At 41.5% G+C, this 144,179-nt stretch overlaps 6 protein-coding genes, 1 long non-coding RNA gene and 1 pseudogene across 9 annotated transcripts; 5 read left to right on the plus strand and 3 right to left on the minus strand.

The window, feature by feature from the left end:
* The first annotated feature begins 22,960 nt into the window (after positions 1 to 22,960).
* On the plus strand, positions 22,961 to 28,608 carry LOC117486705 (b(0,+)-type amino acid transporter 1-like). Its single transcript, XM_034135230.1, has 6 exons — positions 22,961 to 23,659; positions 24,625 to 24,758; positions 25,479 to 25,608; positions 25,704 to 25,828; positions 26,365 to 26,452; positions 27,710 to 28,608. The coding sequence occupies exons 1-6, from the start codon at positions 22,961 to 22,963 to the stop codon at positions 28,112 to 28,114; spliced, it is 1,581 nt and encodes a 526-aa protein (XP_033991121.1). The 3' UTR covers positions 28,115 to 28,608.
* A 4,105-nt stretch (positions 28,609 to 32,713) lies between these two features.
* On the plus strand, positions 32,714 to 37,982 carry LOC117486703 (b(0,+)-type amino acid transporter 1-like). The gene is made up of 6 exons (XM_034135227.1): positions 32,714 to 33,932; positions 34,562 to 34,695; positions 35,415 to 35,544; positions 35,640 to 35,764; positions 36,302 to 36,389; positions 37,739 to 37,982. Exons 1-6 carry the CDS (start codon positions 33,210 to 33,212, stop codon positions 37,967 to 37,969), a joined length of 1,431 nt encoding a protein of 476 aa, XP_033991118.1. The 5' UTR covers positions 32,714 to 33,209; the 3' UTR covers positions 37,970 to 37,982.
* Positions 37,983 to 55,773: 17,791 nt separating this feature from the next.
* On the plus strand, positions 55,774 to 60,649 carry LOC117486654 (b(0,+)-type amino acid transporter 1-like). The gene is made up of 7 exons (XM_034135160.1): positions 55,774 to 56,527; positions 57,144 to 57,277; positions 57,996 to 58,125; positions 58,221 to 58,345; positions 58,882 to 58,969; positions 60,179 to 60,406; positions 60,614 to 60,649. Exons 1-7 carry the CDS (start codon positions 55,805 to 55,807, stop codon positions 60,647 to 60,649), a joined length of 1,464 nt encoding a protein of 487 aa, XP_033991051.1. The 5' UTR covers positions 55,774 to 55,804.
* A 721-nt stretch (positions 60,650 to 61,370) lies between these two features.
* adprs (ADP-ribosylserine hydrolase) lies at positions 61,371 to 70,131 on the minus strand. The gene is made up of 7 exons (XM_034135228.1): positions 69,766 to 70,131; positions 66,481 to 66,577; positions 66,150 to 66,357; positions 64,525 to 64,712; positions 64,319 to 64,419; positions 62,491 to 62,899; positions 61,371 to 62,414 (listed from the first exon to the last, which is right to left on the minus strand). The coding sequence occupies exons 1-6, from the start codon at positions 69,950 to 69,952 to the stop codon at positions 62,520 to 62,522; spliced, it is 1,161 nt and encodes a 386-aa protein (XP_033991119.1). The 5' UTR covers positions 69,953 to 70,131; the 3' UTR covers positions 61,371 to 62,414; positions 62,491 to 62,519.
* Positions 70,132 to 80,040: 9,909 nt separating this feature from the next.
* Positions 80,041 to 118,288, plus strand: si:ch211-266o15.1 (zinc finger MYM-type protein 4). Of its 3 annotated transcripts, none has more exons than XM_034135195.1 (29): positions 80,041 to 80,370; positions 84,122 to 84,695; positions 85,459 to 85,511; positions 85,590 to 85,730; positions 86,018 to 86,078; positions 89,872 to 90,068; positions 90,710 to 90,834; positions 92,189 to 92,411; positions 92,518 to 92,733; positions 93,710 to 93,860; positions 94,481 to 94,596; positions 94,685 to 94,999; positions 96,839 to 96,989; positions 102,168 to 102,331; positions 102,438 to 102,612; positions 102,943 to 103,056; positions 103,701 to 103,744; positions 103,955 to 104,093; positions 109,437 to 109,588; positions 109,671 to 109,782; positions 111,074 to 111,331; positions 111,418 to 111,494; positions 112,154 to 112,283; positions 112,380 to 112,531; positions 113,708 to 113,825; positions 114,560 to 114,808; positions 115,151 to 115,259; positions 115,843 to 115,911; positions 118,002 to 118,288. In XM_034135195.1, the coding sequence occupies exons 1-29, from the start codon at positions 80,326 to 80,328 to the stop codon at positions 118,135 to 118,137; spliced, it is 4,566 nt and encodes a 1,521-aa protein (XP_033991086.1). In that variant the 5' UTR covers positions 80,041 to 80,325; the 3' UTR covers positions 118,138 to 118,288. The 3 variants fall into 3 exon arrangements, with proteins under 3 accessions (XP_033991086.1, XP_033991087.1, XP_033991088.1); XM_034135196.1 differs by having other exon boundaries at positions 92,521 to 92,733; XM_034135197.1 differs by lacking the exon at positions 80,041 to 80,370 and adding an exon at positions 82,122 to 82,203.
* On the plus strand, positions 86,525 to 89,263 carry LOC117486687 (piggyBac transposable element-derived protein 4-like). The gene is made up of 3 exons (XM_034135198.1): positions 86,525 to 87,165; positions 87,275 to 87,340; positions 87,421 to 89,263. Exons 1-3 carry the CDS (start codon positions 86,895 to 86,897, stop codon positions 88,884 to 88,886), a joined length of 1,803 nt encoding a protein of 600 aa, XP_033991089.1. The 5' UTR covers positions 86,525 to 86,894; the 3' UTR covers positions 88,887 to 89,263.
* Positions 118,289 to 127,806: 9,518 nt separating the features above from the next.
* On the minus strand, positions 127,807 to 140,792 carry LOC117486723 (annotated as a pseudogene).
* Positions 133,294 to 133,841, minus strand: LOC117486725. Its single transcript, XR_004556309.1, has 2 exons — positions 133,521 to 133,841; positions 133,294 to 133,428 (listed from the first exon to the last, which is right to left on the minus strand). It is a non-coding gene; the product is annotated as an uncharacterized LOC117486725 (long non-coding RNA).
* Positions 140,793 to 144,179: the final 3,387 nt, after the last annotated feature.

Below are 144,179 nucleotides of genomic sequence, written 5' to 3' on the forward strand. Positions count from 1 at the left end.
GCGGCCCCCCCCCGAGAGCGGGCCGCGGTGCGTTCATGGACAGAAGAAGCTCCGATTAATGCCTCTTTCTCTCTAAGAGGAAACAGCATTATGGCGGAGCTCGCGCTCTCACGGGAGCGTGCCGTGGTGCGTTCAGGGACCTCAGTGAAAAATCTGCCGTTTTTTTCTCTGAGTGGAAACTGCATTATAGAGTGGCGAAGTCCCTCCCCTTCCGGTGGACCTCCATGGGACCTTATTTCGGAAAAATTATGTATTGAAGTCAATGGAGAGAGAAAGATTATCTTTCGATCCCGTTTGAATTGTGCCACGAATTACACATATGATGTTTGTCAATTTAAAAGATAATTTTGCAAGTAAAAAAAAAAAAAATGTGTCGTAAAACTGTGAAGTAACACATTTGTTTGTGTGAAACGCTCAATGAACTACATCTCTGGTCTCACAGAACAACACACGTCACCAAGATGGCCGTCACTACTGTCTTGTCAACAAAACGATTGACTACCCTCACTATCACCACAATGAAACACGTTGTTGGAGTAGAACACTTCTGCTACGCGCCGTTTGTTGGATGAGGCTGGATCTCTATTAAATTAAGAAAGGAATTGAAAACACCGGAATCAAAGTTATAACAAATTATCTGAGTTTACTTCTAGTAGGAAACCAAACACATATACAAGTTATACAGAGTACTCGAGCACTCCGGGCTTTCAGGCTTGTGATGCGATGCGGATAAAAGCATCGGGACCAGACAAACTCATCAAACGAGAAGAAATTGGACTTCAAGTTTGTGATGCGATGCGGACACAGATATCAGGACCAACAAACTCACCAAACCCAAAAGCATTTTACACTCAAAAACATCAGTATTTCTATCTATTTTTGGGGCGGAGATGGGTCATCTCTTCCTTCCCATTTTTCTCCCAAGCGAATTAGAGAACCCCTGGGGAGGAGCTGTGTAAGCTGACCACCTCCCCCAAGTGTCCTGACTGGCTGGATTCGCTTCTGGCCGAGGTCAATAGTTCTCACCAGGACTTGAAATTCCAAAGTCCCCTAAGGTCAAAAGTCAACCTCTATCTTCGATTCGAATCTTAACTCTATTCCTTTCCATGGGGTTTTTTCCCATAAACTATCCTCCTTCAGACATTTAAACTTTTCCTCACCTATTTAACGATGTCTTTAACGACTTAACCTGTTTCACGCCTTCCCCCCGGTACCGGGCGGATAAACGCGTCATTTGCAGGAAACAACGTCTAAGGAATCTTAATATTGAATAAAACTATGAATGTGTTATATCCATGTAACGGGAAGAAACTCAGCTAACTGATCTTTTTAATTTTTTTTTTCAAAAAAAACCCACATTGCTAGCACTCAGCCTCTGAATTAGCCTCAAGCGAAAAAAACGTAACATACTAAGGCAACTAAACTCACTCTAACTCAGACCCGGCGGCAGACATACATCTGTGGGCGGGCATTTGATTTACCAGGGCGGGCCGACCCCCAGGCCCCACCCCATTTTAACGTAACATATGTGCATATATAGTTGCAGACAGATTTAGGCGTTATTTTTGTGCACGCAATGAAACATTTTGAGCATAGGAAATGTTTCCGCTGCTGCTGCACACTAGTGTTCATTTCGTTGACTAAAACTATGACGAAATATGTTCGTCAACGACCTTTTTTTCCATGACGAAAACGAGACGATGACGAGACGGCACCGACGGCAGTAAACAATAACTGTAACGATATCATCATGCAATATCGTTATCAAAGATAACGTTACATCTCTGATAGTCAGTTTTTCTCCCAGCAGTTCCATTTCCGGTGCTGCGGCTGGGCAGCAGCTGTGTGTCTGTGCCGCGCGCGGCGGCACATTTGAATTACACCGGGCAGAGGCAGAATATGAACTGTCAGGAAGACTCGGGTCTAACTCATGGTCTAACTAACCTTATTTAACAGAAAATAAAATGGCAACAATAGGGCTTGGGAGCAGTGGTCGCACTCGCGTTAACCGAATACCCCCCCGTCAGCGCGAGTGAGTGATAAATTGTGCACTCGACGGGAAATAATGGATTATGACGGAAATGTTACGATCCTGTCCGTCAAAATGACTGACAACGAAAAAGTCTAAAGCCACCACTGCTTGGGAGAAAGAAACAATGTGATATTTGGGCCCATTTTCGCTACATTGAGGCGGAGAAAAAAACCGAATGCATTGTTTTATCAGAAGGGAAGCAATGTGGCCATAACACAGCTGGTAAAAACACCACAAACCTGACCAGATACTCTCTGACTGCAAAGCTGCTTTCTTAATCATTCAGCCTGTGTTTTTCATCAAATAAGGACAAGATATAATCTTATTGTGAAATAAGTTTGACTAAAATGACAAATTATTGGTTTTGGCTTGACTAGTTTGACTGAAATGTTCTATATAATCTGATGACTAAAAAAAGACTCAACAGTTTTCTTTGACTAAAATAAGACTAAAATGCTCAGATTTTTAGTCGACTAAATCTTGACTAAATAAAAACAGGATGAAGGTGACTAAATATGACTAAAACTAACAAGGAAATTTAACACAGGACTAAGACTAAAACTAAATAAAAAAATAGCTGACGAAATTAACACTACTGCACACGCTCTCTCTCCCACAAATGTGCCACATAACCAACCATTTGTAACGCTGTGCCAATTTGAGCGAGCACGGGGTGGAGAGGTTGAGCGAGGGAGAGAGGGACTGGAGCAGGAGTTTGAGGGCTTGAGAGTCAATTTCTCTTCAAAATATAATTGATATGCTTGCAAAATATATTTTTCTGTGCTCAAAAATGTTAAATTGCGCGCTCAATAACATTTCCAATGCTCAAAATGTTTCATTGCGTGCTCAGGATAGAGGCACAACAATAGCGCTACTTCAGCACCATGGATGGACAGCGACGCTACACATCAAACAAGCAGAACCAGCATGCAGCTGACTCATATACTCATATATACACCTATGAGTAATACAAAAACCTTTAATTACATTACAGAAAAAAGCTGTGAGAATGTTGCATAATGTACTACCTAAGAACAAACAATTTATTGAGTCAAGGCTGTTAACATTTAAAGATTTAATAGAATATCAGACGGCTTTAGTTATGCAGCAAAAAACAGAATACTGACAGAAAATATACAAATATAATATGCAAATGTATTTTAATTTCAGAGGATGAGCATCAGGAGGAAATTACATGTTAAGCATCAGTTTGCACGTACTACTTTAAAGCAGAGGTGTGTCTCTTGGCGTAAAGAAGTGGAATTAAACAAATAACAAATATATTGGCAAACATACAGTGAAAAGAACACACTGAAAAATACCCAATATTTTGTTCACATTAAAGCTTGAAAACAACAGCTTAGCCTACATCGTGATGTGATTGTTTGCTACTTACACAATGTACTCGGGGTGGGCCTAATAAAGCTGTAGCCGACGTTTCCCAGATGAATGGAACCTCCTCAGCAACATGTCTTTCCACTCATTCTTGCATTTTTTTGTCAGGTCCTTCTCGAAACCAAGTTGGATTAAATTTGCTTTCCGAGTGTGAGACATGCTTCTTCGGTGCTCACTGAAAACGTTTTTCAGTGTGGAAAAAGAGTTCTCACATAAAGCTGTCGAAGCTCCAAAGGTAAGTGAAACCTTAAATGCGGTGAGAACACTTGGCATTGCCTCAAGCGTCGTGTGGAGATGACCAAGTACGTTTTTCAATGTCCATTTCCCATCCTCTGGTGGTGTGAAGCTGTCCACGTGTTTCAGAATCAGCTTTTTGGCCACAATGAACTCAGCATCAACGAGCGTGGTTCCAGTCAGTTTAAGCAAAGGTTCCACTTTTTCGGGCTCCAGGAAGAAGCTGCTTTCCGGGTTGAGTGAAGCAATAGCCTCCATGAATGCGCTGTTTCGCTCTCCAAAGCGGCGCGCAATTTCTCCCGTAACTGCATCAATGCAGCTGTAAAACAGCCGCCGTTGCTCTGTCATCTGGTGGTTTTCTTGTGTTCCCACTCCCACTGTCTCTTCAACAACATAATCCTCCAAAGTTGTGTTAAGAGTTCGCCTTCTCTTGGTGGGACCGGGATGGATAGTATCATCCTCTCTCTCCTGTGCGCACTCACTCCACATCTCCGTGAACACCTTTTCGGTGCGCAGGGCCTCAACACACTCTTTGGCAGTGTTGACAAGCTGTACTGCCGTTTGAAGGTCCATTTCCTCCGACTGCATCATCCTGTTAGCTGGCTCAAGCAGGGACAATATCTTGCATACTATCTGGGTGTGGAATTTAAAGCTTGGCTTTAAAATTCTGCTCAGCAAGCCTGCTGCCTCCATCCTCAAGTCAGCTGGAAATGATGCAGAGTGTTCAACATGTCGGAGTAGTTCAACTATATCCTGAAAAGATTTCAGAATAATCTGAACAGTGGCCAGGTGCCCTGTCCAGCGCTGTTCCAGTAAACGCTTCAGCGTGTTTCCCTGGTAATGTGCAGCAACGGTGGGCTTTCGTGTGAACTTGTAGAGGACATTACAGATGTTGAATAAATCCTCGATGGCTCTCTCACCGGACATGGCGTGAACAACGACCAAGTGCAGCTGGTGGTTGAAGCAGTGCACATATGGGATTTCTCTGCCCAGTTCATCTTGAAGGAGTCTTTGAACCCCACCGTGTCTCCCCGACATAAGACTTGCCCCATCGTATACCTGGCTGAGAATTTTGTCTGTGCTCAGGCCAACTTTGCGTATTTCATCAATGAGTGTCTGTGTGAGGGTTTTTGCATCACCTGCAACTGCTGTGGCGATTGTCAAGAGCCTTTCTTTTATGACATAGTTCTCATCAACAAAACGCAGTACAATTGAAATGTTTTCACAGCCTGTTGGGTCTCGGGTTCCATCCATTTTGACAGTGTAAAAGGAGTCGCCTATTTCCTCAACAATATGCTCCGTTACGACTTTGCTCATCAGGTCAATTATGCCGTTTTGTATATCATGGCTTATGTAGGTAGCATTTTTGGGAATGGTGGGGGCAATTTTCGCGAGTTCTGGGTCCTTTTCGATGGTATACTCAAACAATGACAAAAATAACCCACTGCCAGACTTGGACATACACTCTAAAGAGTCGTGGTCACCTCGGAAAGGAAGATTGCTGGTAGAGAGAAAAGTCACAATGTCAATAATGGAGCCCACGTAATATCTGTTACGAGCCAGCTGATCTTTGTTGACAAGAGTTGTGATTTCCTGACCAGTCTCGATGCGCATTTGTTTTTCTCTCCACAATTTCTCACACACTAAATGTTCCTTGGAAGAGCTGTGTTTGCTAAGACCCGTGCCCTTTTGTAAGGCATGCTTCCAGTCTTTGAAGCCTTTTACGGTGAACGATGCGTCATGATGATGAGCCTTAAACTTTCTGCATGGGAAACAGTACGCAGCATCGCCTTTCACGGAGTATTCAAGCCAGGGTCGGTTTTGGTACCATGAGCTGGCAAAACTACGTTTTTTCCCGGAGAACAGCCGAGATGGAAAACTATCCAGGACTACCTGTTTTGGTGTATCCACGCCAAGGTCCTCTGGAACTAGAAAACGAAAATCTCCAAGATCACGAGCGTTTAGAATGGGAGCTGGGCCTGGGCTGCTTAAGGATGAACTGCTGCTGCCCTGCTCCGAAGAGGCTGCGTCTGACAACGTTGACTCGGGTCCTGGTGGAGGAGAAGGTAGAATAGATGGCGGGGGACACGTCAAGTTGCCAGAATCTGGTGCTGAGTTGCCACAATCATTTTTTGAGCTCTTATTGTTCGTGAACCACTTCCTAATATCCATTGTCGCCGATACATATAAAAAAGGATAATAGCCAAACTAACCGCCAGAGTAAACTGACAGGCTGCTGTGACGCGTCTCACACACACACACACGACTCAACCCCGCGAAAAACCAGTCTCGCGCATTCATTCAGAATTTCATAGCAAAATAAAAAAATTATATTATACTAATGTTTCAACATAGTTTAATACAAAAATAAATGTTATGACAAAGCCCTACAAATAACAACAATAAACATAATAATACAAAAATGTAAAAAAAAAATGTATATAATAATTTTTTTTTTAATCAACCCTGATTTCTCATGGGCGGGCCCAAATCCTGGATGGGCGGGCCCGGCCCCATGGGGCCCGCCCATGACGCCGGGCCTGCTCTAACTCCCTTATTACTTATCCTAGATGCACAACCAACCACTCGTTTTTGGTGTCCTGGAGACACTGAATCTAACGGTGCCCACCTCAACACTCAGTGATAAACATTCGCGACGCTATCAACGAAAGCGTACATCATCACATGTGGAGCCAAGAAGCTAAACATGTAAATATGGCTCACCTTGGTCAAAAGTGGTCTTCAATGGCATTAAAACGATAAAAAAACGATGCTGCAGTTAATCCATAGGTTCATCCTATGTGTCTGTGCCTTCTTTGAAATTATTTCTGATAATCCATAAGCAATACAACTGCGTTTTAGTTTCCAAACTCCAGAAGGAGACATTCCTCCAGTTTAGTTTCGCTTTCCACACGCGAAGCGGCAACATTTTTTCTTTATAATGTATGTGTATGTGAGTCTCCTCCTTCGATTCTATTGGCTCTAACGGTCACAAGGGTATGTCAACCAACCAGATCGAGCAAGGGGGGCCAGAGATAGGTCAAATCCACCCAAATGACCCCAGATGGCCCAGTTTTTGGCTAAATCTCTCTAAAAAGGTCAAATTTCACTTGTTTTGCATCAATCTTGATACAGGGTACTTATTATATGTTGTACTTTGGATTCCTAAAGCTTTTAGTCTACTAACCCATCATCCAAGGGTAGTTTTCACTATCTGTAAAAAATAATTTTTGGACGGACACTATAATTTACAGTTTTTTACTATGTAAAATCTGAATTTTCTTTAAAATAAAAAACATTTATATTGATTCTGACACTTCTACATCCAACTCACAGGTTTATCATTACTTTGAGAAAAGATTATTAATTTAACCCTTTTAGAAGGGAAGATATGGTCATTTGTTCTGGGAATGTCATTTTCGAGCCTGAGACCTGAAAAACAGGCTCAGAGTGGAACAGGTTAAGGACAACATCTGGCTTTTAGGGATGATAAGAAGCGATGTTGGTGTGTTGGAACACAGAATCTCTGGATCAGTGAGTTTGAAAGTAAGAATAACATTCCTATTCTAAGTGACTTATCAAAACCCGTTTGTGATTACCTAAAACAGTTCAAACAATACATGTTCACTAAAATACAGTGTAGAATCATATCTTTTTACTTCAACGTCCTGAAGAAAGTCATGCAAAGCTGCCTGTCTGCCTTCCTTTGATTCTCTCTGAACTGCCTGGTCTTTTTAATGTTTAATGTCAACCATTTGTGCAGATAGCATGAAGTAGAGAAGATCGCTAGCGTTAGCGTTAGCATTTCTCCCCTGGGCTTAAATTGTGTATTATAGAATGATCACACCGGTGTGACAGTACTCTTCAAAGGGTTCACGAAATATGACTACTACTCTTACTGTTTAACATTTTGGGTTTGATTCCGGTGTTTTCAATTCTTTTCTGATTTAATAGAGGCCAGCCTCATTCAACGAACGGCGCGGAGAGGGGGGGCTATTCAGCCACCAGAAAAGTGTTCCACTCCAACAAGTGGTGACTCCCGACGTTTGTGAGCTGATCTCTAGAAAGGGACACCGACAGCCAGGGGACAGAATCCAGTCTGATGAAAGGACTAGGAGTGTCTGGATCAAGCTAGCTAGTAGCTAGCACATTAGTTAGCATTACAGCCTTGTCATTTGTATTAGCCTTAACATGAAGTACTTCATGTAAATCTGTCTTCCCAGGAGGAGATGGGTTTCCTCTCAGCAGAGATTCAGGCTCTGGTGCAGAAACAGGCTGTGTCTGTTGTGCATCCTCAGCACAGAGAGAAGGGTCTTTATTCCATGTATTTCCTGATTCTCAAGAAAACAGGGGAATTCAGACCTATTCTAGATTTCCGGGGCCTGAATCGTCATATTTCCAGCAGGAAATTCCGCATGTTAACTGTGAAACAGTTACTAGGGCTTGTGCAGCCAGGCGATTGGTTCACCACCATCGACCTGAAAGACGCGTACTTTCATGTGGAAATTGTTCCAGAGCACAGAAAGTATCTGCGTTTTGCCTTCCAGGGAATAGCCTACGAATACAACAGGCTGCCGTTCGGTTATTCCCTATCCCCACGCACATTCAGCAAATGTGTGGCCACAGCGCCTCAACCGCTGCGCGCACACGGCATGAGAGTTTTCTTTTACATAAACGACCTCATAGTCATGGCTGGGTCCTGGGAACAGGCATTGTTTTGCACAGCACAGTTGATCACACACCTAACCAAATTAGGTTTTGCGATCGATTGGGAAAAAGGAGCACCCCCATACCTCGCCAACAGGCGTTGTATTTGGGTGTGGTGCTCGATGCAGACGCGCTGCGTGCCACCCTGTCAGAGAGCAGACGTGCGCCCCTTCTCATGGCGGTGCACAGGCTGCGACAGGGGGCAACAGTGACAGCTTTAACTGTCATGCAGACTCTGGGTCTCATGGCGGCTGCTCACATGGTGGTCCCGCCGGTTACTACATATGCGCCGCCTGCAGAGGTGGTTCCCCAGCCTGCGTTTGGAGGCACAAACGACGGCTGGTGACCATCCCTCCCCCCCTCAGTGGGGGCAACCTCCGGTTTTGGGGGTCTCCACTGGGACGGGTGACCTCCTACATCACAGTGTTCACGGACGCGTCCGGAACAGGATGGGGAGGGACCTGCCTGAAGAGAGCTATAGGTGGGCGCTGGGCTCTGACAGAGTTTCGACACAGCAACCTCCTAGAGCTACGGGCAGTAGTGTTGGTCCTCCAGCATTTCATGCCCCTAATTCAAGGGAGACATGTAATGGTCAGGAGCGACAACAGCACCACAGTGGCTTATATCAACAGGCAGGGCGGAGTCCGCTCCGCCTCCTTGTTGACCACAGCGGAGGAGCTGTGGTTATGGGCCTCAGAGGTGGTGTTATCTCTGAGAGCCCTCCATGTCCCGGGACTGGAGAACAGAGGGGCCGACCTCAGATCGAGGGGCGGCCCCCTGCCAGGCGAGTGCTTCACCCGGAGGTGGTGAAGCAGGTCTGGGCCCAGTTCGGGAGAGCAGAAGTGGACCTGTTCGCCAGCCGGCGCAACAGCCACTGTGCCCTGTGGTTCTCCATGGCCCTGAGCGACGACCCGCCCTTGGGGGTGGACGCGTTTGCCAGAGGTGGGGACTCGAGTCACATGACTTGACTCGAGTCAGACTCGAGTCGCATATTTTTTGACTTGAGACTTGCTTGACTAACATTGATAAAAGACTTGACTTGACTTTGACTTGGTATTCATGACTTGAGACTTGACTTAAGCTTGAGACAGATGACTTGAAAGGACTTGTCTGTTTAAAATTAAATATTTGCGTTTGTTTTTGTAGTGAGATATTACGTTTAGTTTTTTCGAAAAACGTGATTGGGTGATTATAGCGCCATGCGCGCAAACCTGGCAACCCACTAGACGGCAGGAGTGTCAGTTAACATGGCAGCGGCTAGCGTTACTCCAAAAATAGTGAAGTTTGGATTCAAGGATTATGTTGTCGATGACGCTAATAAGAAGAGAACAGGGGTATGCAGGGTCTGCAGCATAAATATCAGTGACACGACCACCACAACATCCAACTTCATTCGTCACTACAAAAAAACCCACAGAGAAAGGTGCGTGAATGTGTTGTGTTAGCTAGAAAGCTAACGTTAAGTTTAAGCTACATTAGACTTGGTTTCAAATCGATTAAGCATTGCAAAGAGAAGACAAAACGGTAAATGAACACTAGAACCGCCAAGGGATTCATTTGTACTAACCCCGATACTGACGGGCTGTCAGGAGAGAGAGAGAGAGAGAGAGAGAGGAAAAGAGATGCCTTGTTTATTTCCCCTGTGTTATTATCAGAAGTTACTGTAAACCTTTGAATAATGTAGTTCATCTACTTTTAGTAGTTTGTTTAAATGTTTTAATTATGTTGTTTTTGTTTGTAGAAGTGCATCATTCCTTGATTTATTGTAAAATGAATCTGAACTTTTTGATCTGTTATGATGATAAACTGAAGCAATTTCTAAATTAACCCAATTAACTGAGTTTTAAATCGTCCTACTTAGTTTATAAGGAAATTATGAAGAGGAACAAATTAAATGATTTGAAAATGATATCTATGTAGGTGCTGACGCTGTTGGCGGTTCTAGTGTCAACAGACATTTAAATTAAATATGTGTAATGGCAAATGCCATATATGATTTTCTTACCTGGAATTCTGCCTTTTTGAACAGACTTTTTGATTGAGTCCTAGCTATATTGTCTGCAGTTCTAGGGTTAATATGAATCTAATATGATTGTCATCGGTCTAAATTAGATTTCAAATGATTAACTGTGTATGTAATGAAGATCATAGTGTGGGTTAAATCCATTTTCATAACCACTGTCTTTTAACTGATTTAAATGCGGAAACTGGGCTTATTCATCAGAATTTCGTATGACTTGACTTGACTTGACTTGACCTGAGCAATGACTTGACTTGACTTGCTTGACTCTCACCACAGTGACTTGGGACTTGCTTGATACTTGTACGTCAAGACTTGAGACTTGCTCATGACTTGCACATGTAGGACTTACTCCCACCTCTGGCGTTTGCACACGAGCCATGGCCAAGGAAGCTGCTATACGCCTTTCCACCGCTGCGTCTCATTCTCCCTTTCCTGGGGAGAGTGAGGCGAGAACGTCTGGCAGTCATTCTGGTAGCACCGAATCGCGTCGGGGCTCCGTGGTACTCAGAAATGACACAGATGAAGGTGGGCCAGCCCTGGGCGATCCCCCAGTTCTGGGGGGCGATGTCTCAAGGGGCAGGTGCAATCGGGGCGTTACCCACTCTGGGCCGTCCTCTTCAGGCTTGGCTCCTGAGAGGGACAGGCTGAGACAGGGTGGATTGTCTGACAGCGTTATTCAGTCTATCCAGGCAGCTAGAGCAGAATCCACCACAGCCTGTTACAGGCCAAAGTGGCTGAGATTCCAGCATTGGTGTGAGGAGTGGGGAATAGAGCCCCTATCTTGTGAGTTGGGCTCTATTTTATCCTTCTTACACTTACTGGTGGACAGAGGGCTGGCGCATTCCACGGTGAAAGTGTATGCAGCAGCCATCTCGTCCTGTCATGAGGGTTTTTGGTGGCAGGTCAGCCTTTAATCAACCACTGATGTCGCGGTTTTTACAGGGGGTTAGGAGACTGCGCCCTGTAGTGCACGTCTCCACCCCGCAGTGGGACCTGCCCCTGGTCACAGAACCATTTGAGCCTCTGGAGCTCTCCCCTCTGAAAGCATTGTCGTGGAAAACAGCTTTGCTTCTTGCCTTAACGTCAGCCAAAAGAGTGTCCGAGTTAACTGCTCTGTCGGTGCACCCGAGTTGTTTACTGATTCGGGGTGGCCGGAGCGGCGCGACACTTAGACCGAACCCCTCCTTTGTGCCTAAAGACCTAAGGAGTGTGTTCAGGTCGAGGGCTATTCAGTTAGGGGGTTTTAGTCTCCCCCCCATGGGGGGCCAGGGAGGGTAAACTGCACCTCCTCTGCCCGGTGCATGCGCAAGCATGTTATGTGGAGCGCACGGCTGCCTTAGACGCACCGAACAGCTGTTCGTGTGCTTCGGGGGCGGGGTGATCGGCAAAGCTCTGTCCAAGAAACGCCTGGCAGGCTGGCTCTGCGAGTGCATTGCACATGCCTACGGACAGGCAGGGAGAGCCTGCCCCACGGGGATTCGTGCGCACTCCACACGGGCTGTAGCTGTGTCAACAGCCTTATTCAACAGTGTGGAGGATTTATGCACAGCAGCGTCTTGGTCGACGCCAGGCCCCTTTATAAGGTTTTATCTCTTGGACATGTCTGGCTCTTTCTCCTCGTCTGTGCTTGCTGGGGCAACACAGGATTTGTAGGGGGGGGGGGGTTGTGGGTCAGTTTGCATCTGACCCCCTCCCCGGACGTGATGCGCCTTCACCTTTCCTGGGCCCTCTGAGGGTCCCGGGATAGGCAAGGGGCGCGCTGGCTGCACAAATCACACCTCATAGATTTGTGCCAATGAACGAACTCACTGAGCAGACAATCGTGTCGATCGTCGCCTACCATGCCGTGAACTATGCCGTGAGAGAAGTAACGTGACACTCTCGTCGCCACCCCTCTCGTCTGAGAAGCTACGTGACGTCTGCGTCTGAAGTTACTTTACTTTGGTAGTTATCACCAAATAACCCAGTAATGTTACAGCTACTTAGTTGCTGTTCAAGCTAGACTCTATTTCAATATAGTTTTGGTATTAAAATAATGTTACACCTCTTGTATGCCCTGAATGCAAAAAACAACCACAGACAAGAATATATATTTTTAATTATCAAAATGATAACAAAGGCTGAAAAAACAGGAGAAGCCTGTCTTCCCTTGGTCTCCAGGGGAAAACGCCACTGTATATCACCAAGTTTTCATATAGTTTTGTGTGTGAAATAGATCGCTGCAGTGAACACGACTTTATGTATTTGTTTATGGTTTATTTGATTTGGAGGGATGCAGTATACATAGAAGTTCAGAGAAGAGGCAACCCCTATTGTTTATTTTATTTCATTTCATTTTGGCACCATGGCAGAGGCAAATATAGAGTTAATGTGCGGAGATTATAATGTCCCGTTTACTAAAATATGTATTGTTTTATGATGTTTAGTTGACAAAATAGTCACTGTGCTACATTTTGCTGCACTCAAGCATACATCTGAAGACAAGAGTTGTGTCCCCCTTTGGCCACAAGGGGGAGTATATATATATTTTTTTATAGATGTTGCAACTATACAGAGCTTTGGCAATACTATATGTAACTGAGGTCATGCTAATAAAGCTATAGAATTGAATTGAGTATACCTTTAAGTGAGCCGTCAGGAGGAAACAAAGGTTGGCCAACACATTGCCCTTTAATGCTGAGAAAGGCTGTACAAAGACGTGAAACGATGTGCTGCAATGTCTGTGTATTTTTGAAGAATGCCAAATAAAGGAAGAAAGTAATAACTCGCACTGAGTCTTTATACATTACTTTATTTCTATTATATAGAAACACTATCCAATGATTTATTATGTTTGTGTTACACACACACCATTACTGAATTCATTCTAAAACCAAGAATAACCTACATACAACAATAGGGAGCCCTGGCTCAAGGACGGACAAAACAAGGACACCACACATGATTATTTTCCAATTACAGTATATTTATTTAAAGAGAGTAACTCAATTGTGATATCAGTTCATCAGTAATGTGTGTAGTGTACGGGTGTGTGATGTGTCAGCAGGGCCGGACTGGGACCATAGCAGGCCGGGAATTATACACCCAGCCAGGCCACTACCAGTTTTGTTTGGGGGCGTTTTGCTGGATGTATCGTCAATATTTACAATGTTGCTGCCCTTAGTGATAGCCCTACAGTTTGAATCTACTACTTAAATAGAAACATATGGACATAGGATATTGTTAAAAAAAGGTGTGCATATGTATTTGGGAACCTTTCCATGTGAACATGTTTTATTTGGGGGTGGACCTCAAATGGATTAAACTCTGATCAATAACTATAGTAACTTATTGAGAGAACATGAACATAGCTTGCTTATACTGTTGTCATTACATTTCCTTTGTTCAGTGTTTTCATAGACATAGCCTATTGAAACAGTTTCCTCTGTACCTGCCAGTTCTGTCCACTGAGCTCTGCCTGCATCTCTCCCTCAGGGCCATCACCATCAGCATCATCTGATAGTGGAACTGAATAAGGAGAACATGTAATCATTACATTAACAACTATTTATGAAATAACATTATTCAAGAACATATATTATGCAACACTTATTTTATCACTTAGTTGACCCTGTATTTGCATGGCCTAATACCATAATGATTGTCTCCCCTTTAGACAACACAACCATCTCAAGTTATTCACTCACAGTATGAGGGGTTTGTAGCCCCACAGTTAGCTGCAGTCTAACGGTTATATTACATATATTTGCCTTGAGTACGGACATGTTTGGGTTTTGTGTAACCTTATAGTCTCCAGTCACACAGGGCCTGCCACTAACTTAGCATTGGACTGATCAACTGTTTTGTTGACAGTCGATGTGCACATCAGGCTACAATATAGAAAGAAATGTGGCTCATAATGTTCGCTCACTTACTTTCTGATTCGTCATTCTATACCATACGGGGGGTTCTGAATAAATCAGTGATTTTAGCACATTTCGCTGCCTTTTTTTGCAGGATGGGGGTCCATCCTTCCACAATAATTAACCTTGCCGTCAGTTTCAGTCGGTCCAGTCCACACTAATGTAAACAGCAGCGCGCTGGTCTCGTGAGAAACGGAGAGTGGAACAACCAATCACATCTTCATTATTCTTCTGAAATGTCAATGTACCCATTCGCTAGTCTGACACATAGACTGTATAAAGGTCTGGTCTGACAGGTGCGTGGTTCTCACTGCGCCTCATACCGGTGCAACTTTGAACACCTTCAATATATGCCGCATTAATTGATATGGCCTGCAGTCACCGCATCTGGGCTGAATTAAACACGTATTATTTTAGTCCTGTGTGTTTATTAGAGGCCATGTCAGCAGGCCACATCACATCATGCCAGCGTTGCGTTCACAAGACATACAAGCCACAAACTGGCAATCGAAACATGCTACAACCTGAGGGACAGTGAATGAGACGGCAGACACACCCACACACACCTTGAGGGAGGGAGGGACAGCTGATCGCCGTGCAGCAATCAGCTGTTCCCGATCAGAGAGAGAGAGAGAGAGAGAGAGAGAGAGAGAGAGAGAGAGAGAGAGAGAGAGAGATGATAGAGAGAGAGTAGCCAGATGGAGAGAGTATAGAGAGAGAGAGAAGAGAATATATTAGCTAGATCTAGAGATCGCTCCTCGCTTCTCGTCTCGATCTCTCTATCTCTCGCTCTCGTCTCTCTCTACTCTCTACTCTCTCTCTCTCCTCTCGTCTCTCTCTGCTCTCTCTACTCTCTCTCTCTCTCTCTCTCTCTCTCTCCTACTCTCTCTCTCTCTCTCTCTCTCTCGTCTCTCATCTCGAGCTGCTAGAACCGGATTTCGTGGTCTTAACCGGTCTTGACATAAAATCTCGAGTCCTATAGGTCTGATACAGAGACAATACGAAACCAAATGCAGTCGATTCCGAGACCAATACCGTTAAAAAGTGGTCAGGAGACCGGTCTCGAGTACAACACCAGCAAATATTCTCATACTAATGATTATTAATTATTATTCCCCTCTTCTGATACCAATGCCGATGAGAAAGTGTACCTGTAACACTCTCCAAACTACTGTAGGAGCGGAATCATTCGAAAAATATAATATAGGATAATGCTATACAATAGGCGCGTTCACACCAAGTACTTTCCTGTACTTAGTTCCGGCACTCAGAGCCCCGGCGCTTTTTACCCCAGGGCACTAATGGCGCAGTTCCACTGCAGCGCGGAGCTCGCTTTAAGCGTGCCGTGTCGTGCCGTCCCCTTTTTTGGTTGTGCTTCCACTAGGCCAATTACCGGCGCGGCACGGCGCGGGGCCACTTTTTCACCTCTTTTCTGGCCCTAGAAAATTGTGGTTCTATCGGGGCCAACAAACAGGGCTGAGTCGGGCTGAGTATGCTAAACTAGAGAGAGGAGCGCTGGCAAGAGGGCTAGAACTACAACAAGATGGACATATTTGACCGTGATTTAATTGTAATACACGTTTCAAAATGATGCCGAAGTAACAACATACTGATACCGGTTAGTAAAAACCATGAATTAATGCTTTGTCAAGTCTGCAGACAGACGGCAGGCGAAAAACCTTTTAAAATTCGTGTTTTTCTAGATGGAGATTGGCTAAGCTAACGCAGTATATGCCCCGACCGTCCACACTCACAACAACGGCCTATACAGACATAAATAAAGCAGCGACTGTATTCACCATGACACAGGCAGTCTGTGGTGTGTACTTGTTTAACTTTTGTCGAGTTTCTGAACATATATAAGGAGCTGTGAGCTCTGAGTGCTAACAGCTAACGGCTGTGTTGTGTTTCTGGATTTCTCATTGAAGATGACGTCACGGCTCCGCCTACACTGCGTTACTATAGTAACTACCCCAGTTCCTAAACTGTAATGGAAGCGCAGCATGAAGTGAGTCGGCCCTGTTAAGGCCCAACGCGGCCAAGCCGTACCGAGCCGTACCGAGTGTGGCCGAGGCCGACCGTGTAGTGGAAATGCGCCATTAGTACAGATCGCGTTCACACCGGAGTACTTTTCCCTGAGGGAAGATTACGCAAATGAGCCGCTGGCGTCACTTCTTCTTCTTCTGCTTTGGCTTTACTGGCAGGCCACAAACCACTTCACGGCGAGTACAGTAGGTGGCGGTATGCACCTTAAAGTTGTTTGCAATCCGCTACAAAACAAGAGAAGAAGAAGAAAAACTTCCCGCGTATACTGCGACGCCCACCCACTCGCTGTACATTAGGCGTCTGTTGTTTACCTTCCGACCTCAGACATGATGGAGATGGAGTCGACTGAAGTTGTGCTGTTTGTGCTCATGTTATACAGCTTTGTAACTGAGTTAATGCAGCCTGAGCAACTTGCGTACAATAACAAAACAAGCCGAGCACGAGTGGTGGTGGAGAACGCTTTTGGCAGACTGAAGGGCAGGTGGCGGTGCTTGATGAAAAGAAACGACTGCAAGATGGACAAGATCAAAATCCAGGTGGCAGCATGTTGCATATTACATAACCTTTGTGAAAGTAATGATGAGTACAGGGACGAATGGACTGCCTTACCGGCGACCCAGCTTGATGGGCCAGCCATTGCCGAGGCTGGGGGGCAAGACACGCGCACAGCCCTTATGAGGCATCTGAACAGCGTGTAAATTGTACATTGTAAACATTTTGACAATAAAGCTGATCTTTTGTACAGTGCTTTTGTTTCTCTCTTTTATTTTCCAGTCAAGACAGGCAACATTACAATAGTGTACAGTGTGGCAATATAATAACAATAAACTGTGCCAGGTGTGTTGTATGCACAGTAAATAGGCTCAGCAGCAAACCCACCTTTATTATTTATTATATATCTTCCTGAGACCCACTGCATCCGTCTGCCATAAACACTATGGAAACCTACATGTTAGTTTTGGTCCATAGTGGACTCCATTTTGTGTTGTGTAAAATGAGGGGGGGGGAATTAAAAGTTTGCAAATCCCCATGTCCTCCTCAGAGGACAATCATAAAAACATTTAGTTTTAGGTCAAATAATATTTAAAATTATATAAATTATCATATTTGTGTATGTGCCTCTGCCATTCCTCCACAAGGTTGCAACATTGATGATAAATAAATGACAAATAAAGCTTTGCCAGTTTATAACCGATGAAACATGATGGTATCAGAATAATCACTTACATGTGATGTATAGGATGCTACACAGGTCACTAAAGATAAAGTGTCAGGAGAAATAAGCAAGATACAGGATCTGTTTAATCGCCATGTAGGTTTTCTTTATTGCACTCTCAAGACATAACAGTAAATAGAAGTTCACATTTTTAATGTAAATAAAATAGAAGTTGTACATGTAAATTAACATTATCAATATAAAATAAAGTGTCAGTTGTATCAAGACTATATAATAACAGTAATAACAATAATATAAAATGAACTGGTGAGCATCTTGTCCTCCGTTTCCTGGGCCTTGGTGAACAGCACCATCTGATCCCCGTGCATCGACTCTTTCACCACGGCACGCCGGTCCTCCAACGCCTGGACGGTGTCAAAGAAATTCGCATCCCGTGTCCGCTTTCCTAAGAGGGGAAAATAAGCAAGATACAAGATCTGTTTAGTCGCCATGTAGTTTTACAACATACTAGGAATGTGTTTACTAGTCAACATTGGACAGGGTGCAGGCCGGGACAAGACAGTGTACACAATGGAGGTGTATAGTACAAGATAATATAGGAGCAAATAGCATAAAATATATATATATACACACACACACACTGAGTGTGTGTGTGTGTGTGTGTGTGTGTGTGTGTGTGTGTGTGTGTGTGTGTGTGTGTGTGTGTGTGTGTGTGTGTGTGTGTGTGTGTGTGTGTGTGTGTGTGTGTGTGTGTGTGTGTGTGTGTGTGTGTGTGTGTGTGTGTGTGTGTGTGTGTGTGTGTAGCTGCCGCTCAAAGTGCCCTTCTTTATTGTTTTGTATTTTTGAAGAGTGCTTCATGTATGCTTGAACTTTGTTTAATGTTGTTGAGGCAAGTTTTCTTACCGGAAGTCATGTGACCTCTAGCCCGGATGTTTACAATGTTTGTGAGAGAGTAAAAAGGCGCGAACATTTGTAAATGCTGGTCTAGGCGAATACGTTTTCACGCTGTTTCATAATTGTACCAAGAAGGAAATAAACATGATTGTGAACATCAGTTCGATGCGTAACGTTCTTTCAAGACAAAGTTACAGTGTGTGTACCTTTGCGTTTGGTTGCTGGTAAGGGGGACGACCAAGCGCTGTGATCTAGAAGGCAAAGCTCACTTGTTTCCAATCCCGAGAGTTGTCCATCCTCGCCTGAAACACACGATTAGTGCCATGAGTTAGTGAAGCAAATTACAGAAACACTGGACAGTTATTCACAAGTCAAAACGTTTTCATAGCGGCCGAGAATATCTAGCTAGCTAGATGTTATTAGCTAGCTCGGGGCCGGTGTTAGCCAGTTCAGCCTAGCATGGCTAGCTTGATCTACTGAGCAAATAAAAGTACATCTGAGACCATTATTGTGCAGATTAAAACCCCAGTGCATGTAGTTGATTTTACCTTCGTCGTGGTCGTCATCGTTGGCCACTGAATCCGCCGTTTGAGCGGCCTCCCACACCATCGGTCGATGCTGTCCGGGATAAAAGGTCTGTGGCCTAGCAGAGCATCCAAGCGTTCGTACCATTTACTGGTCTTCCGGTCGTTACCACTCTTGTTATAATAGTCTTTAATTTGTTTGTAGTCCTGCCTGAGTTTCTTTATTTTTAGCCGGTATGCCGTGGCGCTGTGCACGATTCCCAGGTCGAGTGAAAGCTACTGAACTGGCTTCAGTAGCATTCCCTGGGTCGCGTCCTCGGCGTAGATCTCCAGAAGCGCCGACACCTCCTCATCACTCTACCGCTCCGATGATTTCTTGATGCTTGCCATAACTGCTTTCAAAAACAAACTACTCTCCGTCGGTGCGCTGGGTTTTTGTAGCGAGGAAAAACAATGGCGGCTCTACACAACATTTCACAGTTGTACGGGGCGTGGTTTGCAATTCGCCCAGCCAATCAGCACTGGGGCACTTTTTTCCCACAGGAAAGTACGATCTCTCAGCGGGCACTAAAAATGGGGGTAAAAGTTCCCGAGATTAAGTACTCTTTTTGGTGTGAACGCGACATAAGGGGTACTAACGGAACTAAACGCGAAAAGTACGGTGAAAAGTACTCCGGTGTGAACGCGGCTAATGCTAACGGAGGCGAGACGTACGTTATTCATGCGCTTATCCACACGTACGTTATTCACGCGCATATCCACACGTACGTTATCAACACGCATATCTAAAATAGTGCTTTCTAAGCTACGCCGCCGCTACGTAAGCGCGTACTTTGAGCGCACCTATGGTACGTCGCCTGTATTCTACGTCAACCCATTCAAAATTGATGGAGGCGTTGGCGCACGTTGACACGTCAGTTCTCCGTTCAGTTAGCTTAGTTATCTGTTCTTTGGCACAAATCACACCTCATATTTCTGTGTCCCCTCCCAGGGCCAGGCTGTACGCTATTGTCCTCTCCAGGCCGCCGTAGTTCTCTGGGAGGCATTCTCTGGGCTGCAGGCAGTGCAGGACGCAGAAGATGGCAGTGGGGACTGAGTGGAGCGCCGCGATGCCGTTACTTGGAAGTAAAGACAGGAAACGTTGAGTGATAAGAAGTAAGGATAATACCATAGACTGTATATATAAAGGATAATACACAGGAGATGGGCTGCTCTAAAAGCAAACATGTCAAATAAATGTGTTTGGGATCAGGAGGGATTTACCACTTAGTGAAACAATCCATTTGCTCTGTCCTGATAAATCCTTAAAAAAGTCAAAAATTGATATTCTACTATATGTGTTGTCATAACCAATCACAGTAGTGAAAACATTATTATTACATTAAAGGTGGGGTAGGTACGTTTGAGAAACCGGCTCGAGATCGCTAGAATTTGAAAATACACAACCGGAGAAAATCTGCCACTTCCTTATAGAGCCCCTCCTCCAACACACACGAACGCGCACATGACCAATGAGGGCACGAGATAAGTTTGTGCACAGATGGAAGGCTGACAGGCAGGTAGGCCATCCAATCATTTTAGCCGGGCCAGCTAAAATGATTGGTCGTACTTTTTACAGTATTACGGCTTCCACAGATGACATTTTTTTATGGATTTTTTGTCAAAGTACTTAAGATATTCATTGCTATCGGGATGTTAAGAGCATTCCATGGAATATAACAAAAAGTGTATCTCAAGCCGGTTTCTCAAACTTACCTACCCCACCTTTAAGTGATTTTAAGTGACTAAGAACTATTTGAAGAACGTCAGGAAACTATAACAGGTTTTTTCCAATATTTTCAGACAAGTGATTAATTGAGAATTTACCTGGGAGATTGTTTAATGATACAAAAGTGTAATTTGTTGGATAACAAAACAAAATGCTGTGCGTGTACAATAAAAAAAATTGGAAACAGTCAATAGGCGCTTTCACACCGGAGTACTTTTCCCCGTACTTTTCCCGTTTAGTTCCGATAGTTCCTGGGATTTTGCGTTCACACCAAAAAGAGAACTTAGTTCATGAGAACTCTTACCCCCTTTTTAGTGCCTGCTAGAGAGGTGGTACTTTCCTGGGGAGAAAAAAGTTCCAATTTCTGATTGGCTGGGCGAATTGCAAACCACGCCCCGTAAAACTCAGAAAAGTTTTTGTAGCCGCCATTGTACTTGCTGGCATTAGCATTATTAGCATTAGCATTAGCCCCGCGCACCAACGGAGAGAGAATAACTTATGGCAACACAAAAGAAAACATAGGAGCGGTGGAGTGATGAGGAGGTGTTAGGAAAATATCACTCGACACCAGGTTGAGAATCAATAATCAGGTACTAATTTATTCTTGCAAGAAGGAGCAGAGTTCAATCACATACAAAGGATATGGTTTAACTCACACACATGGGGTATGTTGCTCAACGGAGCAGGAAAAAACATCCGGCTTATATAGTCCAAAATACAGGAGATAACAACAAAGTCGTAAATCGAGGTGGCGCTAATATCAGCCGCGGGTGTCGGAAATGCGTCGGGTCATCTGCGATGGGTCATCTGTGACGTCTTCTGGACTTCCTTCACGCCTCATAGTAATGAGATATGTAGGAGACAACAAATATGTGTCTGTCTCCTCATTAGGGATGGGAATTTGAAAGCAAATGTATATTCGAATATTCGACCCCCCCAAAAACAGTTAACCGGTTAACCGAAATGTACATATCCTATAAAACAAAATTGGGTCAAAAAAAGATGTTTCAATAATTTTGGAAATAAATAAATACATGTTCAAATAAGTATAGAAACCAAGTCGAATTTGTCAAATGTATTGAACTGGTGATCACAGTTTGACAGCTATAGGCCTACAGCTTTCACGCGGAGGCGATTCACAATCAGGCCAGCTGTAGAGAAGACCCTCTCAGCTGGAACGGAGGTTGCGGGTATAGCAAGGTATAGTATGTATATATATAAGTTTAATTTGGCATAGTTTGCACTCTACACCGCACTCACTAACCTGGTCGAAATATTTCCACACATTACTCATTTTTGACGCCATGTCTGTTGTGTAGGACTTCTTAGAGTGTAAATAATTACCGGACTATGACTGGTAAAATATGTTGTATACCGGCAAAACTAAATCTCTCCTGTCAAAATGTCTATGTACTTTGCCGCCACACACGGTTGCCAAGCAGTGCTTGTTGTTGTTTAGGCTGGCCACTCATGTGTCGCGAGTGTTGACAGGGGGCGGGGGAGCACGCTCATGAACTGTTAGCGCCGGAACCTCCCAACGGCTGGGAGCGCATTTGCGCCGCATTTGGGCATAAGATGAGGTTTGAGTCTGCGTGATTTTCGTGTAGGCAGGGGCAGCAGGCATATCATTAGCTAGAACTAGCTAGATCTGATGGATTTGGACATAAACGCGAGTGAAGTACCGGACGCGCGAGAGAGAGATCAGCACCTGCAGCTCTGCCCGCTGTGAGGGACCGGTGAGCGGAGCAAAACACACCTTTAGACGTCACCTAACACATTTAGCTATGGCACTGTCGTATACATTGAATTATTAAATTTGATAATATGTAATCAACTTAGGCATCCCTCCCAAAAAAAGAAAAAAAAATATTCATAACTCATATTCGAATACCTGAATAATTATTCGAATACCTGAATAATTTCGAATATTCGATTAATCGTTCCCATCCCTACTCCTCATAAAGATCAACAACCTGAAATGCCCTGCCTCCTCCTATCATAAAGAGGCAGCTGCAAGGTCGTACATAGTTCAGAATCACACATGATATCAGTGCATTAAAACAAACCCAAAGAGGAGACAACAGTATTTTCTCCAACAGGGGGTGTCGGCGTTCTGGCGATTTACTCGGAAGGCTTCAGTAGAACAGTAGGGACACGGCTCTATAATTGTCCAACATTTCGCAGTTCATCTACAGCCAGTTTAGTGCATATCCAGTGTCCACTGTGAATGCGTTTGAGAAGACAGCAGCTCTCTAACGATGGAGGGTAACACACAGAAGCTCAATCTGAAGAGGGAAGTGGGGCTCATAGCAGGTGTATCATTTATTGCTGGAACCATGATAGGTTCTGGGATTTTCATCTCCCCCCAGTATGTGCTGGCTGATATCGGCAGCCCTGGGGCAAGCTTTGTAATCTGGACTTGCTGTGGGTTGATATCCATGTTGGGAGGGCTCTGCTACGCTGAACTGGGAACAGTCATACCAGAGTCTGGAGGAGAATTTATCTACATGCTGCGGACGACAGGGAAAGTAACGGCTTTTATGTTTTCCTTCAGCTTCATCGTGGTCATGAGGCCTGCCTGTGCCACAGGAATTGCTCTGAGCTTTGCTGAATATGTTGTTGCCCCCTTCTACAGTGGCAGCACCCCTCCACAGTTGGTGGTGAAATGCGTGGCTGCAGCAGCTATCTTGGGCCTGACCATAGTCAACTGTGTGAGCGTACGCATGGCCACCGGCATCCAGGTGGTTTCCATGGTATTCAAACTAGTCGCACTGGCCGTGATCATATTGGGAGGCGTTGTGATGCTTTTCCAGGGACACATTGAGAACTTTGAAGAGCCCTTTGAGAACACAAAGGCTGATGTCAGCTCCGTTGGCATTGCTTTCTATCAGGGCTTGTGGTCCTTTGATGGGTGGAACACTTTGAATTTGATAACTGAGGAACTGAAACATCCAGAAGTAAGACTTGATGAAATGCAAATGTTAATTTGACATTATATACATGTGCAATGAACTATGATACAATCTTCACATTGTAGATTTACTTTCAACTTTGTATCTTTTTTGTTTCCTCATTGTTTATTCATTTTGTTGGGCAATCAATACTTATCATACAAAACGATAAATTCACATTGGTCAAGAACACCTATCCCTTACCACATACATCATCTCATATTAATCATACTTGAGTTACATTTTGAATGCAGGACTTTGACTTGTAACAGTGTATTCCAGCACTGTGGTACTGCTGATACAACTTGAACTATGTCACTGAGGAGCTAAAAAGACCTGAGGTGAGACTGTAAAGAATTGGATTGTTGCATGAAGACACTGTGAGGACATGTGTTTGTTTGCTGCAATTGTAGTCTTATCTAACTGTGACAAAGGTGTGTGTCTGTTAGTGTTATTATCATGTGAGTGTGTGCAGTGATTGTAAAATGTGAAAATAGATTATCTAGGTTTTTTTTAAGATTGAATTTGGTAATTTTTATATCAAAACAATGATTGTAGAATATTATAATGCTTGACAAAAGTTGAAGCAATCATTTCTTAGAAGAGATTCAATTATTAACATCTTGCCTAAAAGAAAAAGCTTCAGCTTACAGTGAACCTTGTTGGAATTTGGGCATTAAAAAAGACGTGTCATTGGATGATCGAATCCTATCGTTTGCCTTTTATTGACAATTGTAATCGGGAGGAAACCTAACATTTGATGAGTGTACATAGTTTTACTGAAAAACTTCATAACCTTATCACTTTGTTAATGGGACAGGATTGGTGCCAACATTTTTAAACGTGCTTTGTCAAAGCAGAAAAATACTTCAGTTAAGGATTTTAGGTCAATCGATTATTCAAGTGTCAAATTTACAACTAAACATCATGCTATCTCAAACATAAAAATGATGTTGCCTTTTTTCTTCCAGGTGAATCTCCCCAGGGCGGTTGTGATAGCCATTTCTCTAGTGACTGGCTTATACCTGCTGGTGAATGTGAGCTACCTGACGGTTATGACTCCAAAAGAGCTCATGTCCTCAAGCGCTGTAGCAGTAACCTGGGGGTAAGACAGCATCTGATATTGTTTTAATAGATTCAGGTAGACAGATCCAGCCTGCTAACTTGACATGCTATTTTGACTGTTAAAATTGCTCATTTCAAAGGAGCGTGGAAAGAGTGCACTCCTGTGACATCACACAGTGATTTTTCAAAGAATACATATGATGCTAATTCGGAGTTTCATATTTGTATATTTGGTTTCTTCTATAACTTGGGTACATGTTTAATGTTCAAAAAACACATACTTTTTGTCATAGTGTCTGTCTGAATATACATCTATGTACCCTATGTCTGAAACTTTGGAGTATTTATATAGCATTTCAACGTTGCGCATACATTACCCAAAATGCAATATGAGCACAAAAAGTTGGTTCTGATGGTGTGGTGCAGAAGTGAGTCCTAAAAAACGGATTTCAGTTAGCATTTTACCACGTCCGATTACCTTGTCTCAAAGTCGACGGTTTTTATTTTTGTACGTGTTTGTGGCTAAAGCTAAAAATAAGGTCTGTGTTTAACACAAGTTTTGTTCTAAAACATAAAATACGTCGCAGAGATTACCTTGCCAAACAAAACGTTTTCAGTTAATCTTCAGTCCAAACATTTTCAGGACAAATCTGAATAAAATTCCCATGTTTACACTTTCTATGAACTGCAGCATGTGGCTTTAGAACATTGGAAAGGTTCCTGTTGCAACTTTTGTGAGAACTTGTGCCTTTTTCCACAGGAACAAAGTGTTAGGAAGCTGGGGCTGGACCATGTCTGTGGCCGCAGCGTTGTCTGCTTTCGGCTCACTGAACGGAACGTTCTTCAGTGGGGGCCGTGTGTGCTTTGTTGCTGCTAGGGAAGGTCACCTGGTTAGCATCTCCACTTTATGATTAAAATAATAGTTAGATTGTTCAGGAGCATAAGCGTGACGATCTTCATGCACTGACTTGTGTTTACTCTCTAGCCAGATATCCTAGCCATGGCTCATGTCCGCAGACTGACTCCATCTCCAGCGCTGATCTTTACCACTGTGGTCTCTCTTCTGGTGCTGATCCCCGGAGACTTCCAGAGCATTGTCAACTTCTTCAGGTGAAAGCTGGGTCTGATTTGCATGTGTTTTAGGTTTGTTTTGAGGTGATTGGTTTTCAGTTTAACAAATACATATTTAATAGTAGATTAAAAACCCTAATCCTCACAAAAAAAAAAAAAACTAAAGAGGGTTTCAAGTATCTTAAGTATTCGATATGAAACAATTAATAGATGTATCCAGTGTATCCTAAAAATAAAAACCATGACTGTATGGTCAGCACATGACATACGAGGACGTTTAAAGATTAGATTCCCATAGTCCAGGAATGGACGCTTCGTTTTTTCTAGTTTCATTCATGAATGATCCCTTAACCATCAAATTCATTTTGGAGGTTGTGGGTATTGCCAGTTATGGATAACTAGCCTGCATGATAATAACAGTACAAAGGCTGTGTGAAGGATTCCCCTATCCTGACAAAAGCCCCAAAAGGCCCAAAAACATGACATAGAGTTATAGAAAATAGATGTCTGGTATTTTATCATTTTCTGCCTTTGTATGTATTTAATGTTGACATTTCTTCCTTATTACATGTTAGTTTCACTGCCTGGTTTTTCTATGGCATCACCCTCTCTGGACTTGTCTATCTCAAGATTAAGAAGCCGGAGCTCCCCAGGCCATACAAGGTCCGTATCACACACATTCAATCTTAAAGAGGCCCTATTATGCTTTTGGGGGTTTGCCAGTATAGGTTTTAGTGCATGTAATGTCGCGTTTCCACTACACGGCCTCGCTCGGCCCCGCTCGGTATGGCTGGGCCTCGTTAGGACTGGCTCACTTTATGGCGCATTTCCATTACAGTTTAGGAACTGGGGCAGTATCTATAGTAACGCAGTGTAGGCGGAGCCGTGACGTGATCTTCAGAGGACCCCAGAAAAACAACACAGCCGTTAGCTGTTAGCACTCAGAGCTCACAGCTCCTCATATATGTTCAGAAACTAGACAAAAGTTAAACAAGTACAAACCACAGACTGCCTGTGTCATGGTGAATACAGTCGCTGCTTTATTTATGTCTGTATAGGCCGTTGTTGTGAGTGTGGACGGTCGGGGCATATACTGCGTTAGCTTAGCCAATCTCCATTTAGAAAACAAGCATTTTAAAAGGTTTTTCCCCTGCCGTCTGTCTGCAGACTTGTCAAAGCATTAATTCATGGTTTTTACTAACCGGTATCAGTATGTTGTTACTTCGGCATCATTTTGAAACGTGTATTACAATTAAATCACGGTCAAATATGTCCATCTTGTTGTAGTTGTTGCCCCCTTGCCAGCGACGCTCTCTCTAGTTTAGCATACTCAGCCCGACTCAGCCTCGTTGCCTCTGGCCCTGGCCCCACGATTTTATGAGGCCAGAAAAACTGTGAATTAGGACCCGCCGGCCGGTACTAGGCCAAGTGGAAACGCAACCAAAGACGGGCCGCTGACGTCACAGCCCTCTTAAACCGGGCTGCGGGCTGTAGTGGAAACGCGCCATAAATGGTCTGCAAAGGCTTAATCCCCCCCCCCCCCCCCCCTAGTGACATCACTATTTAACACTCCCGCTTCAATTGGCTAGCTCTCTAACACATTGTACATGATAAGTGTAAGGGGTGGGACGTTTCCGACACATCTCTGCGGTTGACCAATAACAACAGAGCTGGCCAGCTAACCAATCAGAGCAGACTGGGCTCTGGTTTCAGACAGAGGGTGAAAAGAGGTGCTGCAGCACAGGCAGTATCAGAAAAATAAAGAGCTTTCTGAACATTAAAGCATGTCAACATGTCAGAGTAGAGACACAAAATACAAATATATGAACCTGAACATTTGCATAATAGGGCCCCTTTAAACACCATCAACATTAACATTTGTCTTAACACGTATGAGAATCTGTCTCTCTTTTTCCACAGGTTCCCATTATACTCCCAGTCCTGGTCATCATTGTGGCAATATTCCTTGTTCTTGCACCCATCCTAGACAACCCTCAGATAGAATACCTCTATGTGTCTTTATTTATCCTCAGTGGAGCTATAGTGTACGTTCCCTTCATCCATTTCAAGCTCTGCCCAGGGTTGCTGACCAAGCTAACAGTGTTCCTGCAGCTCTTCTTAGAGGTGGCCCCCGACAGAGAAAAACCTGTGATATTGGTGGAAGAATCCAGAAGAAAAGGCTGTTGTTCCAGTTTTGTTGCTTGTGCTTTTCAACTACACCTGTTTTTTGCAATGACACTCATGAGATGTTGCGGTTTACATTTGGTAGCAACTTACTATTACCTCTTGTTTGTCATTGATGAGTTGTTTGTCTTTGACTTTTAACACTCTGATATGTGTTGTCTTTTTGCACAGGTGCATTTAGCTGATGCGAGCACAAAGAAAAACTAGTACATCTGTATTCAAAATGTCAATCTATTAGAAGAAGGGTAAAATATGACATGTTGCTGGACAGCCTGTGTACCTAAACACCTGAGAATTCCTGTGCTTTTTGTTGCAAGATTTCTTTAAAAACATTTTGATCTGGAAACTTTTGCAAATTAACATTTATAACAAGCTCAAATGAAAATAAACACAGGAATTCCCAGGTTATATATAGGCCATATATATATATATTTAGAAGAAAACGCAGCAAATCTACACTTAAGAAGCTGAAACTGTGAAAATTAGCAAATAAAGTTTTGTTTTCACTCATTGTTTTAGTTAAGTGTAGGTTAATCCACATCAACACATCATTTTTTTAAGTTTTTTAATGTGGTTATGTGTTGTGTATATGAAAATCTGAATCTATAAAGTGTCTGTCAAATAAAGCTTCTTAGTAAAAGTGCAATATTTCCCTTTGAATTGTAACGGAGTAGAAGTATAAAGAAGCATAGAAAGAAAATACTCAAGTTTAAGTACCTGAAATGTGTACTTAAGTAGTACTTGACTGTCCCGAGTGACTTTCCACCACTGTAATTATGTTAGCACAAACCAAAGAATAAGCTATATATTAACCTGCTGAACATTTAGCTTACTAAGAGTCTCCATCTCCATTGAGCTGACCTTCCTTAATCTAATTTGATGTTTTGAATCTTAAATACAAAATGAGCACTGATACAGATGTGAATTTACAAAAAAATGTTTATTAAATAATTGTTATCCATCAAACGGATAAAAACAAGACATGGCCAATCAATAGTGCAACTTTCACAAGACAGAAGATTGTTTAACACAAAACAGGAAAGAGCAGAGTGTGTGTGTGTATACGGGCATGCATACACACACCAAATGTATCTATGACAACACATATCATATAAAGTGAATCTAGTCTGTCTGGTTACGTATCTTGTTTGTTTTACTTTAACATTCTGTAGTGGCTGTGGCTCATGGCGTAGGGGGGTCGATCCCCCACTACTGAAGCCTACGAGTCAAGATGTTTCTTTATGTGTAAGTGTTAAGCTTGGCAGCTGTTTGAGATTGAGTTTAAAATTGAAGGAATATTTGAGCTCATCAATTATAAAAGCGCTTTTTAGTTTAGAATTTAAGTCATCGTAGTTAGCCTTCATAGTTTTAGTCGATATGAAGTTATAACATTTAGTCAACTTTTATTCTATTTCCATCAAATCTAGGCCAGCCGAAACCAATAATTCTGTCATTTGTGACAAACTTTGTTCACAGAAGATAGCATCTTATAATTATTTGATAATAAAAACGCAGCTCGACCCCCATTCATACTGACTGTGTTTATTGGTGATGCGCACCCACCCAGCCCGTAATGAGAGCCAATCTGCTACGCCTGACATGGAAAAAAAAAAATCATAATATAAAATAATAACCCGAACCCAATTCAACTTGTACATTGACTTTATGCCTTAGTAGCACTGACAACTGTCTGACGGAGAATAATTGAGCGGTAGGGCATGTGGTATGTGTGTTTTTCAGAGAGACAGAGATGGGAACAGAAGTAGAAGTTATAATAAAATGATTTTAGTGAAGTTTATATTTTTTAACTACATTTTTGTTTTCATGAATATTGCATGTTGATGTTGATGTCACAGTTGGTCTTCAATGGCATCAATGCCGCCTCATCATTGTCTCCCTTCAGTCATGGAAAAAAAACATATTTTGTCATAGTTTTGAAATCATCACGTGTGTGTGTGTGTGTGTGTGTGTGTGTGTGTGTGTGTGTGTGTGTGTGTGTGTGTGTGTGTGTGTGTGTGTGCGTGCGTGCGTGCGTGCGTGCGTGCGTGCGTGCGTGCGTGTGTGTGTGCGTGTGTGTGTGTGTGTGTGTGTCACTCAGTAATGGCGCGTTTCCACTACAGCGCGGAGCACGGTTTAAGAGGGCTGTGACGTCAGCGGCCCGTTTTTGGTTGCGTTTCCACTTGGCCTAGTACCGGCCGGCGGGTCCTAATTCACAGTTTTTCTGGCCTCATAAAATCGTGGGTCTAGGGCCAGAGACAACGAGGCTGAGTCGGGCTGAGTATGCTAAACTAGAGAGGGAATCGCTGGCAAGGGGGCTACAACTACAACAAGATGGACATATTTGACCGTGATTTAATTGTAATACACGTTTCAAAATGATGCCGAAGTAACAACATACTGATACCGGTTAGTAAAAACCATGAATTAATGCTTTGACAAGTCTGCAGACAGACGGCAGGCGAAAAACCTTTTAAAATGCGTGTTTTCTAAATGGAGATTGGCTAAGCTAACGCAGTATATGCTCCGACCGTCCACACTCACAACAACGGCCTATACAGACATAAATAAAGCAGCGACTGTATTCGCCATGACACAGGCAGTCTGTGGTTTGTACTTGTTTAACTTTTGTCTAGTTTCTGAACATATATGAGGAGCTGTGAGCTCTGAGTGCTAACAGCTAACGGCTGTGTTGTTTTTCTGGGGTTCTCATTGAAGATGACGTCACGGCTCCGCCTACACTGCGTTACTATAGATACTACCCCAGTTCCTAAACTGTAATGGAAATGCGCCATAAAGTGAGCCAGTCCTAACGAGGCCTAGCCATACCGAGCGAGGCCGTGTAGTGGAAATGCGCCATAAGAATCACTCCGCTCTGGCTTTCTTCTCTGTGCCGTTAGAAGCGTTTGATTGGCTTTCAGCTCCACAGCTCGGCTCCCCTGTCCCGCCCCCCTGTGATGTTTGCTGGTACAGCATGTGAAGCCGCTCTGCATTCATGTCTGCCCCCTCGCAGCACTTTATCCACGACTGAGGGATAGCCTCTATGCCGTAGTGGGCCCCAGCGATGGCCCCTGCCATGCAGGCTATGGTGTCTGTGTCTCCTCCCAGGGCCAGGCTGTACGCTATTGTCCTCTCCAGGCCTAGTTCTCTGGGAGGCATTCTCTGGGCTGCAGGCAGTGCAGGACGCAGAAGATGGCAGTGGGGACTGAGTGGAGCGCTGCGATGCCGTTACCTGGAAGAAATGACAGGAAACGTTGAGTGATAAGAAGTAAGGATAATACTATTAGAAGTATTCGATGTTCTCGCGCCCAGGAGAGGAGCTTAGAATGAAGAGACTAATGGAGTCTCCGAAAAGGTTCAAATTGGTTGAGTTTAATTAAATGGCACGATGATACAACAAGCAGAGGTTAAAGAAAAGACAAAGCCGGTGATGTCTCTCGAGAGGCTGCAGCGAAGACAAGTCTCGTCTTGTCCTCCCCGATCTCCTTTATCTCTTCTCGTTCTCTCCTGCTGTGCAGATAGGGGGACCGCCCTCCTCGGTCTTCAATCGACATCGCGTGAAACAGAGGATTTCGACATTTTGTATTCCTTGCTTACTTCCTTAAGTCTTTTCTCCTCTTTATCTCTTTCTTGACTTTTTATTTACGGTAATACTTTATAAACAGCTGTAATAGTTTAGAAATCCTAGAAACACTTTTACGGCACAGTTCTCATTTACGGTAATTCCCTCTGACGTCATAGCTACTCACGTATGTGAAAACACTTTACGATCAACTGTACCTTCATTTAATATTCAGCAGTAATAATATCTCGACGTCTATAGATGTAGTGTTAAAGTCCGTAGGTTTTGGTGTGCAACACTCCATGTCATTTTCACTTTACATTCAGAAAACATTGTTAGCGACATGCTACATACTGACCGGATATGAAGGATTTTCAGAATAAAAGCTTGGCATTGAGATTTTATGAGAACTTTATGACCGGATATGAGGTTTTTTTCACAATAAAATAGCTTTTAAACTGACGATATATTTTAGACTAAATTATGCTATTGTAGTGCCGAGAGAAGGGAGACGGAGGCGGTGTATCAGAGTTGCAAATCTCTCTTTATTGGAGAGCAGAAATCGACGTGCTGTCGGGTTGCAGGAAAGAGGAGAAGAGAAAGTGAAAGAGGAGGACACACAGTAGGTACCCCGGAGGTACCGTCAACATATGTGTCCGGGCGGAAACAATACCCCCAACCTGTAGTTCCATGATTGGATTATGTAACCCCAGTGTATGCATCAGTGATCACTACACTATTAAACATTGATTTTAATTTCTAACAATACACAGGAGATGGGCTGCTCTAAAAGCAAACATGTCAAATAAATGTGTTTGGGATCAGGAGGGATTCACCACTTAGTGAAACAATCCACCGGCTCGAGATCGCGAGAATTTGAAAATACACAACCGGAGAAAATCTGCCACTTCCTTACAGAATCACACATGATATCAGTGCATTAAAACAAACCCAAAGAGGAGACAACAGTATTTTCTCCAACAGGGGGTGCGGCGTTCTGGCGATTTACTCGGAAGGCTTCAGTAGAACAGTAGGGACACGGCTCTATAATTGCCCAACATTTCGCAGTTCATCTACAGCCAGTTTAGTGCATGTCTAGTGTGAATGCGTTTGAGAAGACAGCAGCTCTCTAACGATGGAGGGTAACACACAGAAGGTCAATCTGAAGAGGGAAGTGGGGCTCATAGCAGGTGTATCATTTATTGCTGGAACCATGATAGGTTCTGGGATTTTCATCTCCCCCCAGTACGTGCTGGCTGCTATCGGCAGCCCTGGGGCAAGCTTTGTAATCTGGACTTGCTGTGGGTTGATATCCATGTTGGGAGGGCTCTGCTACGCTGAACTGGGAACAGTCATACCAGAGTCTGGAGGACAGTTTATCTACATGCTGCGGACGACAGGGAAAATGGTGGCCTTTATGTTTTATTTCAGCTTCATCGTGGCCATGAGACCTACCATTGCAACATAAATTGCTCTGAGTTTTGCTGAATATGCTGTTGCCCCCTTCTACAGCGGCTACACCCCCTCCAATAGTGGTGGTAAAAGTAAAAGTTTTACAACTTCAGTCGAGTTAATAAAAAATCTAAGGAATACTTTGAGCCCTTTTTATTATCTTTGGATTACATTCTTCAGGTGTCTCTGTTACATCTGCAGTGTTTTCCCAATCATCGCTCCGATATGACCATGACGGACAAAGAACCTAAAGCCCTGAAAATGAGGCGGGAAATTGGGCTGATTGGTGGTGTAGCACTAGTATCAGGAACCATGATCGGATCCGGGATATTCATGTCCCCTCAGTTTATAATGGGCTACGTTGGAAGCCCTGGAGCAAGTCTGGTGATCTGGGCTCTCTCTGGAGTTGTAGCTATGTTTGCAGCACTGTCCTATGCAGAGCTTGGGACAATCATCCAGGAATCTGGTGGAGAATTCATCTACATACTGAGGATCTATGGTTCATGCCCTGCTTTTTTTGCAGCAATCACTTTTGTTGTGGTTGTGAAGCCGTTTGGCATTGCAGCAATGGCGATTAGCATTGCAGAATATGCTCTAGCACCCTTTTACAACAGCTGCCAACCTCCTGATCTGGTAGTGAAGTGTGTTGCAGCTGTGGCTATACTGGTCGTTGCCATAGTAAACATCTTGAATTCCCGGATTGCCGTCAGAATCCAAGTGGTGTTCTTGGTGGCCAAAGTGCTGGTGTTGACATTTATTGTTATCGGAGGAATAGTGAAGCTCATACAGAGCAGCAGTGTCATTGTGGAAAATTTGAAAGTTGAGAATGCATTTAAAGGCACTCAGTACTCTTTGAGCACTCTGGGAATGGGTGTTTATCAAGGACTCTGGTCTTACGCTGGGTGGTACAACTTGAACTATGTCACTGAGGAGCTAAAAAGACCTGAGGTGAGACTGTAAAGAATTGGATTGTTGCATGAAGACACTGTCAGGACATGTGTTTGTTTGCTGCAATTGTAGTCTTATCTAACTGTGACAAAGGTGTGTGTCTGTTAGTGTTATTATCATGTGAGTGTGTGCAGTGATTGTAAAATGTGAAAATAGATTATCTAGGTTTTTTTTAAGATTGAATTTGGTAATTTTTATATCAAAACAATGATTGTAGAATATTATAATGCTTGACAAAAGTTGAAGCAATCATTTCTTAGAAGAGATTCAATTATTAACATCTTGCCTAAAAGAAAAAGCTTCAGCTTACAGTGAACCTTGTTGGAATTTGGGCATTAAAAAAGACGTGTCATTGGATGATCGAATCCTATCATTTTCCTTTTATTGACAATTGTAATCGGGAGGAAACCTAACATTTGATGACTGTCATAGTTTTACTGAAAAACTTCATAACCTTATCACTTTGTTAATGGGACAGGATTGGTGCCAACATTTTTAAACGTGCTTTGTCAAAGCAGAAAAATACTTCAGTTAAGGATTTTAGGTCAATCGATTATTCAAGTGTCAAAATTACAACTAAACATCATGCTATCTTAAACATAAAAATTATGTTGCCTTTTTTCTTCCAGGTGAATCTCCCCAGGGCGGTTGTGATAGCCATTTCTCTGGTGACTGGCTTATACCTGCTGGTGAATGTGAGCTACCTGACGGTTATGACTCCAAAAGAGCTCATGTCCTCAAGCGCTGTAGCAGTAACCTGGGGGTAAGACAGCATCTGATATTGTTTTAATAGATTCAGGTAGACAGATCCAGCCTGTTAACTTGACATGCTATTTTGACTGTTTAAAATTGCTCATTTCAAAGGAGCATGGAAAGAGTGCACTCCTGTGACATCACACAGTGATTTTTCAAAGAATACATATGATGCTAATTCGGAGTTTCATATTTGTATATTTGGTTTCTTCTATAACTTGGGTACATGTTTAATGTTCAAAAAACACATACTTTTTGTCATAGTGTCTGTCTGAATACATCTATGTACCCTATGTCTGAAACTTTAGAGTATTTATATAGCATTTCAACGTTGCGCATACATTACCCAAAATGCAATATGAGCACAAAAAGTTGGTTCTGATGGTGTGGTGCAGAAGTGAGTCCTAAAACCCGGATTTCAGTTAGCATTTTACCACGTCCGATTTCCTTGTCTCAAAGTCGACGGTTTTTATTTTTGTACGTGTTTGTGGCTAAAGCTAAAAATAAGGTCTGTGTTTAACACAAGTTTTGTTCTAAAACATAAAATACGTCGTAGAGATTACCTTGCCAAACAAAACGTTTTCAGTTAATCTTCAATCCAAACATTTTCAGGACAAGTCTGAATAAAATTCCCATGTTTACACTTTCTATGTACTGCAGCATGTGGCTTTAGAACATTGGAAAGGTTCCTGTTGCAACTTTTGTGAGAACTTGTGACTTTTTCCACAGGAACAAAGTGTTAGGAAGCTGGGGCTGGACCATGTCTGTGGCCGCAGCGTTGTCTGCTTTCGGCTCACTGAACGGAACGTTCTTCAGTGGGGGCCGTGTGTGCTTTGTTGCTGCCAGGGAAGGTCACCTGGTTAGCATCTCCACTTTATGATTAAAATAATAGTTAGATTGTTCAGGAGCATAAGCGTGACGATCTTCATGCACTGACCTGTGTTTACTCTCTAGCCAGATATCCTAGCCATGGCTCACGTCCGCAGACTGACTCCATCTCCAGCGCTGATCTTTACCACCGTGGTCTCTCTTCTGGTGCTGATCCCCGGAGACTTCCAGAGCATTGTCAACTTCTTCAGGTGAAAGCTGGGTCTGATTTGCATGTGTTTTAGGTTTGTTTTGAGTTGATTGGATTTCAGTTTAACAAATACATATTTAATAGTAGATTAAAAACCCTAATCCTCACAAAAAAAACACAAACTAAAGAGGGTTTCAAGTATCTTAAGTATTCAATATGAAATAATTAATAGATGTATCCAGTGTATCCTAAAAATAAAAACCATGACTGTATGGTCAGCACATGACATACGAGGACGTTTAAAGATTAGATTCCCATAGTCCAGGAATGGACGCTTCGTTTTTTTCTAGTTTCATTCATGAATGATCCCTTAACCATCAAATACATTTTGGAGGTTGTGGGTATTGCCAGTTATGGATAACTAGCCTGCATGATAATAACAGTACAAAGGCTGTGTGAAGGATTCCCCTATCCTGACAAAAGCCCCAAAAGGCCCAAAAACATGACATAGAGTTATAGAAAATAGATGTCTGGTATTTTATCATTTTCTGCCTTTGCATGTATTTAATGTTGACATTTCTTCCTTATTACATGTTAGTTTCACTGCCTGGTTTTTCTATGGCATCACCCTCTCTGGACTTGTCTATCTCAAGATTAAGAAGCCGGAGCTCCCCAGGCCATACAAGGTCTGTATCACACACATTCAATCTTAAAGAGGCCCTATTATGCTTTTGGGGGTTTGCCAGTATAGGTTTTAGTTCATGTAAATGGTCTGCAAAGGCTTAGGCGCCGTTTACACGAGGAGAAAACTGCATTGTATCTGCATAGTTTCGCGTGCGTATAGCCCTATTATTTACACGAGGCCGATAGAAACTGACCCCACAAACGATAACGGGTCCCAAGGTGGATAGATTTGCAAACGAAACGCTCTGGGGGGTCAACCGAGTCCGTGTAATCACCTCTATACGAATATTTCCTGAAAAAATAACGATAGCCCCACCTTTCCCCACCTCTCCTGCTCACTGCTGTAGCATGGCTGTGTTAATTAAACGCACAAGGGGTTCTTGAATGAAATAATATTATAAAAGGCAAACCAGAATTGTTAACGCCCAATATACTCCTTAAACAAAATAAACAGAGTCAGATTTCATGCATTGATCCATTATATTGACAAAGGAGGATCTCACCCGGTGTTTGTAGAGAATATCTCTCTGAGCGAGTCCTCTCCACGGAGACATGCTCCTCCTCCTGTCAGTAGCTACTGCTAGTGCTACTGCTACTGACCATGCTACAGATATTAGTGCAAAAATATACAGCTCCTCTACCACAACCATCAGCAACAAGTGGACATGGAGAATTACATGAACTACATGTTGCTAAATCCACGGCGGGGCGTAAACAGAAGGGTAGCCATGGCAACATTGCTGCGGGGCTGCTGCGGAGTCTTCTTCACTGCTTTTGGTGTATTTTGTGGCGGAAGTTACAACGCCACTTACAGTCCCGGCATATGTACTACAGCGTTTCCAGCGGTCTCGTTTGAACAGACACGTTAAATGAAACAAATGCATGTGAACGGAACACTTTTTTGAATACGCATACTGTGCATAAACGCAAACGGTCCCGTGTGAGCGGGGCCTTAATCCCAAAGATCCCTCCAGAGGGAATTCTCCCCCCCCCCCCACCCCCCCATAGTGACATCACTATTTAAGGTGCTTGCCCCACTTGTAACACATTGTACATGATAAGTGTAAGGGGTGGGACGTTTCCGACACATCTCTAAGCGGTTGACCAATAACAACAGAGCTGGCCAGCTAACCAATCAAAGCAGACTGGGCTCTGGTTTCAGACAGAGGGTTAAAAGAGGTGCTGCAGCACAGGCAGTATCATAAAAATAAAGAGCTGTCAACATGTCAGAGTAGAGACACAAAATACAAATATATGAACCTGAACATTTGCATAATAGGGCCCCTTTAAACACCATCAACATTAACATTTGTCTTAACACGTATGAGAATCTGTCTCTCTTTTTCCACAGGTTCCCATTATACTCCCAGTCCTGGTCATCATTGTGGCAATATTCCTTGTTCTTGCACCCATCCTAGACAACCCTCAGATAGAATACCTCTATGTGTCTTTATTTATCCTCAGTGGAGCTATAGTGTACGTTCCCTTCATCCATTTCAAGCTCTGCCCAGGGTTGCTGACCAAGCTAACAGTGTTCCTGCAGCTCTTCTTAGAGGTGGCCCCGACAGAGAAAAACCTGTGATATTGGTGGAAGAATCCAGAAGAAAGGCTGTTTGTTCCAGTTTTGTTGCTTGTGCTTTTCAACTACACCTGTTTTTTGCAATGACACTCATGAGATGTTGCGGTTTACATTTGGTAGCAACTTACTATTACCTCTTGTTTGTCATTGATGAGTTGTTTGTCTTGACTTTTAACACTCTGATATGTGTTGTCTTTTTGCACAGGTGCATTTAGCTGATGCGAGCACAAAGAAAAACTAGTACATCTGTATTCAAAATGTCAATCTATTAGAAGAAGGGTAAAATATGACATGTTGCTGGACAGCCTGTGTACCTAAACACCTGAGAATTCCTGTGCTTTTTGTTGCAAGATTTCTTTAAAAACATTTTGATCTGGAAACTTTTGCAAATTAACATTTATAACAAGCTCAAATGAAAATAAACACAGGAATTCCCAGGTTATATATAGGCCATATATATATATATTTAGAAGTAAACGCAGCAAATCTACACTTAAGAAGCTGAAACTGTGAAAATTAGCAAATAAAGTTTTGTTTTCACTCATTGTTTTAGTTAAGTGTAGGTTAATCCACATCAACACATCATTTTTTAAAGTTTTTTAATGTGGTTATGTGTTGTGTATATGAAAATCTGAATCTATAAAGTGTCTGTCAAATAAAGCTTCTTAGTAAAAGTGCAATATTTCCCTTTGAATTGTAGCGGAGTAGAAGTATAAAGAAGCATAGAAAGAAAATACTCAAGTTTAAGTACCTGAAATGTGTACTTAAGTAGTACTTGACTGTCCCGAGTGACTTTCCACCACTGTAATTATGTTAGCACAAACCAAAGAATAAGCTATATATTAACCTGCTGAACATTTAGCTTACTAAGAGTCCATCTCCATTGAGCTGACCTTCCTTAATCTAATTTGATGTTTTGAATCTTAAATACAAAATGAGCACTGATACAGATGTGAATTTACAAAAAAAATGTTTATTAAATAATTGTTATCCATCAAACGGATAAAAACAAGACATGGCCAATCAATAGTGCAACTTTCACAAGACAGAAGATTGTTTAACACAAAACAGGAAAGAGCAGAGTGTGTGTGTATACGGGCATGCATACACACACCAAATGTATCTATGACAACACATATCATATAAAGTGAATCTAGTCTGTCTGGTTACGTATCTTGTTTGTTTTACTTTAACATTCTGTAGTGGCTGTGGCTCATGGCGTAGGGGGGTCGATCCCCCACTACTGAAGCCTACGAGTCAAGATGTTTCTTTATGTGTAAGTGTTAAGCTTGGCAGCTGTTTGAGATTGAGTTTAAAATTGAAGGAATATTTGAGCTCATCAATTATAAAAAGCGCTTTTTAGTTTAGAATTGAAGTCATCGTAGTTAGCCTTCATAGTTTTAGTCGATATGAAGTCATAACATTTAGTCCATTTTTATTCTATTTCCATCAAATCTAGGCCAGCCGAAACCAATAATTCTGTCATTTGTGACAAACTTTGTTCACAGAAGATAGCATCTTATAATTATTTGATAATAAAAACGCAGCTCGACCCCCATTCATACTGACGGTGTTTATTGGTGATGCGCACCCACCCAGCCCGTAATGAGAGCCAATCTGCTACGCCTGACATGGAAAAATATCAAATCATAATATATAAAATAATAACCCGAACCCAATTCAACTTGTACATTGACTTTATGCCTTAGTAGCACTGACAACTGTCTGACGGAGAAGAATTGAGCGGTAGGGCATGTGGTATGTGTGTTTTTCAGAGAGACAGAGATGGGAACAGAAGTAGAAGTTATAATAAAATGATTTTAGTGAAGTTTATATTTTTTAACTACATTTTTGTTTTCATGAATATTGCATGTTGATATTGTCACAGTTGGTCTTCAATGGCGTCAATGCCGTCTCATCATTGTCTCCCTTCAGTCATGGGAAAAAATCATATTTTGTCATAGTTTTGAAATCATCACGTGTGTGTGTGTGTGTGTGTGTGTGTGTGTGTGTGTGTGTGTGTGTGTGTGTGTGTGTGTGTGTGTGTGTGTGTGTGTGTGTGTGTGTGTGTGTGTGTGTGTGTGTGTGTGTGTGTGTGTGTGTGTGTGTGTGTGTGTGTGTGTGTGTGTGTGTCACTCAGTAATGGCGCGTTTCCACTACAGCGCGGAGCACGGTTTAAGAGGGCTGTGACGTCAGCGGCCCGTTTTTGGTTGCGTTTCCACTTGGCCTAGTACCGGCCGGCGGGTCCTAATTCACAGTTTTTCTGGCCTCATAAAATCGTGGGTCTAGGGCCAGAGACAACGAGGCTGAGTCGGGCTGAGTATGCTAAACTAGAGAGAGAATCGCTGGCAAGGGGGCTACAACTACAACAAGATGGACATATTTGACCGTGATTTAATTGTAATACACGTTTCAAAATGATGCCGAAGTAACAACATACTGATACCGGTTAGTAAAAACCATGAATTAATGCTTTGACAAGTCTGCAGACAGACGGCAGGCGAAAAACCTTTTAAAATGCGTGTTTTCTAAATGGAGATTGGCTAAGCTAACGCAGTATATGCTCCGACCGTCCACACTCACAACAACGGCCTATACAGACATAAATAAAGCAGCGACTGTATTCGCCATGACACAGGCAGTCTGTGGTTTGTACTTGTTTAACTTTTGTCTAGTTTCTGAACATATATGAGGAGCTGTGAGCTCTGAGTGCTAACAGCTAACGGCTGTGTTGTTTTTCTGGGGTTCTCATTGAAGATGACGTCACGGCTCCGCCTACACTGCGTTACTATAGATACTACCCCAGTTCCTAAACTGTAATGGAAATGCGCCATAAAGTGAGCCAGTCCTAACGAGGCCTAGCCATACCGAGCGACGCCGAGCGAGGCCGTGTAGTGGAAATGCGCCATAAGAATCACTCCGCTCTGGCTTTCTTCTCTGTGCCGTTAGAAGCTTTTGATTGGCTTTCAGCTCCACAGCTCGGCTCCCCTGTCCCGCCCCCCTGTGATGTTTGCTGGTACAGCATGTGAAGCCGCTCTGCATTCATGTCTGCATCCTCCGCCCCCTCGCAGCACTTTATCCACGACTGAGGGATAGCCTCGATGCCGTAGTGGGCCCCAGCGATGGCCCCTGCCATGCAGGCTATGGTGTCTGTGTCTCCTCCCAGGGCCAGGCTGTACGCTATTGTCCTCTCCAGGCCTAGTTCTCTGGGAGGCATTCTCTGGGCTGCAGGCAGTGCAGGACGCAGAAGATGGCAGTGGGGACTGAGTGGAGCGCTGCGATGCCGTTACCTGGAAGAAATGACAGGAAACGTTGAGTGATAAGAAGTAAGGATAATACTATTAGAAGTATTCGATGTTCTCGCGCCCAGGAGAGGAGCTTAGAATGAAGAGACTAATGGAGTCTCCGAAAAGGTTCAAATTGGTTGAGTTTAATTAAATGGCACGATGATACAACAAGCAGAGGTTAAAGAAAATACAAAGCCGGTGATGTCTCTCGAGAGGCTGCAGCAAAGACAAGTCTCGTCTTGTCCTCCCCGATCTCCTTTATCTCTTCTCGTTCTCTCCTGCTGTGCAGATAGGGGGACCGCCCTCCTCGGTCTTCAATCGACATCGCGTGAAACAGAGGATTTCGACATTTTGTATTCCTTGCTTACTTCCTTAAGTCTTTTCTCCTCTTTATCTCTTTCTTGACTTTTTATTTACGGTAATACTTTATAAACAGCTGTAATAGTTTAGAAATCCTAGAAACACTTTTACGGCACAGTTCTCATTTACGGTAATTCCCTCTGACGTCATAGCTACTCACGTATGTGAAAACACTTTACGATCAACTGTACCTTCATTTAATATTCAGCAGTAATAATATCTCGACGTCTGTAGATGTAGTGTTAAAGTCCGTAGGTTTTGGTGTGCAACACTCCATGTCATTTTCACTTTACATTCAGAAAACATTGTTAGCGACATGCTACATACTGACCGGATATGAAGGATTTTCAGAATAAAAGCTTGGCATTGAGATTTTATGAGAACTTTATGACCGGATATGAGGGTTTTTTCACAATAAAATAGCTTTTAAACTGATGATATATTTTAGACTAAATTATGCTATTAAACATTGATTTTAATTTCTAACAATACACAGGAGATGGGCTGCTCTAAAAGCAAACATGTCAAATAAATGTGTTTGGGATCAGGAGGGATTCACCACTTAGTGAAACAATCCATTTGCTCTGTCCTGATAAATCCTTAAAAAAGTCAAAAATGATATTCTACTATATGTGTTGTCATAACCAATCACAGTAGTGAAAACATTATTATTACATTAAAGGTGGGGTAGGTAAGTTTGAGAAACCGGCTCGAGATCGCTAGAATTTGAAAATACACAACCGGAGAAAATCTGCCACTTCCTTACAGAATCACACATGATATCAGTGCATTAAAACAAACCCAAAGAGGAGACAACAGTATTTTCTCCAACAGGGGGTGTCGGCGTTCTGGCGATTTACTCGGAAGGCTTCAGTAGAACAGTAGGGACACGGCTCTATAATTGCCCAACATTTCGCAGTTCATCTACAGCCAGTTTAGTGCATGTCCAGTGTCCACTGCGAATGCGTTTGAGAAGACAGCAGCTCTCTAACGATGGAAGGTAACATACAGAAGCTCAATCTGAAGAGGGAAGTGGGGCTCATAGCAGGTGTATCATTTATTGCTGGAACCATGATAGGTTCTGGGATTTTCATCTCCCCCCAGTATGTGCTGGCTGATATCGGCAGCCCTGGGGCAAGCTTTGTAATCTGGACTTGCTGTGGGTTGATATCCATGTTGGGAGGGCTCTGCTACGCTGAACTGGGAACAGTCATACCAGAGTCTGGAGGACAGTTTATCTACATGCTGCGGACGACAGGGAAAATGGTGGCCTTTATGTTTTATTTCAGCTTCATCGTGGCCATGAGACCTACCATTGCAACATAAATTGCTCTGAGTTTTGCAGAATATGCTGTTGCCCCCTTCTACAGCGGCTACACCCCCTCCAATAGTGGTGGTAAAAGTAAAAGTTTTACAACTTCAGTCGAGTTAATATAACATCTAAGGAATACTTTGAGCCCTTTTTATTATCTTTGGATTACATTCTTCAGGTGTCTCTGTTACATCTGCAGTGTTTTCCCAATCATCGCTCCGATATGACCATGACGGACAAAGAACCTAAAGCCCTGAAAATGAGGCGGGAAATTGGGCTGATTGGTGGTGTAGCACTAGTATCAGGAACCATGATCGGATCCGGGATATTCATGTCCCCTCAGTTTATAATGGGCTACGTTGGAAGCCCTGGAGCAAGTCTGGTGATCTGGGCTCTCTCTGGAGGTCTTGGGAGTTTACGCATCCACTCAAAATGTGCGCTGTACACTTAGATTTAGCTTACATCTATGACCATCAGAGGATCTTTGGAGTGAGAGCTGTTTCTGTACATACTACTGACAAAAAGTAATTGCATTTTTTTGGACGTCACAATAATAATAAGTCCATGTTAATGAGATAGTTTAGCTGTATAAAGTGGCACAGCTGGGCAAGGTTTGCACCCTCCCCTGGAGTGAGCAAAGATCAAAACTCTTAATATTCGAAGGCAGCCTAACGACATCCAGGGGTCAAGTGGACAATAGAAAATGTGGTTTGGGCACAGTAAACTCACTATTGATATGTTCTGGAATTTCATTGGGATTGGTTGGGACAACTACATTTCCAGTATTGTGCCATTCTTAGAATTCCCTGTGGAAGCTAAACTAAGATATGCTAGAGAACTATTACTGGTTCTGACTGTTTTTCTACGTGGACAGAATATTTTTAGTACATCCGAGGGTCATATGAACTCAGGTGTCTCTTTTTATTGCAGATTATGTGGTTTTCATGGCTTCATTAAGCAATACATTTCAGTGCACACTAGATTGCAGGCAGTGTAAAGTTGCTGGAAAGAGAAGTGTTAGGGTTAGCGACATTATGACCAAGGGGGGGGGGGAGGTGTTGCAAGTGGCCAGAACAATTTCCCATAGTCTTGAAGACTGGAGACCAGACACCGTTCTGAAAAGTGTTGTCACTTCACAATGTTCTCAATAAAACCTCTTTGATGATGATGCTTCTGGAGTTTTTTGGCCAATAGGAATCAAGGTAATTGCATCGTCTTCTCTTCCATGGAAGAACTTTTTGTGGTACAACTATTACTTTATACATCCATGGATACAACTTGATTGGACAGTTTGAAGTATGTCTCTTTTGTTGCTAACTTAACATTAGATGATTATTTGCCAATAAACGTGTGTTTGTGTGTCGTAATAATCTTTTACTGACGTTACCCTGTTGTATCTTTCCAAACTTGGTAATAATGGAAATCTGTTGATAGCCGGAAGAAAATTTTGTCTTTTTTCTTTATTTTCTTCGCAGAGTTTACCAGAATACTTCATTTACATGTTAAAATAAATCTTCTGGGGGAGGATGCCCCCCTTCAGGGGTTTTGGTTTACAAACATTTCACCTTTTCCACATCTTGTGAGTTTGCAGTTAACAAATCTCAAAGTTTCTGTCAGGGTTGAGTAAGCAGGCAGGACCCAAATGCAGATCTCCAAGAATATTCCTTTATTTCAAGGTACGAAGTAGAACACAGATCACTACCCTGTGACACAGTCAAATACCAACAATGAACCAACCATGACAGACAGAAAAACCAGAACTAAAATACACACAAGACCAATCACACAAACAAGACACAGGTGAGGAGGGAGGAGAAAACCCAGGGGCACCAGGTGAACACAATCGGGCACTCAGGCAGGACAGGGGTGAACACCTTTCAAAACAAAACAGGAAACAAAAGACAGAAAAAGACAAGACAAAACCCAACACAGACAGATCGTAACAGTACCCCCCCCTCAAGGGACGGATCCCAGACGTCCCAAAAAGTCCAAAACATTCCAGCAGGGTGGGTGGAGGGGGTCTGGAGGAGGGACGCACAACCAGGACCAACAGGGTGGGTGGAGGGGGTCTGGAGGAGGGACGCACAACCAGGACCAACAGGGTGGGTGGAGGGGGTCCGGAGGACGGGCCCGGAAGGGGTCCCGGGCGGACGGCCCGGGAGCAAGGCAGAGTCCAAAAAGGGGCGAAGGCCACAGCGGGCGAACTCGGGGACCCAGGCATGAGAGCAAAGGCAGTGGTTGGGAGAGTCAGGGGGCCGGGCTCGAGGGCAAAGACCACGGCTGGGGAACTCAAGGGGCCGGGCTCGAGGGCGAAGGCAGCGGCTGGAAGAGTCAGGGGGCCGGGCTCGAGGGCGAAGACCACGGCTGGGGAACTCAGGAGGCCGGGCTCGAGGGCGAAGACCGCGGCACTCAGGGGGCCGGGCTCGAGGGCGAACAAGAAGGCGTCTACGGGACAGCTCCGGAGGACGGGCAGGAAGGCGCTGACGGGACAGCTCCGGAGGCCGGGCAGGAAGGTGCCGACGGGACAACTCCGGAGGACGAGCTGGAAGACGCCGACGGGACAGCTCCGGAGGCCGGGCAGGAAGGCGCCGACGGGACAGCTCCGGAGGCCGGGCAGGAAGGCGCCGACGGGACAGCTCCGGAGGCCGGGCAGGAAGGCGCCGACGGGACAGCTCCGGAGGCCGGGCAGGAAGGCGCCGACGGGACAGCTCCGGAGGCCGGGCAGGAAGGCGCCGACGGGACAGCTCCGGAGGCCGGGCAGGAAGGCGCCGACGGGACAGCTCCGGAGGCCGGGCAGGAAGGCGCCGACGGGACAGCTCCGGAGGCCGGGCAGGACCCAGTATCGGCCGGACAGGAACCGGAGCTGACGGGACAGGCGTAGACGGGATCCAGAACATGACATGGGCTGGTGTCAATGGGACCCCGGATGGAGCAAGGGCTGGTGTCGACTGGACCCCCAACGGAACAGGACACAGAGTTGGCAGGACCCCCGGCGGGACAGGTGTCGGCGGGACCCCCAACAGGACAGGATCTGGTGTTGGCAGGAAATCCGGCGGAGCAGGTGTCGGCGGGGCCCCCAACAGGACAGGACATGGGGTTGGCAGGACCCACAGCGGAACAGGTGTCGACAGGAAACCCGGCGGAGCAGCAGTCGGCGGGACCCCCAACAGGACAGAATCTGGGGTTGGCAGGGCCCACAGCGGAACAGGTGTTGGCAGGATCTCCAACGATACTGGACGTGGAGTTGGCAGGACCCTCGGCAGGAGAGTTGTCGGCGGGGCCCCCAACGGGACAGGACATGGAGTTGGCAAGACCCCCGGCAGGAGAGTAGTCGGCGGGACCTCCAACAGCACAGGACATAGGGTTGGCAGCACCCCCGGCAGGAGAGTAGTCGGCGGGACCTCCAACATCACAGGACATAGGGTTGGCAAGACCCCCGGCAGAAGAGTAGTCGGCGAGATCCCCAACGGAACAGGACATGGAGTTGGCAAGACCCCCGGCAGAACAGTTGTCTGCGGGACCCCCAACGGGACAGGACATAGGATTGGCAAGACCCCCGGCAGAAGAGTAGTCGGCGGGACCCCCAATGGGACAGGACACGGAGTTGGCAAGACCCCCGGCAGAAGAGTTGTCTGCGGGACCCCCAACGGGACAGGACATAGGATTGGCAAGACCCCCGGCAGAAGAGTAGTCGGCGGGACAGGACATGGAGTTGGCAAGACCCCCGGCAGGAGAGTAGTCGGCGGGACCTCCAACATCACAGGACATAGGGTAGGCGTCGGCCGTAGAGCCAACAGGACACGGGGGGCTGGCGTCGGCCGGAGAGCCAACAGGAGACGGGGTGCTGGAGTCGGCCGGACCACCGACAGGAGACGGGTGCTGGAGTCGGCCGGACCACCGACAGGAGACGGGGTGCTGGAGTCGGCCGGACCACCGACAGGAGACGGGGTGCTGGAGTCGGCCGGACCACCGACAGGAGACGGGGTGCTGGAGTCGGCCGGACCACCGACAGGACACGAGGGGCTGGAGTGGAATCCACAGGTGGACTGGAGGAGGCAGGAAATGCAGCAGCAGACGTCAAAGTCGAGACCCGAGCAGCGAGGCCCGGGAAGCATAGAGCCAAGGACCGCTGGCTTTCCTCAAAGTCTCGCCACGCCTGCTCATGTTCCTGAGAAATGGCGTGCTGGAACGGAACAGAGGGCGGAACCATGGCTGCATGGGCCGGTTCTGGAGCCGGAACCATGGCTGTTGGGGCCAGAACTGGGGCTGGAACCATGGCTGTGTGGGCCGGTTCTGGAGACTGAACCATGGCTGCTGGGGCCTGTACTGGAGCCCAAAGCATGGCTTCTGGGGGTCGGGCTGCTAGCCTGGACTTGCGACTCCTTCTCCTAGGAGCCTTTTGGAGGCTCCGTGGACCTCCAAAAGCCAGACGAGTGCCCGCGAACGGCTCCTGGACAGGAGCAGGAAATGGGGAAGAAGCAGGGGTTGACTTCAGACGGAACACACCGAGATGTATGGTGTTAGGTTGGGAGTTGGGAGGCAGGGGGCTAGCATGCCTGGGGCTAGCAGGCCGGGAATCACACGTCGACAGGAAATCCAAAATCCAGTCAGGTAAGAACTTAACTAGAGATGGATCCACTGTTGCCACCTGGTGAGCCTCTGCCAGAGCAGCCTCTCTCTGCTGAACACTGGACGCTCCCCTCCACCTACTATAGCAGCAAGCCAAAGAAAAGGTAAAATGTTGTAATCCCACCTCAAATGGATCTGCTGGGCCCATTTCTGGTTGGTTCATTCTGTCAGGGTTGAGTAAGCAGGCAGGACCCAAATGCAGATCTCCAAGAATATTCCTTTATTTCAAGGTACGAAGTAGAACACAGATCACTACCCTGTGACACACAGTCAAATACCAACAATGAACCAACCATGACAGACAGAAAAACCAGAACTAAAATACACACAAGACCAATCACACAAACAAGACACAGGTGAGGAGGGAGGAGAAAACCCAGGGGCACCAGGTGAACACAATCGGGCACTCAGGCAGGACAGGGGTGAACAACTTTCAAAACAAAACAGGAAACAAAAGACAGAAAAAGACAAGACAAAACCCAACACAGACAGATCGTAACAGTTTCTCTTATTACTTTTTACTGTCAGTCAGAGAAATAACCTTGGAACAAGCATTTATTTTAGAGATATTGTGCCTCAATTTTGCAGACAATCTCAGACTACTTATTTACACTGACATCTAAACCCATAATTATTTAACATTCTTTGCAGTAAAAAGTGAACACATGATTGTCTGCTAATGGAAATAACTTGATGAAATGACCAAAGTCAAAGAGGAACATGCCTCCGTTTAGGGTCTGCCTCTTAGGACACGGCTCCATAATTGCCCAACATTTCGCAGTTCATCTACAGCCAGTTTAGTGCATGTCCAGTGTCCACTGCGAATGCGTTTGAGAAGACAGCAGCTCTCTAACGATGGAAGGTAACACACAGAAGCTCAATCTGAAGAGGGAAGTGGGGCTCATAGCAGGTGTATCATTTATTGCTGGAACCATGATAGGTTCTGGGATTTTCATCTCCCCCCAGTATGTGCTGGCTGATATCGGCAGCCCTGGGGCAAGCTTTGTAATCTAGACTTGCTGTGGGTTGATATCCATGTTGGGAGGGCTCTGCTACGCTGAACTGGGAACAGTCATACCAGAGTCTGGAGGACAGTTTATCTACATGCTGCGGACGACAGGGAAAATGGTGGCCTTTATGTTTTATTTCAGCTTCATCGTGGCCATGAGACCTACCATTGCAACATAAATTGCTCTGAGTTTTGCAGAATATGCTGTTGCCCCCTTCTACAGCGGCTACACCCCCTCCAATAGTGGTGGTAAAAGTAAAAGTTTTACAACTTCAGTCGAGTTAATATAACATCTAAGGAATACTTTGAGCCCTTTTTATTATCTTTGGATTACATTCTTCAGGTGTCTCTGTTACATCTGCAGTGTTTTCCCAATCATCGCTCCGATATGACCATGACGGACAAAGAACCTAAAGCCCTGAAAATGAGGCGGGAAATTGGGCTGATTGGTGGTGTAGCACTAGTATCAGGAACCATGATCGGATCCAGGATATTCATGTCCCCTCAGTTTATAATGGGCTACGTTGGAAGCCCTGGAGCAAGTCTGGTGATCTGGGCTCTCTCTGGAGGTCTTGGGAGTTTACGCATCCACTCAAAATGTGCGCTGTACACTTAGATTTAGCTTACATCTATGACCATCAGAGGATCTTTGGAGTGAGAGCTGTTTCTGTACATACTACTGACAAAAAGTAATTGCATTTTTTTGGACGTCACAATAATAATAACAAGTCCATGTTAATGAGATAGTTTAGCTGTATAAAGTGGCACAGCTGGGCAAGGTTTGCACCCTCCCCTGGAGTGAGCAAAGATCAAAACTCTTAATATTCGAAGGCAGCCTAACGACATCCAGGGGTCAAGTGGACAATAGAAAATGTGGTTTGGGCACAGTAAACTCACTATTGATATGTTCTGGAATTTCATTGGGATTGGTTGGGACAACTACATTTCCAGTATCGTGCCATTCTTAGAATTCCCTGTGGAAGCTAAACTAAGATATGCTAGAGAACTATTACTGGTTCTGACTGTGTTTTTCTACGCGGACAGAATATTTTTAGTACATCCGAGGGTCATATGAACTCAGGTGTCTCTTTTTATTGCAGATTATGTGGTTTTCATGGCTTCATTAAGCAATACATTTCAGTGCACACTAGATTGCAGGCAGTGTAAAGTTGCTGGAAAGAGAAGTGTTAGGGTTAGCGACATTATGACCAAGGGGGGGGGGGAGGTGTTGCAAGTGGCCAGAACAATTTCCCATAGTCTTGAAGACTGGAGACCAGACACCGTTCTGAAAAGTGTTGTCACTTCACAATGTTCTCAATAAAACCTCTTTGATGATGATGCTTCTGGAGTTTTTTGGCCAATAGGAATCAAGGTAATTGCATCGTCTTCTCTTCCATGGAAAAACTTTTTGTGGTACAACTATTACTTTATACATCCATGGATACAACTTGATTGGACAGTTTGAAGTATGTCTCTTTTGTTGCTAACTTAACATTAGATGATTATTTGCCAATAAACGTGTGTTTGTGTGTCGTAATAATCTTTTACTGACGTTACCCTGTTGTATCTTTCCAAACTTGGTAATAATGGAAATCTGTTGATAGCCGGAAGAACATTTTGTCTTTTTTCTTTATTTTCTTCGCAGAGTTTACCAGAATACTTCATTTACATGTTAAAATAAATCTTCTGGGGGAGGATGCCCCCCTTCAGGGGTTTTGGTTTACAAACATTTCACCTTTTCCACATCTTGTGAGTTTGCAGTTAACAAATCTCAAAGTTTCTCTTATTACTTTTTACTGTCAGTCAGAGAAATAACCTTGGAACAAGAATTTATTTTAGAGATATTGTGCCTCAATTTTGCAGACAATCTCAGACTACTTATTTACACTGACATCTAAACCCATAATTATTTAACATTCTTTGCAGTAAAAAGTGAACACATGATTGTCTGCTAATGGAAATAACTTGATGAAATGACCAAAGTCAAAGAGGAACATGCCTCCGTTTAGGGTCTGCCTCTTAGGACACGGCTCCATAATTGCCCAACATTTCGCAGTTCATCTACAGCCAGTTTAGTGCATGTCCAGTGTCCACTGCGAATGCGTTTGAGAAGACAGCAGCTCTCTAACGATGGAAGGTAACACACAGAAGCTCAATCTGAAGAGGGAAGTGGGGCTCATAGCAGGTGTATCATTTATTGCTGGAACCATGATAGGTTCTGGGATTTTCATCTCCCCCCAGTATGTGCTGGCTGATATCGGCAGCCCTGGGGCAAGCTTTGTAATCTGAATTTGCTGTGGGTTGATATCCATGTTGGGAGGGCTCTGCTACGCTGAACTGGGAACAGTCATACCAGAGTCTGGAGGACAGTTTATCTACATGCTGCGGACGACAGGGAAAATGGTGGCCTTTATGTTTTATTTCAGCTTCATCGTGGCCATGAGACCTACCATTGCAACATAAATTGCTCTGAGTTTTGCAGAATATGCTGTTGCCCCCTTCTACAGCGGCTACACCCCCCTCCAATAGTGGTGGTAAAAGTAAAAGTTTTACAACTTCAGTCGAGTTAATATAACATCTAAGGAATACTTTGAGCCCTTTTTATTATCTTTGGATTACATTCTTCAGGTGTCTCTGTTACATCTGCAGTGTTTTCCCAATCATCGCTCCGATATGACCATGACGGACAAAGAACCTAAAGCCCTGAAAATGAGGCGGGAAATTGGGCTGATTGGTGGTGTAGCACTAGTATCAGGAACCATGATCGGATCCGGGATATTCATGTCCCCTCAGTTTATAATGGGCTACGTTGGAAGCCCTGGAGCAAGTCTGGTGATCTGGGCTCTCTCTGGAGGTCTTGGGAGTTTACGCATCCACTCAAAATGTGCGCTGTACACTTAGATTTAGCTTACATCTATGACCATCAGAGGATCTTTGGAGTGAGAGCTGTTTCTGTACATACTACTGACAAAAAGTAATTGCATTTTTTTGGACGTCACAATAATAATAACAAGTCCATGTTAATGAGATAGTTTAGCTGTATAAAGTGGCACAGCTGGGCAAGGTTTGCACCCTCCCCTGGAGTGAGCAAAGATCAAAACTCTTAATATTCGAAGGCAGCCTAACGACATCCAGGGGTCAAGTGGACAATAGAAAATGTGGTTTGGGCACAGTAAACTCACTATTGATATGTTCTGGAATTTCATTGGTATTGGTTGGGACAACTACATTTCCAGTATTGTGCCATTCTTAGAATTCCCTGTGGAAGCTAAACTAAGATATGCTAGAGAACTATTACTGGTTCTGACTGTGTTTTTCTACGTGGACAGAATATTTTTAGTACATCCGAGGGTCATATGAACTCAGGTGTCCCTTTTTATTGCAGATTATGTGGTTTTCATGGCTTCATTAAGCAATACATTTCAGTGCACACTAGATTGCAGGCAGTGTAAAGTTGCTGGAAAGAGAAGTGTTAGGGTTAGCGACATTATGACCAAGGGGGGGGGGAGGTGTTGCAAGTGGCCAGAACAATTTCCCATAGTCTTGAAGACTGGAGACCAGACACCGTTCTGAAAAGTGTTGTCACTTCACAATGTTCTCAATAAAACCTCTTTGATGATGATGCTTCTGGAGTTTTTTGGCCAATAGGAATCAAGGTAATTGCATCGTCTTCTCTTCCATGGAAGAACTTTTTGTGGTACAACTATTACTTTATACATCCATGGATACAACTTGATTGGACAGTTTGAAGTATGTCTCTTTTGTTGCTAACTTAACATTAGATGATTATTTGCCAATAAACGTGTGTTTGTGTGTCGTAATAATCTTTTACTGACGTTACCCTGTTGTATCTTTCCAAACTTGGTAATAATGGAAATCTGTTGATAGCCGGAAGAACATTTTGTCTTTTTTCTTTATTTTCTTCGCAGAGTTTACCAGAATACTTCATTTACATGTTAAAATAAATCTTCTGGGGGAGGATGCCCCCCTTCAGGGGTTTTGGTTTACAAACATTTCACCTTTTCCACATCTTGTGAGTTTGCAGTTAACAAATCTCAAAGTTTCTCTTATTACTTTTTACTGTCAGTCAGAGAAATAACCTTGGAACAAGAATTTATTTTAGAGATATTGTGCCTCAATTTTGCAGACAATCTCAGACTACTTATTTACACTGACATCTAAACCCATAATTATTTAACATTCTTTGCAGTAAAAAGTGAACACATGATTGTCTGCTAATGGAAATAACTTGATGAAATGACCAAAGTCAAAGAGGAACATGCCTCCGTTTAGGGTCTGCCTCTTAGGACACGGCTCCATAATTGCCCAACATTTCGCAGTTCATCTACAGCCAGTTTAGTGCATGTCCAGTGTCCACTGCGAATGCGTTTGAGAAGACAGCAGCTCTCTAACGATGGAAGGTAACACACAGAAGCTCAATCTGAAGAGGGAAGTGGGGCTCATAGCAGGTGTATCATTTATTGCTGGAACCATGATAGGTTCTGGGATTTTCATCTCCCCCAGTATGTGCTGGCTGATATCGGCAGCCCTGGGGCAAGCTTTGTAATCTAGACTTGCTGTGGGTTGATATCCATGTTGGGAGGGCTCTGCTACGCTGAACTGGGAACAGTCATACCAGAGTCTGGAGGACAGTTTATCTACATGCTGCGGACGACAGGGAAAATGGTGGCCTTTATGTTTTATTTCAGCTTCATCGTGGCAATGAGACCTACCATTGCAACATAAATTGCTCTGAGTTTTGCAGAATATGCTGTTGCCCCCTTCTACAGCGGCTACACCCCCTCCAATAGTGGTGGTAAAAGTAAAAGTTTTACAACTTCAGTCGAGTTAATATAACATCTAAGGAATACTTTGAGCCCTTTTTATTATCTTTGGATTACATTCTTCAGGTGTCTCTGTTACATCTGCAGTGTTTTCCCAATCATCGCTCCGATATGACCATGACGGACAAAGAACCTAAAGCCCTGAAAATGAGGCGGGAAATTGGGCTGATTGGTGGTGTAGCACTAGTATCAGGAACCATGATCGGATCCGGGATATTCATGTCCCCTCAGTTTATAATGGGCTACGTTGGAAGCCCTGGAGCAAGTCTGGTGATCTGGGCTCTCTCTGGAGGTCTTGGGAGTTTACGCATCCACTCAAAATGTGCGCTGTACACTTAGATTTAGCTTACATCTATGACCATCAGAGGATCTTTGGAGTGAGAGCTGTTTCTGTACATACTACTGACAAAAAGTAATTGCATTTTTTTGGACGTCACAATAATAATAACAAGTCCATGTTAATGAGATAGTTTAGCTGTATAAAGTGGCACAGCTGGGCAAGGTTTGCACCCTCCCCTGGAGTGAGCAAAGATCAAAACTCTTAATATTCGAAGGCAGCCTAACGACATCCAGGGGTCAAGTGGACAATAGAAAATGTGGTTTGGGCACAGTAAACTCACTATTGATATGTTCTGGAATTTCATTGGTATTGTTTGGGACAACTACATTTCCAGTATAGTGCCATTCTTAGAATTCCCTGTGGAAGCTAAACTAAGATATGCTAGAGAACTATTACTGGTTCTGACTGTGTTTTTCTACGTGGACAGAATATTTTTAGTACATCCGAGGGTCATATGAACTCAGGTGTCCCTTTTTATTGCAGATTATGTGGTTTTCATGGCTTCATTAAGCAATACATTTCAGTGCACACTAGATTGCAGGCAGTGTAAAGTTGCTGGAAAGAGAAGTGTTAGGGTTAGCGACATTATGACCAAGGGGGGGGGGAGGTGTTGCAAGTGGCCAGAACAATTTCCCATAGTCTTGAAGACTGGAGACCAGACACCGTTCTGAAAAGTGTTGTCACTTCACAATGTTCTCAATAAAACCTCTTTGATGATGATGCTTCTGGAGTTTTTTGGCCAATAGGAATCAAGGTAATTGCATCGTCTTCTCTTCCATGGAAGAACTTTTTGTGGTACAACTATTACTTTATACATCCATGGATACAACTTGATTGGACATGAGTTTGAAGTATGTCTCTTTTGTTGCTAACTTAACATTAGATGATTATTTGCCAATAAACGTGTGTTTGTGTGTCGTAATAATCTTTTACTGACGTTACCCTGTTGTATCTTTCCAAACTTGGTAATAATGGAAATCTGTTGATAGCCGGAAGAACATTTTGTCTTTTTTCTTTATTTTCTTCGCAGAGTTTACCAGAATACTTCATTTACATGTTAAAATAAATCTTCTGGGGGAGGATGCCCCCCTTCATGGGTTTTGGTTTACAAACATTTCACCTTTTCCACATCTTGTGAGTTTGCAGTTAACAAATCTCAAAGTTTCTCTTATTACTTTTTACTGTCAGTCAGAGAAATAACCTTGGAACAAGCATTTATTTTAGAGATATTGTGCCTCAATTTTGCAGACAATCTCAGACTACTTATTTACACTGACATCTAAACCCATAATTATTTAACATTCTTTGCAGTAAAAAGTGAACACATGATTGTCTGCTAATGGAAATAACTTGATGAAATGACCAAAGTCAAAGAGGAACATGCCTCCGTTTAGGGTCTGCCTCTTAGGACACGGCTCCATAATTGCCCAACATTTCGCAGTTCATCTACAGCCAGTTTAGTGCATGTCCAGTGTCCACTGCGAATGCGTTTGAGAAGACAGCAGCTCTCTAACGATGGAAGGTAACACACAGAAGCTCAATCTGAAGAGGGAAGTGGGGCTCATAGCAGGTGTATCATTTATTGCTGGAACCATGATAGGTTCTGGGATTTTCATCTCCCCCCAGTATGTGCTGGCTGATATCGGCAGCCCTGGGGCAAGCTTTGTAATCTAGACTTGCTGTGGGTTGATATCCATGTTGGGAGGGCTCTGCTACGCTGAACTGGGAACAGTCATACCAGAGTCTGGAGGACAGTTTATCTACATGCTGCGGACGACAGGGAAAATGGTGGCCTTTATGTTTTATTTCAGCTTCATCGTGGCCATGAGACCTACCATTGCAACATAAATTGCTCTGAGTTTTGCTGAATATGCTGTTGCCCCCTTCTACAGCGGCTACACCCCCTCCAATAGTGGTGGTAAAAGTAAAAGTTTTACAACTTCAGTCGAGTTAATATAACATCTAAGGAATACTTTGAGCCCTTTTTATTATCTTTGGATTACATTCTTCAGGTGTCTCTGTTACATCTGCACTGTTTTCCCAATCATCGCTCCGATATGACCATGACGGACAAAGAACCTAAAGCCCTGAAAATGAGGCGGGAAATTGGGCTGATTGGTGGTGTAGCACTAGTATCAGGAACCATGATCGGATCCGGGATATTCATGTCCCCTCAGTTTATAATGGGCTACGTTGGAAGCCCTGGAGCAAGTCTGGTGATCTGGGCTCTCTCTGGAGTTGTAGCTATGTTTGCAGCACTGTCCTATGCAGAGCTTGGGACAATCATCCAGGAATCTGGTGGAGAATCCATCTACATACTGAGGATCTATGGTTCATGCCCTGCTTTTTTTGCAGCAATCACTTTTGTTGTGGTTGTGAAGCCGCTTGGCATTGCAGCAATGGCGATTAGCATTGGAGAATATGCTCTAGCACCCTTTTACAACAGCTGCCAACCTCCTGATCTGGTAGTGAAGTGTGTTGCAGCTGTGGCTATACTGGTCGTTGCCATAGTAAACATCTTGAATTCCCGGATTGCCGTCAGAATCCAAGTGGTGTTCTTGGTGGCCAAAGTGCTGGTGTTGACATTTATTGTTATCGGAGGAATAGTGAAGCTCATACAGAGCAGCAGTGTCATTGTGGAAAATTTGAAAGTTGAGAATGCATTTAAAGGCACTCAGTACTCTTTGAGCACTCTGGGAATGGGTGTTTATCAAGGACTCTGGTCTTACGCTGGGTGGTACAACTTGAACTATGTCACTGAGGAGCTAAAAAGACCTGAGGTGAGACTGTAAAGAATTGGATTGTTGCATGAAGACACTGTCAGGACATGTGTTTGTTTGCTGCAATTGTAGTCTTATCTAACTGTGACAAATGTGTGTGTCTGTTAGTGTTATTATCATGTGAGTGTGTGCAGTGATTGTAAAATGTGAAAATAGATTATCTAGGTTTTTTTTAAGATTGAATTTGGTAATTTTTATATCAAAACAATGATTGTAGAATATTATAATGCTTGACAAAAGTTGAAGCAATCATTTCTTAGAAGAGATTCAATTATTAACATCTTGCCTAAAAGAAAAAGTGAACCTTGTTGGAATTTGGGCATTAAAAAAGACGTGTCATTGGATGATCGAATCCTATCGTTTGCCTTTTATTGACAATTGTAATCGGGAGGAAACCTAACATTTGATGACTGTCATAGTTTTACTGAAAAACTTCATAACCTTATCACTTTGTTAATGGGACAGGATTGGTGCCAACATTTTTAAACGTGCTTTGTCAAAGCAGAAAAATACTTCAGTTAAGTATTTTAGGTCAATCGATTATTCAAGTGTCAAAATTACAACTAAACATCATGCTATCTCAAACATAAAAATGATGTTGCCTTTTTTCTTCCAGGTGAATCTCCCCAGGGCGGTTGTGATAGCCATTTCTCTGGTGACTGGCTTATACCTGCTGGTGAATGTGAGCTACCTGACGGTTATGACGCCAAAAGAGCTCATGTCCTCAAGCGCTGTAGCAGTAACCTGGGGGTAAGACAGCATCTGATATTGTTTTAATAGATTCAGGTAGACAGATCCAGCCTGTTAACTTGACATGCTATTTTGACTGTTAAAATTGCTCATTTCAAAGGAGCATGGAAAGAGTGCACTCCTGTGACATCACACAGTGATTTTTCAAAGAATACATATGATGCTAATTCGGAGTTTCATATTTGTATATTTGGTTTCTTCTATAACTTGGGTACATGTTTAATGTTAAAAAAACACATACTTTTTGTCATAGTGTCTGTCTGAATACATCTATGTACCCTATGTCTGAAACTTTGGAGTATTTATATAGCATTTCAACGTTGCACATACATTACCCAAAATGCAATATGAGCACAAAAAGTTGGTTCTGATGGTGTGGTGCAGAAGTGAGTCCTAAAACCCGGATTTCAGTTAGCATTTTACCACGTCCGATTTCCTTGTCTCAAAGTCGACGGTTTTTATTTTTGTACGTGTTTGTGGCTAAAGCTAAAAATAAGGTCTGTGTTTAACACAAGTTTTGTTCTAAAACATAAAATACGTCGTAGAGATTACCTTGCCAAACAAAACGTTTTCAGTTAATCTTCAGTCCAAACATTTTCAGGACAAGTCTGAATAAAATTCCCATGTTTACACTTTCTATGTACTGCAGCATGTGGCTTTAGAACATTGGAAAGGTTCCTGTTGCAACTTTTGTGAGAACTTGTGCCTTTTTCCACAGGAACAAAGTGTTAGGAAGCTGGGGCTGGACCATGTCTGTGGCCGCAGCGTTGTCTGCTTTCGGCTCACTGAACGGAACGTTCTTCAGTGGGGGCCGTGTGTGCTTTGTTGCTGCCAGGGAAGGTCACCTGGTTAGCATCTCCACTTTATGATTAAAATAATAGTTAGATTGTTCAGGAGCATAAGCGTGACGATCTTCATGCACTGACTTGTGTTTACTCTCTAGCCAGATATCCTAGCCATGGCTCATGTCCGCAGACTGACTCCATCTCCAGCGCTGATCTTTACCACTGTGGTCTCTCTTCTGGTGCTGATCCCCGGAGACTTCCAGAGCATTGTCAACTTCTCCAGGTGAAAGCTGGGTCTGATTTGCATGTGTTTTAGGTTTGTTTTGAGGTGATTGGTTTTCAGTTTAACAAATACATATTTAATAGTAGATTAAAAACCCTAATCCTCACAAAAAAAACACAAACTAAAGAGGGTTTCAAGTATCTTAAGTATTCAATATGAATTAATTAATAGATGTATCCAGTGTATCCTAAAAATAAAAACCATGACTGTATGGTCAGCACATGACATACGAGGACGTTTAAAGATTAGATTCCCATAGTCCAGGAATGGACGCTTCGTTTTTTCTAGTTTCATTCATGAATGATCCCTTAACCATCAAATACATTTTGGAGGTTGTGGGTATTGCCAGTTATGGATAACTAGCCTGCATGATAATAACAGTACAAAGGCTGTGTGAAGGATTCCCCTATCCTGACAAAAGCCCCAAAAGGCCCAAAAACATGACATAGAGTTATAGAAAATAGATGTCTGGTATTTTATCATTTTCTGCCTTTGCATGTATTTAATGTTGACATTTCTTCCTTATTACATGTTAGTTTCACTGCCTGGTTTTTCTATGGCATCACCCTCTCTGGACTTGTCTATCTCAAGATTAAGAAGCCGGAGCTCCCCAGGCCATACAAGGTCCGTATCACACACATTCAATCTTAAAGAGGCCCTATTATGCTTTTGGGGGTTTGCCAGTATAGGTTTTAGTTCATGTAAATGGTCTGCAAAGGCTTAATCCCAAAGATCCCTCCAGAGGGAATTCTCCCCCGCCCCCACCCCCCCATAGTGACATCACTATTTAAGGTGCTTGCCCCACGGGAACGCATACGGCAAAACGCATAGGATTAACGCAATTGCAATCGCAAAAAACGCGCAATATACACCGGATAGTGTCTGTTCACACGAGACAGCTCCGTTTAGCTCCAACCGCTGGAAAAAGCTGCAGTACATATGCCGAGCCTGTACGTGGCGCTCTAACTTCCTCCACAAAAGCAGCGAAGAAGCTAGGTTGTCATGGTTGCCCTTCTGTTTATTCACCGTGGTGGGGGCCGAGGGAACCGGGCAGAGTTTTTCGCCGGTCAACGTGTGTAAAAGTTTAAATCTTCCGGACAAAATTATAAAAGTGCCGGTCAAAGGTCTTCTTTGTTATTTATTAAGCTTTAAAACAAATGAATAACGACTATATATAATAATAAAATACACGGAGCCTGGCCTCTCTTTTTCCTCTCTTCTGACAGCGTCAGTGTCTGTCTCATGCAGCAGCTGATCCAGTAATGAGTGACCCGGCCGACAGTAACAAATAAACATATTTATAACTAGTTTAGGTAGTTTGAGAGGTAATTAAAATAGCTAAGGGTGATGATCTGACTTGAAGTGTGTGTTTTTGCTCCTCCTGCCATATTCGGTCGTCCTAGTGTGGCAGAATGGTCTATATGACACTAAACAGTTACGCAAACGGCCGTATGCGTTCCCGTGGGGCAAGCACCTAACACTCCCGCTTCAATTGGCTAGCTCTCTAACACATTGTACATGATAAGTGTAAGGGGTGGGACGTTTTGGACACATCTCTAAGCGGTTGAGCAATAACAACAGAGCTGGCCAGCTAACCAATCAGAGCAGACTGGGCTCTGGTTTCAGACAGAGGGTGAAAAGAGGTGCTGCAGCACAGGCAGTATCAGAAAAATAAAGAGCTTTCTGAACATTAAAGCATGTCAACATGTCAGAGTAGAGACACAAAATACAAATATATGAACCTGAACATTTGCATAATAGGGCCCCTTTAAACACCATCAACATTAACATTTGTCTTAACACGTATGAGAATCTGTCTCTCTTTTTCCACAGGTTCCCATTATACTCCCAGTCCTGGTCATCATTGTGGCAATATTCCTTGTTCTTGCACCCATCCTAGACAACCCTCAGATAGAATACCTCTATGTGTCTTTATTTATCCTCAGTGGAGCTATAGTGTACGTTCCCTTCATCCATTTCAAGCTCTGCCCAGGGTTGCTGACCAAGCTAACAGTGTTCCTGCAGCTCTTCTTAGAGGTGGCCCCGACAGAGAAAAAACCTGTGATATTGGTGGAAGAATCCAGAAGAAAAGGCTGTTGTTCCAGTTTTGTTGCTTGTGCTTTTCAACTACACCTGTTTTTTGCAATGACACTCATGAGATGTTGCGGTTTACATTTGGTAGCAACTTACTATTACCTCTTGTTTGTCATTGATGAGTTGTTTGTCTTTGACTTTTAACACTCTGATATGTGTTGTCTTTTTGCACAGGTGCATTTAGCTGATGCGAGCACAAAGAAAAACTAGTACATCTGTATTCAAAATGTCAATCTATTAGAAGAAGGGTAAAATATGACATGTTGCTGGACAGCCTGTGTACCTAAACACCTGAGAATTCCTGTGCTTTTTGTTGCAAGATTTCTTTAAAAACATTTTGATCTGGAAACTTTTGCAAATTAACATTTATAACAAGCTCAAATGAAAATAAACACAGGAATTCCCAGGTTATATATAGGCCATATATATATATATATATATATATATTTAGAAGTAAACGCAGCAAATCTACACTTAAGAAGCTGAAACTGTGAAAATTAGCAAATAAAGTTTTGTTTTCACTCACTTTAGTTAAGTGTAGGTTAATCCACATCAACACATCATTTTTTAAAGTTTTTTAATGTGGTTATGTGTTGTGTATATGAAAATCTGAATCTATAAAGTGTCTGTCAAATAAAGCTTCTTAGTAAAAGTGCAATATTTCCCTTTGAATTGTAGCGGAGTAGAAGTATAAAGAAGCATAGAAAGAAAATACTCAAGTTTAAGTACCTGAAATGTGTACTTAAGTAGTACTTGACTGTCCCGAGTGACTTTCCACCACTGTAATTATGTTAGCACAAACCAAAGAATAAGCTATATATTAACCTGCTGAACATTTAGCTTACTAAGAGTCCATCTCCATTGAGCTGACCTTCCTTAATCTAATTTGATGTTTTGAATCTTAAATACAAAATGAGCACTGATACAGATGTGAATTTACAAAAAAAATGTTTATTAAATAATTGTTATCCATCAAACGGATAAAAACAAGACATGGCCAATCAATAGTGCAACTTTCACAAGACAGAAGATTGTTTAACACAAAACAGGAAAGAGCAGAGTGTGTGTGTGTATACGGGCATGCATACACACACCAAATGTATCTATGACAACACATATCATATAAAGTGAATCTAGTCTGTCTGGTTACGTATCTTGTTTGTTTTACTTTAACATTCTGTAGTGGCTGTGGCTCATGGCGTAGGGGGGTTGATCCCCCACTACTGAAGCCTACGAGTCAAGATGTTTCTTTATGTGTAAGTGTTAAGCTTGGCAGCTGTTTGAGATTGAGTTTAAAATTGAAGGAATATTTGAGCTCATCAATTATAAAAAGCGCTTTTTAGTTTAGAATTGAAGTCATCGTAGTTAGCCTTCATAGTTTTAGTCGATATGAAGTCATAACATTTAGTCAATTTTTATTCTATTTCCATCAAATCTAGGCCAGCCGAAACCAATAATTCTGTCATTTGTGACAAACTTTGTTCACAGAAGATAGCATCTTATAATTATTTGATAATAAAAATGCAGCTCGACCCCCATTCATACTGACTGTGTTTATTGGTGATGCGCACCCACCCAGCCCGTAATGAGAGCCAATCTGCTACGCCTGACATGAAAAAAAAAAAAATCATAATATAAAATAATAACCCGAACCCAATTCAACTTGTACATTGACTTTATGCCTTAGTAGCACTGACAACTGTCTGACGGAGAATAATTGAGCGGTAGGGCATGTGGTATGTGTGTTTTTCAGAGAGACAGAGATGGGAACAGAAGTAGAAGTTATAATAAAATGATTTTAGTGAAGTTTATATTTTTTAACTACATTTTTGTTTTCATGAATATTGCATGTTGATATTGTCACAGTTGGTCTTCAATGGCGTCAATGCCGTCTCATCATTGTCTCCCTTCAGTCATGGAAAAAAAACATATTTTGTCATAGTTTTGAAATCATCACGTGTGTGTGTGTGTGTGTGTGTGTGTGTGTGTGTGTGTGTGTGTGTGTGTGTGTGTGTGTGTGTGTGTGTGTGTGTGTGTGTGTGTGTGTGTATGTGTGTGTGTGTGTGTCACTCAGTAAGAATCACTCCGCTCTGGCTTTCTTCTCTGTGCCGTTAGAAGCTTTTGATTGGCTTTCAGCTCCACAGCTCGGCTCCCCTGTCCCGCCCCCCTGTGATGTTTGCTGGTACAGCATGTGAAGCCGCTCTGCATTCATGTCTGCATCCTCCGCCCCCTCGCAGCACTTTATCCACGACTGAGGGATAGCCTCGATGCCGTAGTGGGCCCCGGCGATGGCCCCTGCCATGCAGGCTATGGTGTCTGTGTCCCCTCCCAGGGCCAGGCTGTACGCTATTGTCCTCTCCAGGCCGCCGTAGTTCTCTGGGAGGCATTCTCTGGGCTGCAGGCAGTGCAGGACGCAGAAGATGGCAGTTGGGACTGAGTGGAGCGCCGCGATGCCGTTACCTGGAAGAAATGACAGGAAACGTTGAGTGATAAGAAGTAAGGATAATACACAGGAGATGGGCTGCTCTAAAAGCAAACATGTCAAATAAATGTGTTTGGGATCAGGAGGGATTCACCACTTAGTGAAACAATCCATTTGCTCTGTCCTGAGAAATCCTTAAAAAAGTCAAAAAATGATATTCTACTATGTGTTGTCATAACCAATCACAGTAGTGAAAACATTATTATTACTGTTGGGGAAATATTTTTCAAGGCCCATTACTTTGACCCAGTTTATCAGTTCATACTGTCCTGACTGAGCACACGCACCTGTAACCTTGGCTGCTGTGCTCTCAGTGTGTCTCCCTGTTCCTGCCTATTGGCGTCAGCTGATAGAGGTGTTATCATTCTATCATGTTATGCACAATGTTGATTATTCTCTCTGAACTAGCTAAATACATGGGTCTGGGATAGAGTTCTTCAGAATTGACGTGGCAACTCTACCGTGAAGTCAGAGCCTCTGACTCTGGACTTGCTTTGTGAATTCTCCGGCCGAAGCTCCTAAATAAACCATCAGTGTTTGACATCAAAGCTCCAGTTCTCCCCGTGTCTCCTTCCTGAGTCGGTGACTCCCACTGCATTGCTGCACAGAAGTTTCTCCCACAATTACATTAAGTGATTTTAAGTGACTAAGAACTATTTGAAGAACGTCAGGAAACTATAACAGGCTTTTTCCAATATTTTCAGACAAGTGATTCATTGAGAATTTACCTGGGAGATTGTTTAATGATACAAAAGTGTAATTTGTTGGATAACAAAACAAAATGCTGTGCGTGTACAATAGAAAATGTTGGAAACAGTCAATAGGCGCTTTCACACCGGAGTTGCAAACCACGGCCCGTAAAACTCTGAAGAGTTTTGTGAAGCCGCCATTGTATTTGCTGGCATTAGCATTATTAGCATTAGCATTAGCCCCGCGCACCAACGGAGAGAGAATAACTTATGGCAACACACAAAAAAACATGGGAGCGGTGGAGTGATGAGGAGGTGTCGGCGTTCTGGCGATTTACTCGGAAGGCTTCGAGTACTACTACTGAAGCCGGTCCCCAACTCCGGGGACTTCCGGCCGGGGACTTCGGGTGGCAGTATATGCCGTGAAGTTGTTTGCTGCCTGCCAGTAAACCCAAAGCAGAAGAAGAAGTGACGTCAGCGGCTTCATTTGCGTAATCTTCCCTCAGGGAATTCCGGTGTGAATGCAATCGGCTCTTTAGTTCCATGGGGGTACTGAGTGCTGGGAACTAAGTGCTGGGAACTAAGTACGGCAAAGTACTTGGTGTGAAAGCGGCTAATGGCGGGACCGGAAAAGGACGAATGGATGACTAAAACCATGTTAAAACCTCGATGAAAGTCGGGATTAAGTGAAAATCAGCAGATACTGACCCAGTTCAGAGATGACCTCCTCGATGCTGACCTTGCTGCGGTGCATCAGGTCGCTCACTCTGTGGAGGCGCTCGCAGAACGGCTTCTCTGCTTCCTTTAGGCTGCACAGAAACACCATGTTAGACAATCACGAAAAGAAAAACCCCTGCAGTACTTCCTGGAAACCATTAGAAATTCTCTTATGGTTATATTAATGTAGTTCTCACATTCTGGCGTCATTGAGCGTGGCCTCGTTGCTCTCCACGTCCTCCATCTCTATGATCAGCGTGCTGATGAACTTGAGGGGCAGGTCCAGCGCCCCCTGCAGGGAGAGGTGCACGGCCAACGCCTGCAGCACCGCCCCGTTATAGCCAAGAGAGCAGGAGTGGGTCAGCATGGCCCCGCGATGAGCAAACTGCAGAGGAAAAAAAATTAAGAAATCACACCAACTCTGTACCAACAAGTCAGGGGGCTAGCAATGCAACTGTGTTCAAAACATATTCAACCGAGAAAAGAGTCAAAACAAATCAAAACAACTAAAAGGCAAAACTTAAATAAAATGATAAGAAAACTTAGATCATCTTTCTTCTGTTATGCGGTTTAAGAATATAACGGTTAAGAAAATCCCGCCCGTCTGCATCTTCCACACAGGTTGCCCATAGAAGTGTCTTTTAATAGGATGGCAGTGGGATTTGTAGTCTTTTTTTTATTCCATTGACTACAGATGTTGCCACTAGCTGACAATATAATTTGACCTTTTCACAAACTAAAACTGCATTATTTTCGATGAGTTAACCAATAAATATTATAACTGCGGACTCCGAGAACATAATTCATCATCATCTGTGGATAAACACAAGAAATGATCTTATGAGCCTTTTCTGTGTTCTTTTACCATGACGGTAACACAGTTAGTGTCAGTGGGTTACTATTGTAACGTAGACTGTTCAGAGTAACATCTTTTAACAATACATTTCTTCCATTTTAGTTGAGTAAATAATAAACACACCTTGTGCATATAAAGATAGAAGATGTTTGTCTACATTTTCTTGTGACTTTTACACTATCAACTGGGTCTGGATGTTGGCTGACATTGCGTTTTATTTACCACAGTGTCATATATCCCAGTGTAAGTGTTGTACAGTATATTGACACCGTTAGCCAAGACGCCTAAAGACATTGGTCTTAGAATGATAGAGGTGTTATCATTCTATCTTGTTATGCACAATGTTGATTATTCTCTCTGAACTAGCTAAATACACGGGTCTGGGGTAGAGTTCTTCAGAATTGACGTGGCAACTCTACCGTGAAGTCAGAACCTCTGGCTCTTGGACTTGTTTTGTGAATTCTCCGGCCGAAGCTCCTAATAAACCATCAGTGTTTGACATCAAAGCTCCAGCTCTCCCCGTGTCTCCTTCCTGAGTCGGTGACTCCCACTGCATTGCTACACAGAAGTTTCTCCCACAGCTTTGAGTATATTATTTGTGTTTTTTATTCTTTCATCTGTATATAGCACATGAATTGTTTGGCCTTTTTTAAGCTAATGTACTTGCAGGATTCTTACTGTTTTGAATTTGTATCCTCTTGATTGATTGCACACATTATAGGTGGCTATGGATAAAAGCTTCAGCTAAACAAAATATAGTGCAACGGTACTTGGCTAAAGTATTTGAAATTCTGAGAAATAAGTAGCTTATTACATTATTCTCACTAATGTGAGTTTATCTTTTACAATCAGGGATCACTTAATTAAAATGGCAAGTTAGGACTCTATGTGAGGCGATTCTCAGAATGTGCATAGCTTCGACAATACATGGGGGTGGTCTTTGTCCGGAGGATGTTTAATGCTCACCTTCTTCACATCAGCTGGGTCGGGGAAAGCCAGTGCGAAGGGGGCCGCCCTCATGGCTCCCCCGTTCCCAAAGGAGCCCCGACCATTAAACTGGTCTCTAGCCGGCCGGTACACGTCACTGAGCTGAGGAGAGGACAGCTTCTTCAGCACCTGGATCACTCCGGATCCATACCCGCGGCCCGGGGACGCACTGTACTCCTTAGCAAACCTAGAGGGGGAAACACAGGGAGTGTATTGTTTACCTCAATTTATTTGAAAAGCTTTGGGACAATATTTACACTTTAATACACTTAAACTCTGCAGATAAGCTTTTGGTGTTTCGTCCTCTTACCTGCGAGCCATGTCCCGCTCATCGAAGCCGGCACGGGTGAGAAGAGACTGGATCACACAACGTGCCATGGCCGTGTCATCACTGTACTCAAGGATACCTAACACACAAACACACACGCACAGGCACACATATAAACCCTTTGTTGACCCTACTGGCCATAAGACTGTTCTCCTGAGCTCTGCGAAGCGGCACAACTTACAAATGTTTATATTATACACACACATGTATATATTCCACATATCCTAAAGTATCATACTTTACAGTGTATAGTTTCTATTCTACTGGTCAGTATTTGATTTGACATTCTGTTCTATTTTTTGGTTATTGGTTTATGTATATATTTGTTTCTATATAGAAGAAAAAAACAGTGGCAAAAAGAAGTTTGGTGACGCAGCTTTCATTAACTATGCCCCAAAGCCATGGAACAAAATACCTGTAGACATCAGGGAAGCCAGCTCGGTGGAAGTCTTTAAAAAAAACTCAAAACACATTTGTACAATTTAGCCTTTTAGGAAGCAAACACAAGGTTCAAGGTTCTTTATTAGTCATACAACCATAGCTACAGAGTAGTTATGTCGATGAAATTCTTAAGTCACAGGCTTCTCCAACAGTGCAACACAATATTACAGAAAGACAGAAAAATATAGTGCAAGTAAATATTAAAAGTAACTGCAAAAAGAAAGGAATAGTTTAAAAAAAAAAATTAAATAGTGCAATAAGAGTCTATATGCAAGCTATTTGAATGATATATTAGGTAAATAGATAAATGATTACTAAGTAGCAGAATGTTATGAATGTTGTTACAGCAGTTCAGATGTTTAACAGTCTTATCGCCTGTGGGATGAAACTGTCTTTGAACTCCTGCTCTCTGCTGCACTTTCTCAATGCATTGCGATGCATTTGAACCGGTCACCTGATTGTGTGTTGAATTTGCACTATCCTCCTTTTAATGCACAATTTCATTGGTGTACCTTTAATCTAAATGTATTTTTTATATATGTAATGTCTACTCTGTGCAATTTTAGTTTGTTTTTATGTCTTTTACTGGTATCTGTATACTGTGTAATATCAATTTTCTGTGAAATATCTATGTGAAGCACTTTGGACTGCAAGTGTTGTATGAAAGGTGCTATACAAATAAAGATTATTATTATATCTGCGATTTACTTACATGATATAAATACACACTTTTACTTCCGTCTTTGTGTCTTAAGTACATTGCATGTTTGTTTAACTGTTCATAGGGCTTGGGAGGCGTGTAGCGTAGTGGACTAGTGCGTTGGTGTTCGGATCAGGGGACCACAGGTTCAAACCCCACTGCAGTCAGCATGTCGTTGTGTCCCTGGGCAAGACACTTCACCCCAAATTGCTCCTGTGGGGATTGCCCACAGTATTCAGCATGTAAGTCGCTTTGGATAAAAGTGTCTAACAAGTAACATGTAATGTAATATTTGAATTACACTGAAGCTATTGTACACAAAAGCCTTTGAGTCTTTCAATGTTGATGCACAAGAACAGCTTGCATTGCATAGCAGCATTACAAGAATCCAGCAGGGTCTATGGATTGAAGATAACAATCACTATGTGTTTGATGACTAGTAAAGTGTTTTGGCCAAATATTCTCTAATTCGAAGTGTCACATGTTTTTTTCAACTTTAAATGGTAGGGAGACCAGGGACAGTTGTAACACGGGACAGTTGTAACGCCTTCAATATCTCCAATCACAAACCAGCTAGAGTTATGAAACTCACTCTGCACATGCTCAGTTAGATGGAAAGATTGCTGTGAAAAAAAGGAGCCACGTTTAAATCTGCCGCGAAAGATATCAGCGAAAGTGTGTTTCTGAGGTAAAACATTAACAACAATTATATGATGTATTTTTTGGATACTGTCTTGAGGTCAAATGTCTAGGAATCCAAACTAGTATTATTAGAATCACTGTTTTGTAAGCTAAACATGTAACTAGCTAAATATGGGTCAAGCTAGCAATCAGGGAGGTTCACAGGGGGTGAAAACATGACTGGTGGTCCTGGGACGGTTGTAACATGGACCACCAGGGACGGTTGTAACATGGCACATTTACAATGATGGCTCATTTGCTCGAATGATCAATATTGTTGATTGGTGTGCATTGTCCCTGTAAAAATAAACAGAATAAAATACAGTACAGTAAAGTGTGTGCGTATGTTTACAGTATGCCAAATATCAGAAAGAGGAAGACAGACAGGGGAGTGCCACTTCCTCTGCTGCAGAGGGCCTCAAATGAAGTTCAGGAGGGCAAATCAGTCAGGGCAGTGGCAAAGTCCCATGATATATGCCATGTCACTCTGTACCGGTTCCATAAAAAGAGGCTGAGGTTGCAGAGTCAGGGATCCAAATCACCCCAAAGAGTAGGCTACTGGACACCCAAGAAGGTGTTCTCAACAGAGCAAGAGATGCTTTTGAGAGACTACCTGATGGAGGCAGCTGATTTATACTATGGTCTCAGCTCAAAGAAGGTAGGTCTACATCATTAAGGTAGAATAGGCTATCTATACAGATGGAAGTCACTTTTACACCTGCCACAACTGTGAATCCGATTAATTCCATCTGGTGTTCTGTTTTAAGTTCTGTTCATTGTTTGTTGGAGGATGTATGAAACCCCATTAAAATCTTGTTGCCTTAGAATTTGACAGCTTTCCCTCTTTTTTGTCATGTAGTGTGAAAAAAGGTAACCGTTATTAATATGTTACAACCGTCCCTGGCATGTGTTACAACTGTCCCTGTACACAGGGACGGTTGTAACAGTTGAGTTTTAAAAAAAAAATACATTTTCCAACCTGTACTTATTTAATAGAAACATCTTAAATACATTGTTTCAGTAGTTGACACATTGAGAATGTATAATATAGCAAAATGGCTATCCTAGTGTAAATGGTTTTTTACTTATTGGGGAAAACCCAAAAAGTGTTACAACTGTCCCTACATTTTGAGTTGCTGCACATCATTCTGGGTACCCATTGCTGATGGGTCCCTTCCTTTGATTTGGACGTTTATGATAGAGTACACAGATGCGAGTCATTCAGAATGAATGCATGCTTTTACAGTGTTGTTAATCCCCCTATGTAAGGCTTCATTGACCCAGAATATTGCCCTAGTTTAAAGCAGGTACCTGACCACTATGACAGGCTGATATATCATTCACAGCCTTTCTACAGGAGAGGTTAGCATTGGTTAAGCATGCATCTCTCGTACTGCTACCTATATATCCTATTTCAGAATAAAATATATAATTATTTCTCTAACCATTCCCTTTGGTGTCGTCGTCCAGGCTGCTGAGATGCTGCAGCACGCTCTCCATGGGAACCTCCTCCGCTCCTTCAAACTCTCCGCCGACACAATCCCCCAGCACGGCCGCCACCAGCGCTCCCCTGAACCGGGACAAAGACGCCGGGCCGCCCGCTGCCGCCGCTCTCGCTGCCGTCATTGCCATTCATCCGCCGGGGAACAGACGTCAACCTACACCGAGAAAACAGTCCTCTGGTCGGCTAACCGGACTGTCAGACAGGGAGAGGATACAGCGCAGACAACAACAACAGATGTCGGCTCAGCTCCCCCTCAATTCTGCTTCCTGACAACGATGGGATGCCCCTTGACCCCGATGCACATAGAAATACACACATATAGAGCGGCTCTCGTGTAGATGTTTCTATCAAGAAACCGGCTGCTGTGGTTTCTATATTTCTGTACAAGGACATGAGTAACAGAAGAATATGCAATTAAATGAGACACACTTTATTAATATAGGTAGTTGTCGCTGACTAGTCGTTGAAGGGTTTATATTTGGCCTCAGTTGACGGATTTTGTCTCTGCTTATTTGAATATTTTTACAAAATAGCTCACTCTTCTCTCGTGCCCGCAGTTTGCGCAAATACTATGTTTTTTACGGTAGTGCAATAGATTTCTTAAGATCGCCCCCTGCTGGATAGGAGTTCTGACCCTGACAGGATTAGATCATTTTTCAACGCCTACTCAATAACATCATTAAATAGATCTAAAACACTTGAACTGGGAACAAATTACAGGGAATTTTATTTCCCGTTTGGTCCTTTTCTTCATTGTGCTCTGTGCAAATTGTCTAGACTCTAGTGGATACAAAGTGACAAAATGATCATACCACAAGATTCAAGATTCAAAGTGTTATTGTCATATAGGCTAGCTACAGTAGCTACAGTGTAGTTATGGAAATGGTAATCTTAAGTCCCAGGCTCCTCCAACGATGCAACATAAATATATAAGACATTAAACAATAGAACACATTTAAAGAACAATATAAATAAAATATTGCAAGAAGAAAAAGGAGAAATTAAATAGTTCAAACTTATATTGCAAGACCAATGTGCAAGTAATGCAGGAGAAGTGAACTACATGTCAAAACACGTGTTATTTGGCTGATTGATCTTGAATGAATGAATATAATTGCAGCTACAGGCCTTTTCTTATCACTTCCAATTAATATATAATCTAAGAATGTTAGTAACCTATTTCAATTGTCTGAATAAGTTACACCTACCCTTACATGAAATGAGTAAGGTCAAAGTCATTTCATAGGCTATAATATTGAGAGCGATGATATTTTGCAGATGATGTTTTAGGTACCTACATATTTCTCGGTATAACACATTTTGTTTAAAAAAATAATAATTCTTACAATGTTTAGTTGTGTATGCAATGAATTATGTATCATATATTATGACAGTCAGATTTTGGTAAAATGTTATGGATAAATTAAATGTGTTTGGTTATTATCAAGCTATGTAAACCACAGTGCAACCATTAAACTACAATGCCTATTCGTCACTGAAGGCTTCTCAATTCTCTAATTTCCCCTCCTCGACTCCTATCCTCGTGTCTTAGTCCCGCCCACAGGAGATGCGAGCGGAAGAGTCGAGGAGGGGAGCTGAGGGGAGAGGAGGGGAAGCAGCAGGCGTTTAGAGAAATGAGAACTCCTCTCCTCTGAACGGTCATTTTAAAGAGACGTCCATTAATGATGACAGGAGGCAAAGCAGCCCGCTGTATAGAAAACTGTGGCCGTTTCTCAATCGCGAGGATATTGGCTTCCAAGCCAATATTTCAAGGATGCTACGTCATCGAGTGCCGCCGAAGGACTGTTCCAATCTCCAGCATACTTGGAATTCCACCGAGGCCGCGTCCTTGGTTTGGGGGAAATTTCGAGGCTGCACATGGTTAGACTTCGCGTCCTTAAAATCCCCACAATGCTTTGCTCATGGACCAATTTCCCCAAATCTGTGGCGGAAGATGTAAGGCGGGGCCTCTCATATGACGCACACCTGCACACTTGCTAGCCTGTTCCACTCTTTGTTTTCCGAATGCCAGGAAGTATTCTTGCCTCGCTTCTGAAGCAAGATGCTCGGCTCGGCTGTGCTACCAAGCCAGCATCCTCGCGATTGAGAAACGGCCTGTAGTTTCCCCACAGCAGCAGGCGCACATTCATGACGTCCGCTGGCGCATCATAAACACGTTGGATAGTGAAAGTTCAGTCGGATTCTCAAAGCACCGCAGTCTCTTCTCCTAAGTCCTTTTGAATTCTCCTATCCACTATCCCTTAACCCCGATAGGATTTGATAGGAGCTGATTTTTGGACTATTCGACTGCATTTTTTGATTTTTGCATTTTTTGATTTTTGACAACCGGGGTTGCAGTCGAATAGTCCAAAAATCAGCTCCTAACGTCTATCCCTATCGTCTATCCCTTGACTTCTGTGTGAAACGTCACAGGGTTAAGGGATAGTGGATAGGAGAATTCAAAAGGATTTAGGTCTTAGGTAGGTGTGCGTCTGCTGCTATGGGGAAACTATGGAAACTACAGTTTTCTATACAGCGGACTACAACATGGATGTATAATAAGAACGAGGAACTACTGTAAACTCATCTAGAGACTCTGCACCGTGCTCTGATGCTGTTGTTTTATGCTTTATGAACGGGGACAACAGAGAAACATATTCTTCATGACCAAAGTTGGAATTGAAATAAAAAAGGAAAGTGAAACTTATGCTCGTCACCCTCTCCCTCCGGTCCACATTAATACAAATGATCCCAATACGTATGACTGTATGAACTATGAAAAGATCTTAAAATCAATACAAATGGATTTATTATAAACGTTAGTCCTTAACATCTATCACTGTGTATATCAGCATTCAAAAATCTTTTAAAAGTTGAACAAACCCCACACAGCTCAGTAAACACTGGAATGTTGACTTTATTTGATAATTTCAGTAAAAACTAACGTTCATATTTCTCTTTTCGATTATAATACTGATGAACGTTCAAAACAAAGCACTTTGGCAACTTACCACATACGTTTTAAAATGCTTAATAAGCACCGTAACTTTCATGATATCATTTCTCGGTCATAATCGGTTGTTTCCGTGAACGGCCGAATGTTGTGTGACGGCAAATGCTGCGGCTGCAAGGCATTGTGGGGCAGCATTTTCTCCTCTCCTTTCGTCAAGGGAGGTCCAGTGGTTCCTAAGCTAAAGGAGGTTATAAAGGAAGTTTGAAACCTCGGTTGCGGTCGAATAGTCCATTTAGCTTAGGAACCTTCCTAACGGAGTGAAATGACCCGGAAGTCCCTCAGTGGCAGCCATGATAAGTGCCGTTCGAATTCTCTAAATTAAAAGGAAAGGAGGTTTCAAACTTCCTTTATAACCTCCTTTAGCTTAGGAACCACTGGACCTCCCTAACCGAAAGGAGAGGAGAAAATGCTGCCCCACAATGCCTTGCGGCCGTTCACGGAAACAATCGATTATGAACGAGAAATGATATCATGAAAGTTACGGTTCAAAACGTATGTGGTAAGTTGCCAAAGTGCTTTGTTTTGAACGTTCATCAGTATTATAATCAAAAAGAGAAATATGAACGTTAGTTTTTACTGAAATGATCAAATAAAGTCAACATTTCACAGTGTTTACTGAGCTGTGTGGGGTTTGTTCAACTTTTAAAAAGATGTTTGAATGGTGATATACACAGTGATAGATGTTAAGGACTAACGTTTATAATAAATACATTTGTATTGCTTTTAAGATCTTTTCATAGTTCATACAATCATACGTATTGGGATCATTTGTATTAATGTGGACCGGAGGGAGAGGGTGACGAGCATAAGTTTCACTTTCCTTTTTTATTTCAATTCCAACTTTGGTCATGAAGAATATGTTTCTCTGTTGTCCCCGTTCATAAAGCATAAAACAACAGCATCAGAGCACGGTGCAGAGTTTACAGTAGTCCCTCGTTCTTATTAAACATCCCTGTTGTAGTCCGCTGTATAGAAAACTGTAGTTTCCATAGTTTCCCCACCGCAGCAGGCGCACATTTATGACCTCCGCTGGCGCATCATAAACACGTCGGATAGTGAAAGTGCAGTCGGATTCTCTAAAGTACCGCAGTCTCTTCTCCTAAATCCTTTTGAATTCTCCTATCCACTATCCCTTAACCCCGTGACGTTTCACTCCGAGGTCAAGGAATAGACGATAGGGTTAGAACTTAGGAGCTGTTTTTTTGGAGTATTCGACCGCAACCCTCCTTTCCTATCATTTAGAGAATTCGAACGGCACTTCTCATGGCTTCCACTGAGGGACTTCCGGGTTGCTCCGGGGTGGAATGGCGTCTTTTGGCGCAGTTCCACTACAGCGCGGAGCTCGCTTTAAGCGTGCCGTGTCGTGCCGTGCCCGTTTTTGGTTGCGCTTCCACTAGGCCTAGTTCCGGCCCGGCCCGGCCCGGGGCCACTTTTTCACGTCTTTTCTGGCCCAAGAAAATTGTGGTTCTATCGAGGCCAACAAACAGGGCTGAGTCGGGCTGAGTATGCTAAACTAGAGAGAGGAGCGCTGGCAAGGGGGCTACAACTACAACAAGATGGACATATTTGACCGTGTTTTAATTGTAATACACGTTTCAAAATGATGCCGAAGTAACAACATACTGATACCGGTTAGTAAAAACCATGAATTAATGCTTTGTCAAGTCTGCAGACAGACGGCAGGCGAAAAACCTTTTAAAATACGTGTTTTTCTAGATGGAGATTGGCTAAGCTAACGCAGTATATGCTCCGACCGTCCACACTCACAACAACGGCCTATACAGACATAAATAAAGCAGCGACTGTATTCACCATGACACAGGCAGTCTGTGGTGTGTACTTGTTTAACTTTTGTCGAGTTTCTGAACATATATAAGGAGCTGTGAGCTCTGAGTGCTAACAGCTAACGGCTGTGTTGTGTTTCTGGAGTTCTCATTGAAGATGACGTCACGGCTCCGCCTACACTGCGTTACTATAGTAACTACCCCAGTTCCTAAACTGTAATGGAAGTGCAGCATGAAGTGAGTCGGCCCAACGCGGCCAAGCCGTACCGAGCCGTACCGAGCGTGGCCGAGGCCGACCGTGTAGTGGAAATCCGCCATTTGAGTCCTGGAGAGGAGGATATGGAAAGTGCATCTGAAGGAGAAGGAGGATGGAATGAAGTAAGGAAAAAGACTTCAAGAAAGAAGATAGACATGTCAAGTGACAGTCTTAGTGAATCTGATTTGCAGAATGAATTGAAGAAAGTAAAGAAAAGGATTGAGAATGAAGAGTGGAAAGTGATTGTGGAGTTTGGTGAGCAATCCGCAGCTAAGCTACATCCAGTGGCCCTGACTAAAGCGATTCACAAAGAAATTGGATCGATAAAACAAGCAAGATTTCTGAGCAAAGGACGGATGTTGGTTGAAATGATGAATGCAAAACAACAGGAAAAGTTACTGAAAATGAAGACCCTGAATGAAGTTCGGATTAAATGCCATGTTCCTGGAGCAAATCGGAAAATACTTGGAGTTGTCATTGGAGTTCCGATAGAAATCGGCATAGAAGAACTCAAGAAAGAAATTAAAGGGGGAAAAGTGTCTGTAGTTAAGCGTCTTCCTACTAGGTATCAGGGTAAGATAGTGGATAGTTTGTCTGTTCTTCTTCAGTTTGAAGAAACAATTCAACAGAAGATTATGATCGGTTGCATGAGCTTTCCAGTAAGAGAATTCATCCCTAAACCTTTGCGGTGCTTTAAATGCCAAAGGTTTGGGCATGTGGCAGACAAGTGCAAAGCAAATAAGCCCAGGTGTCCAACATGTGCGGGGGAACATGAATATGGTAGTTGTGCTGCAGGTGCTAAGGTGAAATGTTGTAACTGTGGTGGGGAACATAGTGCTGCGTATCAGGGCTGCGAAGTGCAGAAAAAGGCCAAGGAGGTGCAGAGATACAAAGTGCAAAATAAAGTCTCATATTCTGAAGCAACAGAAAAGGTATCACTAAACATAGCTAGGAAATCCCAAGTAGCAGCAAGTATATTCTCTTCAAAAGATTTTCCCAAACTCCCACAGGCAAAGGAAAGCTCCACAAAGTGTTCACATAAGTGTGTGATAGGAGAGGATGCATTGAGTGTTAATAAGTACACATTTGTGGCCTTTATTGGAAAAGTGGTGAATGTTGCTTTGCAACAAACAAAAAAGAGGTCAAGACTGAAAACAATAGTGGAAGCAGCAGGTGAATGTTTGGGGATAAAGGATATAACGGTTGAAATGATACATGATATGTTAGCCCCCAATAATGATGATTCACAGATTAGTGAGTAGATTGATGGTTTTTCTCATTCTGCAGTGGAATGCTAGAAGCCTTATTGCAAATGGACAAGAATTCAAGACCTATATATATCAGTTAAAAGAAAAACCAGACGTTATTTGTATTCAAGAAACATGGCTGAAGAATCATTTGGACTTCATTATTGGGGGATATAGTGCTATAAGACAAGATAGAAATGATGGTCAGGGAGGGGGATGTGCAATCTTTATCAGAGAAATAATGTCTTATAGTAGGCTAACATTTAAGAGCAGTCATGATTTAGAAATAGTGGGTGTAGAAGTTTGGATTAATAAAAGGAATATTAGTGTCCTGAATTTTTATAATCCATGTAATAAACTCAAAATAGAGGAATTAGACAGTCTTTGTCAAGGAAATGAAATAATATGGTGTGGTGATTTTAATGCACATAATACAATGTGGGGAGGGAGATCAACAGATTACAACGGACAGGTGGTGGAGGACTTAATGGAGGCAAATTAATTAGTTTGTTTAAATAATGGGCAAGGTACAAGACTCAATTTTAGAGATGGAACAGAGTCTGCGATCGATCTAACTCTGGTAACAAGTGAATTAGCTTCTGGTAGCAGTTGGGAAGTATTGGCAAATAACAGTATTGGGAGTGATCATCTTCCGATTATAATCAAGTTTGATATAAGTAATGTGGTTGAGCTAGACGGTATCATGAGATGGACTTTTTCTAAAGCAAATTGGGAGATGTTTGCTAAATTGTGTGATAATGAATTTGATCAGATTGATATGGCAGGAAGTATTGATGATATAAATGAGCAATTTACTTCAAATATAATTAAAAGCGCTAATCAATCTATTGGGAATAAAACTGGTAAACTTTGTAAATGTGTTAAGATGGTACCGTGGTGGAACAAAGAATGTAATGATGCAATCCGAAACAAAATCAGGCTGTTTGGAAAGCTAAGAAAGACACATTCATTACACAATTTATTAGAATATAAGAAGGCACAGGCTCAGGTAAGGAAGATTGTTAAAAGAGCAAAAAGGGAGTGTTGGAGAGGATTCTGTTCAAGTATTGGGAGAACTACGCCATTAGATAAAGGATGGGGAATGATTAAGAAGATGAGGGGAATTAGACAGCAGAGTAACCTGCCAGTGTTAGAGAATGGAGGGGAAATTGCCACTGGTGCTATGGAGAAGGCAGAAATTCTAGCTAAACATTTTGTTAAAGTTCATTCTTCGGAAAATTTGACAGAAGAAGGTAAGATCAGGAGGCAGGAAGTGTTAGATGAGCATCCTAATGTATATGAAGAAAGACATTCGTCGCAGAGTGTTGTAAATGTACCTTTTTCTATTCAAGAGTTGAGAAGAGCATTAAGTAAGTGTAAAATGACTGCTCCTGGGAAAGATAATGTATGTTATATAATGTTGACCAAATTAAGTGATTTTGCATTAGGAAAGCTGTTGGAGATGTATAATAAGATTTGGGAGAAAGGGAAGCTGCCAATAATATGGAAAGAGTCTGTCATTATTCCTATTAGAAAACCTGGGAAAGATCCAACTAGTCCAGGCAGTTAAAGACCTATAGCTCTGACATCGCACTTGTGTAAAGTTATGGAAAGAATGATAACAGAAAGGCTGAAATACTACGTTGAGAAAAATGAACTAATGACTCCTTATCAGAGTGGGTTTAGAAGAGGGCGGAGTACTTTAGATCCACTGCTGTGCCTGGAATCTGAAGTTAGGAAAGCCCAAGCGAATAAGGAGTGTGTTGTAGCTGTATTCTTTGATGTGGAAAAAGCTTACGATATGATGTGGAAGGAAGGATTATTAATAAAACTGGACATTATGGGTCTGGGAGGTAATGTATATAATTGGATTATGGATTTTTTGTTTGGCCGTGCCATCAGAGTCCGAGTTGGCAATTCTTATTCTCGAAGGCATGAAGTTGAAAATGGAACCCCACAGGGGAGTGTAATTAGTCCTCTTTTGTTTTCTATCATGATAAATGATATATATACACAAGTAGGATCTGATATCGGTAAGTCACTTTTTGCAGATGATGGAGCTATTTGGAAAAGGGGCAGAAATGTAAATTATATTGTAGGTAAGATTCAGGAAGCCATTACGGAAATTGAAAGCTGGTCTCTGACATGGGGGTTTAGATTGTCGGTGGAAAAAACTGAAACTTTATTTTTTACGAGGAAAAGGATAGGTGAGGAGGTTAGGTTAAAACTTTATGGACTAAAGAAAGTGAAGACATTTAAATTTCTGGGAATATGGTTGGACGAGAGAGTCACATGGAGTACTCACATTGATAAAGTAGTAGATAAATGTAAAAGGGTTTTAAATGTTATGAGGTGCTTGGCAGGCACTAAGTGGGGGGCTGATAAAGCTGCTTTGAGGAACGTATACACAGCATTAATTAGATCAGCCATAGAATACGGACTAATAGTGTATGGTTCAGCTGCATACTCTTCTCTTCAAAAATTAGATAGAGTCCAGGCACAAGCACTAAGGATATGCTGTGGGGCAGTCAGATCTACACCAGTGTAGGCACTTCAGGTAGAGGTCGGAGAAATACCAATTTTTTTGAGGAGAAAACAGTTAATTGTTAATTACTGGGCAAATCTACAGGGCCATAAAGATACTCACCCTACTAAACAAACTGTAAAAATAAGTTGGGAAAGTAACAAAATGAAAAAATAAAGTTTTTGTGTTTGTGTTTCGGAATTATGTAAGGAATTCAAAGTTAAAGAATGGAATATTAGTCCGACGATGTTGTTATCAGCTGTTCCACCATGGTTGCTACCTCAACCTATAGTAGATTTATCTTTATTGAAAAGGTTACATTCAATGAAAAACAAAATTAATGTACAGGCTTATGTGAATACTGTTCTACATGAACAATATGGGCAGTTTATACAAATATTTACTGATGGATCCAAAAATCCAGAAAATGGTCAAACTAGTTGTGCATTTTATGTTCCTGAATTAAAAGTAAAAGTGGGAAAGCGGACGAGTGATCATATCGCAGTATATACAGTAGAGATGATGGCTATCTCACTAGCACTTCAGTGGGTAGAGGAAATACAGCCAATGCGAGTGGTCATTTGCTCTGACTCCAGTGCAGCTCTGGAGAGTATAAACAACTTCTCTTCAGAATGTCGACAGGATATTTTACATGAAATTTTACACATCATGTTTAGGTTAGTTCATCTGGGAATTGTTGTTCAATTTGTGTGGTTTCCAGCGCATGTGGGTATTAGAGGGAATGAGGTAGTGGATCAACTGGCAAAATGTGGTTTGAAAGCAAACCAGATTGATATTATGGTACCCATCAGTAGAGCAGAAGTAAAATCTGTTACAAAAGTTGTTATCAAGCAACAATGGCAAAAACTATGGGACAGTAACACCAAAGGAAGACATTTATACCGGATACAAAGGGAAGTAGGAACGGGAAGCACTTGGGGGAGTAGTAGAAGAGAACAGAGCATTAACAGCAGGATAAAAGTGGGTCACTCTGGATTAAACTCATCACTGCATCTGATTGGAAAACATCCAAATGGCAATTGTGATGGTTGCCAACAACCAGAGACAATACATCATGTATTTTTTAGCTGCCCGGATTATAACAGACAAAGACTCATTCTGAAAACTGCACTGGAACAACTCAACATCAAGGACATGGATTTCAAGTCAATATATTAAAGTAAATCAAGAAATGAAGCAAACAAGTTGATCTTCAAATTCCTCAAAAGCACTGGTCTGAGGACAAGGATTTAGTATAAACATTTAATAAATCAACAGTAGGTGGCGATATATGCTCCAAGTGGAAGCGATTTGCCATTAAAGAGAAGAAGAAGAAGAAGAAGAAGAATAAGACTTCCGGGTCATTTCACTCCGTTAGGAAGGTTCCTAAGCTAAGACGGTCACTACCGGAGGACCGAGGAGTCGAGGAGGGGAAATTAGAGAATTGAGAAGCCTTCATTGTTTCATGCAAAGCTAAAATTACCGTATTGGCACGAATATAGCGTGGTGTATTGTTCACAACAGGACATTTGAATGAGCAGGGGTTCGGTGTGTGGTCCATATGTGAGGACGACTAGAAAGTAAATGCCAATACGCATTTACAACAGCAGACTACTCTTCAACGAAAACATTTTCAAAATTAGTGGAGCAAAGTACTTTCACTGACAACTTCCTACAATGTCTGCAAGCGTAGAAGAAGAGGAAAATCCACCAGAAAACAAGGTAACTACATCGTCCTCGCTCGACACATTCGTCTGTATGTTTAGAGCAGCGTAGCATTTATCGGGACTTAAGGGGGTGGAATATAATAATAATGTTTATGTTTTATTAATCACCAGAAACTAAGAAGCGTTGTATTTTTAGGCTTGAATGCTTCATTTATTTTTGCCAGAAAGCGTCTCACAGAGCCCGCCATGTTCCTACCGTAGGCCAGAGTGGACAATCCGAGCGGTCATTCGCGTTTTTACTTGAAAGTGGCAGCACTTCGTGCATCGGTCACTATGATCGGTCACCTATCATGTAAAATGCACCTTTTCATATTATTTAAACATAAATATGTGTCCCCGTTGTCTAGAAAGTCTCACGTAGTTTTTTGGAAAAACAACCCTCCCTGTTTTTTGCCTGCTCAAGTTTTCTAAAAAAACAGCTTTCTAACGAGCGAATTAAGATTTGGACTCCCATCTATTGTCACAATCAGAAACTGTATTCGTTCCACAGAGGGGTTATTTACATTTTTACAGCCAAAGTGAAGATGGAGACAAACAAAAGTTATGCACGGACTCTATTAGAAAAGGCATGTACATAATATTTAAAATATTATTCGTTTTTAAAGTAACATTCGTAATACATTTCCAATTTTCACAGTGTAACTGCAACAAAAAGTGACGATTTTCCTTTTAAATTAATATTATTTTATTATGTAGACCTCAGGCTGTTAGAAATGCATTTTGATTACTTCTAATAAATTAACTGCAAACAGATAATGTACAAGCCCAACACGAAATATGTCATGGATAGGTTCAAGTAGATTACATATATTTTCATTGCATAGAGATGGGGGGAAAAAACATTTTCAAGAAAATGCTTTGTCCCTTTCTTTACAATATATTATACTCACTATACTAATAATGAATACACTGCAAAAATAGTTGCTTCCCTGTAATTATTTTTCATTTGACTGAAGACTTGTTTCCTTACCTCGGTTATCACAAAAATGGATATGCCACCAACTAAGGCTGAAGAATGGGTCAATACCAACTGTCCGTGAAACGTCCAATCTGGGTACTTATGTACCATTTTGGAGTACTTGTACTTTAATACTTTTATAGTATTTACATGTTATGCTAATTTAAACTTCTAGTTCACTTCATTTTAGAAGCCAATATTGTACTTTTTTCTCTATTGCATTTATTACATTAATAATACTACATATAAACTATGCTATATATCCATAGGTGAAAAAACCCAACACGTATATGAAGTATTTCAATTATCTTCATCTTTACCAGCTGTGATGAACACATTAATGCATTAATAATAATATTTCAGTCATTTAATATTTATTGATACTTGTACTCTTGGTACTTTACATTACTTAAGGTATATTTTGATGCCAGTACTTTCGTTATTTTACTTAAGTGAGATATTGTATGCAGGACTTGTACTTGTAGTAGGCTACTTGTAGTAAAACTAAAAGTATAGTGAAATATCTGTTAACTTCTTCCACCTCCGCTGTCAGTTACAATCTGCAACCTGGCCATTAGATGTCACTAACTCCCACACCGCCTGCTCCTTTGGCCGGTTCACATTGTTGTTTTTTTGTATCTTCATAAAGTATACTCAAACACATTTAGGAGTTGTCTTGTTTTTACAGTTGTTACCCCCCGTAGCCGACTAAGTTAGCTTGTTAGCTCATTGAGTTGACAGCAGCATCCTGTATGTTAGTATCTGCTTGAATACATAACCTCATAAGTGGGTGGGTGTTTGGAAGCGCGGCGTCTGCAGCATAATTAAAACATGGCGGATTCAGAGGAATTTAGACTTAAACGATTAAAGGTAAGAAATAAAAACATGGAGCATATGTATAGCAACACATAGGCGGCGAGCTAAATTCAACAGTCGATAAAGCTACATAATACGACACTTAGTTATCAGCTTCCGGTCAAGATGTGCACATTTAAGCTAACGTTAGCAAGCTAGCTTTCCACCCTGTGGCTTGCTGCTGTTCTGCACTGATGCATGCCCCCACGCCAAACTCTGTCTAACAGCCTGTTTATATCAGCAAACAATAAAACAAAAATAATATGATGCAGGTTTTTTGTCAACCCAAAGAGCTTTTATTATTCCAGCCCTGCAGATGTGTTTTGTAGTGGACGGCTGCTTCCAAAAGCCCCTGCATCGAGGAAGGATGCTGCAAACAAGTGGACATTTTACTAAATTAACATGTTGCCATGAGAATCCCTTGCGTTGCATGTTATTATGACCCGGAAGACTCCAGCAACCAATACAATGTGTGACTGGATTGTGTGGTGTCTGTGTGTGTGTCAGTATAATAATACAAATATGCCCGCACGCCTCAAATCGCCACATTTTAAATGGGCTTTGGTGGGACGCCCCCTCCACACAACTGATAGGACAACATGAGGCCTGCAGCCATTACAATTGAAAATAGAGAGACATTTAGGGCATAAAGGTTAGTCAGAAAGTTCACAATTTTAACCCAAACTGTAAGACAGGCAAGACTCTATGGGATCCTTCTGGGCAAGTCAATGTGATAACAACAGAAGCACACGTGTATTAAACATCTGCATTGCATTGGCTGCATTGCTCACCTGCAGGACCCTGATTGTGTGCATGCTGTCTCAATGACATGGTTTTTAAATAGAGAAGAGCCAGAATGATGATCACCCACCTTAGCTTTTCCTGCTCTTTCATTGCTTATTAGATATATATCTAACATATATATATATATATCTATATATATATATATATAACATATATATATATATAATATATATATATATATATATATATATATATATATAACATATATATATATATATATAACATATATAACTATATTTATATGTTATATATATATATATATACATCACTACTTTCTTTAGAACAATTATGTGTTCATAATCAATCAATCAACAACTATATATATATATATATATATATATCTATATCTATATATATATATATAACTATATATATATATATATATATATATGTTTATATGTTATATATATATATACATCACTACTTTCTTTAGAACAATTATGTGTTCATAATCAATCAATCAATCAACAACTATATATATATATATATATAACATATAAACATATATATATATATATATATATATATATATATATATATATATATAACATATATAATATATATATATATATGTTTATATGTTTTATATATATATAGTTATAGTTGTTGATTGATTGATTATGAACACATAATTGTTCTAAAGAAAGTAGTGATGTACAAATGACCCTCCTGTGTGCAGCTTGGGTCAGGTTTGTGATGAAGGGTTAAACCCTGTTGCATTGTTGTCTGAGATCAAATTAGCTGCAGGGTTGTTAGGGCATTTTATGGTTCATTCAGTTGAGAAATGGAGTAGGAATATGATAGTGGCCTACAGCATGAATATAAGAGAAAAATAAAGAGTGCACCTTTTTAAGAAAGAAACTGGAACCAGAACCTGATTAGGTGTCTAAATTCTTCAAATTATTTTAAATAAAGAATTGTGAATGTTTTGTGAACATTTAAGGGTTAAGTTATGTCTATATATATATATATATATAGTATTTAAAGTGAGGGTAAAAGTTCCACAGTAATGAAAATTGTGTTCCATTTGCCATTATGAGGTTTTAAGCAGTCAGGAGGTTTTACAGTGAAGTATGAATGAACTTGAATTTCCCTCGTTTTTAAATCCTAACTTATCTCTCCCCCACAGCATGAAGAGCGGCTGTCCCGAGTGTTTGACGAAGTGATGGGGCTTGGACACTTTGCTGACTCCTCCGGGGGCTCTGCCACCTCCTCCAGGAGTGAAGGTCAGGACGAGACAAAGGGAGTGGACACAACTTCAGCACAAGTGGAACAGCAACCGGTTGAAGAGGAGGATAGCAACGGCAGCAGACAAGAAGAAAAGATGGAAGAGGGGGCGGAAGAGTCTTCCTTACCGTGCATTACCTCCCCTTCCTCCGTCCCAGGCTCATCGTTTACAATGGGAACCAAAGAAGTCGGAGGTGGCGGAGGAAGTGGAGGGGCAGCGTTTGATGACGCACAGGATGGACTCCCTGCGTTTGGGCCAGGAGAAGAAGAAGAAGACTGGCACTTTGCCCTGCCGTCGGACAGCCTGGGAGATGTTAATGTGGTAAAGGATAAAAAAAAAATGGCACCAGAAGTGGAGATCAACGCCACACAACGCAAACCCTTCCCTCCTCAGCCCAGAGAGGTGGAGGACGTAAGCACAGAGTCTGCTAACACCTCCCACTCCTCCCAGGACCACACACCTGAAAACAGCCACGGTAAAGCCACACGCACATGAGAAGTTTCTGCACATGCAATCGCGCTACAACGGCCCAAAAAACGTCCATTAGTAGAAATGGGCTGCAGCTTCCAAAACTATGCAAATATAAAAACACAAATGAGTCGTAACGCATGCAAATGAAGAAACATCTTCACCAACTTGACACACTGCTGATTTGTCAGGATGTTTTTTGAGCTGTCATTAAAAAAGACACACTGCCATTTTTAACATCAAGTTGGTCAAAAAGAGTACTATTTTTATAAAAAAATATATAGTGTCCTTTGTAAGTCACGAAGTAGCTTTCCGGAAGTCTGGGAAAATAACCTTGATGATGTCATTGAGACGTAACGTTATTAGGGTTGTTATTGCTTTAAAATAAATGGGCATCTATTGAAAGACAGCATTGAGTTGCATTAGTGGAATGGGAATTGTAAGAATTATTAATTTGGTAGCTTGTCATATACTTGATCTAAAAGTCCAAATGTCTTGACCTCTTCTTTGACTGTCCTCTTTTTAAAATGTGTTCCTTGTAAGTCTGTTTATTTTATTAAAGTGTAATTCAAAATGGCTGCACCAAATGTGGCTAGCCGTCACACATCCTTTGTCAGCAGCCAAAATCGTATAGAACTACAGAGGGAGCTTTGACATGCTCTTCTGCATAATAATAGCTTTTAGTGAGATTTTCCTTAGAATTTGACAGTGTGTTCATTATCCATTATTTCCTAACTTCTTTGGTGGTATCTTTTCTGCCTTTCTGTCAGACGGGGGCATCCAGGACCAGGCGGAGGAGACAGAAGATAGCCAGGAGGGAGAGGTAGGAATCGTGGTCATATAATCCCTTAACATCTTTAAAAACGTATCGAGATAATGATGAAAACTCTTTATATTTCAGAGGACAGAGGTAGCTCCGATGGAGGACAGTAGTCCCCCTCCTATCAATATTAAAGATGAACCCATCGATGAGGGCTACGACGCTGCGCTGCTGCCTCAGAGCTCCATCAGACAGATCAAAGAGGAGCTGGAGCATCAGGAGGTCAGTTTGGGGAGAGTTGTGTAGATTTGTAATTCTCTTATTGATAAAACGAACAAGATTTAACTGCAAAACAATAACATAGTTGTCTAAAAGCTGCTGAAAGCCCATGCTTTCTGGTGATTGTGAATAATTATAATAATACAATGTTTCCTAGCAAAACAGAAACTAGACATTTTATCTATTAATCGCTGATGTTGTTTATTAACATGACTTACAACAGTACTACATGAGAGGGAATCATTAACCATTTATAAACAATCTGATCTCCTAATGTGTGCTCCTTTTAGGAAGAGCTGAGGATCAGCTCCGTCTACTCTGTAGGTGGAGGAAACACCTTTTCGCCTACCGGTGAGTTCGTTCATGTGTTCATTAAAGGCCCGGACACACCAAGCCGATTTTGGCCGTCGATGGTCGTCGACACGCCCTACTCAGATTGGTGTGTCCCGCACCGTCGTGTCTTTTCAGCCGTGCCGACACCTTTTCGGGCGAAAACGCACCGATTCGACATGTTGAAAGCCCCATGAGCTTCTCGTTGTAGAGTGAAAATGGAACGCACACGCTATTTGTTGTTTGTTTATATCACGCAGTCTGTTCTTCTTCTCTCGGTTATCACGCAGTCTGTCTTCCAGTTGTTGCCTCTTTTGAATGACGAATACACACTACCGCCACCTGCTGGTTATTGCCACTCACGCATGCGCAGTTCGTACGTGCTTCTTGGCCGTCGGCTGAAGTCTTTGCGGTGTGTTCCAGTGCGACACATGGCCAAGACGCAGAGACGCGAGGCGACACAACAGTCAGGGGTCCGTCTGTGTCAGTTCTTTTGTGTCAGCTTGGTGTGTCTGGGCCTTAACACTAGAACCGCCAAGGGGGTACATTTTACCCCTGAGCATTTTCAAATGCATGTCACTCTGTTAAAATACAACCCCTACATCTCTTATTTCATGACTTTTCCTAAAATTGTTTTATTTATAATCTGGTGAATTGTGGGGTGTGTGGGATAAAAGAAAAAGAAAATATAAGCATTAATACCTAGAACTGCGGAAGGGGGTACATTTTTACCCCTGATGAACATATGTCGCGAGCCGTTGTGATTGACAGCTGTCCGCGAGCTGATGGACGTTCACGCCACTGGTCCGGTTGCTTAGTAACGCCCATTGTAGAGAAATGTTGATAAAGAAATGTCATATCACCAGCGAAATACACCATAGGTTAGTGATTCAGATAGAAAACATGGACCCTAACAGAAGAATGAATGTGGAAGAAGCCCTAGCAATGCTCCAGGCGATGAGCGAGGCCGAATCCGAAGGGGGAGAGAAAACCGATGGAGAATCTGATGAGGGAGAGGTCAAAGATCCGTCATTTTCAACGGAGGAGGAATCCTCATCTGAGGATTGGGAGCCGACACCCCGAAAAAGGCCCAGGGTTCTGGTGGCAGGTAGACTATAGTCCCACATCTTCGAACACCCACACCTGAAACTCAAATATATATCAGTCCTACATATTCTCAAGTGGCAAATTATCACAACCTAATTACCTCCTCTTAGCGAGACCACCCACTCCTCTACCCATGTTATCGCATCAGCCTGCTGACGCTGTGACAGATAAACCAGGTAAGCCTGTACAGTCTTTAAAAACATAAATTTGACCAATCCATTTTAACAAACTAATTATACATATTTATATTGTTTAGTGTCGGCCCATCATGATTCGCATGAGACTGGCAAGGATGGAACTCTCTGGATACCAGAGAATCCTGGACTGCGCACTGGGAGAGTGAAGTCTAACAATGTGTTGACAGAAGGAGCCGGCCCAACCGCACATGCGCGCCGCAACATAGACGACCCTCTGAGCGCATTTATGTGTCTGATGGACCCTGTGATGCTGAAGCACATCTGTGACTGCACGGTGGCAGAGGCGCACCGGTGTGGAGAGGAAGGATGGAAGTTGAGCTTTGCTGAGCTGAAGGCGTTCATTGCACTTCTTTTAGCGCGGGGCGTGCACAACGGGAGAATTGTGGAAGACTTGTGGTCTCAAGAATGGGGTCTTCCCTTCTTTAGCACAACTATGGCAAGGCACCGATACAGAGACATAATGCGCTTCCTGCGTTTTGATAAGAAAGACACCAGGCGCAGTCGTCTTGGAAATGACAAGTTTGCCCTTGTGAGTGAGGTGTGGGACAGGCTTGTCCAAAACAGCATCGCGTGCTATAAACCAGGGTCCGAAATAACTGCAGGTGAGCAGTTGCTCCCCACAAAGACAGGGTGCCCCTTTACTCAGTATATGCCCAACAAACCAGACAAATTTGGTATTAAGTTCTGGCTCGCTGTTGATGTGGAGTCAAAATACATGTTAAATGGCTTTCCCTATCTCGGGAAGGATCCGTCCCCTTCTGCAACCCAGAGCCAGGGGGAGAGTGTTGTCCTGGAGCTGATGGAGCCGTTTTTGGGGAATGGGAGGAATGTGACGACTGAACACTTTTTCACCTCACTCCCCCTGGCCCACAAACTCCTGGCAAAAAATACAAGCTTGGTGGGCACCACTAATAAAAATAACAAATCACTGCCTCCTTCTGCACACCAACGAGCAGCACTGTTCACCACCAAAGTGATGAAAAGTGACCAAGCAACGCTCACCATCTACCAGGAGAAAAGGAAGAAGAACGTGTGCATCCTCAGCACAATGCACAGATCAGTGGAGATTTGCGATGACACGAAAAAAAAGCCAGAGACAGTCAACTATTATAACAGAACGAAGGTGGGAGTTGACATGCTGGACAAAATGCTGAGACAGTACTCTGCTCGAGCCACAACCAGAAGATGGCCAGTCGCTGTTTTCTATAACATACTGGACATTGCAGCAATGAACGCGTGCGTCCTGTACCGGGGCTGCACCGGTTCAAACCCGTCCCGGCCAGTGTTTATCCTGGAGCTGTGTAAGCTGCTGCGCAAAGAGCACATCAGTAAGCCCAAAGTAGGCATCTTGCCATCATTCCCCGAAAAGAGAAGGAATTGCGGTGTAAAGCGCAACTGCAGAGAGAACAAAACCACCAAAACATGCATGGTGTGCCAACGTGGTGTGTGTGGACAGTGCAAGGGAATAGTGAACGTCGTGTGTGCCGATTGTGTGTGTGGCTACAGCACAATCACATTTAGTTGAGAAAATGCCTGTCAGTGGTGGTATCATTCCTTAATTGTGTCACTAATCATCTCATTTGAATAACCGACTATAACGTTTGTGTCGTTTCTGTTGCAGTTTACATAAAAATGTCAAATGGGCTGCCTGTAAAATGTCTTGAGGGACAGCACCCTGCTTACTCAAAACACGTTATTTTCCAAAATGCATTTCAATGTTAATAAATGTTTTTTAAATTAAAATGTAATTGTTTATAAAATGTTAATATGTGGTATTTCCTTTTTGTTTGACCGTTGTAATATTTTGAGTAACTTCCAAATGAATTTTAAAATGCGTCGATCTGCACTGAGATAAAGCAATTGTAAAATGATTAACACCCAATAAACTAAAGTTTGAACAATTATTTTGTCAAGTCTTACTTATTTAAAACATAGATGAACATGAACAACCTAACAGCATAAAGAAATATCATTTTTGCGAGTACTGACGCTGTTGCATCTGGGGGTAAAATTGATTGTTCTTGTGTCTAGTGTCAGAGGTATCTGTTCTTTGATACTTTCTTGAGACCAGCTGCTAAAAAAAACAATCTAGAAACAAATAATCCATGGATGTGTTTTTAGAAGTAAAACTCATCAAAATATATTTTTACTTTAGTGTTGCACGATTCTGAAAAATTATAATTATTTTTGGCTGATATTAAAATATGATTTGCAATATTAAAGGGATATTTGCAACATTATAATAACATAATAACATACCATTACATTTTATTATGGTTTTAATATTATAATTTTATTCTGTCTAGAACTTTTTTCTATGCCAGGACTTCTTTGCAGTGCTACAATACTTTAATTATAAATTATGTTTTCACATATTTAAATGAAAAAAATTGATCTTACTCAGATTTGGATATTGCACTAGTCAAAATTGCAATTTTGATAATATTTAGATGAATTCTGCAGCCCAATTTTCGTTTTCTTAACCAACCTTTCCCCTTTCATCCCCTCAGTGCCGTTAGCAATCCCAGCCCCCCCTCAGACAACCTATTTTATCCAAGGTAGAGGGACCCTGCTACAAGCCATGGCCCAGATCCCGCTCAGATCCCCTGCTTCAGTCCCAACCTCCCTCCCATCCCTAATTTCTGTCCCCCCACGCCAACCTCCGCCCTCTGTTCCCGGCAGCGTTCGCTGCAGCGGCTGCTCTAAGGTACAGTTGTTCACATATTTATACGTTAATTAAAACACTCATGTTTTATGCATCTCTATTATCATACAATATTGACAGAGATGTATTTGCTACATTGATCAACCATATAAATGAAACAGTGGTGTAAAGTAACTAAGTACATTTACTCAAGTGACATTAGGGACTTGTACTTTACATGTGTTGCTATTTTGTACTTCTACCCCACTACAATTCAGAGGCAAATCGTGTACTTTAGCTCCACAACATTTATTTTGTACCTTTAGTTACTTTGCAAATTTGGATAAATGATGTGAAATATAATCAAGACTTTAGTTCCACCTGGAGTAAATCACAAGCTGCCCTGCAGTATACAAAGTAATTCAAACTAGCTGCACCTTTACCAGCTTTGATAACACTTTAATGATCAATCATTATAAAACATATCATATATATTATTCTGAAATGGACCAATCTGCACAATGACTACTTTTACTCTAGGTACGTAGATTTTGATGTGAAGACTTTTCTTTTGTAACATTTGTACACTTGTAACAAAGTACTCCCACCTCTGAAATGAAATGATCATGTTTAATGTGTCGGGGCTTTGGGCAGTGATGTAGGCTTTTATTCTTGTAAGTTTATGGCTGTGTCAATGGTTGCAGGTTCTGCTGAAAGGTCAAACAGCGTTTCAGAGGAAAGGCTCCACGCAGCTCTTCTGCTCCACAGTGTGTCTGACGGGCCACCTGCCTCCAGCCAACAAGAACCGAGTGTGCTTCCAGTGCAACAGGTTGGTACACCTTTGTTTTCAGTATGAACTGAAATCAGGGTTCTATACAGGCAAGAGTATCCTTAAGCTGTATCTCCTCTCTTTACCTGTAGCTTGTCCTGAAAAAATAATAATATGGCTTTCCGGTGCTCAATCCCCCCTCCATCTGTCTACCATTAAATACCCAATTTACCTGATGCCTTCAAATAAAATCATAAATAACTAATTAAATGTACTTGAATAATTACACAGAAAAAGTATCAAGTTACTTTATACATAAAAGCAAGTAATACAAGTTTGTTAACAAACATACAACCATTAAGTATGTTTATTAAAAGACGATCTCCAAACAGCCCTTATAAACTCACCGGCCACTTTATTAGTTACAACTCGCTAGTACCATACAACAATATTCAGGCTGGCCACAGCCTGAATATTAAAGATTTAAAGTTTAAAGATCTCCTATCATGCTGTTTTTAGGCATATATTATGGGTCTCAGATATATAAAAAAATATAAAAAACATGTCTATGATGTGTTTTGCTCAAAATACCAAACAGATCATGCATTTTAGACATCCTCATATCCCTCTCTTTCAGCCCTGTTAGAGAAACGCTGATTCGGGGTCCTTAGCTTGAAAAAAAAAAAAAAGAGGGGGAGCTTGTGCCTGCTCAGAATTCTGCCACAGATACAGCTAAATGCTCCCGTGATTAAACTCCATATCATGTTCTAAACCACATCAAGGATTATCTCTGAAACAGTATGGAGCTCAAATGCTTTTTCTCTTGCGGGTTTACCACAAGGTGAGTTCCTTTTTTTATTTCCTGCTTTTTAACACATGTGCTCTCCAGTACAGGTTAGCTCTGAGTGTTAGCAATGCTTGCTAATGTAAACAAAGACCACATTACATCCAAAACAGTCGAGCATCGTTTCTGATAGGGCCGTGGGTCCACATTTAAAAAAATTACGTCATATCGGACGCAAGTCTGTATCAGCTCCGTTGTACCCCCGTTTTTCTAGATTTGGGTACGGAGGAAAAGAGAGAGGGTTTTGTTTTCTGACACAATTTGAGAGTTCCCTAACACACCGGGGACACATATTTATGTATAAAAGACATCAAAAAGTGCATTTCGCATGATGGGTCCCCTTTTAAACAATGCTCAATTGGTACTAAGAAAATATTTATAATTCAATACTGACTTCTTAAGCTAAGTCCATGCATTTATATTGGTGCCACTGTTACCTTGACATATATCTGCTAAAAACAGCATCCATCAACCTCATAATTTCTCTTTTTGTACCTTTTACCACATCTCCTATTCCTTACCTGAGTCTTTTGAACACTGTATTAATTCCTCGTGCTTTTCTCTCTGCAGGGAGATCCTTCAGCCCAGGGACATGGTCACAATCCCCGGAGACAACAACACCCTCCTCAACTTCTGTGGCCAGTTCTGTCTGGCTGTCTTTAAAAACAAGAAGAAACAAGTCGATAAGGTTCCTGAAAAACAACTGGAGAAGAAACCTGAGAGGCCACCTGAGAAACCAGCAGAGCCCCCCTCTGATATACCCTTCTGTGCTGTCTGCAAGATCTCCAACAAGGTATGAGACAGATTTGAAAAGAAAGACAGATTTTCAATGTTTGTTGCGTCTTCACTCTACAGTCTGATTGTCTTTCTGTTCCCTGTGTTTGTTATCTTCTCTGCAGCAGATTGAGCATGAGGTCACCCATCATGGTACTCTGTACAGACTCTGTAGTGACAGTTGTTTTGTAACCTGGCGCAAGTCGCGGAAGTTAGCCATGAACTGCTGTGAAGGCTGTGGACTTTACTGTAGCAGCAGCTCGGGCTCCTGTCAGACGCTCACTGTTGACAGATCACAGCTCAACTTCTGCGGCCCTACCTGTATCGGCACCTACAAACAGGTAGGCGTTTGCATAAATTATGTTTTTTTATAACCTTGTTTGGAGCCTTTTGAAGTAATGATGGTTTGGCATGTAGGATAAACGTATGGCTATACATATTGGCTTATTAGTTAGGGTTGACCCAACAGCTTCTGATTATTTCAGCCGATATTCTGTTAAAATATGCAATGAAGATATAGGTTTAAGAAACAGTTGAAGATTGATATGTACGTGATTCTTTATTCAGTAAACTCACTTTTCATGTGGTATTCCTGATAATGCTGCAATATGGACCAGAAATCCGTGTCAAAATCTGCAGCTGGTAATGTTAGCCGTTAGCATTCGTTGGGCAGCACAGTCCTGCCTGGCTAAAAAAAAACGAGCTTTGAGCTAATATTGAGTAACAATATGATGCGTTCAAGCTCAATTCAGTAAACATTTTGGAGAAAGAAATCTTGTAAAAATGTGTATGTTAGTAAGAAAGTACAGTTGTTTCACAGCAGTATAAACTAGATAGTAGAATATATTATGAACTGTGTAACTACATTACTTGCTCTTAGCAGCTTATAATACATACATCTAACTTTTTTTAACCAAAGCAAATATTCAAATGAAAAAAAAAACATTTCGTATCATTTGAATAGTTTTTTTTACGCAAATAACTATAGATGACACTGACAAAAATGGCATGTACCATATTACTATATACATGACTGTTTATAAAAAGTACAGTATAGTGGAGTGCTGAAAAAAAGTTTGCAACCATAACCATGTATACCAGCTTATATAAAAATAACAATAAGAAAATGATTTGTAAATCAGCAAAACAGCGTCATCCGGAAAAAAACATGATTGGTGCATCTCTCATTTAAGTGGCACCGAATGCTAATAAGAGTTTGACTACCCAAATATCATGTAACATTCGGAAATCACAGAGCAATGTCATGTTTATTAAGCTAATGTACCAGATTTAAACCTGTAATTATGATACACACAGACCTGCAAAAAGACGGTGGAGTGTGTCTACTGTCACAAAATCGCGATGGTGTCCTCCACCATCATGGAAAGAGACCAAAAGGGCAAAGTCCAGCTTTACTGTTCGTCTTCATGTGTTGAGCTGAGTCGACCCCCCCAACACATTCTCACTGGTAGGACACAGACACACAACCACATTTATTAAAGGGGCCCTATCATGCTTTTGGGGTTTTCCCTTTCCTGTCGGGTGTTGTATACGTTTTTGTGCAGGTCTGCATGGCTCAAATCCCTGTGTTCCCTCCAGAGGGAGTTTGTCTCCCACACATAGTAACATCATTATGTAACACTTGCGCTTCTAGTGGCTTAGGGCTCCAACACACTGTACATGATGGGCTAAAGGGCGGGACATCTCTAAGCAGTTGACTAATCACAACAGCTAACCAATCAGAGCAGACTGGGCTCTGGTTTCAGACAGAGAGTGAAAAGAGGTGGTGCAGCACAGGCAGTATGAGAAAAATAAAGAGCTTTTTGAACATTAAAGCATGGAGACATGTCACAGTAGAGACACAACATACAAATATGAACCTGAACATGAGCATAATAGGGCCTCTTTAAATGTATAACAGGTGGCTCATTACTTTTCTTTAATGAATAGGGTTTAATCTTATTTTACAGTGTGTAGCTTCAAGCACCTCCAAAGCATGGAAAAGGGAAAGCATGTTTCATTATTAGTTAAAACACATACTACATAGCATTTTTTAATTACATTTTTTATGTTATCTTTTTCCCTTAGGTGCTGCGTTCCCCTGCTGCGAGTGCAAAGTGTCGGCTGTTCCTCAGTACCACCTGGCCATGGTGGACGGGACCATCCGCAACTTCTGCTCCTACGACTGCGTTTCTATCTATAGGGTAAGAACAGTTTTGTTTCTAATCATGGAGCATGTGTTGGTTTTGTAGATTTGACATTGGTGTAATTTTCCCCTCCATGTCTCCACAGAAGTCCGGTAACACCTCTCAGCCAGACCTGACCAATGGAACCCCCGCTCTCAGGGACCCCAAAGCAGGACCCTCTGCCGGGGCCAGCTCAGTCCCTCCCCTCCCTCAGGACCACCCGTCTTCTGTAGCCTTCCCGGGCCACCATCCCAGTCATACCTCAGTGCCCCCGCTCGAGCCTCCCTCCCAGGCCCCCGCCAAAACGCCTGCTGTTCAGCCTATGAAACCAGCAGAAGGGGGGCCCAAGGACATATCCAAGCTGACCTGCCATCAGTGCAGCAAAGAGTTCAGCACAAAGCCGCTGCTGTTCAGTCACCAGGTAAGGAGCCCAGATCACATATTATGACTGCTGCTGAATTGTCCAAAAAACAGATCCTATGTCTTTTCCTGACAATTTCTCTTTAACCTTCGGGAAAATCGTCAAGGGTTTGAAGCAAAATGTGAAGGAGAAATTATTAGGACTGAGGTAGAGTCAATGTGCCTCAGTGAAAACCTCTAAAATTCAGTAGATGAACAACTAAAAGTGCATCTTGATACTTTTTTGTTTGATGTGTGCTTTATAAACTTTGACAACAGTGAGAAATATATCAACTCATTACCAGGGTTTGAATTCAAATTAAAGAAATGAAAGGGAAACAAAATGGTTGCTCGCGCTCAACTTCCTGTCAACTCATTTGAATCAACATGAATCCCATTAGTATGTAGATATTTGAATAATGCAAAATGTACGCATTATGCATAGCCTGTACGGCAGGGGTCGGCAAATAACTTTTGACAGTCTCTTCTCTGTCATTGTAGACCGAATGCTTCTCGTTTTGCGCCGTCCCGTTCAAATGACAATCACATTTCCTCGCTCGCGCCAGGGCCGGGGGATAGGGTTACAAGGCTCGCGTCTTGTGCTGCATTCACTTGCACTCGCACATTAGGGATTTTCTCGCATAAATGTCCGATGAGCCACAACTTTTCTTTCAAAACAAAGCTGCCAACTGGGGTGGCAGCATATGCACCACCACTCCTCGCCCTCCACGATCAAGCGGCTTCTCCGATTTTGTTGTCAATGTTTTGACTGAACTTTATTACTATTCACATAAGTAAACATTACATTTGAATGATTTAGTGAGCTGGTGTTATTTTTTTCAAACCACAAGCCGCATGTTGGCTATTTCAGCACCACGCGCTGTCCACCTACTTATTGATCCACTATCAGCGTCAGTGCACCCCGCGGCCAGATTATGTGCTGTGTGTCATTCACTCTCAACATGGATACAAGTACAATAAGCATTCTTCAGGTGTAGGTAGATTCTCTATTCGGACATTATAGCCTATATGTGCGACCGTCGGTCCGATATTGTAAAACATTTTTTATCTCAAAAAAATATTTTATTTTTATTCTCAAAATACTTTTCCGGGCCAAATATTATTGCTGGCGGGCCACTAATGGCCCGCGGGTCGCCTATTGCCGACCCATGCTGTACGGCCTTCACATGTGCTACTGCGCATATCAACATTCAAGCATGTTAAATACAAAAATAATTAGCTTAAAGGTCCCATGTCATGCTTTTCCGGTTATTACCCGTCCCCTTGTGTGTTATGTAGCTTTTTATGCATGTAAACGGTCTGCAAAGTCACCCACCCTCAAAGTACACCCTGTAGCGAGTAAAACTCTAATACAGAAAAGACCTGTCTATGCTGCCCCAGAACTTCTCGTTGGAGATTTAGGAGATTTCTCTTTTACTTCCTGGGTACAGTGACGTGCCCATACCCAAATGGACCCATTGGTCCAATCCGTGGAGCTCCTCACACACACACACACACTCTCAGCGGCGAAACTGTGACGGGGGGGGGTGCTAGTGGAGCCTCGCAGCTGCGTTGCGTTAAATTAGGGCCGCAAGAAATTGTGGGAAAGCATAATATTCTTTATTTTCGTAAAGGATGGCTCAGTGTATCCTAAAATAAAGGAGATTATAAAGGAAGCATTGGAGCTCCTTCCTTTCATCTAGATAATTCAAACCGCTCTTATCATGGCTGACACATCCGTGTCCTTCCCAAGCAAATAAGAATATTCAACTGCAACATATTAAGTCTGAAAATGTACCCTTTTCCCAACCTGAATGACGAGTGTGCCTCTCATGATGATAATATGAATTGCTTCCTGCAGGCCAGTATTTCTATGTTCTGCAGTGAGATGTGCTGTGACCAATATATAAGCCAGAAGAATATCCTGATGCCGTGCGAGATCTGCAAACGTGAGAAACGGCTCCATGACACCCTCTGCTACAACCAACAGGACCTGTTTTTCTGCAGTGCCGGTGAGTCAATGTTTAAAAGTATTCCTCGGGAAGGCTTGTAACCTTAAAGCTGCTTTTTAATTTTAAGTTAAATAATATCCTCAGTTCATATGAGAAAACCTCTTGGGAATAAAAAATTATCCTTTTCAGTACTGATTTTAATTTATAGAATAGCCAATTTTCAGGTTTCATATTTGTATGTCGTGCCTCTACTGTGACATGTCTCCATGCTTTAAAGGGGACCTATCATGCAAAATGCCCTTTTTTATGTCTTTTCTACATAAATATGTGTCCCCGGTGTGTCAGGGAACTCACGCAGCGTCAGAAAATAAAACCCTCTCTCTTTTCCTCCTTACCCAAATCTCTAAAAACAGAGGTACAACGGAGCTGATCCAGATTTGCGTCCGATATGACGTAATATCGGAAATGTGGACCCACGGCCCTATCAGAAATGTTGCTATCAGAAACAATGCCTGACTGTTTTGGACATAATATAGTCTTTGTTTGCATTAGCAAGCATCGCTAACACTCAGAGCTAACCTGTACTGGGTGGGACTTTCGGCAACAGTTCTAAATTGGTTTGAATCCTACTTAAAGGACAGAAAAAACTTTGTTTCTATAGGTAAATACACATCTGAGTTGACAAATATGACATGTGGGGTTCCTCAAGGCTCCATCCTGGGGCCTCTACTCTTTAACATCTACATGCTACCACTGGCTCAGATAATAAAAAAACAACAAAATAAGTTACCATAGCAAAGCGGATGACACACAAATGTATGTATCACCAGGAGACTATGCTCCAATTCAAACACTGAGTAAGTGCATTGAACAAATCAATGACTGGATGTGTCAGAACTTTCTCCAATTAAACAAAGATAAAACTGAGGTAATGGTTTTTGGAGCCAAGGCAGAACGTATAAAAGTTAGCGCTGAGCTTCAGTCTGCAATGTTCAAAACAACAGATAAAGCCAGAAATCTAGGTGTAGTCATGGACTCTGACCTGAGTTTCAACAGTCACATTAAAACAATTACTAAATCAGCCTACTATCACCTTAAGAATATATCGAGGATTAAAAGACTAATGTCACAGCAGGATTTGGAAAAACTTGTCCATGCTTTTATCTTCAGTAGACTTGACTACTGTAATGGTGTCTTTACAGGTCTCACTGAAAAATCTATCAGAAAGCTGCATCTAATTCAGAACGCTGCTGCTCGAGTCCTCACTAACACTAAGAAAGTGGATCACATCACTCCAGTTCTGAAGTCTTTACACTGGCTTCCTGTGTGTCAAAGAATTGATTTCAAAATACTGCTGCTGGTTTATAAAGCTTTGAATGGTTTAGGCCCAAAATACGTTTCTGACCTACTGCTAAAGTATGAACCATCCACAACTCTCAGGTCTTCTGGGACGGGTCTGCTTTCTGTCACCAGAGTCAGAACTAAACATGGAGAAGCAGCCACAGCTCTATTGAGCCTTCTATTCCCATAGCACTCAGTAGTAATGATTTTATGTGCTTTTTTAATGATAAAATTGTTACTCTTAGAAACAAAATTAATGACCTCTTGCCTTTGACCAGTATAGTGTTATCAACAGCTCCCGGAAACGTAAGTTCTAATATTACACTAGATAGTAAATTAGAATGCTTTTCAGCCATAAACCTTGAACAATTGAAATGATTCTTTCTTCTAAACCATCAACGTGTATCTTAGACCCAATTCCAACTAAGCTGTTAAAGGAAGTTTTTCCATTCCATTGGTTAAAGTCACAAATGACCTTCTAATAGCCTCAGACAAAGGACTTGTCTCTATTCTTGTCTTGCTCGATCTCAGTGCTGCATTTGACACTATCGATCATGATATCCTATTGCAAAGACTAGAGCACTTAGTAGGCATAAAGGGAACTGCTTTAGGCTGGTTTAGGTCCTATCTATCTGAACGGTCTCAGTTTGTGTGTGTCAACTATGAATCTTCCATGCAAACCAAAGTTAGCCATGGAGTGCCACAGGGCTCAGTGCTTGGACCTATTTTGTTCACACTATATATGCTTCCGTTAGGCAATATTATAAGGAATCATTCTGTAAATTTCCATTGTTATGCGGATGATACTCAACTATACTTATCCATCAAGCCTGATGAAACCAATCATCTAAATAAAATTCAAGACTGCCTCAAGGACTTAAAAACATGGACGACCTTACATTTTTTGATGTTAAACACGTTATAAACGAAGTTATTGTACTCGGCCCAAAGAATCTACGAAACAAACTATCTAAAGATAGTATATTTGATCAGGATTTATCTTTTAACGCCCACATAAAATCAATCTCAAGGACTGCCTTCTTTCATCTACGTACATTGCAAAATCAGGCATATCTTGCCTCAAAACGATGCAGAGAAACTAATCCATGCATTTGTTACTTCAAGGCTGGATTATTGTAACTCTTTATTATCAGGGTGTACCAAAAAGTCAGTTAAGTCGCTTCAGATAATTCAAAATGCTGCAGCACGTGTACTAACTAGAGTTCGGAAAAGGGACCACATTACTCCTGTTCTGGCTGCCTTACACTGGCTCCCTATAGAACACAGGAAATAATTTTTAATTCTTCTTCTCGCCTACAAAGCCCTTAATGGGCAGGTGCCATCTTACCTTAAATAACTCATTATACCCTACTGTCCAACTAGGGCATTGCGTACCAAGAATGCACGGTTGTTGGTTGTTCCTAGAGTCTCTAAAAGTACAATGGGAGCCAGAGCCTTTTCTTGTCAAGCTCTACTTTTGTGGAATCAGCTTCCAGTTTGTGTTCGGGCGGCAGACAGCCTATCAATTTTTAAGAGTACGCTTAAGACCTTCCTTTTTTATAAAGCTTATAGTTGATAAAATAATCTAATAAGAGTGCATTGACGTAGACACGTTGTGCCTCTTCACCTATACATTTTAGTTCTTACTCTTTTTTCCTTACTGATGGTATGTAATTTGGTTGTGTGTGTAGACGGTGGAAGCAGGGAGAGGCATATACGTGCCTTGATCCCTGCCGAGTCGACGCACAACTGTTGATTGGTGTCAGTGCCAGAAACACTTTTTAGGAGCAATGCGCTCATGGTATAGATGTGGAGCATACATCTTAATTCCTACTCTTTTTCCTAACCCTATCCTAAGGGAGTGCATGTACGTAGACACGTTGTGCCTCTCCACCTCTGTTCCTTACTTCTTACTTGCTACCCCTTTCCCTCAACCTATCCTAAGGGAGTCCATGTACGTAGACACGTTAGTTTACCTGCTATAGGCTTAGACTGTCGGGGGACACCTTACCTCTTCCTTCTGTCTGTCTGTACCTGTGTACTCTCATGTTCCGAATAACCCAGCTTCCCCCAAATTTATTTTTGGTGTCTATCTACGCCGGGATCCTGAGTCGTGGCTGTTCCTGTTGCTGCGATCCTGTGTCCTGGATCCTCTATCCTGAGTCCTGAGTCTATCCGAAGTCCAGGACCTATCCTGAGTTCTGGATCTGAGTCCTGGACTTCGAGTCGTGGCTGAACCTATCACTGTGGTCCTGCCTGACTCTCATCATACTACTTCCCTGATGGCTCCCACAGGATTGTTGACATCCTTGTGGATTCATCTTCTTATTATAGACACATGCATTTCCAAACATTTGGTCTATCTATGCCAGGGATGGGCAAATGGCGGCCCCTCTTTTTGCGGCCCTCAGATTAATTTATAAACAACGTAATTAATAAAAAAAATATAAATATATATATATATTTTTATTTGTTTACTTGTAGTACTGATACCGTCCACTAGACTCCTAGTTACGTCGCGTGCTGCGTACATGATTTCAAATACCGCGAAATAATCTGTGACGCGTTTGTGTGTATTGTGTTTGTTTCCCGGGGAAACACTCACAAGAAACACCGGCTGTTGTTATGCCTGCTGTGACGTTAAGTTGCCGCTTGTAATTATGCCTTTACAAGCTTAAAAGTTGTAGTTATCATCTGAATTTGGCGAAACAAGTTTAACATTTTAAAAACCAAGACTTTGTTTATTTGAAATCAGATAAAAACAAACTGTAACGGACCCTGCCGTGTTATCTATGATTACTATACGCTTTTCATTCATAATTTCAGCGGGAGGGAGGGGGAGCGGCGCTGAGGAACAGCAGAGTGCGGGTTGACAGGTGTCTGTGTTGACATTCCCCTTATTGTGGAATAAGGGGAATGCAGAGACAGGCTACAAGTGTCTTAGGTTCAAGTTAGACAACTAATTTCTGGGTAGTGTTCATGACTTCATGTTTATGTCATCTTAATGGTTAATCTCAATGCACACACATTTTCCGTGCTTTCCAATAGTTTAAAATAGTTGTATTCCACTGTTAAATAACCTGTTCAATACAAACATGCCACTTGTAAAAATTAAATAAAATTTCTGTGAACTGATATTTGTTTAGTGAGCTTATTAGAGGATGTTCCCTGAAAGATTGTAAAATGTCAATGAAGATGTCAGACTTAGTATATTTGTTAATAATTACATACAACACATGGAATTTGTGTGTGTGTGTGTGTGTTCCAAGTGAATCTGCGGCCCCCTGGTGGCCAGTACATCAATTATGTGGCCCCCACCACCATCAAAGTTGCCCATCCCTGACCTATGCTGTAAAATGTATTATCTCTTCGATTTACACACGGCATCTATTGCACGTCTGTCCGTCCTGGGAGAGGGATCCCTCCTCTGTTGCTCTCCCTGAGGTTTCTCCCATTTTCCCCGTTAAACTGTGGGGTTTTTCTCTGGAAGTTTTTCCTTGTACGATGTGAGGGTCTAAGGACAGAGGGTGTCGTATTGTCATACTGATATTCTGTACAAACTGTGAAGTCCACTGAGACAAATGTAACATTTGTGATATTGGGCTATATAAATAAACATTGATTGATTGAGTTTACTCTTTGCAGACCATTAACATATACAAAAACCTATAGAACACACTACAGGAGAGGGTAAAGCCCCAAAAAGCATTATAGGGCCCCTTCATTTTGTGATTTTATTTTATCTTTTAAGTGTGGTGTTTTCTTTATGTATTTCGACATGCACATGTAAAGTCTCTTTGAGTACCAAAATGTATTATTATTATTAACCTGGTGAATCATAATCGCCCTATTTTTGTATTAATGACACTAATAATAGTCACCCTTTCTGTGTTCCAGACTGTAAATCCGTGTTCAAACATGAGCGGATGGCTCTATGCAAGGATTCCTGCAGCTACTGCTCCGGCTTCAGCACCAAGATGCTGCACAGCCACTATGGAGGCCGGATGGAGGAGTTCTGCAGACCCCACTGCATGTCCCAGTACACTGTGCTCTACTATGGGGTAGGCTGTCCTTCAACTGTGCACGGTGTGCCTGTCTGTTTATCCACCGTTTTTTTTTTTTTTTAAATCTTCTTTCCCCTTTCTTTTCTCCCCCTCTGCTCTCCAGATGGGTCGCTGTGACAGCTGCAGGAAACAGGGCTCCATGACGGAGAAGCTGCAATGTTTGGGTTCAGTCCGTAACTTCTGCAACCTGCCCTGCCTGCTGCAGTACTGCCAGCTGCACTTTGAGACCAGCCACAGCAGCAGCAACGGAACAGGAACTGCCCCACAAACTCCATACGGTAAAATCAGTGTGACACATTAAGATGTCGAGCAGCAGTCTGAAATCCAACAAACCTAAAACAGTATTTTTCACAAGATTCAGCTCAAAATGGAGCAGATAAAGCTAGTTTACCATGGGATGTAGGAGAGATTGTTCTGGAGGTGCCTGGTTTAGCTAAGCAACAACCGTGGTTAGAGAACATCAACAAATGAAGTGAAAACCACCATGCTCAATCCGCACCGTTTCCATCATGTTTTGGAGTGCATACAGGGATGATAGAATAGAAGATAAAAAGAAAAGCTGTTATCTCACAAGTTAATAACTTTGGTATGTTCCTCTCTCCTTCCAGCTCCAACACAGCCCCACCATTCCTCAAAGATGAATCCTGTCATCGCGGATGTGGTTTCTCTGGCCAACGGCTCTGCCACTCAGCCCAGTGTGTCAGCAGACACTGCTCTAACTGGTCAGTTATTTTACTTACATATAGTTAGTGCCGTATAGAACAGTTTAAAGCTTTATTTATAGTGTTGACATCAACATTTGAATGCTGTCTATCCATTATGATTAAAGTCACTTTCTGCACAGATTCACATTAGACAATATTATTATTAGTCTTATTTTATTTGTAGGATTACATTGAAGTGGCTGCGTATGATTGTTTCTGACTGATCCAAACATTTCTAATAACGTTCAGAGCGTTTTTAAGTCCAAAAGTGATAATTCATTGAAAAAAGATCAAATAATTTCCAAAAATCCACACTTTTTTAGCGAAGTACTTAAATGATGACGTTATTAACCTCCATTTGCCTGGCGCTTAATGCTAAGTTAAGACATCTTCACTTTCATTACAAATGTAGGGAGCAAGTTTATAAACATTCAAAGTTGATTTAAAAAAATGTAAACTAATTTTATCCAAAACATCCCTTTTTTTCTTCTTTTTTTAAATATATAAGGGTGATGACCTAATAAAATATAACAATGCTAACATTTTAAAGCATTTGGTACAGCTTTATTTAAAGCCACAACACTTGTTATATTTTTATAATATGCATATGTCACAGTGGGGTTTGATGCAGTGCTGATTTATTTATATTTTCTCTTTTGTAGAAACACTTCCAACCACCAACATTGACGGCAAGAATCTAGACCACGTAGGTACCCTGGGTGTGCGTGTCATGGCTAAAAAATGTTACACTATTGATAATAATAATATTAGAACCAAAGTCAGTGCCCACATTTCTTTTTCTGAAAATGTTTGATCTGGTCAGAAATAAAACTATTGTCCCCTGCAGCATGTGACTTATTAAGAACTAGATCATATCTTAATTTAATTTAGCCGTTTTTCAATTTGTAATTTCCAGGCCAGCACTCAGACTGACGCCATGCAAGGGCCTTCGTCCCGTCGCCGTCAAATGAAGAACAAGTCAGTTCTGTGTCGGCCCTTCACTATGGACCAGGAGAGCATGTGCCAGCTGCTCTCCCCCTCTGCTGAGTCAGCAGGTAACTACAGAACACACACACACACACAAGTTTGGGTAGCCCTGTCCCACCTCACTCACACAGGATACAGAACTAACAACTATTTCAATAATCTAATAATCTTCTGATTATTACTTTGGTTGATCAATTATTATCAGATGAAAAGACAAAACGCTACATTTTCTTTCTACAGGGTTTTATTCAGAAACAAAACGTATTCCTTTTCTGCTTGTACTATCCTCTTTCACAACAGTAACTTAATGTACTTTTACCCCAATGGGTAAATGTACACTTAATGTGTAAAATCTGCTTCCTCTGGAGTAACAGGTTAGAACGGACAGAAATGCCTTTTGTCTGTTTTACCTCCTATTTTGTAAAAGATCAATGTAGCTGGCCGTTAAAAAATAGCTTTCTCAGGGGGCCGGCTACATTGATTTATAAAAAACGGGGGGAAAAGACAGAAGGAATTACTCTCTGACTTTGCAATGGTTAGTCTCTCCATACACCATGATTTCAAATACTCACTCCACAGATACATTTAGTCATCACCTGAGCTTAACAGTAGTATCAAAATTCTTATATACTATTTGTTTAAAATACTATTCATGAAGAATTGTTATGATAGCACTCATAGAGGTAGACCCTTTCCTCTGGGCCATGGCTGGTGTGCCTTTTTGTTGGGTGTTTGTCACAACCCTACTCACCATCTAATTCAGTTTCATTCATTCTTTTGGTGCTATCAATCGTTCGATGTTCACAACTAGCTGTTTCGATAGTTGCAGCAGCTCTGCTAGATAGCTCCTCTCAACCCGACCAGACATCTGCGGAAGCTTCCACATCTCCATCACCGTCGCCCAAACCTCAGGGAGAAACTCAGCCGAGCGACGCCGTGCCTGCACGACTAACCGGACGCCATTTCCTGGGCAGAAGGGAGACGGACTCTGACTGCAAGGTCTGCTCCCAACACAAGAGGAAGAGGGTGGAGGAAGAAGAGCAGCAGCAGGAGGAGAAGAAGCAGAAGATGGAGGAGGATGAGGGGACGGAGAGGAAAACAGAAATAGAACCGGAGGAGGGAGTAAAGGATGAGAACAACGGGGAGAACAAAGAGCAGGAACACTCGGAGGTGAAGCTTTGTGAGCAGGAGGGCGGGACTTTGAGGAGGAAGACGTGGTATTTCTGTAAGACGTGTTCAGGGGAGCCCAGCCTCTGTCCTGTCCCCTGTTTTGAACTCTACCACACCAGACTGATCTACAAAACGGCTCCTGGACTGGAAGCACAAGGTGAGCCTTCTGAGTCCCACACCGCATGAATACTTTCTCATGAGAACACCATGAAATAGTTTCCTTTTTAAGTTATCATTTGGACAGCTGTATCTATGATTTTAAGGATTCCAATTTCAAGGGACAGTTCACATCCAACTCACATATTTTCCCTCTTACCTCTAGATCTATTTATTCATCTGTATTGTTTCTGAGTGTCAGAGCTATTGGCCATAGATATGTCTATATAATGAAACTAAACTGCACTCAGGTTGTGGCGCTCAAAGCCCAAAGAAATGTTAATTTGACATACTCAACATAATCGTCTTTTTCCAGACCCTAACCTGCTAGATGTTAAACATTAATGGCGTCCTCCTCTGATTACCGATAACGTTAGCTAGCGGAGAAGATGCACACTTCCTTCTGCGGGGCGATACCATTGATTGGGGTTAATTGGTAGTTCCTTAATCAAACTGCTGTGAAAAAAGTGTGTTGATTGTGTCATGTCTTTTTGAAAGAAAAAAAAAAAACATGTTTTTCAAATGTATATTTTGCCGCTCTTAGCACTGCAAGCCAAGTGACATAAACAGTAGTTCAATCAGGAGAGACGTTGATGTATGGAATACATATTTATTACCGGGACACATAATATGAATGTAATAATGATTGCCACAATTATAACAGGAGAATGAAATGGTGTTTGGCGATTAGGCCCCAGTTTGCAGGATAATCATTCAGGAGGGGGAAGAACCGCTCCGATGAAACCCCCCGGGGTCTAGACACTGGTGGTGGTGATAAGTAGGAGGCAACGGACTGAAGGGAGAAGGTTTAGCTTGGTCCTGAAGGAGACAGGAGGCGAAAGGGGTGGAGGAGGGTTGCGTATTGTCACCTGAAATGACAGCTGGCAGAGGGAAGAGCAGATATAAAGGGATTAGCGGGAGCTATGATAGGCTTGTGAGAATGGAGAGAGGAGAGATTGGTTAGCTGGGGAGTGACGCCCCCGATCACTTAATGAGGAAGGAGAGTGTAATGAGGTGACGTGTAATCTGAATGAAGAGCTTGGTCTTCCTGATTGAACTTACGCTGAGCTTCATTTCCTTTATTTATTTATTTTTTGTTTTAACATATATTTTCTGAGATTTTACATATACAAACAAATACAAAATAAATAAATTAGACCTGTTCAAATGAGTTAGTGATTCATGTATAATATAACATTTCTGAAGTTCCATTATATAGAAAAATCGTAATCTTCATTTAAAAAAAAAATATAGCACTACAGTTAAGAGGAAAAATGTGAATTTAGATTTTTGCCGTGAACTGTCCCTTTCAATGCAATGTCAATCCTAGAAGCAACAATGCTCTGACATCTCTGTGTCTTCTTTCCAAGTCAATTGAACTGACTTCCTAAGAGGGTCGAGTATATCACCCGGGTCTTTCTCTCCACAGCCTCCTGACCTGCTGCCGGAGAAGTCGTCGCCCCCCACCCCACCCCGAGCCCCTCGACAAAGAATAAACCTCTCCAGGATTAACGGGTTCACACCTTCACTCCTTTGCTGTCCTCTACACCCATTGTTGTGCCTGTCTGTTGAAATCCATCCCTGCAAAGACATGTTTTCCAGCATTGACATGAATTTGGCAACATTTTTAAGATAGAGATTGCATTATTTATGAAGTACAGATCATCTTGGCTGCCTGTTTCCTCTTCCAATAAAGGGTATTTATTCTGTGTTTTTATTCTGACTAACACTATGGATGAGAAAACTTCCTCAAGTGCTTCAATGACTTACAACATGTTCTCTTATTAAAGAACATGTTTACCTCAATCTGCCACAATACTTGACCCTGTTATTAAAGCTGATCTTAGAACATGTGTCAAGTGTCTTAAAACCTGTCATTTCTTTATTAAGTGAGTTGTGTATGGTTTGTTAATGGACAGTATTTCCACTCTATTTCTACAAAAACACAAACAAGTATGTTTTTACAGCCACCATTGCACCCCTGATGTGTTTTCACACCCCACTTTACATTAGTCTTTCACGGTCTCACTACAGCAGCAGAGATGCATCATGCAAATTGGTCACTGTAAAGAATTAAGGTCGGATGTTTTTAAGTGGGAGGCAAGATTTCCTTGGGGGGGCTCAATGAATGAAAATGCAAAAATGTATCATTAACCATCCAAAAAAATATCATAAAAAGGCCTAAAAGTGGGTTGTTTGGTTTAATAGTCCCGAGAAACAATATAAGGTTCGGAGGTATTTTCCCATTTTCCAGGAGTCAAACTAATAAATGCCTTACAACAGACTTTTTATTTTTTATTTTTTATAAATACATTTGATGTGAAGTGGTGTCAGATTGCAGTATTGCATTATATAAAGTGTTCAGAGGATCACATAATACAATCATTATCCGAGAGGCGTACAGAAATGTAGCAACACTGGGCAATTTAACCTGCTTTGGGGGGGGGGGGGAAGGCTGTTTCTGAGCTTTTTAGGCCAAATACACTTTCACATTTTGAAATGAGTTCCTAATGTATGTCATGTACAGCAGAGAAAACCCATGCTTAAAATGACACAGAAAATGTGCTAAACAAGGAAACGCAGGTTCATTGAGTTGGATTCAGGCATGAGGCCCAAATCTGAAATCACATGAATATTTTGAAGTGTCTCTGTGAGTGTCATACAGCTGGTTTTGATTTTCAGTTCTCTTATTTGAACTGTTACACTACATATTGACGTTTATTATGAATGTGTGATGTAAGTTAAATTCCTTTCTGTCCCTCATGCAGTAATGGTAACCAAGGTTGACTTCTACTCATCCATCTGTATCTTTAATTAACAATTTTCTTTTTCACACGTTTTTCAACTTTCTGTTATGTTTGTAACTTCTCAAATGTAACAGTGATTTTGTTTTTTGTATTCCTTATTTGCTTTTTATCATTACACTGACATGGATCAGTTTGTGAACGCATTAATTTGCTTCTTTTTTTTTAATAATATTGTCCACGCCTGGAAATGATGGTTTCGATCAAGGCAATTAACTTTTCTACGTTTCAATAAATTGAATTTGTGAGTAAAACTTAGTTTTGTCCGGTGTCTTATTTCACAGATTTCTTCTGCCCAAAGCCCAGAGTTCATCATAACTGTTAATGAAATGCTGCTAACACACAACCAAGGGGAGACACATCAGTCCAAACCAAACTACCAAGAAGTATTTCACTTTAACCTTGGAAATAATTGCTGTCGTAATCATGGCTTTATGCAAGATATTACGTTCCCTTGTTGTCTAGGGTAAAAGGGATGTAACAAAATATGAACTAACACTAGTTAAACTACTAACCATGTCCCACACAACACACTTCACAATCTGCACAGGTCACACACTGACAGCCATGCAGCTCACAGGAGGAGGGAGAGAGAGAGCAGCCTTCCTCAGCCCTTTATGCACCTGGAGGGAGACAATCAGGGGGAGAGAGGGGGGGGGGAGACACACAAACACCACGGCACGTAACACAAGACTTAAACTCACTTACATTTAAGCATCATTACACTTATTCGTAGGGAATATCAGTAGAAAGAGTTGTGCTCTAAATGTTAAATTACAGATGAACTCATGTTCATCAAAACGACACAGTGTGCTGATGATAAATAAACGGTATAGATGTTTTCAAAATGTGTTTTATTAGGAGTTTTAGGTTGCAATAAAGACACACTTAAATATGTTGTCAATTGTTAACATGAATTTAAAGGATAGCAACATTTCTCTCATTTGTTTTTTCTTTCATTTCTGCATTATAAGAAAATGATCTTTTTTATTTTAATCAATACAAATATAGTGATCGTGATTTGAACAGTATACTTTATTTAATAAAACCTTTGAAGTTGTATTCAATAAAAATGTAATTTGAAACAAACTGATTCCTCTTTTAATGAAAAAAAATGTTCCCTTCAATTTTTGTGAAACAGTTTTGTTATGTTTATTTTTATATTTCCTCCTTATTTGTCTTACTGTTTATTTTTCCAATTTTATTAATTCGATTTGAATATTTCTGTCTCCCTTTCTCTCTCTATACCTTCCTCCTGATCTCCCTCACCTCCTCCTCCAGGTGTGCTTCCCCCCTCAATGAGTGTCTCAGTAGGGGGGGAGAATGTGAGGGTGTTGCTGGTGCCAGTCCCAGTCCCAGTGCCCGTTTTCATCCCAGTGCCCATGAGCATGTACTCCCAGTACACACCTTTTCCAATGGCGATTCCTGTGCCCGTACGTCCTAATATATTCTAAGAAAATTGTTTTTTTTTCTGCAGCAAATGTTATGTAAACGTGTTCCTCCTGTTCCTCCCAGGTTCCAGTACCTATAGTAGTACCACCACAGAAGAAGGAGACGAGAGATGCTGCAGTGCAGTCAGAGCCTCAGGCTGTGACGGAAGAAAAGCAGAGAGATGTTTCCACTGCAGGTGAGCAGCACAGAGTCCCTGTCCTAACATGGTGTATTACAGCCATTTCAATCTGGATACAGTGGTAATATTCAGGAAAACTCTGATTTGACGAGATTAAAATTGTACATTTTGAGAAAAAAAAGGTTAATAGATTCGGAGTGGAAATCTCTGCAAGCAATGTGAGTTCTTAAAAAATATAAACTTTTTTTTTTTTTTTATCTTTTAAATGTATGTTAATAGAAGATTCGCTTTTTGTGTGCAGGTGAGGCCGCTTTTGTCCAGGTTTTTATGTCTTCAAAGGACACCAAAATGATCAGTTTTTGATCAATTACTCAAATCATGAAAGAATCTATTTTTTCTCGCATGACTCCATCATGAACAAAGAATCCAAGAATGGAGAAAAGTCTTAGGGAATGAACCTCAATGTACTTAATTTAACAAAAACCAAACAATGTAAAAACATCTGTTTACAAACTGCAACCAAACTAATGCAGTATAATCCAAGCCTCATTTGAACAGTAGTATGCTCACTACTTCCTGAACACAATCATTGTTGCTAAAACATCACTTTTGAACTAGTTTCAGTGAATATGTGTTGGGGAAGAAGTGAACATATGACCGGATAATTGAGAAGTGTATTAAAAAGCACAAGATGGTTTATAAGCAGATGTTTGATATAGATTTGCTATCTTCAGTTTCTTTTTTTTAAAGGGGCATTATGCAAATGTTCCGGTTCATATTTGTATTAAGTGTCTCTACTGTGACATGTCTCCATGCTTTAATGTTCAAAGAGCTCTTTATTGTTCTCAAACTGCCTGTGCTGCAGCACCTCTTTTCACCCTCTGTCTGAAACCAGAGCCCAGTCTGCTCTGATTGGTTAGCTGGCCGGCTCTGTTGTGATTGGTCAAATGCTTAGAGAAGTCCCACTCCTTCTACAATATGTTGGAGTGCTAACCAATAGAAGCGCGACTGTTACATAGTGATGTCACTATGTTCAGAATTAAACAAATGGAGTGCAGTATAATCCAGGAATTAAACAAATGGGGGTGTTTCAGGCAGGGGGGGGGAGTGTGTGGGAGACCAACTCTCTGGAGTGAACTTTGGAATTTTAGCCTTTGCAGACCATTTACATGCACAAAAACCTATATAACACTACAGGAAAGGGAAAACCCCAAAAAGCATAATAGGGCCTATTTAAATCATATAAAGCATGAGATACAGTATGTTTGATAGATTATAAATCCGAGTACTCAATAATCAAAAGTCACCAATGTCTTTTCCTCCATGTTTCTCTGTGTGTGTGCTACAGACCAGATAAGTCCTCATAGTGGGGACATGGAGTCAGAGGTGGTCGCCCCCATGATCCGTGAAGTTGAAGAGACTGAAAAAACAGTACAGGCCGACCTGCCGCTAACTGTGAGTTCAGAGAGGAGCACGGAGTCATCTGATCCCCAACTAAGCACCCAGCCAGAGGTTACTACGACAACTAGCGAGCCTCCTACCACCAGTGCTGAGCTTCAACCTCCCTCCTCTCCATTGATGGACCTGGAGACTGATATCCCAACTGGTGAGACGTCCTACTACTTCACATAAATGGGTTTGTTGGGTAAAAACTGGATTTTATGCTGCCACAACTTTTGTTTGTTTCTGCAGAGTCGTTGGATCAGAAGCCAGCTGCTCCACAGAGAGGAGTGAAGCGATCTAGAGACCCTTACTGCAGCCGGAAACGGGTGAGATTCTGCTCAGAGATCAGCAAAAAACTTCAATATTTTGTGGCATTATAAAGTCACTTATTCACCACAAAAAAACTTGAGCAATGCAAGTCTTAGACAAAATTACAAAAAAGTATCTTAAATGACTTTATTTAACAAAAACAATAACGACTATTTCATCTTTTTTTATTGTCAATTTCATATCAGTGAAATGCCTGACTTTTGCCACAAGAACATTTAGCTTGGTAAGGATTGGTTTAGGGTTACAAGAGGCAGGAGTTCCAGATCATTGTTTTATTGTATATTATGGACTGTTGATTGTTTGCTGGTTGATATGGCAGAAAAAGGGGATAACACCTCACAGTTAGTTTACATATTATATTTATAGTTCAAGTATTATGGCAGCAAAGACAATAGACAATAGACAATATTCAAGTTTTTTGTACATTTGTGAACTTTTCCATGAGAAGAGAATAGTCACTTTTGTTTTTACTTAAACCTTCTCTGATATTATCTCCCCTGGCTCCATAAGAATTGTTTACCTACCAAAGCCCCAAAACGCTATCATATTCCTTGGATGTTATGTAATATATTGTTCATAACCACAATGTTTCAATTACGCCCAACATGCATTTTGTGCTCAAAGTCAATCTTTCATTGCATTTGAATCCATCCAGAGTCGAAGGCGTACTGGCTCCTTGAACCACAGTGCAGTGCGGACTCCCCCCGCCTCCAAACTGAACCACGTGTACGGGGTTAAAGCCTGGAGAAGCTGGGTCCAACAACAGAACCAACAGCCCACAAGATGTAAGACTTCGTTATCAACATCCAACCCAATGATTTGTTCCGTTTTAAACTGTTTTATTCTACACTAGTTGTGTTTTGTGGTCTCTCCCCCTGCAGCCAACATGGTGGATGTTAAAGAGGACGTGCTTCAATGTGACTCTGCTGAGCTCAGCTTCGCTCTGTCTCACTTCATCACTGATGTGAGACGGCCCAATGGAGAGACCTACAGCCCAGACAGCATCTTCTACCTCTGCCTGGGGATACAGCAGGTACACACACACACACACACACACACACACACACACACACACACACACACACACACACACACACACACACACACACACACACACACACACACACACATACACACACACACACACATACACACACACACACACACACACACATACACACACACACACATACACACACACACACACACACACACACACACACACTCACACACACACACACACACACACACACACACACACACACACACACACACACACACACTCACACCAACACACACATTATATTGTTTCATTAGTTTCCATCTTGATTTACGTATTTCTTTTAGGCAGAAGTGCAGAGAAGTTAGCATCGCAAGGGCTCCCATTATAAACGCCAATCAGAATTCTCCATTGGATTTTGGAATATTGAATACAAAATAAGCTATGAGGGAAACACACGTTTATGATACATACACATTTTCTTCAGCAGGATCATCTCCACATATTAACAAACCTTTTATAGAAGTTGAATCGTCAATGCAACAGCCAGAAGTAAATAAGGTAATGCTAGGCTATAAACTAACTACATGACGGTTAAATGGCGCTAAGCTAAAGGCAGCTAATGTTCGGCGTGATGACGTTTAGTAGTTTAATTAAGCCATGTGTTAGCAACTGCAGTTTTTCTGACACATAGAAGCTTCAGACATTCACCAGTGGGGTATTAACTGTATTTTATGTCAGAGAACTATCTTATATTTAACCAAAGCTCTTATTTTAGGCATCTAACCAAATACACATGCTATGCTAAGTCATTTCATTTCTTTTCAAACCTTTATTTATCCAGGTGTATCCCATTGAGATCATTGATCTCTTTTTCAAGGGAGACCTGCTCAAGTAGGTTCCACATGAAACATAAAAACATAAACAGAACAACAAAAAGGACATCATACAGCATCATTACAGGGATTACAATTTACATACTATCCACATGAACAGGTACCAACAGCTTCCGATTCAGTAGCATCCAACCGAGCTTTAAAAACATTTAGTGGCACCAGATTGCTCAGTTTCCATTTCAATTGCAGACTATTCCAAGACAGGAGCTGCGCATCTTGGAGTCATGCTTACTAATGCTAAGTCATTTCCAGGTATTAGGACTTCCTGCAGCACCCATTGATTTCCCCTTCTTTTCTTCTTCTCTTTGGACAGTATCTGTTCTCAAAGGGCCGCATAGAGAACATCTTCACTGACGAGCTCTACAGTCAGTTTACCACCAAGATCAGCGGGATGCTGCAACTCTGGAAACCTAAACTACTAGTACCGAGTGGTAATATCATAAAGCCATAGTGGAGATATTCATCAAATCACACCACAGTTTAATCATGTCTATTTTCTGAAATAACCAGTCAATGTATTTTCATTTCTAAATGTCCTCTCTGTATAAAATGTGTTATGTCAGTTATAGATTCAGATTATATACAACTTTAAAGCTGCACTAGTCAATATTTAAATATTGACGACTACATGGATGTGTAATTACAGATTACTTTGATAACAGGTTCGCCATATCCAATTTATAAGTTGATAACATGTAGTGTTTACAGCGTGTTCTACTGGCCAGAGGTGGCCAAAGAAAATATGAATGGTTCTAAATATAAGAAGATTCTCCCAACTCTTTTTTATGCTTTTAAAAAATAATTTTAAGCACTCTACTATTTACATTTTTTAGTTCTGATTTAAGATATTTAAATTATTAGGTGAAATGTACAAAAACCTAGAGAAATCTGTCATTTCCTCTCAAGGTGCGCTTCACTTGGTTTATTATAGAGTTATATATTTTTTTCAGTTTTAATCTAATACACATTTCAGAACTTGGTCATTTTAAATTCTATATTTTAACCAGATTACGGATTGTATTCATCGAATGCCTGGATCAAGTTATCAGAGAAACATGCAGAGCTAAGCTTGGTAAAATCCTGCTGAACTCTAAACGCCACTAAACTCCGTATTTGTTCATGTTTGTTTTGGACAAACCCCGCCCCCTCCACCGTCCTCCTCCAGGTGCTGCAGTCTCCTCCCGGGTGGTGGAGTCCTACCTGTGGGAGTGTAAGCAGCTGGGCGCCTACTCCCCCATCGTGCTGCTCAACACGCTGCTCTTCTTCTGCACCAAGAACTTCGGCTTCACCACTCTGGAGCAGCACCAGAGCGTCTCCTTCATCAACTTCACCCGACTCTCCAAACCCTGCAACAAAGCCGGAAAAGTCCTCTACCTCCGATACCAGCGGAGCAGCAAGGACCCCCACCGCACAGGTACACTAAAGTAGAGGTTTTTTCTTCTTTTTGTATAATTTTGGTTTTACTGAATGAGTTGGGGTTTAATTACATAACAATTCAAATGTCAACATGACACCAAAAATTCACAAAAAGATAAAGAATAACAATGTTGATGAAAAATGGTTGTCATCAAATAGTATTGTATCCCACTCATACTGGTAAAACAAGCAAACAAACAACCACCTCCCACCCACAGTAGAAGTAGAGTTTTTTTCTATCCTGCTGAAATTCTTAATCTGACGGTATGTGGTATAAAATATCAGGTATCCGTAATTGTTAGTATGACTACCTGAGTCGTGGTACTTTCTTTGTTTTCAGAACGATATAGAAAAAGGCAGGGAGAGGAAGAGATGCTGGAGATGCTTGAAAATGTCGCCAACCCTCTACACTGTCCTGTCAGGCTTTACGAGTTCTACCTCTCCAGATGGTGAGACACACACACACATGTACATACACACACTGAAAACACATCTATTTAGATTCGTTTTTTTATTAGCGACAACCCCATTTCACTGCTCTTTTAATCTTTATTATTCTTATTATTTATTTTTGATATTGTTTTATTTATTTATTTATTTTATCGTTTTATTAGTGACATCCCCTTTTAAAATGGTCTTTTATTGTTTTTTTCCTTGTTCTTTTTTAATATTATAATAATGATAAATTGTAATTATTGTATTTATTTAATGTATTTATTGTATTTAATCATTTTGTCTTATGTCTACCTTTATTTTACAGAGAGAGATGATTATTTATTTTATTTGACTTATTCCACCTTTTACTTCCCTGCTTCCCTTGCACTGTTATGTTATATTGTAATGCTGCATGTGTGCAAAACGCTTAAAAACGTTTGACCTGAAGTAAAAAAAAATAGTTTTACTTGCGATTTGTGTAATGTTGTTAAAGCACTCTGAGCTGCACCTGTGTATGAAAAGTGCTATACAAATAAGCTTATTTTTATGATTGTTATTGTTATTATTTTTATTATGATCCTCTCTGCTCTCTGACAGCCCGGAGTCGGTGCAGACGAGAAGCGACGTGTTTTTCCTGCAGCCGGAGGAGGTTGTGCACACTCACAGGTCAGTGTGTGCTCCAACATTAAAGAAACACACAAGTGACACATGAGTGTGTCACTTTATCACCAGGGCTTTCTACCCGCCATTTTATTCATACTGTTTATATTTGTACCCTAATATGATGTTATGGCTTTAGGGTCAAAATGATCTGCCACTATGTTTAACAGCAGAGAAAAAAAGGTCCCCTATTATACTGTTTTTCAACAATAGATTATAGGTCTCAGATAAATACAAAACATGTCTCTGAAGTGTTTGGCTCGAAATACCAAACAGATCATTGTAGCATCCCATAAACCCCTCTGTTTCAGCCCTGTTTCAAAAGTGCTGATTCTGTGTCTGTAGCTTTAAATTTCCCACGAGCTGCTGCTGGCCACGCCCCTCTGAGAGATGATTGGTTAAAAAAACACAATGGAGCTCTTGGAAGGGGTTCCGGGGCCCTTTCTCATGTCATCAAATGTCCCTCCTCGACTCCCCTCCTCGACTCCTATCCTCGAGACTTAGTCCCGCCCACAGGAGATGCGAGCGGAGGAGCCGAGGAGGGGAGCCGAGGAGAGAGGAGGGGAAGCAGCAGGCGGTTAGAGAAATGAGAACTCCTCTCCTCTGAGCAGTCATTTTAAAGAGACGTCCATTAATGATGACAGGAGGCACAGCAGCCCTCTGTCTGATGGACAGATGTGTTCATGATGACTTATATATTTACTTTGATTCATTCACAGTGCGGTATAATGAGACAATAACAGGCTACAGATGCGGACATACACACAGACACACATATATGTATATACAATTTCAGAATCAAACAGAGCACTCTCATAATAACGTAACACTATCAGAGACTGGATATATCCCCCCCCCCCTCTCTGGTCGCTACAATGAGGGAAATAAATGACGGGCCAAAAGTTTTATTTACAAGTATTACAAGTAAGCAGAGGACACCAAACCAACTGAGACCTGTCTGTCCGCTGCATCTACGCACACACTGTACCACACACGCACCTATACCACACACACGCACCTACAGCTCCTAAAGCATATAATCAGGCTACAGCCGTTGTGTATTTTATTATGTGAAGCACTAAATGGTTTTAGAAAAATATCGACTTTGTTTGTAGATATCTACAAAACTAAAGCAAATAAAGAGAGTAGGCCTGTTATACTGAGTGATATGATATATATTATACACACTGCTCTGCTTTCTGCACGGACCTCACAGCTGTTCTCACTGTAAACATCGCGTCGCGATGAAAGCAGTTCATCAAATAATATCCAGGGGATGCATGCAGAGCTGTCATTGGCTGAGATAAGTCCGGCCGTGCGTCTCGACTCTTTGAAACATCACTGTTGCCGGAAATGCATCCACGAAGGAGCCGTGGAGGACCGTGGAGGACCCATCAGTGTATCCTCGGTTAGAGCTCCTCCAGAGAGCCTCCTCGACGCTCGATGCTCGGTCCTCGATGTGCATTTAGAGAAATGAGATGTCCTTCAACATGGCGCGCTAAAATTCATTTCCGGGTCACTACCGGAGGACCGAGGAGTCCAGGAGTCGAGGATGGGACATTTGATGACATGAGAAAGGGCCCAGGTGATAATGTGGGGGGGTGTTACCTTGGTTGGTGATTGGCTAATGGTTGCACCACCCAAAAACATTATGACATCATAAAGTGGCCAAAATCTGATCAGCTCATTTTCAGACAGGTTTTTATATAAATGGATCAGGACAAAAAGAGAGGGAATCTTTTTTCCTGAAACTTTCTGAATCTCTTTACACAGAGGGGACATATGTTGATGCATAAAGACATGAAAAAGTGGATTTTGAATAATAGGGGACCAATATAAGGCTTCTTATTCCATATAAATAAACCCTATGGACTAACTCTATCCTTACAGAAAACCCATGATGAGGTTGTTTATAAACAACTCTATAAAAGCTACAAAAAGCAACACTACAGCTTCTACTATCATTACCTAGGTATCTCTGGCAATATATGCATCCGGACCTGATCCGGACCAGCACCAAGTGCCAGTCACACAGTCAGAATTTTGTTTAGGGGAATTTTCTTATTTTTATGTAATGTCTATTTCTGACCCTGCAGTTCCCTGTGGTACAGCTGTCAGCCACTGGAGGGCGCCACTCTGCAGAGCATGCTGTCTCGCATCTTAGCCGTCAGAGAGGTGCACCAGGGGCACGGAGCAGCCTCGGCCCCCGCTGATGACGACGCTTTACCGTGAGGGGGGACTCTGCCTGTGATATTCTCCACTGACGTACAGGTTAAAGGGAATCACTGGTGACCCAGCCCCCTTTATTCAGACAAAGACTGACAGGTGTTTGAACTGGGCACACAGAAGAGAAAGACAATTAAAACACATTTGAAGAACATTTCATACGGATCATTGTGTTTACTTTCCTCAGTTTTCATTCCCTCCCCACATATATGAGTTTACATACTTTGTCATAAGTCTGACAAAGGGATACATTGTTAACACTGTCTCCTTCTTTCATTGTGTCACAGTGATAATTAAGGCCATCATTAGTACATATGGCAGTTCATTTTACAGTCAGCTAAGGTCCATGCTGAGCCTGTCAGATCAGCAATAGAGTGGTGCAGGGATGACGTATTTTTGTAGGCCGACCCGGAAATAAACTGCACATGGGTTCCCTCGACAAAAAAGCAATGGGATCTCTCCATAGGATAGCTATTTTCCAAAATCCTATGGAGAGATCCCATTGGCTCTGAGACGAGGGAACCGAAGTGGTAAAATGCTAACTCACTTCCGGGTTTTAGGACTCGTCACTGCACCACTCTATACTAGACTGTGCGAGCAACAAACAGACAAGAGTGTATACGCTGAATCATCTCTTTATTACAGAGTTTAAAATTGATACTTTATCGTTATTGCCCCTACTTGCATTATAGTCTAGTTGCCAGCATAGTGAAACCCGGAAATGTAGAACCCCAAGTTTTATGATAGAAATGTAAAGTACGGGTCCCCAGCACATAGAAACAGCCGGATGCTAACTTGCATATGTTGGGAACACAGTAAGCATAAGTTTCTTTAATTTAGATATATGGCATTATAGCCTATGTAAACAATAGTTATAAAATGGCAGTTTTAACCAGAAAGTGGCCATATTTGTACTCCCAGTTTCTATGTGCTGGGGACCCGTACTAAACATTTCTAACGTAACACTTTGGGGTACCTAACATTTCAGGGTTCACAACAGGACTCTATGAGCTGGCGACTAAAACATCGTAGAAAGAAGAAAAATGACAGATCTTGGTACTGGTATTGAAGGATTGCATTTAAAGAGGCCCTATTCTGCTTTTTGTGGGTTTCCCTTCCTGTAGTGTGTTCTGCAGGCTTGTATGGTATGTAATGGTCTGCAAAGGCTAAAATCCCTGTGTTCCCAGAGGGAGTTTCTCTCCCACACACTCCCCCCCCCCCCCCCCCCCCCCCCGGCTGAAACACTTCCATTGGACTTTACTTCCGTAACATAATGACATCAATATGTAACATTCGCGCTTCTATTGGCTAACGCTCCAACACATAATGCGTGATAGGGGGGGTCTCTAAGTTGTTATCCAATCACAACAGAGCCCTCCAGCTAACCAATCAGAGCAGACAGGGCATGAAAAGAGTTGGCAGAATGAGAAAAATAAAGATATTTCTTAACATTAAAGCATGGAAACAGTAGAGGCACAAAACCTGCAGAATATGTCCTCTTTAAATGTCTAATTTAATATGTTAGTAATCTGTATATCAGTGTCACCCTCCTTGTAATAAGAGAGGACACTCATAGTGCCTCTCATATTTGTACTGTTTTATTATCTACTTATGTGATATTACTTTTTTAATTTGTCATCCCGTGTGGCCTTATTTCCTCTTTTCTTTCCTCAATTCTTTCCTCTGGAGATAAAGTAAAAAAGTGGCTCATGACCCACATCCACTTTATTTCAGTGAATTTAATCAAAATAGTCCATGTAGGTATTTACAGACCACCTTGATTGATTTGGGATATTTCCAAATACAATTATTATAATGATAACTACAATGGGACCAATACTCTACTCCCCCAATATTATTTTCTCCTCTTTTTTTTGTTCTTCCATTCCATTTGTTCCATCATTTGAAAAATAAAATTTGGATGAGCGGCAGACAAGTTATTTTTTCTATCCCGCTGTATTATAACAAATTGTGTTAATGGTTTATGGTATAGTATGGCTTGTGTTGGCCATACTTACAATCAAAACAATATTATGACGATTTGCCTAAAATGTGTCAAGAGCGGCCCTTTTGTTTTTATTCATCTATCCATCTGAAATGGATGTCTGCTGCAGATAACAGCTGCAATAGAACTCTTATTTTGAAAAGATTCTGATCTTTGTTTTTTAAATGGCATATATAGATGGAAACATGGACAAAATGTTCCCAAACCTGTCAGGATGTACTGAACATGAACACCTTTACTTCTTGTAATGTCCATTTGATATCATAGACTTTTGGATCATAATTTGGATAATCACTCATTTCCAAAATAGTTTTAACCTTTTTTAAATTTTCCTTTCATGAGTGGTTCAGAATTCTCGATTTTTAATACAAAATAGTTAATTTGTCCTTTTTTTTATGGTCATAATGACTCGACTACCCACAATGCTATGTGGTAACACCATGTTTCTTGTAATGCTTTTTTTGCCTCAACATTTGACTCATGTTTGATAACAAAGCTTTACATTGCCGTGGGGACTGATTATAAGATTCCAATCTAAGAGGTCTGTAAATTATATTTCTTAAACCACACACTGCTGAATATCACTGCTGCCGTCTGAAGCTCCGCGGGTCAGATTCTATCGTCATGCACAAAATGCTGTATTTCCATAAAGTGTTAAAAAATCATCTTATTCCCTTCTTTTCATTTCAAATCGGACGTTGAGAGTGTGTGTGTGAAATATCAGTGTCTTACAATATTTACTAATTCAATATTAGTAGAGACAATTTATGAAACCGACAAACAAACAGATATATAGAAGTGGGAGGGCAGAAAGCATAGCTTATAAAGAAAATAGCCCTCCTGTTAGTCATCCAGTTTCAGGATGAAAACATTATAAATAAATCAGTATATAAATACCCACACAAATAAACAAAATTCTATATCTACATACTAGACATACACATATACTGTACACACGTATATATGTACACAAATACATACACCCATTTCCAGGGCGAAAAGTAAAGAAAAATACATTCATAGTCCATGTACAGATTACAAGACAGTTTCATTTCTCATACTATTTTTAAATCAATTAGGATCATTATTAATATTATTAATATATATATAATACATAATATATATATATATATATATTATGTATTTATGTATCTATTAAAGGTAAACCAAAACACAATGACAAAGAACAAAAACAACAAACAGGCAAAAGGAATCCTTTCTATTATTCTAGGTATATCCTTGTTGGTTATTTGAAGTAGTAAAGTTGTTCTAGGGCTTTCTACACAAAGTGTTAGTTTGCCTAATTGGCTACTTTCTGACTGAAATTTGTTACTGCTTTTGGACGTTATAAGGTATTTTGTTGTAGAAAATATTGTGCATCACCATAGCTGTTTTAAGCTTAACAAGGTCAACACATTTTAATAGACTGAGTTTTTAAAAAAGCAGAGATGCATGTTCACATTTTCCTACCCCCCATACAGTATGTACAATCAGAAAACTGAAAATGAACTCTAAATGCAAGTAATCAACTGATGAAGTTGAATGTTGATATATTTAAGTTAAAATATTTACCCAATCACTTTTAGTGTCTGGCCTTAAGTAATTTGGAGACAAATTTCAAGACACAAGTTAATTATTTTGATAAAAGTCCCTATTGTTATTAAGGCCACATGTGTGAATTTCATCTTGTGCTAACATCTAGAAATTCCAAACACTGAATTCAAATTAATATCAATGAGTTTCTGATGTTCACTGATTTAGAAACACCTTTCTTTAAACATTTATTTGAATGCATCACAAAGTAATCAACACAAATATGTTGTATTTATTTATAAAAGTTCCATTTCAGAATAGGCAATCACTTAATGACATAAATGACTTGGTTTTGATAAAACACAAAAGCCAAATTGTCGCAGTCAAAGGTTTGGAAGCCCAACCTATGGAAGCCCATTTCTGCCAATGATGGGGAAACAATATTCTCTAAGCCAGGGGTTTTCAAAGTGTGGGAAGATGAGCCTCCCCTCAGAGAACATAAGCCGCGCCCCCCCTCCCAATTATTATTGCTATTATTATTATTGTTATTGTTTCTATAATGCAGGGGTATTCAATTGCATTTCAAAGAGGTCCAGTAAGAGAACATTTCATTAAATGCTCTGTTTTCGCTGTCTACCTTTCTCTTTTTTGAGAACGCCATTTTGAAATTACTCTGTTTCTCTCTTCTTGTCTCGTCTCTGTGTGTGTTTGAATCTATCGTGCTGACTCACTGACTGCACCGATTTGATTGGCTGAGTAGCGTCAGTGCCATATAGAGAGAGAGTTCAGTCAGACAACTCACGTATTTCTTTAACATGTTTATTAGAAGCAGCATATAGTTGAGTTTGGCAACTAGGCTCGGGCATCATCACTCCACAGATATACATAGCACGATGAGTGATGATTAAATAACTAACCCCGAGCCTACAGGTGGATGCTGGGATGGAAGCTGGGGTGGTGGTGGGGCAGGCAAACAGCAGCAGCATGAAACACAGCAGTAGCAATGTGAACGCAATAGCAGGGCACGAACGCAGCAGCAGCAGCAAGCAATGCATGGAGAGAGATCTGGCAGGTTAAATAGAGCGGCATATTAAGGAGACTCTGTTTGGTTGGTTGTAGAGTGGCAAGGGGCGTTATGTATGAATGTGCTCGAGCGTTATGTATGTGCTCGGCGTTATGTATGAAGTGCTCGAGTTGACTGCCTGAACTAGCTCGCAGGCTTCGCCACATTTATGACAACGGAAGTCCAAAATGCTTGATCGTCACGTGGTTCAGGGAGAGTCAATAGTTCCCCGGAAGTTCGTGGCGGGACATATGAATGCATAATTACCGGAGATAGAACTACGATTTTTGGTGATAAGTGGTGAATAAAGGTTTTGATTTGCAATATTTATACAACATACCGATATGTGTATGTATTTACATCAATATGTTTTAAAAATAAAATAGAATCTGCTAATATTTATGGGTAATATTAGGAATAGTGTGAACAGCTAGTTTACTTGTTAACATATACATGTTAGGCTAACGTTGCCTTGGTTAAAGAGCCTGTTGCTGTTGTGTATTGCTTTGAATTATTTAAAACAAATATTATCTTCTTAAACAGGTATGGTAGTCAGGAGCATCACTTCCTAATGTTTATTGATATATTTGGAGGGAGGGGATTTCAAGGAATGCTTCAAAATTTAGATTAGATTAATTTCTACCATTTTTTAAATTCATGGTGGTTTCAGTAATCCCATGGTAATTGAGGACATAAGTAATCTAAATGACTAATGTACTCTTTATGACTTTCAGAAAGGACAGGAGACCAACAGGTGACTATCAAAGGACTAGCAGCAACATGATTATGACGTTAAATGTGTTGTTTTAGGAACATTCATTGTAAATACATGGAATTCAATAAACATTGAATAGCATGTCATGCAGTTTGTCTGTGCCTTTTCCTCCGTGTTGTCCTGGCATATAGTCTCCACCATGGTTTGCTGTGCTGCCTGGGGATGCTCCAATCGCTCAGAGAAAGGAGTAAGAATCAGAATGTACGGCTTCCCCACTGACACAGAGAGGAGGAAAAAATGGCTAGCTCAAGTCAGCAGGAGCAATTTAACAATCAAAACAGACAGCCGCAACAAAATATGTGAGGTAATCATATTTTTCACAAAACGAAGACCACACCATTGGGAAGCTTAATGTCTGTTTAATAAAAATAAGGAACAGGGAGAGGCTTGCAAAACTCTGGGAGTTGAGACTCAGGTGCAGGGTGAGGGTCTTATTGCAGGTCTTCAGGCTCCATTGAATCCCCCTGGGGTTCTTGTGCTGAAAGAGGGAGACAAAGACAGGAGAAAGGGTTAGATACATCTATATAGCAACCTATAGGATGGGACATTGCTGACCTATTTTAAACTTACCTTGTGTTTTCACTCTCACTTAAGTCCCTCTCCCTTTGCCATCAATCCAAAATCAGCTGAGCTGCAACATAATACAGACAGGTAATAATCAACAGAATCACAAGGACATTATATGGCTCTGCTAAAAACACTCACCCATAAGTTACGTTTTTGTTTACTGTTTGGAAGTCTCAAATATGCACTCTAAATCCATATCAATAGCGATGTATCACAAAAATAGCTCTCTTCCTTATTATTGTGTAACGTTAACTATATTATACTAGCTTGAACTCCAAAATGGATATCCTCATTTCACCACCTCCACCCACTACAATCACACGCCCCAATGTTATATTTAAAGTGGACCTATCATGCTATATTTGAATAATATAGTGTAGGACCATACCTATATAAGGCATATTTATACTTTTTTTTTTTCAAAATACCAAACAGATCATGCATTTTAGCCATGCCTCATTTCGCTCAATTTGACATTTTTTAGCTCTGTTTTTGCAAGGGCTGATTCTTTGAGAACAGCACCACCTACAGGCCTGGCATATGTACTACAGCGTCTCCAGGGCTTTCGAACGGTAATGGCCGTGGCTGTCTCCTCCTGATTGGTGGAGTTGGCCCAATAGCCGTAGCGCCACTGTCCTGACGTCAGGACAGTGTTCAAATCTGGATCGCTGACAACACCCAATTAATTCTGTCCTTTCCCCGCTCAGAGATCCAGGTCGTCGCACGCATCTCTGCTTGTCTAGCTGACATCTCTCAGTGGATGTCTGCTCACCACCTCAAGCTCACCCTCAACAGCTCTACGTCAATTATGGGGTTTCTTCAAATGCCGTTGCCATGACAACACAATACTCGCCATGAAACACGGTTTTCTCATAACTTCAGTGAAAATGTTCCAAACGGTCCAAAACTTCACAGGTTTGGTAACGATGCAGCCATCAACGCATCTAAGCGTATTATGGGGTGTCATCAAATTCCGTTGCCATGGCGACAGGTTGTGAGTTCGAATCCCGCCAGGAACATCACCACTAGTGTGCCCTTGAGTAAGGCACTTGGTCCTTAGTTACTCCAAGGTTCAAGGTTCTTTATTGTCAATCTGACATAGCTACAGAGTAATTATGTAGTTGAAAATCTTATGTCACAGGCTTCTCCAACAATGCAACATAATAACATAATAACAATAAGAGCAAGAGCAATACAAAAAGAAAAATAGTTATAAAATAAAGTGATGATGTGGAATAGTGCAGTACGAGTCTATATACAAGTTATTGGAATGATATATATTAGATATTAGATACATATTACTGAGTAGCAGAAGAATGTTTTGAAGTTGTTTCAACAGTTCAGTTGTTTAACAGTCTCACTGCCCGCGGGAAGCAACTGTCTCCGAATCTTCTTGTCCTTGCCAGGATGCTGCGGTAACGTCTGCCAGATGGCAACAGAAAGAACAGTTTGTGGCTGGGGTGATGGGGGTCTTTGAAAATCCGTAGTGATTTCTTCCTGAGCCGCTGGGAGTAAAGGTCCTCCATGGATGGCAGCTCCATCTCCAGGGAGAATGTCCCTGTAATTGGTAATTGTAAGTCGCTTTGGATAAAAGCGTCAGCTAAATGAAATGTAAAAAAATGTAATGTAACGGTTTGCAGTAAAGTTGTGGGGTGCTGAACTGTTCCTTTGAATCTTTTGAATTTTGATACATGATATAATTACTTGTCTTTCAAATTTGAAGGAGGGTGAGCAAGCATCTTGAGGAATATTCATCATTAACTCCTCCAAAAAATATGGTTTATTCAATAATAAATGAATATGTGAATCATAACAGTGATTGACAGCTGATAGGAATAATATGATTGTTAATAGTATCATATTCATTCAGACAAACATCGATGAGACAGTTAATTAATGTACTTATTGCAGCAGTCTGCATAGATTTGGTACCCCTGCTGGTCTAAGAGTGAAACAAACTCATTCAGTTATTGTTCAGTTAAAACTCATTAAATTATGTCTGCCACCTTATATATTTCTATTTAAGGCTTTAATGATGTGCCACAATAATGTCACCTAATGTTATTGAGTTACAATATTAATATTGTGGCTTTCCAAGTTAACATTGATTGATATGAGTGTGATTAAATCAGCATATACTTCTGCCAGGGGATGCCACCCCTCAAAATCTCCTGCCACCCTCTTGCCACCCCATGAATATTTGTCTCAATCCGCCCCTGGTCCCTGGGCAAGACACTTCACCCCAAATTGCTCCTGTGAGGATTGCCCACACAGTATTGAGTATGTAAGTCGCTTTGGATAAAAGCGTCTAACAAGTAACATGTAATGTCATGTCATGTCATCAGGCTTGAAATTTCACTATGTGACTTTAATTAGAAAATATTCGAAAGTCAAGGTTATACAGACGGTAAAACACATATAGGCTATACTGTTTTTTATAAGATTATAAATCGAGGTTTGACCTAATTGTCAGTATTGATTTGTAAACATTAGGCCAGTCCCAAACCGTCATTTGAAATGAAGATGAGAATTTTCAACAAAAAATGGATGGCAAGAGAATGTTCAGCATTTGCAGCATTATGCAACTTACAAAGGCAGAAAGACATTCACTATCTGTGCTAATACAGAACCGTTCTTTAAAACACTGACATTGAGCGCAGGAAAGCTTCATTTATTGTAAGGTTTTTTTGTTATTTTCCCTCTCCTGTGCAGGTGGTTGTCAGGTCCATGCTTCTGATCCACGACCCACATGGCCTCAACCCTCTATAAAAAGTGTTGGCTCATTGTGAAGAATGTGGCTCCCTCTAGCCGCTAGTAAGGTGTCACATCAGTATTTCAAGTACATTTCATTAAAGATGCTTTCTGTACATTTTCTCTGCAATATGCTCTTTGTGTGTTTTCCATCTGTGAACACTTGGTAATGCATGTGATTTGACCTGCTCTTAACAATGTGCCATATACATATGCAAACAACAACATCAAATGGTATTCCTTTGATATTATTGATAATAACTGAAGTATTATGAAAGTAAGCTTGCTCAACATGAAACAAAGTCAAAGCTGTTACTGTCATTTCAAATGAATGGCTGTACCCTGATGTTCTATATACACATATCATAGAAATACATCATTTCAAATGAATGGCTGTGCCCTGATGTTCTATATACACATATCATAGAAATACATCATTTCAATTGCTTGAAGTCTGTTTAATACATTGTAACTTTGTCAGATATATCATATTAGTATGTGAAAACAATACTAGTTTACAAAACGACTGTCGTGATGATAAACCCATGCTTGGGTTTTGCTTAAAAACTAAACTTAAACAAACAAAATGTAATTCATAAAGGCTCTTCAAGAACAGTTGCCTTAAAGTCAGCGGACAGTTCCCTTTAACCAAGATCAGATACAATTTTTTCAGTAAAAGTATGCGTTTTCGTCTCAGGCAGAACAAATAAAACTTATAAAATAATTGGGGTGTAATACATTTCAAAAATAACTTATTTCTACATTCCCTGCTGCCAGAGCTCGTATTATGCTGTGGGAGTTATCAATCATTTTAGCTAATTTGATTAAATTAGTTTTTCAGGCACACATATTTTCAGTCATTGACATGACTGTATTAGGTTAGTTGAAAGCAATAATATTAAGTTGAACCTAATGTTCTTTAAGTTAACTTAATATTATTGCTTCAAACTAACATGATGCAGTTATGTGAAATCTGTGACATAACACATTCAATTAAAGTCAACGTTTATTTTCTTTCAATGTAGGCTCGTCTCTTTCACATAGGCTTCAGTGTACAGTGTATTCATAATGTTTAGATGTGTTAGAAAAGCTGCAGCAGGCTGTGTGTTAATGGAACATGTTACAGCCTTGGTGGCGGTCAGGAGACAGGAGAGAACTCATGTGTTCTTGGCACTGACTAGGACGACTTAATCTCCTCCTCATCTCTCTGGACATCTGACACCAGCTGCAGGCCGTACAGAAGGTGGCAAACAGACAGTCCCTAAACATGGTGTCCTGCAGGAAATACAGGTGAAAAATAGGATTTACAGACTGCATCATTGATTCTGATCATTATTCATACACTTGGTTTACCTTTCTAAAGTCTTTTTTAGAAGTAATTCTAAAGTAATGTTTTGAAAAGTAGGGATACCAAAACCCTGAAATAGCGACACTTTCCTTCCAGGACTGAGGTTTTTTTTTTTCTTTTACCAAAGGTTCACAAAACCTTCAAAAGGTTGCTTTCTAAACCCAAGCCATGATTTCCTCCCAACTCTAACAAAGTGTGGACCTTTATTGTGTCAGTAGGAATACAAAAAAACACACAAACATTTTCCTAAACCTTAAGGAAATTGTTGTTTGTTGAACTGTTGAAAATCTTAAAAATCTTGAATATCACTTTCATATTTTTGTCGAATCAGACTCTCGTGATTGTTAACACTTTCTGGCTTTACAAGTTCAAATCATGTAACTTGACATGTCTCCCTAAGTCTCAATGAAATACAAAATGATAGTATATCAACAGAAATCGCAAATAAAACTCAAATATTTCTGCCATCTGACACCAACAAAAGAGAATCGTGTCTTACTTTGATGCCGTAGCGCTCCCTCATGGAGACCCTCATGGACATGGTGACGGGAGGGACACAACAAGACATGTCCAACAGGGGGAGACAGAGACCCTGCCCATATGTCTTGGTTGTTTTACAGGCGAAGCAGGGACAGCACCAGAAAGCAAAACAACCTTTACCAGAAATAAACAAATACCAGATAAGCAACCGATAAACACACCTATTGTAAAAATGACCAACACCTGTAAGATCCCAGAGACAAAAAAAACACACAAATATGCACACAATCATTTAAAGGTCCCATCATATGTTTTTCTGGTTATTACCCGTCCCCTTGTGTGTTAGGAAGGTTTTTATTCATGTAAACGGTCTGCAGAGTCACAAACCCTCAAAGTACACCCTGTAGCGAGTACAACTCTAACACAGAAAAGACCTGAAACCAGAACGCCTCGTTGGAGATTTTCTTTCTTCCATTTTTTCCTTCTGGGTCCTATTGACGTAACAAAGTCCAAATGGACCAATCCGCGGAGCTCCGCACACACACACACACACACACACACACACACACACACACACACACACACACACACACACACACACACACACACACACACACACACACACACACACACACTCACTCAGCCTTATCTTTTCTCAGCCGCGGTGCTGCGCGGAGCTCCGTACACACACACACTCGGAGCTCAGGCTGTGAGTGGGGGGGGGGGGGGGGGGGCAGGAGCTCCAACAAGCCGTGTGAGACAGAGAGTGAATACACATACTATACAGAGATGCTGTATGAGAAACCAATGTGATTTTGGAACATTGAACAATGTAAATCTATTCTAGTAGACCTCAACAATGGAATTATGATCAATAGAAATGGCCATGACATGGGACCTTTAAGATACTAATAAATAATTAGAGTAAGTCAATTACCTTTCCTTTCTAAATATTTCAGGTTCACTTTTTTTACATCAGACTTGGCTGTGTATTTTTGCTGTTATTTCATAAAACATGGATGAGTATCTAACATTATTATTTTGAAGTATTTAGTTCAAATCGACACATAAGATTGGTAGGTTTGTTGCAAAAAATTACACATTAAATCAGTAAGGAAATTACAAAATGTACTGTAACCCTTTGTGTTTTTATGATGCAGCTAATATCAAAATATGAAAGATTAATGTATTTGAAAACTACAGAATAAAAATGAACAACATCTTGTCCTTTGAGTAAGCAAACGATGCCCTTTTGACACATAATCATAGCATGACTGTGCACAAGAGATACAAATCAAATATAAACTATACTTGTAACTTCTCTCATAAAGAAAAGAAGTGCAGATACTTACACTCAGGCACATTTTGAAAGCAGTCACAGATCCCTGATCCCCACTCATCAGAGTCCCGGGTGTCCATCACACACTGAGGCTGGCTGTTGACCATTTTGGAAGTCATGATGGCTTTCTCAAGGAGGAACTAGGACTTAGAGTTCATGTCAAAAATGTTTGTTATTGGTGCTTGTACAAAATACAGTCATATGCAAAGTGTCAACAAAGAAATCATGGGTGCTGGCAATACCCTTGCTACAAGATTGAAACAAAAACACCACATACTTTACGTATTTCATAGATTCAGTTAGAATGTTGCATCATTTTACAGTATAATATAATTTGTTCAATAAGATATTGTAGAAGGACACCACTCCAGTGCTGCTCTGGTGGAGGCTTGTAAGCATGTGAGCGTTAGAAATATAATACTAACCCGAGGACAAAGTATTGAAATGTTTTTTTGTGTTTTTGGCATGGCGAAAAACAGGTTCATAGATACACCTTTACCGCATTTGGTCTAACAAGCATATAGGTCAAGCTAATGGGGCTGCTGTGACTCAGGAGATCTGATGGAGCACGTTTTTCACCAATTACAAGGTTGATGGTCAACATTGTAAACACTTTGGACTAAAGCTTCAGCTACATGTAATACATGTAATGTAACCAAAGTGCTTTTGATAAATGTGATTTATTTTGATCATGGCCGTGAGATTTCCCTATTAATAACCAAGTGGTTAGTTAAGTAACCATGACAAAGAAGTCATTTATTTGGGTTTGTGTGTTGGAATAACAGCCTGCCGATAGATCAGATATCACCAGTATTTGTCATCCCGGAGGGGAATTACAGACAATGTGCTGTGTCATCATTTGAGTGACTTGTTAGAAAATAAAAGTCAGGTAATTTAAATTGTCCAAACAAAATGCTTTTTTTGTCAAGAAAACCTTTTCCACATTTCTAGAGTTTCTCTTTGATTTTCAATATATTTAGGGTCCAAACATCCTCTGCCATTTGAATTATCACATTCTTATATATTTTTTTGTTGACAATAACAGTTACATCTTTCAGCCAACCAGATTAATGAAGAATACACACATCTATAAATGGTCAACAAAGGTATTTTCTTTCTGACCTATGGATATAAAGGTGGAATAATATTTCATGGCAAATTGCCTTAAAGCAAAGTTGGTGCTAGTTAGTGCTATCCATACAAAGAGCACACACTCTACATTAGAGAAAAATAAGATGACACAAATACAGACAGGTTACAAATAATAAAAGCACTATATATAAATATATAGAGTAGCTACTACTTATGCATTATCATGATAGTGCCGAGTTAATATCTTACCTGTGTATTTGTGTGTTGAGAGAGCTCTGAGTCGTACGTCCTGTTACAGCCGGTGTCTGCACTGAAGTGCATATCTCTTTAAATATTCAGCTTTTAAACTCTTTTTTTAACATGGAACTCAAAGGGAGGAGCCTTCAAATCCTCTTTTACCTACACCTTGCGCCAAATGCTTCTCCTTCCACATACTTTCAGCTAGAGACTTCATTCCAACTTTAAAATGATCACAACACCTTCAGCTATTCAATTCTTATTCAAATATTTGATATATTTTACACTTTTTGAGATATTTAACTTAGTTTGGAGCTTGGGGGGGGGGGGGTGCTGTTGGCTGTGCGTGGTGATGAAAAGCTCCACGCAGGGGCCCCCAGTGAATGTTTGCCTAGGGCACCCACAGACTCTAGTATCGCCACACCCGCTAAGAACTAAGGTGAGGCTATTACATGAGCACCACCAAATACACGTCATGACCTCATGTCCGAAACTTATGTGACACTGTTGCTTAATGCAGTGGTTCCCCGACCTTTTTTGTGTCGTGTACCCCGTGAGCTGGTCGTCATTCTATAAGAACCCCCTCCTCACTCATCTGTGATGATTCGCCTACATTTTGTACTGCTCTTTAAATGAAAATCACTTTTATCACCCTTAAAGGTCTCCTATTTTACTATTTTTAGGCATATATTATGGGTCTCAGATATATACAAATATATAAAAAAACATGTCTATGAAGTGTTTTGCTCAAAATACCAAACAGATCACCCATTGTAGCCATGCCTCATACCCCTCTATTTCAGCCCTGTTAGAGAAGTACTGATTCTGGGTCAGTAGCTACAGGGCCACGCATGTTTGCAGAAAGCTGCAGAAAGAAGGAGATTCCCAGCTGTTATGACCCTGGGTCATTATGTCATTTGTGTGCGGATATTTTCCCCTCCTCCTGTGAGAGTCTGGCCGTTTCTCAATGTCGAGTATACCTGCTGCAGAGGCAGAGCCACTATTTCAAGTATACTACGTCATCGAGTGGCGCCGAATGCTGGGCATTTAACATGCATTTAAACAGTCCTTCGGCGCCACGCTATGACGTAGTATACTTGAAATAGTGGCTCTGCAGCAGGTTTACTCGACATTGAGAAACGGCCTCAGTGTGGCTGTGTGTGTGTGTGAGTGAGCAGGTGGTGCCCGTTAGCTGATTGGTCCACCTGAAGAGACAGGAGCATTTAAGCTGCAGCCACTCAGTTCCTCTGCCCTCTCTCTCATCGACCTCTCCTACTCCCAACTCCGTGTCTGTTGTAGAAAACCTGATCTATCGTTCTGTGTGGTTAAATCTAACGATTACCGGTCCTTTTGTACTTTTTGGTATCTTTGTAAAGATAAGCTAATTTAATCTGTCTTGAAAGACACACTTTGCTTTGCCCAGGAGTGCGACACCCTTTTCTTTTGTTCAAATCCTGTTTAGACAGAAACCGGGGGGGGGACACACACATAATTGTCCTCATTGAACGTCCGATTCGCTCCCTTTTTCCTCTGTGTACACAGCTCGAGTGTGGGCATTGGCCTGTCATCTGATTTAATTTTTAGTTGCTGCTGTAGCGGAAGTTTAGTAAAGTTATGTTTGATTAAGTACGCCAAATCTCCACCCTCCATAATGCTTCATTTGCTTGATAATTTCAAACGGCGGTGATGACAGTTACAGTAGGCTACTACAGTACGTAGTAAAACTGATGTTGATGGGATTTGATGGGATGGCAGTGTCTAATCAAATCGCCAGCCGCCAGCCGCCTCTGAAGGGAAGCCAGAGGCCGCTGGCTTCCCTTGGCATGGCCCTGACCAATCACAGGTTGGCAGGGGCATCACGTGGGCCTCATCTGATTGGTCAATCCCTCCATTTTTTTTCACCAAGGGAAGCCCGATTCAGCTGGCCTCCTCTCGCATCATATTTTTCACAAAACGAAGACCACACCATTGGGAAGCTTAATGTCTGTTTAATAAAAATAAGGAACAGGGAGAGGCTTGCAAAACTCTGGGAGTTGAGACTCAGGTGCAGGGTGAGGGTCTCATTGCAGGTCTTCAGGCTCCATTGAATCCCCCTGGGGTTCTTGTGCTGAAAGAGGGAGACAAAGACAGGAGAAAGGGTTAGATACATCTATATAGCAACCTATAGGATGGGACATTGCTGACCTATTTTAAACTTACCTTGTGTTTTCACTCTCACTTAAGTCCCTCTCCCTTTGCCATCAATCCAAAATCAGCTGAGCTGCAACATAATACAGACAGGTAATAATCAACAGAATCACAAGGACATTATATGGCTCTGCTAAAAACACTCACCCATAAGTTACGTTTTTGTTTACTGTTTGGAAGTCTCAAATATGCACTCTAAATCCATATCAATAGCGATGTATCACAAAAATAGCTCTCTTCCTTATTATTGTGTAACGTTAACTATATTATACTAGCTTGAACTCCAAAATGGATATCCTCATTTCACCACCTCCACCCACTACAATCACACGCCCCAATGTTATATTTAAAGTGGACCTATCATGCTATATTTGAATAATATAGTGTAGGACCATACCTATATAAGGCATATTTATACTTTTTTTTTTTTCAAAATACCAAACAGATCATGCATTTTAGCCATGCCTCATTTCGCTCAATTTGACATTTTTTAGCTCTGTTTTTGCAAGGGCTGATTCTTTGAGAACAGCACCACCTACAGGCCTGGAATATGTACTACAGCGTCTCCAGGGCTTTCGAACGGCAATAGCCGTGGCTGTCTCCTCCTGATTGGTGGAGTTGGCCCAATAGCCGTAGCGCCACCGTCCTGACGTCAGGACAGTGTTCAAATCTGGATCGCTGATGACACCCAATTAATTCTGTCCTTTCCCCGCTCAGAGATCCAGGTCGTCGCACGCATCTCTGCTTGTCTAGCTGACATCTCTCAGTGGATGTCTGCTCACCACCTCAAGCTCACCCTCAACAGCTCTACGTCAATTATGGGGTTTCTTCAAATGCCGTTGCCATGGCAACACAATGCTCGCCATGAAACACGGTTTTCTCATAACTTCAGTGAAAATGTTCCAAACAGCCCAAAACTTCACAGGTTTGGTAACGATGCAGCCATCAACGCATCTAAGCGTATTATGGGGTGTCATCAAATTCCGTTGCCATGGCGACAGGTTGTGAGTTCGAATCCCGCCAGGAACATCACCACTAGTGTGCCCTTGAGTAAGGCACTTGGTCCTTAGTTACTCCAAGGTTCAAGGTTCTTTATTGTCAATCTGACATAGCTACAGAGTAATTATGTAGTTGAAAATCTTATGTCACAGGCTTCTCCAACAATGCAACATAATAACATAATAACAATAAGAGCAAGAGCAATACAAAAAGAAAAATAGTTATAAAATAAAGTGATGATGTGGAATAGTGCAGTACGAGTCTATATACAAGTTATTGGAATGATATATATTAGATATTAGATACATATTACTGAGTAGCAGAAGAATGTTTGAAGTTGTTTCAACAGTTCAGTTGTTTAACAGTCTCACTGCCCGCGGGAAGCAACTGTCTCCGAATCTTCTTGTCCTTGCCAGGATGCTGCGGTAACGTCTGCCAGACGGCAACAGAACAGTTTGTGGCTGGGGTGATGGGGGTCTTTGAAAATCCGTAGTGATTTCTTCCTGAGCCGCTGGGAGTAAAGGTCCTCCATGGATGGCAGCTCCATCTCCAGGGAGAATGTCCCTGTAATTGGTAATTGTAAGTCGCTTTGGATAAAAGCGTCAGCTAAATGAAATGTAAAAAAATGTAATGTAACGGTTTGCAGTAAAGTTGTGGGGTGCTGAACTGTTCCTTTGAATCTTTTGAATTTTGATACATGATATAATTACTTGTCTTTCAAATTTGAAGGAGGGTGAGCAAGCATCTTGAGGAATATTCATCATTAACTCCTCCAAAAAATATGGTTTATTCAATAATAAATGAATATGTGAATCATAACAGTGATTGACAGCTGATAGGAATAATATGATTGTTAATAGTATCATATTCATTCAGACAAACATCGATGAGACAGTTAATTAATGTACTTATTGCAGCAGTCTGCATAGATTTGGTACCCCTGCTGGTCTAAGAGTGAAACAAACTCATTCAGTTATTGTTCAGTTAAAACTCATTAAATTATGTCTGCCACCTTATATATTTCTATTTAAGGCTTTAATGATGTGCCACAATAATGTCACCTAATGTTATTGAGTTACAATATTAATATTGTGGCTTTCCAAGTTAACATTGATTGATATGAGTGTGATTAAATCAGCATATACTTCTGCCAGGGGATGCCACCCCTCAAAATCTCCTGCCACCCTCTTGCCACCCCATGAATATTTGTCTCAATCCGCCCCTGGTACCTGGGCAAGACACTTCACCCCAAATTGCTCCTGTGAGGATTGCCCACACAGTATTGAGTATGTAAGTCGCTTTGGATAAAAGCGTCTAACAAGTAACATGTAATGTCATGTCATGTCATCAGGCTTGAAATTTCACTATGTGACTTTAATTAGAAAATATTCGAAAGTCAAGGTTATACAGACGGTAAAACACATATAGGCTATACTGTTTTTTATAAGATTATAAATCGAGGTTTGACCTAATTGTCAGTATTGATTTGTAAACATTAGGCCAGTCCCAAACCGTCATTTGAAATGAAGATGAGAATTTTCAACAAAAAATGGATGGCAAGAGAATGTTCAGCATTTGCAGCATTATGCAACTTACAAAGGCAGAAAGACATTCACTATCTGTGCTAATACAGAACCGTTCTTTAAAACACTGACATTGAGCGCAGGAAAGCTTCATTTATTGTAAGGTTTTTTTGTTATTTTCCCTCTCCTGTGCAGGTGGTTGTCAGGTCCATGCTTCTGATCCACGACCCACATGGCCTCAACCCTCTATAAAAAGTGTTGGCTCATTGTGAAGAATGTGGCTCCCTCTAGCCGCTAGTAAGGTGTCACATCAGTATTTCAAGTACATTTCATTAAAGATGCTTTCTGTACATTTTCTCTGCAATATGCTCTTTGTGTGTTTTCCATCTGTGAACACTTGGTAATGCATGTGATTTGACCTGCTCTTAACAATGTGCCATATACATATGCAAACAACAACATCAAATGGTATTCCTTTGATATTATTGATAATAACTGAAGTATTATGAAAGTAAGCTTGCTCAACATGAAACAAAGTCAAAGCTGTTACTGTCATTTCAAATGAATGGCTGTACCCTGATGTTCTATATACACATATCATAGAAATACATCATTTCAAATGAATGGCTGTGCCCTGATGTTCTATATACACATATCATAGAAATACATCATTTCAATTGCTTGAAGTCTGTTTAATACATTGTAACTTTGTCAGATATATCATATTAGTATGTGAAAACAATACTAGTTTACAAAACGACTGTCGTGATGATAAACCCATGCTTGGGTTTTGCTTAAAAACTAAACTTAAACAAACAAAATGTAATTCATAAAGGCTCTTCAAGAACAGTTGCCTTAAAGTCAGCGGACAGTTCCCTTTAACCAAGATCAGATACAATTTTTTCAGTAAAAGTATGCGTTTTCGTCTCAGGCAGAACAAATAAAACTTATAAAATAATTGGGGTGTAATACATTTCAAAAATAACTTATTTCTACATTCCCTGCTGCCAGAGCTCGTATTATGCTGTGGGAGTTATCAATCATTTTAGCTAATTTGATTAAATTAGTTTTTCAGGCACACATATTTTCAGTCATTGACATGACTGTATTAGGTTAGTTGAAAGCAATAATATTAAGTTGAACCTAATGTTCTTTAAGTTAACTTAATATTATTGCTTCAAACTAACATGATGCAGTTATGTGAAATCTGTGACATAACACATTCAATTAAAGTCAACGTTTATTTTCTTTCAATGTAGGCTCGTCTCTTTCACATAGGCTTCAGTGTACAGTGTATATATAATGTTTAGATGTGTTAGAAAAGCTGCAGCAGGCTGTGTGTTAATGGAACATGTTACAGCCTTGGTGGCGGTCAGGAGACAGGAGAGAACTCATGTGTTCTTGGCACTGACTAGGACGACTTAATGGTTTCTCCTCCTCATCTCTCTGGACATCTGACACCAGCTGCAGGCCGTACAGAAGGTGGCAAACAGACAGTCCCTAAACATGGTGTCCTGCAGGAAATACAGGTGAAAAATAGGATTTACAGGCTGCATCATTGATTCTGATCATTATTCATACACTTGGTTTACCTTTCTAAAGTCTTTTTTAGAAGTAATTCTAAAGTAATGTTTTGAAAAGTAGGGATACCAAAACCCTGAAATAGCGACACTTTCCTTCCAGGACTGAGGTTTTTTTTTTTCTTTTACCAAAGGTTCACAAAACCTTCAAAAGGTTGCTTTCTAAACCCAAGCCATGATTTCCTCCCAACTCTAACAAAGTGTGGACCTTTATTGTGTCAGTAGGAATACAAAAAAACACACAAACATTTTCCTAACCCTTAAGGAAATTGTTGTTTGTTGAACTGTTGAAAATCTTAAAAATCTTGAATATCACTTTCATATTTTTGTCGAATCAGACACTCGTGATTGTTAACACTTTCTGGCTTTACAAGTTCAAATCATGTAACTTGACATGTCTCCCTAAGTCTCAATGAAATACAAAATGATAGTATATCAACAGAAATCGCAAATAAAACTCAAATATTTCTGCCATCTGACACCAACAAAAGAGAATCGTGTCTTACTTTGATGCCGTAGCGCTCCCTCATGGAGACCCTCATGGACATGGTGACGGGAGGGACACAACAAGACATGTCCAACAGGGGGAGACAGAGACCCTGCCATATGTCTTGGTTGTTTTACAGGCGAAGCAGGGACAGCACCAGAAAGCAAAACAACCTTTACCAGAAATAAACAAATACCAGATAAGCAACCGATAAACACACCTATTGTAAAAATGACCAACACCTGTAAGATCCCAGAGACAAAAAAAACACACAAATATGCACACAATCATTTAAAGGTCCCATCATATGTTTTTCTGGTTATTACCCGTCCCCTTGTGTGTTATGAAGGTTTTTATTCATGTAAACGGTCTGCAGAGTCACAAACCCTCAAAGTACACCCTGTAGCGAGTACAACTCTAACACAGAAAAGACCTGAAACCAGAACGCCTCGTTGGAGATTTTCTTTCTTCCATTTTTTCCTTCTGGGTCCTATTGACGTAACAAAGTCCAAATGGACCAATCCGCGGAGCTCCGCACACACACACACACACACACACACACACACACACACACACACACACACACACACACACACACACACACACACACACACACACACACACACTCACTCAGCCTTATCTTTTCTCAGCCGCGGTGCTGCGCGGAGCTCCGTACACACACACACTCGGAGCTCAGGCTGTGAGTGGGGGGGGGGGGGGGGGCAGGAGCTCCAACAAGCCGTGTGAGACAGAGAGTGAATACACATACTATACAGAGATGCTGTATGAGAAACCAATGTGATTTTGGAACATTGAACAATGTAAATCTATTCTAGTAGACCTCAACAATGGAATTATGATCAATAGAAATGGCCATGACATGGGACCTTTAAGATACTAATAAATAATTAGAGTAAGTCAATTACCTTTCCTTTCTAAATATTTCAGGTTCACTTTTTTTACATCAGACTTGGCTGTGTATTTTTGCTGTTATTTCATAAAACATGGATGAGTATCTAACATTATTATTTTGAAGTATTTAGTTCAAATCGACACATAAGATTGGTAGGTTTGTTGCAAAAAATTACACATTAAATCAGTAAGGAAATTACAAAATGTACTGTAACCCTTTGTGTTTTTATGATGCAGCTAATATCAAAATATGAAAGATTAATGTATTTGAAAACTACAGAATAAAAATGAACAACATCTTGTCCTTTGAGTAAGCAAACGATGCCCTTTTGACACATAATCATAGCATGACTGTGCACAAGAGATACAAATCAAATATAAACTATACTTGTAACTTCTCTCATAAAGAAAAGAAGTGCAGATACTTACACTCAGGCACATTTTGAAAGCAGTCACAGATCCCTGATCCCCACTCATCAGAGTCCCGGGTGTCCATCACACACTGAGGCTGGCTGTTGACCATTTTGGAAGTCATGATGGCTTTCTCAAGGAGGAACTAGGACTTAGAGTTCATGTCAAAAATGTTTGTTATTGGTGCTTGTACAAAATACAGTCATATGCAAAGTGTCAACAAAGAAATCATGGGTGCTGGCAATACCCTTGCTACAAGATTGAAACAAAAACACCACATACTTTACGTATTTCATAGTTTCAGTTAGAATGTTGCATCATTTTACAGTATAATATAATTTGTTCAATAAGATATTGTAGAAGGACACCACTCCAGTGCTGCTCTGGTGGAGGCTTGTAAGCATGTGAGCGTTAGAAATATAATACTAACCCGAGGACAAAGTATTGAAATGTTTTTTTGTGTTTTTGGCATGGCGAAAAACAGGTTCATAGATACACCTTTACTGCATTTGGTCTAACAAGCATATAGGTCAAGCTAATGGGGCTGCTGTGACTCAGGAGATCTGATGGAGCACGTTTTTCACCAATTACAAGGTTGATGGTCAACATTGTAAACCACTTTGGACTAAAGCTTCAGCTACATGTAATACATGTAATGTAACCAAAGTGCTTTGATAAATGTGATTTATTTTGATCATGGCCGTTGAGATTTCCCTATTAATAACCAAGTGGTTAGTTAAGTAACCATGACAAAGAAGTCATTTATTTGGGTTTGTGTGTTGGAATAACAGCCTGCCGATAGATCAGATATCACCAGTATTTGTCATCCCGGAGGGGAATTACAGACAATGTGCTGTGTCATCATTTGAGTGACTTGTTAGAAAATAAAAGTCAGGTAATTTAAATTGTCCAAACAAAATGCTTTTTTTGTCAAGAAAACCTTTTCCACATTCTAGAGTTTCTCTTTGATTTTCAATATATTTAGGGTCCAAACATCCTCTGCCATTTGAATTATCACATTCTTATATATTTTTTTTGTTGACAATAACAGTTACATCTTTCAGCCAACCAGATTAATGAAGAATACACACATCTATAAATGGTCAACAAAGGTATTTTCTTTCTGACTATGGATATAAAGGTGGAATAATATTTTCATGGCAAATTGCTTGCAATTGCAAAGTTGGTGCTAGTTAGTGCTATCCATACAAAGAGCACACACTCTACATTAGAGAAAAATAAGATGACACAAATACAGACAGGTTACAAATAATAAAAGCACTATATATAAATATATAGAGTAGCTACTACTTATGCATTATCATGATAGTGCCGAGTTAATATCTTACCTGTGTATTTGTGTGTTGAGAGAGCTCTGAGTCCGTACGTCCTGTTACAGCCGGTGTCTGCACTGAAGTGCATATCTCTTTAAATATTCAGCTTTTAACTCTTTTTTTAACATGGAACTCAAGGGGAGGAGCCTTCAAATCCTCTTTTACCTACACCCTTGCGCCAAATGCTTCTCCTTTCCACATACTTTCAGCTAGAGACTTCATTCCAACTTTAAAATGATCACAACCACCTTCAGCTATTCAATTCTTTCAAATTTTTGATATATTTACACTTTTTGAGATATTTAACTTAGTTTGGAGCTTGGGGGGGGGGGGGGGTGCTGTTGGCTGTGCGTGGTGATGAAAAGCTCCACGCAGGGGCCCCCAGTGAATGTTTGCCTAGGGCACCCACAGACTCTAGTATCGCCACACCCGCTAAGAACTAAGGTGAGGCTATTACATGAGCACCACCAAATACAACGTCATGACCTCATGTCCGAAAACTTATGTGACACTGTTGCTTAATGCAGTGGTTCCCCGACCTTTTTTGTGTCGTGTACCCCGTGAGCTGGTCGTCATTCTATAAGAACCCCCTCCTCACTCATCTGTGATGATTCGCCTACATTTTGTACTGCTCTTTAAATGAAAATCACTTTTATCACCCTTAAAGGTCTCCTATTTTACTATTTTTAGGCATATATTATGGGTCTCAGATATATACAAATATATAAAAAAACATGTCTATGAAGTGTTTTGCTCAAAATACCAAACAGATCACCCATTGTAGCCATGCCTCATACCCCTCTATTTCAGCCCTGTTAGAGAAGTACTGATTCTGGGTCAGTAGCTACAGGGCCACGCATGTTTGCAGAAAGCTGCAGAAAAAGAAGGAGATTCCCAGCTGTTATGACCCCTGGGTCATTATGTCATTTGTGTGCGGATTATTTTCCCCTCCTCCTGTGAGAGTCTGGCCGTTTCTCAATGTCGAGTATACCTGCTGCAGAGGCAGAGCCACTATTTCAAGTATACTACGTCATCGAGTGGCGCCGAATGCTGGGCATTTAACATGCATTTAAACAGTCCTTCGGCGCCACGCTATGACGTAGTATACTTGAAATAGTGGCTCTGCAGCAGGTATACTCGACATTGAGAAACGGCCTCAGTGTGGCTGTGTGTGTGTGTGAGTGAGCAGGTGGTGCCCGTTAGCTGATTGGTCCACCTGAAGAGACAGGAGCATTTAAGCTGCAGCCACTCAGTTCCTCTGCCCTCTCTCTCATCGACCTCTCCTACTCCCAACTCCGTGTCTGTTGTAGAAAACCTGATCTATCGTTCTGTGTGGTTAAATCTAACGATTACCGGTCCTTTTGTACTTTTTGGTATCTTTGTAAAGATAAGCTAATTTAATCTGTCTTGAAAGCCACACTTTGCTTGCCCAGGAGTGCGACACCCTTTTCTTTTGTTCAAATCCTGTTTAGACAGAAACCGGGGGGGGGACACACACATAATTGTCCTCATTGAACGTCCGATTCGCTCCCTTTTTCCTCTGTGTACACAGCTCGAGTGTGGGCATTGGCCTGTCATCTGATTTAATTTTTAGTTGCTGCTGTAGCGGAAGTTTAGTAAAGTTATGTTTGATTAAGTACGCCAAATCTCACCCTCCCATAATGCTTCATTTGCTTGATAATTTCAAACGGCGGTGATGACAGTTACAGTAGGCTACTACAGTACGTAGTAAAACTGATGTTGATGGGATTTGATGGGATGGCAGTGTCTAATCAAATCGCCAGCCGCCAGCCGCCTCTGAAGGGAAGCCAGAGGCCGCTGGCTTCCCTTGGCATGGCCCTGACCAATCACAGGTTGGCAGGGGCATCACGTGGGCCTCATCTGATTGGTCAATCCCTCCATTTTTTTTCACCAAGGGAAGCCCGATTCAGCTGGCCTCCTCTCGCATCATATTTTTCACAAAACGAAGACCACACCATTGGGAAGCTTAATGTCTGTTAATAAAAATAAGGAACAGGGAGAGGCTTGCAAAACTCTGGGAGTTGAGACTCAGGTGCAGGGTGAGGGTCTCATTGCAGGTCTTCAGGCTCCATTGAATCCCCCTGGGGTTCTTGTGCTGAAAGAGGGAGACAAGACAGGAGAAAGGGTTAGATACATCTATATAAGCAACCTATAGGATGGGACATTGCTGACCTATTTTAAACTTACCTTGTGTTTTCACTCTCACTTAAGTCCCTCTCCCTTTGCCATCAATCCAAAATCAGCTGAGCTGCAACATAATACAGACAGGTACATAATCAACAGAATCACAAGGACATTATATGGCTCTGCTAAAAACACTCACCCATAAGTTACGTTTTTGTTTACTGTTTGGAAGTCTCAAATATGCACTCTAAATCCATATCAATAGCGATGTATCACAAAAATAGCTCTCTTCCTTATTATTGTGTAACGTTAACTATATTATACTAGCTTGAACTCCAAAATGGATATCCTCATTTCACCACCTCCAACCACTACAATCACACGCCCCAATGTTATATTAAAGTGGACCTATCATGCTATATTTGAATAATATAGTGTAGGACCATACCTATATAAGGCATTATTTATACTTTTTTTTTTCAAATACCAAACGATCATGCATTTTAGCCATGCCTCATTTCGCTCAATTTGACATTTTTTAGCTCTGTTTTTGCAAGGGCTGATTCTTTGAGAACAGCACCACCTACAGGCCTGGAATATGTACTACAGCGTCTCCAGGGCTTTCGAACGGCAATAGCCGTGGCTGTCTCCTCCTGATTGGTGGAGTTGGCCCAATAGCCGTAGCGCCACCGTCCTGACGTCAGGACAGTGTTCAAATCTGGATCGCTGATGCACACCCAATTAATTCTGTCCTTTCCTCCGCTCAGAGATCCAGGTCGTCGCACGCATCTCTGCTTGTCTAGCTGACATCTCTCAGTGGATGTCTGCTCACCACCTCAAGCTCACCCTCAACAGCTCTACGTCAATTATGGGGTTTCTTCAAATGCCGTTGCCATGGCAACACAATGCCTCGCCATGAAACACGGTTTCTCATAACTTCCGTGAAAATGTTCCAAACAGCCCAAAACTTCACAGGTTTGGTAACGATGCAGCCATCAACGCATCTAAGCGTATTATGGGGTGTCATCAAATTCCGTTGCCATGGCGACAGGTTGTGAGTTCGAATCCCGCCAGGAACATCACCACTAGTGTGCCCTTGAGTAAGGCACTTGGTCCTTAGTTACTCCAAGGTTCAAGGTTCTTTATTGTCAATCTGACATAGCTACAGAGTAATTATGTAGTTGAAAATCTTATGTCACAGGCTTCTCCAACAATGCAACATAATAACATAATAACAATAAGAGCAAGAGCAATACAAAAAGAAAAATAGTTATAAAATA

Source organism: Trematomus bernacchii, unplaced genomic scaffold (genome assembly GCF_902827165.1).
Source record: "Trematomus bernacchii unplaced genomic scaffold, fTreBer1.1, whole genome shotgun sequence".
In the NCBI taxonomy this organism is placed as follows: Eukaryota; Metazoa; Chordata; class Actinopteri; order Perciformes; family Nototheniidae; genus Trematomus; species Trematomus bernacchii.

Coding starts and splice junctions, on each gene's coding strand:
- LOC117486705 (XM_034135230.1), top strand. CDS start 22,961: ATGGAGGGTAACACACAGAAGCTCAATCTGAAGAGGGAAGTGGGGCTC. Junction 23,660..24,624: donor AGGAACTGAAACATCCAGAA/GTAAGACTTGAT, acceptor TTTTTCTTCCAG/GTGAATCTCCCCAGGGCGGT. Junction 26,453..27,709: donor AGCTCCCCAGGCCATACAAG/GTCCGTATCACA, acceptor CTTTTTCCACAG/GTTCCCATTATACTCCCAGT.
- LOC117486703 (XM_034135227.1), top strand. CDS start 33,210: ATGACCATGACGGACAAAGAACCTAAAGCCCTGAAAATGAGGCGGGAA. Junction 33,933..34,561: donor AGGAGCTAAAAAGACCTGAG/GTGAGACTGTAA, acceptor TTTTTCTTCCAG/GTGAATCTCCCCAGGGCGGT. Junction 35,765..36,301: donor AGCATTGTCAACTTCTTCAG/GTGAAAGCTGGG, acceptor ATTACATGTTAG/TTTCACTGCCTGGTTTTTCT.
- LOC117486654 (XM_034135160.1), top strand. CDS start 55,805: ATGACCATGACGGACAAAGAACCTAAAGCCCTGAAAATGAGGCGGGAA. Junction 58,126..58,220: donor CTGCCAGGGAAGGTCACCTG/GTTAGCATCTCC, acceptor TTTACTCTCTAG/CCAGATATCCTAGCCATGGC. Junction 58,346..58,881: donor AGCATTGTCAACTTCTCCAG/GTGAAAGCTGGG, acceptor ATTACATGTTAG/TTTCACTGCCTGGTTTTTCT.
- adprs (XM_034135228.1), bottom strand. CDS start 69,952: ATGGCAATGACGGCAGCGAGAGCGGCGGCAGCGGGCGGCCCGGCGTCT. Junction 66,358..66,480: donor GAGCGGGACATGGCTCGCAG/GTAAGAGGACGA, acceptor TTCCCCCTCTAG/GTTTGCTAAGGAGTACAGTG. Junction 64,713..66,149: donor ACCCAGCTGATGTGAAGAAG/GTGAGCATTAAA, acceptor TTTCCTCTGCAG/TTTGCTCATCGCGGGGCCAT.
- si:ch211-266o15.1 (XM_034135195.1), top strand. CDS start 80,326: ATGTCTGCAAGCGTAGAAGAAGAGGAAAATCCACCAGAAAACAAG. Junction 102,332..102,437: donor ACACTGTGCTCTACTATGGG/GTAGGCTGTCCT, acceptor TCTGCTCTCCAG/ATGGGTCGCTGTGACAGCTG. Junction 112,532..113,707: donor TCTGCCTGGGGATACAGCAG/GTACACACACAC, acceptor CTCTTTGGACAG/TATCTGTTCTCAAAGGGCCG.
- LOC117486687 (XM_034135198.1), top strand. CDS start 86,895: ATGTTGATAAAGAAATGTCATATCACCAGCGAAATACACCATAGGTTA. Junction 87,166..87,274: donor GCCCAGGGTTCTGGTGGCAG/GTAGACTATAGT, acceptor ACCTCCTCTTAG/CGAGACCACCCACTCCTCTA. Junction 87,341..87,420: donor CGCTGTGACAGATAAACCAG/GTAAGCCTGTAC, acceptor TATATTGTTTAG/TGTCGGCCCATCATGATTCG.